We start from the raw sequence: 141,028 nt of genomic DNA, 5'->3' as shown, positions 1-141,028 counted from the left end.
CTGGGTGAGCTGATGTAGCCAAGCCTCCATTTAAACAACTGCAAAATGGAACACACTGGTTGTCAGAATTATGAGATACTAAAAGTGAGGGTGAGCATGAAGTGAGTACACAGTAAACACGTTCTGTTACGGTGATTTTGTTTAATCCTCTCAGCAACTCTACAGTCAAGAAGAGTCACAATGGTAACTGAAATGATGTCTTCCCAAGTTATAATCTCAGAAACTGGGGGACTGGGAGCAAGAAACTTGCCTAAGTCTCCCTACTTCTGAGTACTAGAATTGGAATTCAAACTGAGGGCTGCTGGTCCCAAGGTCTGCAGTCATAACCATCATGCTGTATGGTTCATAGTCCTAAGCAACCACTGTAAAGTTTTTACTTGCCCTTCTCTCTTAATGATACTTTCCATCCTAGTCTCTTACTGTACAAAATATTTCACCGTTGGCCAGGCATGGTGACCCATGCCTACAGCCCCAACACTTGAGAGTTGGAGGCAGAAAAATCAAGAGTTCAAACCCAGCCTGGGCTACCTGAGATCCTATCTCAAAAAAATAACAGTAAAAATAAAAACAAAAAAGATTTCATTCTGCCGGGCGGTGGTGGCACATGCCTGTAATCCCAGAACTCGGGAGGCAGAGGCAGGTGGATATCTGTGAGTTCGAGGCCAGCCTGGTATACAAAGCTAGTCCAGGACACGCTCCAAAGCTACAGAGAAACCCTGTCTCGAAAAACAAACAAACAAACAAACAAACAAACAAACAAATAAATAAATAAATAAAATTTTTATGAGACGGTTTCATTCTGTTTGCCCATGGCTGTTCTGTTGTTGCTTTTTTTGCTTGTTTGTTTGTGTTTGTTTATGATAATCTCATTATATAGCCCAAGCTAGCCTTGACTCTAAAGCAATCCTCTTGCCTCAACCTCCAGAGTGCTGAGATTACAAGCATGCACCACCCAGCTCTGCCCTCAGCTTTATTAGCAGCTAGCAAGCCCAGGACACAGATGAACTCTGCTAGAACGCCTTATAGAGCCTGGGCTTGGAAGGGTTCTTCAGACCTCTGACTGCTTGGTGATGCTGACCTCTGGTGGCCATTTCCTGATACTCAACCTGTCCTTTCCCGGCCTCTGTGGTTTGCAGCACTGGCTTCTAAACCTGCCTCAGGGATTCAGGCCTATCAGGATAAGGCCCAGAAGCCCCAGCTAAGACTGGCTTCTTGAAGGACTGCAGGCCTCTGGAACTGCTAACCCCAGAATCTTGTGGCTTTTGAACCTAGTGAACCCTGAAAGAAGGAGATTTACCCACAAAATCTGCTGATGGTTTTGAGGGTGCACAGGTCCCCAGTGACCCCCAAAACCATGCTCACACCCCTCCACTTTGTTCAGGGTTTTTAGGTACATATTCTTTCTTGAAATGTTGTCACACTGCGCTGTCATGACACAGTATTATGTTATGACTCTGACAGAGAGAAAAGGATGATCTTGTATTACTATTTTCTCCTTGAGTGGTGCAGGCATAAAAACAGGAGGTGTTGAATCATCTTCGGCATTATCCGTGACTCTTCCTCCAGCATGTCACTCTGCTAAGGTGATGCAAGAAAGGGGAAATGAAACTGTTTGACTAAGGAAAATCATGGGCTAGGACGAGACTGAAACATTGCTTTAATAAACTGATCATTGGTCAGGAAGGGGTGACAGTAAAGTCCCTGGAGGGGAGACTGTCATTGCTGAGCACACAGCACCACCTTGTGGTTGCTTCGAGAACTAGCAGTCTGCCTCTGAGCTTAGGAAAAAAAAAAAAATAAGTAAATTTAAATGCACTTTTTACAAAACCTCTCCCGTGCACTTTGCCTCGGTTCCTTCCCTAAGCCCTTTACCTGGCCTTGTGTATCTTCATGGACTTTGCAATGGAGTCCCTTGTGCTGTGCCTACTAATTTTAGCATTTAAAAAGTGTGTGCACATCAAGTTGGCCCAAGCAATATACGAAGGATGATAGTGTTTATTCATAATCCTGAAAAGATATTCCAGTCTCTACCCTGGGAAAAATAAACACTATATAAAAATTTTCAGGGCTGAGAGGAGAGAGAGGGGAGATTGAGAGTGTAGTGTCCCACGTCTTCGGCTCTGGCCACTCTGAAGACATTGGACTTCAGCACAGAGAGGCAGACAGAGACAATCAGCTATCAAAAAAGCTAGAGTTCCAGGCCCCTGCCACTCACTTAACACCGTCACCTAGTTCTCCTTTTTGAAGGGCCCCAGGTTAAGTCCAGTGTTGTCAAAAACGCCCCCTCGGCCTCTGCCTTCAGGAGACCTAGAGCCTTGTGAGAAAGGAATGGGTGAAATGAGAAAAGTGTGTTTCAGATACTGACCCAGTTCTGGCTCCAGGCAGAGTTCTGCAAGTCTGAGACTTTTAGTGCTAGAAGCAGTCTCTGCAACATATTGAGGATGAAAGAACACAGAAATGGTAAGAGTTCTGGCCTGCGTAAGACCCTCAGTTCAATCCCCCGGAACTTCCAAAGAAAGAGTATAAAGGAACCCTTCAAAAGGGTCCTATTTCTCCTTTAATGACTTCTTTGAATAAATTTTATAGCTTTAAAAAAAAGCTTGATGTTGCCAAGGACGGGGAGAAAAGGGAGCAATTACACACTGTTGGCAGGAGTATAAATGGTTACAGCCACTATGGAAAACAATATGGAAGGGCTTCGCAAAACAAAGAACAGGACTATTATCTGACCCGGTGTGTCCATCGTTGGGTGTATCCAAAGGAAAGGAAATCAGTGTTGTGTTGAAGAGACATCTGTACTCCCATGTTTACTACAGGGCTTTTTATAATAGTCAAGAGCTAGGCTCAATGTAGATGTCTGATGGAAGATGGGAAGACGGCTCAGTGGTAATGCACTTACCATGTAAGCCTGAGGACCTGAGTTTGAAACCCAGAAGCCTATGTAAAGCCAGACAACTGGAATCTGGTGAGCAAGCAAGCTTGGCTGACACAGCAGCAAACAAGATTTCCAAGTTCAGAGAAAGTGGAAGTCAAGGACTGACACCTGAGGTTGTCATCTGACTGCCACAGGCATGTGTCACACATACACACACACACACACACACACACACACACACACACACACACACACACACGGACAAATGTTTTTAAAGGAAAAAGAGTTGATAAAGGAAAAGCATATGTCATACAAATAGGATAGTATGAAACTCTGAGGGCTGGGCATGTATATCAGATGGGAGAGTGCTTGCCTAGCATTTGCAGAGGTATGGGTTCAATCCCCATTACCACTTAAACTGGCCATAGAGGCACATGCTGTAATCTCAGAATGCTGGACTAGAAGATCAGAAATCCAAGGCCACCTTCAGTTACACAGCAAGTTCAAGGCCAGCCCGACATATATAAATAAGACTAGGTCTCAAAAAAACATTAAAAAATCATAAAATGGAACCCTGTCATTTAGGCCATGTGGATGAGCCTGAAGGACATTCTGCTAAGGAGAAAACATCTGATAAGAACCACATGTTCTCACCTACATGGAGAACTAAGAAAGTTGATGCCACAGAAGGGGGAAGGGGGTGGAGCAGTGGTTACCAGTCTGAAAAAGGAAGAAATGATAATGGAGATGGGAATACAGGTTCACAGAATGGACTAACTTCTCCCTCTCAAGTGCCAACCAGGCCCAACTCTGCTTAGTTTTTGAGATCAGACAAGATGGGGAGGGATCAGGGTGATATAACACTCACCGTGATGAACAACAGGCTAACTATGGTGTGGTGATTTGAATAGGAATGGCCCCCATAGACTCCTGTGTTTGAATGCTTGGCCCATAGAGAGTGGCACTGTTAGGAGGTGTGGCCTTGTTGGAGCTTTGTTGGACAAAGTGTCTCTAGAGGGTGGACTTTAAGGTCTCAAAAGCTCAAGTCAAGCCTTGTAGCAATTTACTGCCTGTTGCCTGCTGATCTGGATGTAGAACCCTCAGCTCCTTCTCCAGCACCATGTCTGTCTGCATGCTGCCATGCTTCTCATCATGAAGACATTGGACTAAACCTCTGAAACTGTAAGCCACCCAATTAAATGTTTTCTTTTATAAGAGTTGCCATGGTCATGGTGTCCCTTCACAGCAATAGAAATCCTAACTAAGACATGTGGTTAACAATCCATTATATAATTCAGAACAGCTAACAGAGGATTTTGAATGTTCCAAATACAAGAGATAATAAATGTGAGGTGATAGGCAGTCCAGCTATCTTGATGTGGACATATGCATTCCATTCATGTACTAAAAGATCACACTGTACCCATAAACATGTACAGCCAGCTGTCAGTTGAAATACAACAAAATTGTTAAGCGGAGCATGGCGGTGCACCCTGTTAGTCCCAGCACTCAGGAGGCAGAGGCAAGCGGATCTCTGAGTTTGAGACCAGCTCGTCCTACAGAGCAAATTTCAGGACAGCCAGGAAATCTTGTCTTGCAAAAAAGAAAAAGAAAAAAAGAAAAAGACAGAAAGAGAAACGAAATACAATGTCATTTTTAATATTAAAATTGTAAAATAAAAGTATTCTTAAATAATCAAATACTGTATTATGGAATATTAGGCATGACTGTACCCTATCAAAGTGTGAAACACACGCTTAGTCTGGGACCCCCAGGATAGGAGTTTTATGTTGTCGGGAAATTTAGGAAGAGTTCCCTTCCCTGGGAAGATGAGTGTTGTACTGGTAGTTGGAGGAGACAAGCAAGGAAAAAGGATGATAAGTACGGACGCACTGAGGAAAGTACATACAAAGGTCCTGTGGCAAATTGGAGATGAGGCTGAAAGAAGCCAAGTAGGTCTGCAACAGAGAATGGCAGGGGCTGTTTTGAAAGGCAGGGAAGAGCGGGGACCAGAGCAGCAGAGTTGCCTTGCTAAGTCTGTCTTTTCCCTCCAGTGAGTGGAAAGCCACTGAAAGGTTTTGGTTAGCCCTGTGTGGTGGGGACATGATCCAGGTGCTGTGAACAGAAAAGCCACACTAGCTGTGTGTTGGATAAGAGGGAAACAAGAACACAATTAGGAGATCCCGATCCCACCAGAGATGATAGCAGCCTGGATTAAGAGCACACTGTTCAGAGAGGAGAGACGGGAACAGATTGAGACCTGGAATTAGATGTGGATATAAAGAAAAAGGGGATGACAGGATAGCGCTAAGATTCCCTGTCCTCTAGACCCAAAAGAAGAGGTTATCACACTTGGAAACAGGGCGTGGGATTGGCAAGCAAACACCTGTGCTCCTCCTCCTCTGACAACCACACAGTCTTCCCACACTCTGCTCCTGTTCTCCCAGACTCTCCTTTCTCCAGTACCAGCTCTGCAAGGGCTCTGATAAGCCTGCAGCAGGCAAGTCTGACAGTTCCTCCTGCCTAGCCCCTGCTTGGCCCCTGCCATGCATCCTCCTGATTTCCACCCTATGCTCCTGTAGATGCCACCAGACTCAGCTTGGTGCCCATTCTTGCCTACAAACTCAGAAAAACAGAGTTTGTACTCAAGTCAACAGTGAAATTTCCGTTTGCTGTCTCTGTTCTGCCAGTTGGCCCATTCAATGTGCATGTGTTAGTTCTCCCTCTTTCCTTCACTCTCCTTGATAGTCACTCTTATTAAGAAGCCTCAGCGGCTGCCAGGCAGTAGTGGTGCACGCCTTTAATCCAAGCTCTCAGGAGGCAGAGGCAGCATATCTCTGAGTTTGAGACCAGCCTGGTTTACAGAGCAAGTTCCAGGAAAGCTAGGGCTACACAGAGAAACTCTGCCTCAAAAAACAAAACGATGGAGGAGGAGGAGGAGGAGGAGGAGGAGGAGGAGGAGGAGGAGGAGGAGGAGGAAGATGGGGAAGGAGGAGGAGGAAGAAAAAGAAGGAGGAAAGAGGAGGAGAGGAGAAAGGAGGAGGAGGAGGAGAAGGAGAAGAAAAAGAAGAGGAAGAAGAAGAAGAAGAAGAAGAAGAAGAAGAAGAAGAAGAAGAAGAAGAAGAAGAAGAAGAAGAAGAAGGGGAGGAGGAGGAAGAGGAGGAAGAAGAGGAAGAAGAAGAAGAAGAAGAAGAAGAAGAAGAAGAAGAAGAAGAAGAAGAAGAAGAAGAAGAAGAAGAAGCAACAGCAGCAGCCTCGTCTGCAGACTCCTTTCCAGGAAGCCAGACTAAGGCAATGGGATAACCACCAAGCTCCTGCTGGAGCATGACTACCCAGCTAGAGACAGGGCCAGCAGGATACAAGCCTATGTGGTACATGCTTCTGCTGGGTCATCTCCTTTCAAAAAAAGAAAGCTTACTTTGACTTCCTGTGTTTCCCCTTTGCAATAAACTGGAACATGGATGTGGACTGATGAGCTCACTTTGACCATAGACATAAAAACAACATCCACAAGGTTAGCACAGCAACCAGATAACAAATAGAGAGCTGGGCCACTGTGTGGTTTGAAAGAAAATGCCTCCACAAAGGGAGTGGCACTATTGCAAGGTATGGCCTTGTTGGAGGACTTGTGTCACTGTGGTGACAGGCTTTTGGGTCTCTTTTTCCCAAGCTTCCCTCAGTGTGACAGACAGTCGACTTCCTGTTGCCTGTAAGATGTAGCACACTCAGCTCTAGCACCACATCTGCCTGCATGCTGCTATGCTCCCCATCATGATCATAATGGACAAAACCTCTGAAAATGTAAGCCACCCCAATTAAATGTTTCCTTTGTAAGAGTTGCCGTGGTCATGGTGTCTCTTCACAACAATAGTAAACTCTAACTACGATAGCCACTCACCTAATTTTGGATTTTTCACAGCAAGAGGGAAAAATATCATGGTGAAGTCCTGTTGCTCTGTCCCACACCTTAACCTGTACCATAATTAACACACAAGGAACAAAGAAACAGAAACAGGTCTGAAACTTAGTGGCATTTCAGGGGCCTTACTGGGGGCAGGTGGACTTGGGAACTTGAGGGATAGAGCTGGGGGGTGGGCAGAAGTGGGGAGTCCTGAGGAAGATGATGGGGGAGGGGCTTTACAAAGTCAGGTAGAAGCGTGATGAAAAGGAAACTCCCACGAGTCTACAAGGATGGCCCCGGCTAAGACTCCTGGCAGCAGTGGATACAGAGCCTGAACTGGCCATCCCCTGTGATCAGACTGGTGACTATCCCCACTGACACCAGAGAGTCTTCATCCAGTGACTAATGGAGGCAGGTTCAGAGACCCAGGGCCAAACATTGGGTCAAACTCAGGGAGTCCTGATGAGGAGAGGGAGGAGAGATTGTAAGAGCCAAGGGGGTGAGGGACATGGGAGGAAAACCCACAGAAATGGCTGGCCTAGCTCATGGGAACTTACAGAGTCTGAACCAACAACCAGGGAGCCTGCATGGACCCACCTAAGCCCTCTGCATAAATGTGACAGTTGTGTAGCTTGGTCTATTTGTGGAACTCCTGGCAATGGAAGCAGGACTGTCCCTGGTGCTTTGACTGGCTCTTGGGGACCTATTCCACATGCTGTATTACCTTGCCCAGCCTGAATACAGGGGGAAGTGATTGGTCTTATGGCAGCTAGATATGCTATGCTTTGCCGAAGCCCATGGGAGGCCTGCCCCTTTCTGAGCGATTAAGGAGGAGGAGTAGATTTGAGGGGGGCTAGAGTGGGGAAAGGAGTGAGAGGAGAGGAAGGAGGGGAGGCTTAGGTTGGGATGTAAATTAATTAATAATAAAAAGGAAAAGAAAAGAAAGAAACCCAAGAGAAATGATAGTTGATAAGCCAGATGAGTTTGAAATGCAAAGAGGATGTCTGAGTGTGTGTGTGTGTGTGTGTGTGTGTGTGTGTGTGTGTGTGTGTGTGTGTCCCCTCATGAATCACATCCGGATGTAGTGGGTAGCCATCCCAGCCTTGACCTGGAAGTTCCAACCCCAACTGAGGCTTCGGTAATGGTCACGCCCATAAGGCGGGGCTGAGGGAAGATGCTGAAGACCCAGGATTGAGAGGACAGGTCTCTCTTGGTTCTGGGACCCTGGACACTGGAGGTAGACCGAGTAGAGTTCTCCAGAGAACACCGCCGGACTGTGCCATACCTTTGCCAGACCCTACAACCTATCCCTTCATTTATAAGTTACCCCACAAAATAAACCTCCCTTTTAACTATGTGGAGTGGCCTTAATAATTTCACCAATACATCCCTCTCATGTTTGGCTGGTAATTAAAGCCTGAATACATATGAGAAAAATGTCTAGGAAAAGGGAGTCTAGGAAAGCACAGCATTGAGAGTTGGCCCAATGATCGCTGCCTCTTGGTGGGTATGGTAATATTTTATTTGTACTGAAATGTGATTTTATTTGTATGTTAATAAATTAAGTAGCCTGGGGGTCAGAGCTAATAGCAAGCCATAGCAGAAGCCAGGCGGTGGTGGCACACACCTTTAATCCAGATCACATGACAGGCAGATCTCTGTGTGGTCAAGGATACAGCCAGCATGGAGACACATGCCTTTAATCTCAATACCAACCATAGAAGACCTGGAGGTCTGTACAGGCAGGCAGTGACAAGGAGGTCATGTGGTTGGGTTTACAACCAATGAGAAGGCAGAACAGAAAGTCTATTTAAAAAAAAGACAGACACACAGGAAGTAGATCTCTTTGCGGGGGAGGAAGGACAGCAGCAGCAGTGAAGGGTAAGAAAAGGTTTTAAGCTCTTAACTATTGCTCTGACCTCTTGGCTTTTAACTCTGCAATTGGCTCTGTGTTTCTTATTTAACAAGATGGTTACATCACAGGTGGATATGTCTTTGTCCTCTTGAATGTGGGTTGCTAATGAGTGGAAAAAAATAATGGAATGTCACTCGGTGACAAAAAGACTAGGCTACATCTTGGATATCCATTCTCTCACTCACGTTCTCTGTGGAAAGTCAACCATCACAGTGTGAACTGCCCTGTAGTTGAACACATGTGACAAGGATCTGAAGTAGGCCTCCTCCAGCCAACAGTTGGTACCGGACTGAAGACCTTAGTCTAACATCCTGCAAGAAGTAAATCCTGCCAATCAGACTCTGCAACTCCAATGAAGCTTTCAGATGACTGCAACCCCAGATAACGTGGTAGCAGCTTTAGACAGTTGTAAGCCAGAGATACCCAGATGTACCACAGCCAAATTCCTAACCCAGAGGAACCATAAGACCATGAATACCTGTTGTTCTCAGTTCATATCGAGGGGTGATTTGTTTCTCAATAATGAGTAATTAAAACAGAAGCCATGCCAGAACCTTGGGGGCTCCCCTCCTGTAATGACTCAGAGAGGAAAATGAGCTTCAGATAATAACAAACATGGGCCAATCCAGATGGGGACCAAAGAATCCTAGAAAAGATAATGACAGCTAAGAAAGGAATGAATAGTCAGTTGTTTCCAGATTTCCCGATAGAGCAAATAAATGAGAGAAAAATACCAGATGGACAGTGAGACATGGAAGTCCAGAGACTTTGGGTATAAAGGAATGTTTCAGGATTGGTGGGCCTAAGAAATCTTTTTGTAATGGTTAGAAGAAAGAAAGGAAGAAACATTGTTTTCATTAGAGCCATGACAGTTAAAACAAGAAGGAAATTAAACACCCCCTATAAGCAGTTAGGAAGGCGTTTTAAATGAGATTGTTTACAAGGTGTCTTCTGAGATGGCAGCCTGAGGAATTTCTCCAGGAAAAGTCATCACCAATGAAGGTTCTAAACCCAACCAGGTGAGGTTTCTAAAAATTGTCCTGAAGTCATAGAGCACCAGCAACATTATTTCAAAGCCCCAAACTGCTGTTATACCAGCTAAAAGCTGCTGTGGGGTGTCATTTTGTATGTTGTGAATATGTGTTGCTCCAATTGGCTAATAAATAAAGCTGCATTGGCTTATGGCGGGGCAGGATTGAGCTAGGGCAGAAAATCCAAGAGAGACAGTGAAAGGAGAAAGGAGAGTGGGAGATGCCAAACCGCCGTCCAAGGAGCAACATGTGATGGGACATAGGGAAAGCCACAGAATCTATGGCAATACATGGACTAATAGTAATGGGTTGAGTTAAATTATACGAGCTAGCTAGCAAGAAGCCTGAGCCATAGGCCATACAGTTTACAATTAATATTAAGCCTCTGTAATGAAGAATGTTGGGGTCCAGCCCCTTGATAGCCTTCTCTTAGGGTCCATGGAAGAATCTACAACCAGCTGATAATCTAATCTTAACAACAGCAAATGAACATACATACACAAAACTCTCTAGTCCATTTACTTTATTCTTCTGAGTCAGTTCTCTCTACACAGCTTCTATTCTGCTCTCTTACTTAGCTCCTTTCTTGCCTGATTTCTCTCTACATTTTTCTTCAATCCCCTCTAAGTGCTGTCTTAATTCCTTCATCTAGTTCTGCCCCATCTAGGTTCTCATCCATCTAGTTCTTTCCCGTCTTAGCTCCTCTCCCATCTCCTCCTTTCTCATCTTGTTCTTCCCCCACCTGGCTCCTCCTCATCTTCCATCCCATTCTTCTAGTCCTCCAATCTAGTTCCCCTCTAGTCTCTGAGGTTTACAGTTATATACCCATGCAATAGCAATGCTCTGGCTAAGGCAAGGCCACCAGGCTTGAATTCTCTCAGGATCAAAAGGAGGGGCAATAAGATCCCCACAAAAGAGCAGTAATTGCCAGCTATCAACTGCAACCCAAAAGGGAAGTGGCTAATGGGGAATGAATCAATTGAGGGCTAAATTCAGTTAACAGATCTGAGAAAGGGAACTTATGTACTCAAACTATATTCTTAGAAGTGGTTAGGTCAAGTGTTACGAGTCTATCAGTGATGAGTGAAAATAAAACTGCCTTATTTTCCTTTGGTCCAAGCTATCTCAGCTGCCATTGTTTTCTGGCAGGGTGGGGAGTGCACTGGGTGGCTGGGCAACCTGTGTCACAGCTAGATACACCTGGTAATAGTTAAAGGGAGATCTGGAACTAGAGATAAGATTTGGAAAAGGAGAAAGTTAAGCTTAATTAGCACATCCGTCTGGCCTGGGCAATAGTTAATGTAAATCTTTACCTTCTCTGACAGATGATGGTCTGTTCTTATAAAGTCTGGGAAGTTTCTCAGATAGAATACTTTCGTCCAGAGATGGTTCTGGCCAGTTGTTGCTAATGACGATAATTACAGAGAGGCTTGAAATTGGGTGTCTGTCTGTGTTGCTGCTTTAGCACAGTTGGGGAAGATTGTCCCAATATTCCAATAGCATAGGGAAAACTGTGCCCAGTGAATGATCAACACACTGTTCTAGAAATGGAGAAGCTACAGTAGCATGCAAGAAATTCATTGCAGGAAAACAGCTTAATACTCAAGAGCCAATATCACCAAGACTTCTTGAGCCTTGCGTTAACTCTGGAAGGCCCTTGGCTTCTTCCAGGTGTTAGCTTTTGCCATAGTCAGCTGAATTCCTACTTCATATTTCTGCTCCCAGAAGCTCCCAGCACCTCTGAGTGAGTATTTTACAAGCAGCTATGGGACCACGGGTCCGGGTGTGACCAGAGAAACTTCCCCTACAACTGGCAGTCATTGATCCTCATAGACCTAAAACGCACAGAAACAGAGCCAAGAATAGCTTCCTAGTTTGTGTCTCTTGTGCGGGCCATGGTACAGATGTTGTAGCTTTCAAGCTTGAGCACAACATGGTGGATTCCCACTGAGGTACACAAAGGCATCTCTAAGCCGTGCAGCACAATGCATGGCGGATTTTGCTTTTGCTAATACAGACAAAAAAAAAAAAAAAGTTTCTGGGCTACACACTGCTTGATGGAGGCATAGACCCACTGCTTCCCACAGTTGGAGGTGAGCATAGCTCCCAGAGCTGGCAGTAAACATACCTCTGCCATGTTAAAAAGCTGAGAGTAACAGAGCCAGCAGCCAAGGCTGCTGCTTTTGTCCTAGCCACTCAGCTTAGCAGTTTAAAATCTCTCCTGGTCAAAAAAAAAAAATGATTACAGATGTACAACAGGACAGATTCAGATTTTTTTTTTAAAAAAAAGCTCTAAATGATTTACAATATGTGTAAAAGTATACATAGGCTTGGGAGAATAAAGAGAAAGTATAAACAGTCATAAAAAAAGAAATACACAGTTTTAAAATAATAAAATAAAGTCCTTAGAAAGGGGGAGTGAAGTAATATACAGAAAATAAGCCATGTGATGATGGAAATGTACAAAAGTCTAGATTATGTATATTATTATGTTGTCTTAATTTTTTACTATTGTCAAACATTTGATTATAAAAACAGCTGAATTAAACCAACCAACATATTTTTAAAATATCTTGACTCCAAAACTTAAGTCAAAAGGTATGTAACTTTGCAGGAGAGGTTATGTTTTTGTTTCCACAGAAAATGAGAGGCTATGGATTTATTAAAAATTAAAGATGACCAGATTTGATCAAGAAAGACCCCCCCCAAAATCCTGACTACAGACATAAAAACATAAACCTGAAAGAACTGCAAGACACGTGATGTATATTTTACTTGCTCAAACACATAACAAGAAATTATTTTTGGCTGACTTGTGTACAATATACTGTCTGTATTAGTGCAGATATATGTGTTACCTTTAAAAGTTTATGTATTTTCAGGACAAAGGGACCAGACAACAATGAAAACAGATGGCCTAGATGATCTAATGTTTCAGAGTGCTATGTTGCAGTTTTCTTTGAGTTCTGCATCCAGAACAGCTTCAAGAATGCTGGCTGAGATGATCCAGCCTCACAGAATACTCTAGTCAGGACTTGACCACAATCCTAAATTTACTCAGGGTCTGATAAGACTACCAGCATCCCCAATCAACAGGAAGTGGCCTAGAACACTACACCCACATTCCCCAAAAAATGGATTATGGATGTTTGTCTTTGTTTAGGGGGTTGGTTACAAATTGTTATTGGTCATAGTCAATCTTTTTCTAAAATAAGAAAGGGAGATATGATATAGCAATGTATGATATAGAAATGATAGGACAAAAGGGTAGATTATTGAATCTACTTTAATCCAAAAAACTATTAATCTTACATATTTTACATTACTATGGATTTTGGTTTATTGATACAAATTTAAAGTTATTTTTGTTATACTATATATATATATATATATATATATATATATATATATATATCTTTACTCTTGTTTAAGGTATTATGTTTATGCAACTCATTTAAAATTGTAATGTATAATTAAGAAATACAGATTTTTTAGTCATCTATAATAATCAAACTTATAGTCAAGTTAGTTAAGTTTTCTAGATATACATAGATATATTTCAATTAGGTAGGTAATCTTCAAAAACTTCAAAGACCTACAGAATAAGACATTTAAAATGTTTTAAGAACTTAAACTTTTCTGGACAATGAGACATGTCTGTGTAGTGGGTAGCCATTCCAGCTTTGACCTGGAAGTTCCAACCCTCATTGTGGCTTTGGTAATGGTCACACCTACAAGGCGGGGCTGAGAGAGGACGCTGAAGACCTGGGATCCAGATGCATGGGCTCTCTTAGTTCCTGGACCCTGGACGCTGGTGGTAGACCAAGCAGAGTTCTCCAGAGAACACCACCAGACTGCACCACACCTTTCCCAGACCCTGTAAACTATCCCTTCACTTGTAAGTTACCCACAAAATAAACCTCCCTTTTAACTACGTGGAGTGGCCTTAATAATTTCACCAATATGTCTGCTCCTGGCAGTACCAATTACTTCAAAGAAGATGATGGGCATTGAAGAAACTCATTATGGAGTTTGCTTTCTTTGTGGCAAAAGTTAGCCACTGGGCAAAAAAGTGCCCTTCCTCAACTGCTTGACAGGATGCTATATAAATTGAACATACAGGACCCATAGGAAGGTGACCACTGAACTTTACAAGGCAAGAGGGTCCTTCAGGTTCCTGCTTCACAAAGGAGATTGCCAGACATTCTACAGGACACAGGGAGGAGTGACTGATGAACTTTGCCAATAGGCAAGACAATCTTTCAAATTTCCTGATTCACTAAAATGTCTGCCTGAGACTCTAGGCCTGTAGGCTGAAGATGGATACACCAATATTACAGAGGAACTTTGGATGACTGTCCAGGTAGCCAAATGTCTCTTTCCTTTCTAGAATTATGGAAGTTGCTTGCCATATACTTCCTATTTACTCAGATAATATTATATCCTTCTGGGGTCTTTGATGTAATTAAAGACTAGACAGTTATAAATTTTCTTGGGTATGATAAAAGATAAATTAGACTCACAAAAATAGGATAGATGATAAAGTATTTTCTTTAATTTTGCTGAATACAAATAGACTAGATATTTTAACTGTAATTCTTGCTTGATAACTGTTTTATTATATATAATTTTACTATATTAAAGTTAAAACCTTCCTTTTTTATTAGACAGAAAAGGGGAATGCTGTAGGATGTCTTTCTATATGCTTTGAATATGTGTTACTCCCATTGGTGAATAAATAAAGCTGCATTGGCCTATGGCAGGGCAGGATGGAGCCAGGTGGGAAAATCCAAGAGAGACAGTGAGAGAAGAAAGGAGAGTGGGCAATGCCAGCCTGCCATCCAAGGAGCAACATGTAATGGGACACAGGTAAAGCCATGAAACGTGGTGATACATAGATTAATAGTAAAGAGTTGAGTTGAGATATGCGAGCTAACTAGCAAGAAGTCTGAGCCATAGGCCATATAGTCTGCAATTAATATTAAGCCTCTGAGTGATTATTTTAGAAGCAGCTGCAGAACCATGGGGCCAGGTAGGACCAGAGAAACTTCTGCTACAAAAGGCTGTGGAGCTTGGATCAGGACATGATCACTCTCTCCTCCTTCCTCACCTCTGATCTGGGCAGATGTGGCCAAGAAAATGGTGATCCCCATTCCCAGACAAAAGGTACAGCAATTCATTATGAAGGACATGCATTCCTCATTTATTGCCCCAAACTCACAACTTGCAAACGTCAAACTCCTAGAACGTGTCAAAACAGGAGGAAGGGCTCACTTTCTCCACCTGGTCCCTTACAGAGCAGAGTATGCCAAGCACAGCAGTCGGCAAGTGTGGGATCTTGGACTGTCCTCACCTGGTTCATTTCTAAGATGTAGACTCATGCTGGGACAGGCAAGTCAGGATGAGTGGAGGCAATCACTCCTGCCAGATGAATTGGGAGTGTCACTTCAAGAAAACTGGGCCACTGCCTCTGCCCCGCACTGAGGAAGAGTTTGAGATGTTGGCGAGAGGGTTCCAGAGCTCATGGCAAACTGGTTTTGTTTGAAACAGAGAGCAGGCAAAATCAAGGTCAAGGTCACTCTCAAAAGCAGCAGGGATTTTTGGAGCCCATCAGGAAGAAAAAAAATCAGAAGGTCCATCAGAGCCAAGGAAATGAACCTTCTAGAATACCAGTCAGAACCAGGGTGAGAGACAGCTAAGAACCCTGCCAGGTCAGAACAAACCAGCCTTGCCCTTACCACATACCTTAATTAGACCACAGAGCAACTGCTGTCCCAGGATATCTGCAGCAACAATGTGGAACTCGGGAGAGTTAGCAGAACTGGAATCTAAATACTATCAGGGGCAGACTCTTTACAAAGAGATCAGAGTTAAACAGAACCCCACTGAAGTCAGTGTCCGAGGCTTGAAAGACATCACAAAAATGCTTCAAGTCACTGAGAAAATAAAAACACAACAAAAACAAATCACAAAGAGAGCCTGTCTGCAGAACTCCTGTGAGATATTACCTAGAATGTCGAAATCTTAACAAATAAATCAGAAGACTATGGGGAAGAAAAGAATCCAGAGGGAGAAAACAGGCAAGGGAAATTTCGTGTGAGGTGGCCCAGGTGTCAGACTTAACAAAGATTCAAAGCAGACAATATCAAAGCTGAAGAGATTGCTCAGTGATTAAAAATGTTCACTGCTCTTCTGAAAGACCCAGGTTCAGTTCCCAGCTCCCACACCAGGTGGCTTACAACTGCCAGTGTAACTCCAGGTCCAGGTCATCTGATGCCTTTTGGCCTCTGGAGTACCTGCATGCATGTGGTACATATAAAAACTCATGTAGGCACAGATGCACACATATAAGTAAAATAAATAGCTCTTCAAAAAAAATAACCAATACCACCATTCACGGGATACCAGGAGTCATCTTTCTAAAATATGATGAAAACATCTCATCAAAATAAGAGTACCGAGGGACAGAGAAATTGATTAGTTAATAAAATGCTAACTACAGTATTTGGAGTTTTTATCCATACTGACTAGTGTTCATGGTACTAGAAGGTACTCTGCACACCATCAGAGGAGAAAGGTAAATACCAACCCAGTTGCAAACCCTACAATCTACAGTAGTGACCTGCCTGCATAATACAATAGTGCTATGGTGGCACAAGCATTGTGGGAGGAACCAAGCACCCTCTGATTATATTTAAGGCCAACTCCATCATCTGGAACCCATGCTTGACACTGCTTGGGTGGCCAAGAACCTGAGAGTAGATAGGACAGGGGCTGAGAGTAAAACCAAATACTATGTTCTGCTAAAAGAACATAGCAATAAAATTATTCCTAATGCGATACCCATAGATCAGTGTCTTGCTCATCCATCATCAGAGAAGCTTCCTCCTACAGGAGATGGGAACGAACATAGAGACCCATAACTGGACAATATGCAGAGAATGATAAACCTTGGATCATTCAGTCCTGAATGGAATGTCTTCATCAAACCCCTCAAAGGCTCATGGAACTCTGTGAAAGAGGAGGTGGGGAAATTGTAAGAACCAGTGGGAATGGATGATACCAAGGAAATCGTGTCTTCAAGACACATAAATTCACAGAGACTGTGACAGCATGCATAGAGCCTGCAGAGATCCAAACCAGATGAGGTGTCAACATTGAGAGGGGAAGGGAACACAAGGTTACCTCCCCAACAACTCAGGAAGGAAAAATTAGTTTTCCCCAGTGGAATCTCACTGGGTGTATATACCACACTTAAGGGCAGACGCCATGCCCAACCATAGATAACCAACTCAAAATGAACTCAGTGGTATTTTTGGAGATGTTTTGTCTTTTTGTCTCTTATTATCATATTGCTTTGTGTGGGCTTTTTTTTGTTTTTAACCTTATTGGTCTTTTGTTTATACATTACGGCTTCCTATTTTATTTTATTATTTTTGTTTTGTTTTGTTTTTCAAAAATGGATTTCTCTGTGTAGCCCTGGCTGTCCTGGAACTCGCTCTGTAGACCAAGCTGGCCTTGAACTCAGAGATCCACCAGCCTCTGCATCCTAAGTGCTGGGATTAAAGGAGTGCACCACCACCACCTGGCTTAACTTTTTTCTTTTCTTTTTCTTTTTCTTTTTTTCTTTTTTTTGGCCCCACTTTATTTTTATTGGTTTTGTGTGTGGGTGGGGGGGGGGGGGGGTTGCGTGTGCGCGTGTGCGTGTGCGCGCGCGCGCCTTTCTGTCTATCTAAGTGTGTATGTTTCTCATGTATTTCTTTGTTTCATTTTTCCACTCTTTTCTTTCTTTTCTTTTTATTTGTTAGTTTGCCCATTTTGTTTTATCCCTGTTTGTCTTCTCTAGTTGACTTTGTTTTCTTAAGAGAAAAAAAAAAAGGTGTGAAATTGGAAGGGTAGGGAGGTGGCAAGGATCTAGGAGGAGATGAGAGAGAGGAAACTGGTCAGAATACGTTGTATGAAAATAACTTTATTTTCAATTATAAAAAAAGAAAGAAAGAAAGAGTTGGTGGCTTGCTGGGCGTAGTAACACGTGTCATTAATCCCAGCACTCAGGAGACAGAGGCAAGCAGATCTCTGTGAGTTCAAGGCCAGTCTTAGTAAATTCCAATCCAAGTCAGCCAAGGCTACATAGTGAAACCCTGTCTTTAAAAAAAGAAGAAAAAGAAAAGTTCAGAGACTTTTGGAGGTAACTAAGTCCTGAAGGCCCTTCTAGCCAGGCATGGCAGTACCGCCTTTAATCCAGAACTCAGGAGGCAGAGGCAGCAGATCTCAGGTCCTCTTCTTTCCACAGCAAGAGCTCTTACCCACTGAGACACGGCTCCATCCCGTCCCCATTCATTCTTTTTTTTTTTTTTTTCAGCCAGTAGCTGCTAACGCCTGCTGTCACAGAGGTTGCCTTGTGTAGATGGAGACACGGTCTCCCTGCCCTGTTCATTTTCAGAGTCCCTGTACCTAGGTGGTGCTGTTTCTCTCTGCCAAGAGCACCGTTCTGCCCCCTCTCTGCCTATTCCAGCAGCTAAATTTCCTTCTAGACAGCAGTCAAAACCACCCACCCCCCATAGCTCACCCATCACTTACCGTCAGTAGAGCATCCTTTCTTTCCTTCATTCCACCCCTACAATCATTGTTCTATAAAGCACTTGTCAGTGAGTGACATCCTGCTTGCTAGCCTCTCTGCTGTATTAAAATATTTTTCCTTTTGTTATTCAATGAGCCCATAGGAGCAGCATATCACTGAGTGCAGATTAAATTAGTGAATAAAGTGAAACTCAATGACTGTATTTATAATTATGTCTTGCTTATATTTCGCCAATTTTGATGGGAGAAAATAGAAGTTTCTTGTCGTTCTGTCTCACAGTTTGACTGTCCTATGCAAAGTAGTCAGTAGCTTTGGAGGGCTCTTCCTTGCTTGGGTTTCTCAGGGAGAATATGCATGGTCTGCCCTTGAGAGGCTCTGATCTCTGCCTTTCCCTTCATTCTCCAGGAAGCTTCTTAATTCTGCATCTCTCAGAGAGAGTCTTGGTGATTCTGGGGAACACAGTGATTTCTGGGGCATCAGCTCCTTTGGACCTCCTGAGTCCTTCCCTCTCATTCTGCACTGGCAAGGTTTCCAGAAACCTGGGGGGGGGGGGGGAAGTAAAGTGAAAACAGAGAAGGAGGAAGAGGTATTTGAGCACTGGCTGTGTTTGAGGCCCATGGCCCAAGTGTCGCTTGTACAAATAAATATTATTTAAATGCTCCAGGACAGGGACAGAGAGTGGGAGTAGGTGGTGGGAACTTTTGAGAAGCATGACCAAGCTCCAGATTCAGTCCCCAGCACCAATTAATAATTAAATACCACATCAACTGCAGTTACCTGCTCTGGGCCTACTCAAGACCATCACTATCAATAATCAGTCAAGGAAAAGGAGAGGGGCTGATGGGGCTCTACCCTTTAATTCTAACTATTGGGTATCAATAGATTCTGGGGGAGGGAGTCACTTTCTTTAGTTGAGTACCCTCTGCTGAAATGAACAAGCTTAAACGGATAGCTCCAAACCTATGGTCATGCAGATGGCCCTAATTAATCTTGGTGAGTCACAAAACAAAACGAATAGATATAAACGTGAGAGAGATTTGTGGGGAGTGTGGACTGGAGTGGGAGGCAGGTGAGGGAGAGCATGGTCAGTAAATTGTGACTTTGTGAAATTGTAAATGGCAATAATAATAATTTAAATTATATTAATAAAGTACACCCCAAGACACCTTAAAAAAATGAGTAGTCTCCATTTTTTTCATGGAGGCTAGAGAGATGGCTCAGCAGTTAAGAACACAGGCAGTTCTTGCAGAGAACTGGATTCAGTTCTCCGGACCTACATGACAGCTAGCTAGCAACTTTCTGTAACTCCAGTCTTCAATGCCCTCCCTGGGCTCCTCAAGCACCAGGCATTACAACAAAACACCCATACACATAAAAATAGAGTTGGTTGTTTTTTTTTTCTGTTAAAGTGAGTGCCCTCCATTTTCCATACAAAGAAACAGGCTTCCACATTTAAAAAAAAAAAAAAAATGCTGTTCTATGGTCATTCATCAGCTAGGGCCAGTGTCTCCTTGTCTGTAATCTCCATGGAGACCCTCTGATCACCACTCTCTGGGAGTATTTGATAGTGTTACAAAACCTCTGGCAGACACCACCACCCCCACCCCAAAAGCCCTTTGCTTTTGAGAGGTGTGATCTGTGTCCTTGAAGAAGTGTAGAGCTGAGCCCAGGACACTGCCTTGCCTCACATAGAGAGAGAACCGCAGGAGAGCAGCTTCGTTCGGTAAGGCACACGGGAGCCATGCACACAGGCTAGCAGCCTTGTTGGCACAGCTAAGCTGGCAATGGGATGCTCATGCAGGGCAGCTGAATAATAAGCGCTGAGGTCTGGGCTTTAACCACTATCATTTTAAAGATGATTATGTGCAGTTATTTCAGCTAATTAAACCTTGAGCATTAGCCAGCCTGGCTTCCAGCTCAGAGACGATGCAAGCAGGTGGTACAGCTTCTGCCTCAGCTTCTCTCTGCCTATCTGGGGAAGTAGAACTGGGGGCTAATTGGGGTGCTCTTCATGCTAAGAAGGTGGGGAGCAGAGAGTACAGCAGGGATGCTTAACCTCTCATCAGGAAAGCAAGAGGTCCACCTCCTGCCACAGGAAAACCCTGCTCTTTGTCACCTCTCAGAAAAGGGCAGCTATGGCCTATTCTTTGTCAGTTTATCAGGGAAGATCAAGAACTGGGGCAAAACCTGGAACTGTCACCCAAGCATTGAGTTGCAGTTACCAGCTTTGTAAAGGCTGGAAACTGTGATGAAGATTGCCTTGTCTCCTCATCTCTGATACTGTCTAAAATTCAACTTTAGTGAGTCAGCAATACAGCTCAGTTCTATTTCTATCCAACATGGTCGGCACAAACACACAGAGACATTTTGATTTTAATTAATTCAAGGTTGAGAATGGTGCTCAGTGGTACATCATATGCTTTCGTATGCTCCAGGTCCCTGAGATTAAACTTCCAACTCCAAAAACAAAGTTAAATTTTAATCAATTCAAGTTAAATCAGGGTTGCTGGGAAGAAGTCTCTGTCTGTAAACTCCTTGCCACATAAGCATGAAGCTCTGGATCACCAACACTCCCATGAAAAACCAAGTGTGGTGGTGTACACTTGTAATCTCAAGGCTGGGGAGGCAGAGATCGATGTCTCTAGCGAGCTGGGGAGCTCCAGTTTCAGTGAGTGACCTTGACTCAAAAATTAAGGTGGAGGTATGAAGAGAGATGCTTCATAACATTAACCTCTGACCTCTGCTTGCATGTGCACACACATAGAAATCTTTATAGACTCATATCACACACACACACACACACACACACACACACACACACACACTACAAATAATACTGGGTTCAATATCCATCACCCACATGGCAGCTAATGACTGTCTGTAACTTCAGTTCCAAGAGATCTAATGCCCTCTTCTGACCTTCATGGGCACCAGGCATACATGTGATACATAGATATGTATGCGTGCAAAGCACCTATACACAAAAAATAAAAATAGATAAATCTCCAAAAAATCTCGGTGTTCCAGGCATACTAGTGACATTTCAAGTGCTCAGCAGGGCTGTGCTATGGTTTGTATGTGGAATGTTCCCCCCAAAGGCTCCCATGTTTGAACACTTGGTACCAGTACCTCACTGGCTGCCCTGTTTAGGAAAGTTATGGAACCTTTGGGTCATGGAGCCTGTCTGGCAGACATAGACCACTGGGGCCGACTGTAAGTGATGTGATCACAACCTTTTATTACGCTAGTCCTGCCTCCTGATCCACCAAGGTGTGAAAGTAACAACCACATGTTCCTACCACCATGAACGGCATCATGTCTTCCCTATTGTGACAGAAACAGTGAATCGAAATAGACCTTCCCCTCCCTTAAGCTGTTTTTGTCAAGATTTTGTTGCAGAGATACAAAGACTTATGAGTAAAGTTCTGGGGCAGGAAGGTGGCTAGTGTGCAAAGCGTTTGCCGTGCAAGCATGGAGATCTGAGTCTGGAGCCCAGAACGCACATAAAATCTGCCCAGTTTGTGCACAACTGCAAACCCAGTGCTCCTTCAGCAAGATAAGAGGCAGAGACAGGAGCCTCTCTGAAGGCTCCTGGGCCAGTTAGTGCGCCATATGCAGCAGCGAATAGCAACGAGACCCTGCCTCAAAGAAAGTGGAAAGTGTGGACTGACACCCGAGGTTCTTCTCTGACCTCGACACCTTGTGGCAGGCATGAACACACAGAGAAACATACATGAGAGAGAGAGAGAGACAGACAGACAGACAGACAGACAGAGAGAGACAGAGACAGAGACAGAGAGACAGAGAGATATGCTCCAAAAGGGAAACAATTCCAGTACTACAGAAATTGCTCCCCAATAAGCATTTGTGACCTCATGACAACCCAGTGAAGCAGGTACACTTATTAGTTCACTTGGGCTTCTTATTTGTTTGTTTGATGTGTATGTTTTTCATACATATATGTATAAATACATACATGTATATGCATGGCACACATGTGGTACATACGTGGGGGGGGGCAAAGCACTCATATATACACCATATGTGTGCCTTGGAGGTCAGAAGGGGGCATCAGACCCCTTGGAACTGGAGCAGCAGATGGCTGTGGGCCTCCACATAGGAGCTGGGAACCAGGCTCAGGTCCTTTGCTACAGCAGCTCTTAACACTAAGCCCTCGCTCCAGCTTCACTATTCCCGTTTCTGTGATGATAAAGGTGAAGCACCCTCTTCACTCGCCTGAATATCAGTACATGTGAAGAAATCAGGAGGATCAAAGTCCCTCTGTCCCTAGGCCCTCCTCCCTCCCTCCATCCATCCCTCTATCACCTGTGCTCCCAGGCCCTCCTCCCTTCCTCCCTCACCCCTCCATCACCTGTGCTCCCAGACCCTCCTCCCTCCCTCCATCACCTGTGCTCCCAGGCCCTCCTCCCTCCCTCCCTCACCCCTCCATCACCTGTGCTCTCAGGCCCTCCTCTCTCTCTTTCTCCCTCCATCACCTGTGCTCCCAGGCCCTCCTCCCCCTCTTTCCTCCCTCTTTCCCTTCCTCCTCCATTCCTCTGTCACTCATGTTCCCAGCCCCACCTCTCTCTCTCTCTCTCTCTCTCTCTCTCTCTCTCTCTCTCTCTCTCTCTAACACACACACACACACACACACACACACACACACACACACACACACACACCTGTGTTCCCAGGACCTTTTTCTCCCTCTATTATCTGTGTCCAAGGAGAGACAATGGTTATTAATCATTATGGTTTATATTTTACTGACTGTCCTGTCTCCATAAGCCTGCCAAGAGACTGTCATAATCCTGTTTTATGGATGAGGAAAATGACACTCAGTGCGATTTTAAAAGCATCTGAAGTGAGTAAGCCATGACATTAAGGACAGTGAGCACTGCTCAGTTAAACAACAGGATGATGCATTCTATGTATTTGATGGTGATATAAAATTAATAACAAATCTTTTTCCCACACAGAAAAACCTCTCTCTCTCCCTCTCTCTCTGTCTCTGTCTCTCTCTGTCTCTGTCTCTGTCTCTCTCTCTCTCTCTTCTCTCTCTCTCTCTCTGTCTGTCTATCTGTTTCTCTCTCTCTCTAACACACACACACACACACACACACACACACACACACACCCTCCATTTACTCTGAACCTATGAAAAGTAAAGTGAAACCATTCATCAGATGTCACGTACCTACAAGTGTGGCGTAAATCTTGGTCTTGGATCCACCCTCTTGAGGAAGCCTAAGGCAGTTAGAGAGAATGGAGCAGATGGAAGAGCATCAAGGTGCCAAAAGCCTCACTCAGTCTTCTTGGATCTTCCACAGAATTCTCACAGAATGGCTTTGAACCATGCTGTTTGAAACCAGCTAGCTTTTCATCAACAGTTTCAGGAATGCTGCTTAGAGGAAGAGGAGCTATGAGGGTGATGATGGTTTAAGATAGATCTCATGTGTGCATGTGTGCACATGTGTGTGTACATGTGTGTGCATCTGTGTGTGTGTCTGTCGGTATGTGTCTCTGTGTGTTCCTGTGTGTGTCTGGTTGTATGTGTGTGGGTGGTACCCACAGAGGCCAGAAGGGAGTGTTGGCCCTCTTGGAGCTGGAGTTACAGACATCTGTGAGCTTCCCAAAGTTCCATCCTGGGATGGAACAGTAAGCATTCTTGACTACTGAGCCATCCATCTCTCCAGCCACAGGTTTTAAGAACACAGGCTATGTTTTCACTGGATGCGACAGGAACCAGCAAAAGAATGTCTCAACTCTTGGCTGGAACTACGAGATCTATGAGCTGGCTGTGGCCCTCCTCTCCAGTGAAACTCCAGGCCTGTGCACATGCTCCTTCTCACTCCTCCCTCCACACGTGCTGATTCCTCTTCCTGTCCCATTGTCCATTCACAAATCCTCCCAGGTCACAATTCAAAGACACACTATTACGGTTTGAATACGGAGAGTGGCCCACAGGCTCATGTGTTATATTTTTGGTCTTCAGCTGGCAACACTATTTTTGAGTGGTTGTGGACCCTTTAGGAAGCAGAGCCAACTAACTACAGAAGAAAGTCACTGGGAGTTAGTCCCAGAGAGTTCATCCCAGGACACTTTCATTCTCTCTCTCTCTCTCTCTCTCTCTCTCTCTCTCTCTCTCTCTCTCTCTCTCTCGTCTACCATGACTAGAACGCACACCCCTACTCCCATGACATCCTGCCCACGGTACTAAGTGACCATGAACAGTCCCCTGTGAATTTGTGAGAAAAAAAAATCCTTCCTCCTTTAAATTGTTTGTGTCTGGTATTTTAGTCGCAATGATGCGAAAGTAATCAATAGAAAAATCAAAACCATCTAAGGAGGAAGTGGCCTGAAGTCCCCGGGGTGCTGCTCCTTCCTGTCTCCGCTTTACCTCATGCTGCCCCTCCTTCCTTTGTGCTCCAGTCCCGTGGGCCTCCTTTGCTCCTTTCACATCCTTCTTCCCCCACCACAGCGCTTTCGCCGCTGTGGTTCCCTCAACCAAAGATGCTGGCCACCTCCACAGTCATCCACCTGCCCCACTTGATGCTGCTCATGCTGCTCCTCCCATCAGCTGGAGCGCTTCATCCTCAGAGAAGCCTCCCTGGATCCCCAAGCGGAGCCCGGTTCCTCCCTCATTGGGTTTGGAGCATCATGTGCCTGTCTTGCCTCCCATGGGTCATCCTGAGAAGGCTGGTGCCCCTGGCACCACTGGACAACTGGCTCCTTGAGGTCAACGACCACACTATGGGAACCACTACATCCCTGGTGCCTAGAACGTTATATGGCATGCGGTCAATGCTCAGAAAATACCCAAGGAGTGAATGAATACTACCCCCTTAAACTATCTTCGGTTGGCAGTCCTTCCCTCCACGGTGCAGGCTTCTTGTCTTCTGTTATTCTCTGTGACTTGTCTTTTATTTTCTCACTGCATGTATTTAGTTTATTTTTAGTTATTAGTATGTTTATGTGTATGAATGCTTTGCCCGCATGTAGGTATGAGCATCATATGAGTGCCTGATGCCCTTGGAGGTCAGAAGAGAGTGCCAGCTCCCCTGGAACTGGAGCTACAGATAGCTGTAAGCCAGTATGTGGGTTCTGGGAACCAAACCTCAGTCCTCAACAAGGGCAGCAAGTGCTCTTAATTGCTGAGCACCTGTCCAGCCTCCCATCCATTGCATTTCTTTCTATATTGTTTATTATCAATAGTGTGTGTGTGTGTGTGTGTGTGTGTGTGTGTGTGTGTGTGTGTGAGTGATGTATGAGTATGAGTACCCGAAAGTGCACTGGCCAAAGCGTGCATGTGGAGGTCAGAGGGACAAGTCTCAGGAGGCAGGAATCCCCTTCCTGCCAGTGGAAGCAGGGCCTATCTAGTTGTTTCTACCTCTCTGCATCCTCCAGACTAGCTGGCCAACTTCCACACACCCAGGAGGTTCCCCCATCTCACTACAGGAGTGTCGCAAGGAGCTGTCCCGTCTTCCCTCTGTATAGGCGAACAGCTACACTTTGCACAAACCACCTCTCAAGTCCTACAGGACACACATGCCATAGCAGCTAACACTTCACTGTCCCAACCAGTGCATCAGTGAACATTTGATGAACATATCTTCTCATTGTCCCAAGCAACCATCCTGAACCCATTAAGATCAAGAAAAGGTGAAGCTTGGGCATTTCATCACTCCAGGACCAAGGTAAGAACAGAGCAGAAGAGCTGGGCGGTGGTGGTGGTGGTGGTGGCGGTGGCGGCGGTGGTGGTGGTGGCGGCGGTGGTGCATGTCTTTAATCCCAGCACTCGGGAGGCAGAAGCAGGTGGATCTCTGTGAGTTTGAGACCAGCCTGGGCTACAGCGTGAGTTCCAGGAAAGGTACAAAGATACACAGAGAAACCCTGTCTCGAAAAGAAAAGAAAAAAAAAAAAAAACACAGAGAAGAAGCAAAGGCCAAGATCCAAACCGGTAGTTGAGGAGTCAGGAAGGACTGACAGGATTCTAGAATGAAAAGCTCCAGAACCTGGAGCTGAGAAGATTTCTCAGTTGGTAAAGTGTACCCACACAAGCCTGAGGATCTGAGTTCAGATCCCGAGTGCCCAGTCATGGCAGTGTGCACCTGCAACCCCAACAGGTAGGAGAGTGGGGCCAGAGGCAGGGAATAGCAGGTCAACTGCCTGGTGGAAGCAGTGAGCTCCAGGCTTGGTAAGAGACCCTATTTGGGAATAATACAGTAGAGAAGGAACTGAAAAAAACACCTAATATCCAGCCTCCACATGCACCAGCACATACAGGCATTCACACCCACATACACACGCACTTACACATGCATACATGTATGTTCACAAACATATACACAAAGAAACAAATACATAAAAGAAACACATTATTTTTTAAAGTAGACTCTAAACCCAGTGTTTGGGCAGCACCATGTTTTTGTTGTTATGAGTATTGCTCAGAAGAAGCGGCCAGCACTGAGCTCCCTGGCTGAGACTCACACTCCTATCATCTAGATTTGGGACCGTTAATGACAGGATGTGACCTGAATTAAGTGAACAATGCAGTAAGAATAACAACCTCTGACTTCTCAAAACGCTGGAGTTGACAAATCATAGTCCCAGCCACAATCTCATCTGACCTCACAATAACCCTGTTGACTTAGGCGTGTTGTCTCCGTATGGGACAGAAACCTCGAGAAGGATGATGTAATCAACTAACGTCACACAAAACCTGTGCAAGCCTTCTCTGTGGTGGCTGTTTGTTTATCTGTTTAATTTTTATGACGGATGTGTAAGCATTTGCATTCCTGTATGTGACTATAGGGGTTCGCCATGCCAAAGCACATGTGTGGAAGTCCGAAGACAACGGCAGATGTTAGTCCCTAACCCTTCCGCGCTGTTTGAGGAAGGGTCTCTTGCTGTTCACCACTGCCTTCCTTAGACTAGCCGGCCCACAGGCTTCAGAGATTTTCCTGTCTCCACCACCTATCACCCCACATGAGCACTGGGATTACAGGCAGGCTTTACTGTGCCTGGCTTTCATGTGGGTTCCCCTACAGGAAGCCCTCAGTGCCAGATTTCTCATCCACCCTCAGGGCTCTTTCTTCTGCAGGTCACTTACCTTCCATGCAAATTTTAATGAAAACTGACAGCGCAGAATGAGCATGTGCAGGCCTTGGCTTCCGGAGCTTGGGTGCTCTGAGCATCAGAGAGGAGTTTAAGAGTGCAGATATTCCGGGTTGGAGATTTAGCTCAGGGGTAGAGCGCCTGCCTTGAAAAAGAGTACAGATATTCCAATCAGACAGCTCTGCCACCTGCTTGCTGGGTGGCAGCTGGCAAGTTGATTCACTGGACTCTCTTTCCTTTTCAGAGACAGAGACACACTGCCTAGCCCTTAAAGTTACAGTTGACCTTTAAATGGATAAGGAACACGAAACACTTACCACTGTGCCTGGCTTAACTTTAGAGCTGAATAAACATTGAGTGATGTTGCCAAGATCCTTCTTGGAGACAGAAAGAGGCCACTGTCCCTTCCTTCCTCCCCAGGGTGTGATCTGCCTCACAGGGTTACACTCTGGCCTTAGTCAGAGAACAGCCTAACCATTTCACCCGCCTCACCGCCTGTGGGAAGGGAATGTCCCTTCCTTTGTTTGAGAATCAGCACTGGCCACACTGCCTGCCCTCCAGGCCTCCCTCTCAGTGGCCCTATCATGCCACACCTGAGCTACTCAGAAGAAGTGTTTCTGTTAGGATAGTTTTCCTGGGGAATAGGAGGATGGGAGAGAGGAGATAGAAGAGATATCCAACTCTTGGGAGTAGGTGAGGCATGGGAGTGTGGAAAGACTCCCATGGGGGAAGCTAACAGCCCCCTGCACCCTGAGATCACCCTTCTGACATAGGGAAAACTGGAAAGAAGAGAGGTGGGGGAAGGGAACCGGCAGGCCCTGTCTGTTCCACTAGCCCCGGGCGGGGCCTGCCAGTGAGTTATAGCCTCCAAAGAGGCTGTGTCAGTGGACGAGCCAATGTTTATTTTCTGTCCGTTCTCCAACCAGTAAACACAGGAACCAGGAAGTTAGGAAATGGCCTTTTCTAAATAGCCTTAAAAGTGATCCAACATGAGGGACGTGGTGGGGGAGAATATCAAGAATTTACAACTCACAGTGAAAGGAAAAATCAGCAAAGAACACAGATTGGTATTTCTCCAGGGATGTATCAGGGGCTGGAGAGATGGCCCTTGCTGCTCTCTCTCACCAGGTGTGATCTCACACACTTCTAATCTCAGCACTCCATCAGGAGTCAGAGGCGAGGGACTCTCTGTGAATTCAAGGCCTGCCTGCTCTACATAGTGAGGACTAAGACTGCCAAGACTACGTAAGAGACCATGAGGCTCAAGTGAAAGTGGCCCCATAGGTTTATATATTTTAATACTTGGGCCCAAGTTGGTGGGACTGTTTGGGAAGGATTAGGAGGCATGGCCTTGATGGAGGAGATAGGGGGAGGAGGCTTTGAGGTTTCAAAAGCCCAAGTTAGCTCTCTACTTCATGCTTATGGATCTAGATGTCAGCTCCAAGCTACTGTTCCCTTACGTATACCTACCTGCTGCCATGCTTCCCCCATAATGGTCATGGATCTAACCCTCCGAAACCTTAAGCCTCCAAATGAAATACTTTGTTTTATATGTCATCTTCCTTGTGGTGTTTTTGTCACAGCATTAGAAAAGTAACTAAAAGCCGGGCGGTGGTGGCGCACGACTTTAATCCCAGCACTTGGGAGGCAAAGCCAGGCGGATCTCTGTGAGTTCGAGGCCAGCCTGGTCTCCAAAGCGAGTTCCAGGAAAGGCGCAAAGCTACACAGAGAAACCCTGTCTCAAAAAAACCAAAAAAAAAAAAAAAAAAAAAAAAAGAAAGAAAAAAGAAAAGTAACTAAAACATGGAGAGAACCTATTTCAAACACACACCACACACACACACACACACACACACACACACACACACAAAGTACTTGCTGCTCTTGCAGAGGACCTGGGTTCAAGTCCCAGCACCCACAAGGCAGCTCACAACCATTTCTAATTCCAGGGAGAATCCACTGCCCTTTTCTAGCCTGTGGGGGTACTGCATGAACATGATACAGACCTACGTGCAGGCAAAACACCCATAAATGTAGAATAAAAATAAAAATACATCTTTTCATAAATGTTTAAAGAAGGCATACAAAAGGCCCGCAGGAAAATTAGAAGGTGGTCTGCATCCTTAGCCTCGGGTGGGACACCTGAAACCATAGATACGCCAGATGTGGGGAACCTGAACACCATGCTGCTGGGATTAAAAGTATACACCAACAGAAACACATTCTTCTTAACAGCCCAAAAGTGTAAGCAGGCCAAACTCCCACTAAACAGATCCCAGTGTAGTCACACCGTGGACTGCTCTTGGCAATATAAAGGAGTGAAGCCACCAGGTGTGGCAGCACACGCTGTTGAGGAGTTGAAAGCCAGAGTATTGAAAGCTGAAGGCCTGCCTGGGACACTAAGCAAGACCACCTCAAAAGAACAATGTATTTTAATGGTTGGCAGTGTACCTTGTGGTCCTCGATGCCTATCACGAGCAAGTCCTTCAGCATCCTTTGACCTCCACCCTGGAGAAAGTAGGGAAACACTAACACATATGGTACTGTGGGTAAAGCGTAGACTCAGGGCTGGGAGGCGCCTTGGTAGGTAAAGGCACTTGCTGCCAAGCCTGGCTACCTGAGTTCAGCCTCTTGGTGGAAGGAGAGAACAAATCCCTCAAAGTTATCCTCTGACCTCCACCTGTGCACTGTGGCGTGTGCATGCCCACACACGTAAACACATACACACTAAGTAAATCAGTGACTTGTAAATTTTTATGTAGTTAAAAATTGAAAATCTTGCAACTTTTGCAGTAAGCAAAACAAGCGAGTCACTGAGAACTAATATCACTAGATTCTGTGTATGTGAAATGTCTGGGATTGACAGGTCTGCAGTGTTAGGGCTGATGGCAAATGGCAGCAGGGAGAAGATTATGGCTAAGAGGTATAAACTACCTTTACGAGATGATAAAGATGTGCTAAAATCGCTTTATGGTGGCAGCTGAACCACTTTGTGAATATACCAAATGTCACCAAATTACACGCTTTCAATGGGTGCTTTTAGGTGCTGCATTATTTCTGTCTTAACAATGCTATTTTTTAAAAAGCGAAAATAAATCAAATCCTTCTTCCCACACCTGTTTGAAGGAAGAGCAGCTTGTGAGTCATTCCCTTCCCCACCCTTTGGAAGGAGGCCCTCTACACTGTTCTGCAGCTTCCAGTGTCCAGAGGCTCTCCAGGGCCGCAGCTGCTCCCTGGCCATCACCAACACACCCAGACTCCCTGAGGCTGGAGGTGTGTCTCAAGGTGAGAGACACAGCTACATAAGCCTAAGGCGTGGCTGTGAGTCCAGGCAGCCTGCGAGGTCAGGCGTTCAGAACCATGGGCACTTGCTCAAAAGTCAGAAAGGGAAAACAGCATGCACTTTGGGGACAGCCAGACACAAACTGGTACCACATGTCTTTTTTCTCCCAGTTTTCTGACCTCAGGCTTGTCTTCGTCTGTAGGGGGAGAAATGAGCTGGGGAAATAGGTAAAGTGCTTACCATGCAAGCGTGAGGGCCTGAGTTCAATTCCTCAGAACCCGCATGAGAAGAACAGGTGTGGTGGCGCACACTTGTGATTAGAACACTGGGGAGAAGATGGATGGATCCCTGGGCAGAGAGAAGGTTGTCTCTGTCAGCCAGCCTTCCCCGCACTGTGTACCCAGCTCTGCTCCCCCGGCATCCCATGTGCCCTCCCTTCAAGAGCTCTGTTACGAAGGCAAAGACTTGTGATGCCTGCTGCTTCCAGGGCCATGAGATCAGAGGTAGTCTAGTTATTCTCTCCTGCTATGACAAAACACTTAACCAAAACCAGCTTGGAGAGGAAAGAGTTTGTTTGGTTTACACGTCCCAGTCATAACTCGAGGTAGAAACTTTAGCAGAGACTGTGGAGGACCCCTGCTTCCTGTATTGCCCCCCATGGCTTGCTCTGACTATTCTGCCTACAACTCAGGAGCACCGGCCCAGGCGTGACACCATGCACAGCGGGCTGGGCCCTTCCACATCAATCATTAGTCAAGCAAATGTCCCCAAAGACATGCCCATGGACCAATCTGAGGGAGGCAATTCCTCAACTGAAGTTCCCTCTTCCCAAGAAAATCTAGTTTGTGTCAAGTTGACGAAAACTAACCAACACAAGAAGGTTGACACCAGGCTTAAAAGTGATAAGAAACTCTTAGGTCAGAAGGTGAGACAAACAGAAAGAAGATTCGGGAAAGCAACTTTGTTTTGTTTGGGGGTTTTCCATTTTCTACCCGGTAAGAAGACTATGGCCCTTCTAGAAGCCGTTCTTCTTTTGTCTTATTATACACACATCATATGCTACCCAAACCTTTAGACACTTAAGACAGCCATCGAATTATGTGCCTGTGAGCTGGGTGTCAGAGGTGTGGGCAGAGCACAAATGGCATGACCAGAGGGATGACATGTCTCTGCTCCATCATGTCAGAGAACAAGAGAATGGCTCGAATCTGGGCTTGGGGTCATTTGGAGCTCTTCCATGAATATTCTAGGAGTCCCAAATACTGATAATACCTACAAAGCTTCTATGTCTGACCAACATGTCCATATAGTTGATCTCACAGCATTGTGGTAAGATACTGAGACTTCTGAGATGGCAGATGTCCTACTCCGTTGTCAACATGACTAAATATCATAGAGTAGGTAATTTAGGTTAAAAGAAGAGGCTTATGCCAGGCGGTGGCGCATGCCTGTAATCCCAGCACTCAGGAGGCAGACGCAGGCAGATCTCTGTGAGTTCAAGGCCAGCCTGGGCTATCAAGTGAGTTCCAGGAAAAAAGACAGAGAGAGAGAGAGAGAGAGAGAGAGAGAGAGAGAGAGAGAGAGAGAGAGAAGAGGCTTATTTAGTACTGCTACCCATATGGCTTGCATCCTGGACCCCTGACTGGGGGTGTTGAGGAAACGAAGAACAAATAGATACATGAACAAAAAGCTGGGGTCAGGAAGACTGTGTGCATTCTGATGGAAAGGTAGGGGGTTTCTGTAGGTGAGCAGTCTCAGGTTGTAAATACCCTGAAGAAAGAGGAAGCAGAAGCTGGTCGGTTTTGTACACACTGGTCTCTTGCTTGTACTCAGACCCTAGGAAAGCTTTCACCACCCTCTTAGCCTGGCCCCTATGGGGAAGGGCTTTGCCAACCTCCCATGGGTTTGAGGCATTCGTATCCTTGTCATGGCTGTGCCCATGTCAACAATACATACTCACTCAGGACTTCAGTTACTCAGGGCTTCTTCTGATCCCTATAACCTATCCTAGTTCAGGGGCCTGGGAAATGCAAGGGTGGGGCACCAGCTTCTGATGAGGGCCTTATTCATGCGTCTTTACACATTGCAGAGCATTGTGTAGAGAGACAAAGGTAGCATGATAGCTTGGGTCTCCCTCTCCCTTCAAATGCATTAATATCTTCAGGTGCCCCTTCATGGCATCATCTAGTTCTACTCACCTCTCAAAGGCCCCACATCCAAACAGCATCCGCATATGCGTTTGCGATGAAGCTCTTAACACTCTGCTAAGTCATCACGCAGTGGTGGCTACACTACTGTATCTGTATGGGAAGAATCAGTCAAGCTCGGAACTAAAACACATGTGGCATCCACTGCACACCTTCTACTTTAAATACAAGCGCTTTAGAAAGGGCTGGGGACATAGCTCAATGACAGAGAACTTGCCTAGTGTTCAGGCCCTGGGTTCACATGTCTACAGAGAAAATAAAAGTGGGGGAGAGGGGATAAGAGACCATACTGGATGGAAGGGTGTGAGCAAAGTATACTATATTATTATGTATAAAACTGTGAAAGAATAAATAAGTAACCAAGTAAAATGGAGGCTAAATATGATCCAGACACATTGTATAAAAATTCTCAAAGAACTAATATATATATATATATTTTTTTTTTCTACTTAAAAAAAAATCGCCAGTACATGTCTCTATCCATCCTAGCCCCCAGCCAGCCTCACATATCTTAGGAAAGCAGATTCCCAAGTCTCTCCACTTCAGCTGGGATAGAGAATTTGGGTTGCCTCTACCCAGAGTAGAAATGTCTTCCCTCACCACCTCTTTCTCTGGGTTTCAGAATCTAAACGGACCTGAAGACCGAGGCCTTTAGTTGTATTAGCCTGACTCTCATTTGATGGAGAAAGAAAACAGGAAGCAGTGAGGCAGGGAGGTAAATGAACCCAGGGGCAGTGGTGTGGGGCCTTGGACCTTCTGAGACATGGTGGGGAGCTCACAAAAGGCAGAAGGCTGGTGCCTGGTTTTTCTCTTCCTCTCTATGCCCACAAAACTCTGCTCAGCATGGGCGTTGTGTAGTCACATCTGTTAAGTGGGAGTTTCTGGAAAGTTTCTGATAAGCTTCCAGGGCCCACCCAGCTGGGCAAGGATCCCATACAGCCCAGGCAGAGGGCCAAAACTGACCCTTCCTTGGGGCGTGGCTCCAGTGACCAGGCTTGAAAGATCATAGGTCTCCCAGAATGACCAGAGCATGGGGGACAGGAAGCTGAGGTTGTTTGCTTTCCAATGAGGTTTTTCCAGGCCAAAACCAGCAGCAGGCACCTCTAAGACCTGAAGTGTGAAACCCAATCCAGAGAGTCAAGGCAGCCACTCACCTAACTCTGCCCATCACTATGCCTAGGCCCACTTCCCCCTCTTCCGCAGAACCCTGCCAGAGACTTAGTTAGGTTCTCCCAAATGCACAGGTTGCAGCCCCTAGTCCTTGAACATGTGACTTGATTCGGAGATAATGCCTTTACAGTTATGACTCCAGGAACTGAGGCTACTAGAATGGACCCTCCTCCAGTCTAACTGGTGTCAGTTTCCACAAGGAAACCTGGACACACAAAGAGACACTAAGAGTATGCACACACACATGGAAGAGACCTCACGAGGCATAATGAGAAATCAGCCTTTTGGAAGCCCAGGGGAGAGGCCTCAGAAGAAGTTCAACCTAGTGACTGACACCTTGTTCTTGGACTCCAAACCTCCAGAGTCACTAGGGAAATAGTTTCTATTAGGTCTGGAGCATTTTGTTATAGTATCCCTAACAACCTAATGCAATCCCTACACATCTTTACACCCAACCTTTGTATAAGCTGAATCCCCTCAGGAAGCTACCCCTTCCCTTCTCCTCTGACCTAATGACTAACTCTACACTCTAGGCCTTCCTCCCTACCTGCTCAGTGGCAAACCCTTTAAGCTCCCATAAGTCAGACAGTTGCTCTGATTAGCCTTACCCGGTACAGCCATCCCCTCAACCCCTTATCCATGGGGACATATTCCAAGGCCCCTAATAGATGCCTGAAATTACAAGTACTACCGAACTCTCTATTTTTCATATATGTGCAATAAGATTCACATGTCAATTGTAGTAAGGAGATTAATAGCAAGAAGTAATAATGGAATGGTGATAGCATCCAATGATAAAAGTTATATTTTTCCACCGGGCAGTGGTGGCACATGCCTTTAATCCCAGTACTCAGGAGGCAGAGGCTGGTGAATCTCTGTGAGTTCAAGGCCAGCCTGGGCTACAGAGCGAGTTCCAGGACAGGCTCCAAAAGCTACAGAGAGAAACTCTGTCTCAAAAAACAAAAACAAAAATAAAACAAAACAAAGTTATATTTTTCCTCCCTCAAAATACTTCATATTTTGTACAGATATCTGGTACATACAGTGTGGATATATTGAATAAGGAGATGACTTCCCATCCCGGACAAAATGGAACAGGATTACACAAGATTTCACACTGCTACTCAGGATGGTGTGCGATGTAAAGCTTATGAACGGCTTATTTCTAGAATCTCCCATTTGCTGTTTTCAGATCACAATCAGCTGCAGACAAATGAATGTGTGGAAAGTGAAAGCCTGGGCAAAGAGACACATATGTCAACACGAATGTTGCCACTCTATGCTCTGTGACATTGTGTTTTAGCTTATCTTCTGTAGGCACCCCTTTACTAGAAATAGACTTTTGAGACACAGCTGCAGTTGGCTTCTTGCCATCTCCTAAGGATGAATAATTGATGAACTAATAAAGCAAATGTTGGGTTGGATTGAACATGGGAGTCTGATGAGTATCTCAGCTTCTCCTGGAGGGGTTTCCCACATTAGACCCCATAGCATACCTTTTGGTGTATTCTAAGACCATACTAGGGTCAGAAGAATTAGCACTGCTCTAAAGGTTGCATATTACAAAACAGAAGCGCAGTGAAGAGAAGCAGGACTTAAACAGAGATGTGGGTTGTTTATGACGGCAGTGCAGGATGCTACACATCAAAACCAGCGGACTTAGGGGTGGCCCTTATCAGCGGTCCACTATCCCCTAAAGTTTGAGTCAACAGCTCCCTCTCACTCTGGGTAACACTCTCCCTAAACACTACAAATCTGCAGTCATTTAGTGATGTGGCATGCCTGAAACATCAGCATGAAGCTGGGGCAGAAGAATCACTAGTTTGAGACCAGCCTGGGCTATACAGTGCGATGTCTCAGAACAAGAAGGAAGTAGTTGAGGAAGGGAAGGAAGGAGGGAGGGCGAAGGGAAGGAAAAGCAGAAAAGAAGAGGAAGAGGAGAATGGGAAGAGGTGTGTGTGTGTGTGTGTGTGTGTGTGTGTGTGTGTGTGTGTGTGTTAGCTCGAGTTGACAGATGTCTATGTGCCCTCAGGCACTGGAGCCCTAGAGGAGAGTTGGGAAGAGGGAATGTTGAATCTTGAGATGGGGGGAAAAATCCTACACTTACCTGTGTGACCAGGAAAGGCTAGGATCCTCTGGGACCCTAGAAAGAGGAGCAGCAATAGTGGAATCCAGAAAGGCCTAGTTAACAGCTTAGTGCTTTAACTGATGAAATCAGCCTGGCGTTCAGATGCATCGATGGCTCCTGGTCTTCGGTGAGTGTTCCTCCTCCTCCATGGAGTGTTTGCTATTCCTCTCTTCCTCAGCTCACCCTAATGCTGAGCCCAAATCACAGAAGTCATTTTGTCCAGAACAGGATGGCTGGGGTTAACAAGAGAAAGGCGGATGTTCCAGAAAACAAAGGTCTGGGTCAATAGATCTCTCAAGGCAGCTATTGATTAGCAGGGCAAAGGCTGGGGGTGGGGGTGGGGGACCTCCAGTGCTTCTGTTTGACTTTGGAAACCCAGCCACCCTGCAGGAAAGGTAGGCAATGGCTGGAAAGGCCTTTTGTAAGCATGTCCCAGTGCTACCATCCTAAGAGCAGAGTCTCTCTCCTCATCCCTGGGACTCCTCAGGGTCAGACCCAGAATCATAGAGCTGGAAAAGACTCCAAGAATTCCCCCAACTTAGTTCTTTATCTGGAGTCCACATTAAGAATTCAGCTGTGTGTGAGCTAAGAAGGGGGCTTAAAAGATTCACTCATCTCTTTCTGAAATTTAGCATTTCTTTTCAACATAAACATAGCCAGCAAGACATATGAAATGATGGAATGACCAACCCTTTCTCATTAAGAGTAACAAGCTGGGCTCACGGCACAGACAGACCTGTACCCACTGCACTTGGCCTGCTGAGATGGGAAGAGGGTGAGTTTCAAGCCAACCTAGGCTATTTAGTAAAACTCTGTTTCAAAAACCAAGTCTCCCACTCCTGTGGGGTCTACACACAGCCAGGGCTGCACAGACAGACCCTGTCTCAAAACAAACAAACAAAAAAACAAAAACAAAAGGATGGAGTTTGTCAGGAGCGGGAGGGGATGAGAGAGGGCACTGGGGGTAAAAATTACCCAAATAAATCACATGCATATATGACATAGCAAAAACATTATAACTTTTTAATTTTTTTTAAAGGAGGCTGGAGAAATGACTCAGCAGTTAAGAACACTGGCTGCTCTTGCAAAGAACCCAGGTTCGGTTCTTAGCACCCACACAGCAGTTCACAACTGTCCAAAATTCCGGTTCCACAGATCCCACATCCTCTTCGGACCTCTGTGGATACCAGGCATGCGTGTGCTGCACAGGCATACATGGAGGCAAAACACTCAGACGTATAAAGTAAATAAATGTCAAACAAACAAACAAAAGGATGATAGCAGGCATTTGATAGTTCATTGCAGACATCGAACACTTCTCAAAACATTATTATTACCTCAAAGTTATGATTCCAGATAGATCTTGGTTTTGTTTTGCTCAGTCGTATTATTGTGTACACATGTGTGCTTGCACGTGCATCATAAGGGGTTCACGTGCCATGGCACACCTGAGGAGGTGAGACAAGAGGACAACCCATGGAGTTCTCTCTGTTCACCTTCATGTGGATTCAGGGCGTGAGACTCAGGTCCCCAGGCTTGCACTTCTGAGCCTTCTCACTGGCCCTAGATCTTATTGTTTAATGCATCCGTAAATAAGTACATGTATCCTTCCATGTACTACTATATCCCAAATATACTTTTTAATATTATGGAAGCTTTCAGTATAATTAATTTGTTAAAGTTTTATTAGCATATATTTATAATATACAATAACGGGCTTCACTTTGACATTTTCATACAGGTTATATAATGTATCTTGATCATACTCACACCCCCATTACTCTTTCTTGTCCTGCTCTCACGCCCACTGATCTCCTTCCTCTTGCGAGATAGCCCTCCTTCTTATGATATCTTATTTTGCCAGCTTGTCAGAAAGAACCTATGACACACACATATACACATGCAAAAAGAAAAAAGAAAAAATGGCTAAAAACTTCTACAGCTTGAGAATAGGCGGTACTGCTGCTGGATGGGTGGAGTGTGCACAGATGGCGGATAGATTACTGCATGGGAGTGCAAAAGAAAAAATAACATAATAATAGCAATCCTCCTCATTGCTTACACTGAGCTGATAACCCTCATAACAGCCCTAGGAGGAGAGAAAGCCAATGTCCCATTAAATAGGTCAGAAAACCGAGGGACAAAGACTTAACCTGGGTCACCCGAAGCTGTGTCCACACTTGAAACTGTTCTCTAAGTTTTTCTGAACCTGTCTGCCGAAGCATGTTTTGGTGCTAACCTCTGGGGTTACAGACCAAGGGTTGAAGTCCAGCCTAACCAGTACAGACTATACAACTGACTTCACCATACACATCAGAGTTTTCCACCCCAACCTGAAGGCAGAAATACTACATCCCTCCAGCGGTCAGATGCAACTGAATAAGGCATGGGAAGGAAGGAAACACTTAGTACATAAGCCTGGCACCTGAAAAGTGCTGGATAATTTTGTTTTTAATGAGGAAACTAAGCATAGACCCATTTAGAATGGCTGTAGGCGTCTACATGAAATAACCACCAGAAATAAGAAGATTAAAAGATTAAGACTGGGACCAAGGTCCAAGCAATGGGCAAAATAGATGGATGCTGGGGGCGAACAGATGTCTGGTGGAATTTTGTTCCTTTGGAGAATGGTGTGGGTGGGGAGTCAGTTCAGACTGAAAGTAAATGAGTGAAAATATTAGCCCTTCATAACTTCTTCCTAAAGAGTACAGTGTGGGGCCAGCAAAATGGCTCAGTGGGTAAAGATGCCTGCTGCCAAGCTCAGTTGATACAGTGCTTGACTAGTATGCATGGGAAGCTGGGTTTGATTCCCAGAACCACCCAAATAGGCTAGCAGACATCTGCAATCCCAGCACTTGGGAGATGGAGGCTGGAGGAGGAGAAGTTCAAGGTCATCATCTGTTATATAACAAGTTTGAGACCAACGTAGAATACATGAGATCCTATTATACACTCTCTCTCTCTCTCTCTCTCTCTCTCTCTCTCTCTCTCTCTCTCTCTCTCTCTCACACACACACACACACACACACACACACACACACACACACACACACACGCATATATGAATGAATGGGACAGGAAGAATATCTTCACAGTGGAAAATATTAGCAAGCACTCAACAGGTCCACAGCCCAGCTGGTCAAGGCAAAGTCGACTGATAAATCACTGTGATAGCAGGTGCCTTTGATGTGAAAGATACAAGAATGGTACTTTGCCTCTGACTCCAAGCTCTCATAACCCCTGTCTAATCAGGAGAAAAATCTCTGACAAACTCAAATAGAAGAACATCCTACTAATGTGCCCAGGTCATCAAAAACAAGGCAAGTCTGGGAGCCTGCAGAGTCAACCCTAAGGAGACATGACATCTAAATTTACTGTGCTGTCTTAGATAGGATCCTGGAACAATTTCATAAGGATATTAGGTAGGGCTGGAGAGAAGTCTCAGCATTAAGAGCACTGGCTGCTCTTCTAGTGGACCGGGGTTCAGTGTCCAGTACCCACATGGTGGCTCAGTAATTCCAGGCCCCAGGGAAATCTGATGCCTTCTTCCGACTTCCAGGGTCACTGCACGCATATGCTGCACATGCATGCATGCAAGCCAAACATCCATGCACATAAAACAAAACTAAATAAGGCTTTCTTTTTTAAAGGACAGTGTGTAGAAAGTAAGAAAATGTAAATAAATCACACACTTCAATTAGCAATGATGTGTTGATATTGTTTTATTTGTTGTAACAAATATGTCATGATAGTATAGGGTATTAGTACTAGGAAAAAGCGGGGATGGACCTCTCCACTGTCATTCAACTTTTCTGTAAATCTCCACCTATTCTAAAAGAAAATTATCTTCCTTTAAAAAAAACTGACAATATAACTGGTGGTGAGATTACAGCCAATTTATTTATGCATCTAATTATTTACTTCATTTCCTTGAGCTGCCATCTTGTGAATCCTAGGCTCTCCTCAGACTTGTTATGTAGCCAAGAAGGAGCTTGAAACCCAGATTTTTCTGCCTCCACCTTCCCAGTTCTGGGATCGCAGGTGTACACGACTTCACCCTGCTTATGTGGTGCTGGGGATGGTAGCCAGGGTTTCGTGGATGTTGGGTAAGCACTCTACCAGCTGAGCTATGTCTCCAGCTCACACAGTGTCTTTTCTTAGTTGTCCTTCTGAGCATTTCCTCGGTTGTCTACAATGAATGTACTTTGTGCTAGTCACCAGAAAAATATTCAATAAATATTGCTTTAAAAAATTAATGAATGGAGGCTAGGACATTGGAGACAGAGTGCTGTATAAATAAAAGTATTATTAGAGTCATTCCTTAGGCTACGATTCAAACTCACTCTGCATCCAGGCAGCTCTGGCCACCAGGGCTTGGCACCCACCCAGGGTAGGATGGAGTGCCTATGAAACTTGCCAGCATTTTTCGTCTGTGATGGGCACTGAATAACAGGGAGGGCAGGACTCAGAGCAGCCGCTGTAAGCGCCAATGGGCTTTACAGGTGAGCCAACTTTTCTGGCTCAGAGGGACCAGAAACTAAATCAGCTCTCAGCAAAATCATATCCCCCAGCCTCCAGGGAAAGCATCAGCATGCTTAGCACCATAGAACTAGGAGGCCGGAGTGCTACACACGTTTCCCAGCCCTCACTACGTGACCAAAAGAAAAGGCAAGAACATCCAATGCTTTGTCCTGGGGACTGGGTTCACCCTCTTTCAGAACTCCAACAGTCCGGTCAAACTAACACTCCACACCTTTTTTATTTATCCATTTTTATTTTATATTGAGAATTTCATGCATGCATAAATGTGTTTTGGTCAAATCCACCACCAGCTTCATGTGCTCTTTTAAAAAACCCACTGAGTTTGCCCAATGCTGCCATTAGGTACGTGGCATTAGGGCCATCTACTGGAGCATGGGTAGGCTATTTGGGCCTGCATCCCTGAGGTAAACTGACTCTTACTCCTGCAAAAGCTATCAGCTGCCAATAGCACCTCAGCTAGCCCTGCCCCATCAAAGCTGGTGTTTTTGTCTGGCTTGGTCTTGTTCAAGTCTTGTGAATACACTCACAACCCTCCCCCTCTTTCTCTGTCTCTGTCTCTCATGGTTTGCCTGCATGTATATATGTGTACCATGTGTGTAGTGCCCATGGAGGCTAGAAGAGGTCATTGATCCACTGGGACTGAAATTACAGACAGTTGTGAGCTACCACATGGGGTTTGGGAATTGAACTCTGGTCTTCTGGAAGAGCAGCCAGTGCTCTTAACCAGTAAGCCAGCTCTCCAGCTCTCTCTTTTTGTTTCTCTAAAGAATTACTTTGTTGGGTCAGGTATGGTGGTGTATTCCTTTGATCCCCGCACTCAGGAAGCAGAGTCAGGAAGGATCTCTATGAGTTCAAAGCCAGCTGGTCTACCAAGTGAGTTCCAGGACAGCCAGAGATACACAGTGAGACCTTGTCTCAAAAAAAAAAAAAAAAAAAAAGCAAACAACAAACAAAATTGACTTTATTGGGCTGGAGAGATGGCTCAGCATTTAAGAGCACTTGTTAATTTCACAAAGGACTCAGATCTGGTTCCCAGCACCATGTGGCAGCTCACAACCACGTGTAACTCCAGTTCCTGAGGTTCCAGCACCCTCCTCTAAGCTTCCACAGGCACTGGGCATGCACATGGTACTCATACACTCATGCCGGCAAAACACACATAAAATAAGAATTAATAAGTTTTTACCGAAAGTTTTACTTTATTTATTGATGTGTGAATAGGTGGGTGGATGTGCACACCTGTGCCCACCCAGAAGCAAAGGCTAAAAGAAGGTGTCAGGCAGCCCCATTCGTGACATGGATGTTACATGTGGCTTAAGCTGCCATGTGGGTCTGAACAAGTGCCCTCATGGGGGCAGCAAGCACTTTTAACCACAGAGTCATCTCTTCGGCGCTTCTACCTTTTTTTGTCTTTTGAGACAGAGGGTCATATAGCCCAGACTGGCCTCAAACTCTCAATCGACCATGACTGGTCTTGAACATTTGATCCTTCAGCCACTTCCTCCAAAATGCTTCTTGTGCAGGCTTGCCCCACTGCACCCGGCACATACCTATTTCAAAGCTGAGCTCCAAGAGGGTTCCCAAGGCTGTGAACCTTGATCTGTTCGTGACTCCTTCAGAACTGTCTTGGGGTAGAGACATGTTTTTCTAAACTAACCCTCAAGGAACAAGGTGTGACCGCAGGAGATAGCTGGACCACATCTCCGAGGCAGGATGCTGGAGGAAGGAAGTGGTACACAATACGCAGCACTCCTTCAGACTGCCACAATACCCTGCCACTACCACCACACAGGACCCCCACGGCCAGCTTCTTCAGACAGCAATGTCTAGATCCTGGCAACGTGGAAGAGCAGCAGGGACTCCTGTCGGTGCCTAGAGCATCTTGTATCATCCTGGAGCCCAGCTCCAGTCACGCACAGTCAAGGGCTTCAGAAGCAGAGGATGGGAGGAGAAGTCTGAGGCATTCCTAATCGTGAGGAGACTAGGACCAGATTCCCCCTTGGCATTGTCGGCAGGAGCCCAGGGGGAGAACAGCCCAGCTTTCCAACTGGTAAGGGATGGGCTGGTTGTTTTTAGAAAGCACCTGTGCTGAGCTGCTGCCGTCAAAGTGATCCGGTGATGTCCCGAGCTCATTCAACTCTCTAGAAATTGTCTTCAGGGCCACTTTGACTCTGATTGGTCAGCTTGCTTAATGGTCTAAAGTCTCCCCAGTATGAATATATAAGGCCCTGGGAGGCCCCTCCTTAGAACCCTGGGCCCTGTTTAAGAAAGGGCTGCATGAAAACAATAACCCCGTTTTCTTGGGAGCACGGCAGACACCTGCCTTTATGCTGCAGCACTGTGGGTACTTATCTCCTCTCCCTGACTCCTAACAAAGGCCCTAAGTTCCTCCCTGCTACAGAAAGAAAGTTTGAGACTCTGCTCCAGGGGCTCCTGCCTCGTCTTTCTCCCAGCACCCACTCTGGCGCTGGGATCGACCCAGGCTCCATTTGTTCCCCTAATGAGTCTTAAGTGTTTGGCTTGGGTGCCTGCCAGTCCTGCTCCTACAGGGAGGAGGGGGTGGAAGAGAATGGGACAGAGCTGATGCGGGCTCCGCCATGCTGGGCCCTGGGAAGACTGGCACAGGGACTGCCTGACACAAACCACTCGGGAATGCAGCCAGGCAACCCCTTTAAGACCCGCTGCTTTCCTCTCCCTCCACTTCAGAGACTTCCCCAAATGCACACTCCTTCAGCATACTTCCCTGGTTGGAATCCCAGGGGCAGGCCCAGGAAGGTGCATTTTTCTGGTTCCCCTGTCATGTGTACGTCGGAAGGCGTGAATGCATATGCATGTGTATGTAGCCAGCTCGCTCATGGATTCTGTCTCCACCTTCCCAGACTAGAATTCCAGGTGGGATACCAAACTCACCAGACATGTAAGCAGGTTCTGAGGATCTGAACTCAAGTCCTCAAACTTGTTTGGCGAGCATTTTAACCACAAAGCAATCTTCCCGGTTCTGGAATGTGCATTTTTAATCAGCAACCCAGAAGACAGTGGTATACAGTGAAGATTAAGAATTAATTCTTTTAAGGATCAGGGAGATAGTTCAGGGATTAAAGCACTTGCCAACAAGAGGACAGGAGTTTGGAGCCCCAGAACCAGGTAGATGTTGGGTGGACATGTTTGTAATTCCAACCTTGGAAAGGGGAGACAGGGGATCCCCTAGGCAAGCTGGCTACCGAGACTAGCGTGTGAGCCCAGGAATTGACTGAGAGACCCTGACTCAAAGAACAAGGCAGAAGAGCAATACAGAAGATTCCAGACTTCCGCCTTAGCCTTCCACATGTGCATATGAACATGTGCCCTCACACATGCCAACATGCAAACACACATAGAAGAAGGAACAAAAAGAATGATCCTCTGGAAAAATGTGGTACATAACAATACAAGATAACTTTATGCAGTCACAAAGAAAAACTGAATCACGTGTTTTGCAAAGAAATGGGTTGTAACTGAAAATTATTGCACTATGTGAAATAAGCCAGATTCAGAAATACAAATACCGCATCTTTTCTCTCATATGCAGAACCTAGATTTAATATTGTGTATGTATATAAGCTGGGAGATGGCTCAGTCAGTAAAAGTGCTTGCCACAGAAGCATGAGCACCTGAGCTCTGATCTCCAAAAGCATGTGTCTGTAATATGTGCTGGGAGACTAGGGTGGGACCCTGGGAGTTGTTGGCCAGTTGCTCTCCCTGAATCAGTTCGCTCCAAGTCTAGCTAGAAAGCCAGTCTCCAAACATAAGGAGGGTCTACAGAGACAGTGCAGCAATGCAGAGCACGTGTCATTCTTGCAGAGGACTTGGGTTTAATTCCCAGCACCCATATAGTGGCTCCTAACCATCCATAACTTATAGTTCCAGGAGATCTGACATCCTCTTCAGACCTCCTCCAGCGCCAGGCACACACGTGGTGCACAGATATACATGATATACATACAGGCAAAATATTTGTACACATAAAGTGAATAAACCTTTTTTTAAGGTGGAGAGCAATTAACAGAGTCACTAATGTTAATCTCTGGCTTCCATGTGCATAGACATTTGCATATCTGCACACCCATTAAACACATATCGACATTTTATATGTGCACATAGGTCACGCAATGAGGGATGATAGGAAGAAGAGATGGGAAATAGAGTCATGGGTTACAAGTAATAGGAACACAGAGGGAAGTACTAACTTGAGGAAGACAGGAAACCAGCTGGAGCAAGGCAAGAGGATAGGCAGCAGGGAAGAGGAACGCCAAAGACCAAAGCACAAAGGCACATATGCATGAAGACGCCATGATGAAACTCACTACCAATTTTTTTTTTTTTTTTTAAAGAGAACCACTACTTTAGGAAGTTGAAAGTAGGGATTCTGGGAAATTTTGAGACATTTCCTAAGTGCATTTGTCCTAGTTTGTTTTCTGGTGCTGTAAATAAAACACTGACCAAGATGAACTTGGAAGGAAAAGGGTTCATTGGGTTTACAGGGCTCAGATCATCATCAAGGGACGTCAAGGCAGAAACTCAAGGTACAGGACTCAAAGGACCAAAATGGAGTAAAGGTGGCTCTAAAAAGACGAGTGTGGAGATCTAGACAACAGAGCACTGACTGAGTGACAGTGTCAGAGGTAGGGGCTTACGTGAGAGCAGACAGCACCTGTCGTTCCAGAATGCCTGGTCTGGAAGGCCCACAGGAACCAATCCTCTGGCAAGAAGGATGATTTTTCAACCAATATCCAGTCCATGCTGAGGCCACATCATGAAACTACATTTCCCAGTTGGCCTTGCAGTTGGCCTTGCAGCATGAGTTGAATCTTGCCCAGTGCAGTCTAATGGAGGTCTCTACTAAGTTCCAAATGTTTTCACCACTACACCCAAGAATCTCCAGTGTGATGCCAGTAGGAGGTGGAGCCTTATGAAAGGTGATTAGATCACAAGGGTAGAGCCCTCCTGAGGCATATCTGTGCTCTTATGAGGTGCCCAATGAAGCGGCCTTGTTCCCTCCATGTGAGCCAAACAAGAAGTGAACCAGGAAATGGGTCCTCACCAGATACCGAATCTCTCAGTGCCTCCATCTTATGCATTTTGGCCTCCCAAAGTCTAAGAGCTGTTGTGTACAAGCTATCTAGTTCACAGCTACAGCAGGTTGTGATATAAGACATATGTATTTTGGCTTTCAACTATGGTTTCTGGTTTGTTGCTTCCACCCAAGACAGAAATTCTGACCTTCCCCAGCCATAAAAGTATTATATGACCTGCCTTGTCTGTTTGTAGGTCCTAAGACCCACGTCACTCCAGAGGTCCTGTGCTTTACCCTTCAAGGAAGGGATGCTGAAGAACCTTGGAAGACACTGTTAGCTTTCCCCAACCAGTCCATCAGCAAAACTGCCCAGACAAGGAAGTCTCCATAAAGAACAAAATAGGGATTGGAGATTCTGGACAGCAGGGAGGTTTCTAGACGGTAACTGTTGTGCTTTGGTTCTGATATGCCTCCAAAAGCTCATACATTGAAGGATTGGTCCCTAGTGCTGCAGTATTCATAGGTGTGACTTTTGCAGGTAGTTAGATCATGAAGGCTCAATGGGCTATTGGAGGACAATGGCAACTTTAAGAGGTGAGGCCTAGTTGGAAGAAGTAGGTCAATTAGGGTCAAGCCTTTGAAGTGTATATATTGTCCCAGGTTCATCCTCCACCCCACCTAATCCCACACACATACACTTGTGTGTGTGTGTGTGTGTGTCTGTCTGTCTGTCTGTCTGTCTGTCTGTATCTTTCTCTCCTCCTCCTTCCTCCCTGTCCACTGTGAGATAGGCTGCTATCCTCTGCCACCCACCCACACCATGACATATTTAATACCTAGCTTCAGACACTAAAGCAACAAGTTGAGTGACCATAGGCTGAAATCTTGGGAACTATGAATCAAAATAAATCTTCTTTGTTGTTGTTTCAATCTCAGTTATTTGGTATAGCAATGGAAAGCTGGCCAACACAGTGATGCACCCAGAGAGGGCAAAGAAGGTTCCACGCCCCCTTCTCCATCCCTCATAGCATGCACCTCTTTATTGGTGGTTGTTATAATATCCTTCATCATAAACCAGAAGTGCTTCCCTGACTTCTGTGAGCCATTCCAGCAAATGAATCAAACCGGAGGAGAGAGTTGTAGGAAGTCCATCTGACAGCTGGTTGGTCAGGAGCACAAGTAAGAAGATAGATAGGATGTTTAGCTGAAGAAATCCTAAGAAACGTGTTGAAGATACAACTTGGCTTTTGTTTAATACATATAGTAAGATACAGAAAGGATTTAAGGATAAAATGTTAAGGCAGATTTTAGAGTTTTTTAATCTGAAATGTACCCCCCCAACACACACACACACACACACACACACACACACACACACACAATTTTGAGCACTCTGTTCCCAGCTTGTGGGGTTTTGAAGGCTTAGAGCTTCTGGGATGTGGAGCCTGCTCCTGGTTCTGGTTTAGCATCCTTGCTTCCAGGTCTAGTCTATGACAAATCTGCCACCAAACATTGCTGACCACAGGCCCTGCTGCTTTGCTTTGCCTTCTCCAGCATGATAGATGTGACCATCTGAAACCAGGAGCCAAATCCAGCCTTTCCGCCCTTGATTCCATCCCAGGACTCGAAAGCATGGTGTGTTCAGGGAAGAACAGCAGGAGTGTGGTCAGGTGATCACCTGACACAGATTAGCCAAGGGCTGCTCATGTAAACAATAGAGAATAAATCATCCTGTGGCACTTCAGAAAGGGAACAACTAACTGCAAGCCAAGAATTTCAGGGCCTGGGAAGAGAACCATTTCTAAGGAAGGGTTCAGGAGAGCCATGGGGTGTCAGCACTCACTGCACAGCACCACTCCAAGGCTCTAATCTTTGTTTCAGCACTTCTTGCCTCTTCAGGTTCAGCTCCAGTGGCCTGGTACAATAAAGGTTTCTTTCACTGCAGGAAGTTCAGGTGGGTGATCCCCTTCGGTGGCATCTGTACAGTGCCATCTCAGCTGGTACAAAAGTGAACAAGCCTTGAGGACATGGCTATCTTCATCGCCTGAATGCCAAAAAAATGGCCAAAGGTGTCTCAAGGTCAGAAAGGGAACAGTCAAGGCACAGACAGGCTTAATTAGAGCCCCATGTCCCATTAGGACCATGACCAGTAGAGCCTTGGGCTCCAAGAGACCTCACAATAGAAGAGTCACTAGCATATAAACCCAGTGTGTGATCATGTTTTGTACTGAAATGTGGTGATATTTTATTTGTATGCTAATAAATAAAGTTTGCCTGGAGATCGGAGGAAATAGCAAGCCATTTTTAGTAAACACAAAAGTCAGGCAGTGGTTGCACACACCCTTCCTTAATCCTATCACTTAGCAGGCAGTGTCTCTGTGTGTTCAAAGCCACACTAGGGAACAGAGCCAAGTGGTGATACATGCCTTGAATTCTAGTACCAACCATAGAGACCTGGAGGTCTGTAAGGACAGGCAGTGACAAGGAAATGAGGTTAGCTGGGCTAAGAGCCAATGAGAGGGTAGAACAGTAAGGCAATAAAAGCTTGGGTAGACAGGAAGTCGTGGCACTTTTGGAAGCTATTGTGTGGTGAGGTAAGGTGGCTGGTGGCTATTCCTATTTTCCTGATCTGTAAGGCTTTCCACCCTATATTATCTCACCCCAGTGTGAGAGCCACAAAAACCAACCCTAAATGTGAGACCACCACCCAAGAAGTTCTAGAAGGCATGGCCTCTACTCCAGTGAGCCTGGAAGGCAGAGCCTCACAGATTATTTTCTAGCTTTAAGGTTTTAGACATGCGGGGAATGTCTTATTCCTGTCTTCTTGTCTATTTCTCCCTTTAGACTGGGACTGTCTAGCCCATGACTGTCCTGCAGTGTATTCAGGAAACATATAAAATGTTGACTTCGTGGGTTCAAAGCTGGAGAGCAATGTGCCTCAGGATAAACTGCACCTTGAACTGTCATCCATATCTGATTAAGTGATATTGAGAAAAGACCTTGGGTGGCTGGAATGTAAGCCTGGAATGTCTGTCATGGGAATGTTGCAATCCTAACCTCCAAGTTGATGGTGTGAGGAATAAGGGGCCTTCTGGGAAGTGACTGAGACTACAGGCATCATAAGTGAGATTAGTAGATTATAAGAGCCCTGGAGCTGCATGGTCACTTCCACTGTGTCTGCACACAGTGGAAAGCTACCACTTATATACCATGAATGAATTCCTTTTCCAGCCATGGAATCTGACAGCACCCTGATCTGATTTCCCAGCCTACAAATCCATCAGAAATAAATTCATTTATAGGCCACTCAACCTATTGTATTTTGTTATAGCAGCCCAAGGTGACTAAGACTGACTCCCTGCTCCCTCTTATGGAAGCGTGGCAGGATTCCAAGGCCCTAGGAATGGCCAGCCTACAAGAGGAAGGACTTTGAACTCCAATAATTGAAACACAAGTCACCACACTCCCAACCCACACTGGACTCTACCATAAGAAATAAAAATTTTTGTGTCAAGCTACTGAGATGGGGTGGTGGTGTTTGAATCAGCAATCAACCCACTACAATCAGTATACCCTTCTGCAGAGACACTAAGCCCAAAGAGTGGAAGGGGTGACATGTCTAATAACTGAGTGAGCCCCTGTAACAAGTATGGTGGTTAATCCCACTGGATAGAGAACAACATAGATTAGCAGCACACACTTGTGTGTCTGGGGACAGGGGAAGGAGACTCACCCTGAGTGACCATGGTAGTACCCAACAGCTGGGAAGCAGGTAGCATAAAACAAGAGGGAGCCCACCAGTACAAAAGCAGAGGGGTTTCTCTCTGCTTCTAGACACCATGTCTCTGCTCTGGCCTATCTGCCCACCCCACCGTGATGGACTGAAACCACAAGACATAGCAAATCTTTCCTCTCTTGGGGTACTTGCTTAAGGATCTTGTCACAGAAATGCAGAGCTAAACTAACACAGGGAAGAAGCAGCGTTTTCCAAATGCTCCCCTAGAATGGGAGGGATATGAGTCCCGCCACGCACCACAGTCCTGGACAACACCAATTCCCAAAAAACTTTATTCATTATTTCAAGTGGTAAAATGTCATTGGTCTCTGTGGGGCACCTAGCGGGAAGGAGGGCAGGGTTTGGGGGGGGGGCTCACCCATTACAAAAATCAAAAGCTTTTATAAAAAATGCTATAAATTGGTATCAAAAGAAAACCCAGGGGAAGCGGAAGAAGGAAGCAAAGAGGGTGAAGGGAAGAGTGAGGGAAGGAAGGGCCCAAACCTCCCACCACTAGGTAAGGGAATCGGGCCGGGAAGGAAGGTGTGGAAGAAGTTGGGACGGTGGTACAAAGTGCATAAATGTGCCTCCCAGACACTCCTCAGAAGTGGAGGGGGAAGGAGGCCGCAGTCTGAGCCTTAGCGGGGCTCCAGCTGTCTCCTCACTTGGGGACCCCACAGGAATGGCACTGCCTGAGACTGCCAGATGGAAGGACCTGAAATTGGGAAAGAGGACAAAGGTCAGAGAAGAGACAGGGTCCAGCTTCCTCTGCCCTGGGGCCATTCTGATTCCCTCAGGGGAGCCCGGGGACCTCAAGTTAGGAGCTCTAAACTGTGTAGGCTAGCTGACCATACTAGGCCAACCGCAGCAGCTGAAGGACTGTCCCAGCCCACAGGGACACAGGCTAACTAGGTCTCCCTTTGGCTTCACCTGCTTCCTTCCAACCTCTCAGAAAGAGAACCTTAAGGACCAGAAGAGGACACAGGACAGGACCTCCAAAGCTCTCCACACCAGGCCCTACTCTCAGCCAAGCCCAAGAACCTAGCCTTACCTTGGCCTCTGATCAGACCTTTTTCTTCTTCAGCTTAAGGGCTTGTAGCCAGTTGGGCGATGATCCTTCTGACCTGGAAAGCAGAGTGCAAAGGTCACAAAAGCAAAGTTTAAAGAAACTGAACAAGGTGAGAACATCTACCCTCTGGTCAGAAGAGGCAGACTGGGGTTCCGCTGCAGGCCTGGACCCCCTACTTAACGTGAGACAACTCAACCTCCTCTCAGCCTCGGTTTTCCACTTCTACAAAGTGGGTTTCCTCTTCTCGGGATAATACCTGAAGCTCAGGAGATACCTAGAACTCAGTTACTTACCCTGAGGATTTTTCTGGCTTGGGGGGTAATGTAAGGGGTTTCCCCAGCCCCGGGACCTTGCAGGACTTAGAACGATGGATGGAGGACTCCTTCTGGCTTGATTTGCTCTCTGTCACCTCCCCTTCCTCGGCTGAGCGATTCCGGGAGCGCAGCTTAGCCTGGAAGACACAGATGAAAGACGGACAGGCAGCAAGATTCAGAAGGCCAGGCCTTTACCAAGAGGGTGTAGCCCCCAGAACCAGGCCCAAACCCCTCTCTAGATATAGAAAGTCAAAGATCTGCCTTCCTCAGAACTGATCCACACACCTCGAACATCAAAAATATATCGGAGAAACAAAATTCAGTAAACTAGGCCGAACAAAGAGTGGTAACTTCCTGCCCCTGTTTTCGATTGTCTATCCTTTCTGCAGGCAATGTCCTTTCCAACCCAGAGCCAACTCCTGTGCCAACCTCAAGGCTAAGAGAAACTGCTTACAAGAAACCCTGCCCAAGCCACCTCCCATTCCCAGCTAAGGTCAGGAAATAACTCCTACTGAACAGCCCAGCCCATGGCTGAACTCCCCATTTACACCTATACGTCTGTCCCCCTTTACCAGAGATACTCGTGGGCATGGACCATGCCCAACCCCAGCCCTCACCCAATACCCTAGAGGCTCTGAGATGAAAGAATATCCTGTTCTTTGTTCCATCAAACCTGACACATTGAAAAAAAGTTGAGCAGGGAACAAAGAGAACCTTCCAGAATCCTCTTTAGCACAATACGAGATGGGAGAAGAAATGGATGGATGGATGGATGGATGGATGGATGGATGGATGGATGGATGGATGGATGGGAGGGTGGGTGGGAGGGTGGGTGGATGGATGGATGGATGGATGGATGGATGGATGGATGGGTTGGTGGATGGATGGATGGGTTGGTGGATGGATAGATGGGTTGGTGGATGGATGGGTTGGTAGATGAATGGATGGATGGTTGGATTGGTGGGTGGATAGATGGGTTGATTGATGGATTAATGGATGGATAGATGGATGGATGGACAGACAGATGGAAGGAAATGCTGGGTGCACGGCTGGCAGAGCAGTGTGTGCTGAATGATCAGATGGTACCTTCAAAGCTGATGGACTCAGGCCAGGAAATAGGTTGACTTTCAGCCCTTTGGTGCCCAAGGACATCCGTGTCCGGCGGCTCTGAGGCTCCTCCACTACCTCCTCATCTGAAGACGGTACCCGGGAAGTCCTTGGCTCTACAAATGTCAGGGGAAGGGTATCACAACCTGAGCAACATGCCAGACACCACCCTTACCCACAACCCAGACATTGACACAAACTCCATTTAATGATACACTGATCATACCTGTTGAATCTTGGAACAGCCGAGTATCCGAGTCCGCTGTCTCTGACAGACCCAGGGTACCCCCAGGCCGTATGGCTGGGGCCCGGTGTCCTCGCTTGCGCCCTAGGTTGGCACGACTCCGATACATGGCACTATCAAGGATCTCAGTGTCCTGCTCAAAACAACACCACACCATTGCTATTATTGACCCATATCCGCTTCACCCCACAGGGGATCCCCAACACTAGTCCAGGAGCTGATGACCACTGCAGTTCCTCATTGCCATGAGGTACCTAAAACCTTTATCTGTCTCCCACGACTACTCAGAAAAGCTCTGAGAAAAAGCCTTTGACTCCATCACCTACATATCCTGACTCCTCCAACAGCCCATCCACCACCGCAAGTTCACCCTCCACTGACCTCTATGAAGGAGAAGTCCTCACTGGGGCAGCTGGGCAGAGGTCCTCTGGGAGGCCGTCGGGGGGGCAGGGCTGACCCCTGCTCATCTTGCCTAGCCCCCCCTGTAAGACTCCAGGTGCCATCCACCTCTTCTACCTGGCTGGCTTCACCATCAGGCTGAGGCCTCGAGGAAGGCAAAGGATCTCTGCTAGACTCCTCAGGTTCCCCTTGGCCAGCACCTGCAGTGGCTCCTTCCTCCTCCAACAGAACCCTGAGGCCTGAAGCTGCTGATTCCCTTCGAGTAGCTACCTTTGAGCTGCTGGCTGCCATTATCCCCTCCAGAAGGCTCTGGGAGCCGGAAGGTGGGGAGCGAGCCAGGCACCTGCTGGGGTTGCAAAGGGACAGGCCAGAAACCAAAGTCATTCACCAAGCAGTAAGACCTCATTTCTCTTCCCTGAAGCATACAGCACACAAAGAAAGGGATGAGCCTGCTTGGCTGCCTGGAAGGCCCCAGAGTAGGCTTTATCACATACTACAGTCTGGGGGCATCCTTTATCAAAATGCTTAGGTCCAGTTTTCGAGCTGAGACTTTTCCAAGTTTGGAAATATTTACACATGCATAAAATGAAATTTCGTTGTGTGTCAATCAATGCATGTAAGCAAGTGTAGTGAGGCCAAACAACAATCTCAGACACTGTTCCTGGCATGCATGGGTGCGGTCATGCGTGTCTCCAAGGACAACTTTTGGGAGTAAGTTCCCTTCTTCTACAATGCAGGTTCCAGAGATCAAACTTGGAGAGTCACGCATTGACAGGTGGCTCTCACTGGCCCGGCTCCCCTTTGCTTTTGACAGGATCTTTCACTGGTCTGGAACTTTCATCAATCAAGTAGGCTAAGATGGCCGGCCAGGAAATCCCAGAAACTTTCCTGTCTTTGCCTCCCCAGCACTATGATTACAAGTGTGCACAGTACCACATTAAGCTTTCCTACTGGGTTCCAGGGGCCAAACTCAGGTCTGTAAACACTTTACTGACCGAGCTATCTGCCTAACCCTGTAAGGGGCTATGTGGTTAACAAAACCTAAACAAAAAAATTCCTTTGTGTCTCATATTTACCTCACGCATGCAGACTTAAGGTAATTTTATGGTAATTTTGGTTTACCTGTACTTTGTGACCTGCCCCTGGGGCCAGGTATGGATTTCTGTGTGATATGATGCTGTGCTCAAAAAGTTTCAGATTTTATGGAGCTGGAGAGACGGTGGCTAAGAGCACTGAATGCTCTTCCAGAGAACCCAGGTTCAATTCCCAGAACCCACATGACAGCTAATTCTAGTTCCAGGGGATCCAACACCCTCTTCTGGCTTCCACAGACACTGCATGCACACAGTACCCAGCTATACATGCAAACAAACCACTCACGCACATAAAACTAAAAAATAAGTAAATCTGTCAGGCAGAGGTAGCGAATGCCTTTAATCCCATCACTTAGGAAACAGAAGCAGGCAGATCTCTGTGGGTTCCAGGACAGTCAGGGCTACACAGAGCAACCCTATCTTGACAAAAAACAAACAAACAAACAAACAAAACAAAACAAATAAATAATCAAATCTAAAAAAAAAAAAAACTGTTTTAAAGTTTCAGATTGGGGTTTTAGATCTTTGGGTTAGGATAGGTACCTGTCCCTAAGCCCTTGCATGAGTCCCTCTGCCTGTAAATACCCCGTATTCCTCTACAGAGTCATTAGGGAGGGAAAAACTAAAGATTGAAGCCTGCCAGCATGACATCCAGCACTCAGGACACTCCCAGAAATCACACTTAGTAGTGCTGCCCTGAGTTAGCGTGGGTCAAGCTCCATTCAGGAGCATGAGCCTGGATGGTCACACTTCCTGGGATAAGTCAAGAGTCAGCCCATCTGCCTTCACCCTCATCTCATCTCCAGCCCCTTCACACCTTAACTCTTTATCCCCCAGCCTCTCAGGACCCGGGCTCTCTAGAACACACCTGGGCAGAACACACCTGGGCAGAACACACCTGGGCAGAACACACCTGGGCAGAACACACGGCCATCTTGGAACAAGTAGCTCCCTCCCCTCACGTGGGAAGTTTCTCAACACCCCCACTTTGACAGCCTCTGCAGAGCCCACATCATCCTCCAAAGCCCAAGCTTACACAGCTCTTCGGCTCTGAGAACTATGGGCTCCAACCTACCCCAGCCTGAACCCACAGCGCCAGCCACCTTCAATCCTCCACTGCCTGTCTGGGAGCTCCTCAAGGGCAAAGCCAGGCTCCTTTTTGTCTCTGTGCCCCAGCATTTCTAGCCGAGAGACGAGACCACACAAACATTTGCTGAATGACAGGCAGGGTGTCTTTTGCCCAAAGCTCTCTCAGAACACAGCACAGATACCAGGATGGCACCACCAACACCATGTCCAGCTGCCACTCCCTAGAACATGCTCACTCGTCACACACCTAGGGCAGGCGGGTGTGTGCTGGTACCCACCACACCTAACCACAGCACAAAGCCACACCCTGATACACGCACGGGTAGCGAAGGCTAGTGGGCAATGTCTAGAAGCGAGACTGCTGGGTAATTGGTGATACTGTAGAAGGTAAAGAAATCAGGCAGGTGAGTCAACCCTGAACAGGAAGATGAGACAGAGACAGGGAGAAATGTGTCAGTCTGTCCTTCCCTAAGCTGCTGACAGATGTAAACTGGAGAGAAACGGGGGGGGGGGGGGGGGGGGGCTGGTAGAGGCTACAGTCCAGCAAGACAGAGGACTCGGGAGCCTGGATGGCAGCCAAACCAGCTTAGAGTCGGGAGCTGGCAACGAGAGAGCAGCAGTGGTACCCCACCCAGCCCGGACAACAAGCAGCGGAGATGATGTGAGCCGACTGAGAAGGGACAGAAAGATCTACTCTCAGCCCACTGAAGGCAGAAAGTAGTGAGGGACTCTGCTGAGTGGGCTCTAGGGTGGCGCAGAACACGGCAGAGCCCCAGGGAATGCAGTGTACACCCACCCAAGGGCCTCTGCCTTCTGCATCAGAGAAGCTTCCCTCATTAAGAGCCCAGGGCATCCACAACCTAAGGGCTTTCTGGCAGGACAGAAGGGACAGGAACCTGGGTGCTAAGAGACTTAGGTTCTATCCTGCACCCATGCCAGCCTTGGCCCCAAATTGCATGCCCAGTCCAAGCCTCAGTTTCTTTATCTGTTGAATGGAAATCGAAAAAGTCCCAGAAGTTCACTGGGGCATACTGGCAGGTGTCTGTAGTCATGTTTTATGACTACAATATGGTTGATACGTAATAAACATAAATTGCTAAGATGGTTCTCGTCATTCTGATCAGAGGCTCCTGGCCTGAGAGGATGCCTCACCTAAACCTTCCACATAAACCACCCAATCTGAGTATCACCCAATCTGCCCAACGCTACCCTCCGCCACTACTTCACATGCAAATACTGGGGACAGATCTGCAACATGTCTTGGTGTTTAAGGCTCTAAGACCTAAAATGAGGGAGGACCAGGGCCAGAGCTGGGCTGATGCATTTGAAGGGACCAAGTTGCCTTTGATACCAAAGAGAAACAGGGAAGAACTCAGAGAGGACAATGAAGTTAGGGCCCACAGGAACAGAAAGGAACTCACAACCATACTCCCCACCCCACTCTGGGCCTCAGTTTCTCAATCCCAGGGGTGGTTGGAATCAATGATCTTTGAGTCTTCTTGGAGCCTACAAAGACTTCAAACTGCCTGGGAAGGTTTCGCATTATGGAGTCCAGAGGAGCAAGGGATGACCAAGAAGCCAGAAAATAGAGGATCCTGTACCAGCCCTACCGGACTCAGAAACGTCACTAGATCCAGAACTCGCTCCTCTCACACCACCCACCTGCATGCTGGTTTGGTATAGTTATTCCTGCCAACAGCCTATACCAATGAGAGCCATCAAGGATGTGTGTTTGTCCACCATGAGGATCGCAACAGAAATGTCCCCAAGGGCCTCCCTTTAAGGACACTTCACATCCAAACTTGCAAAACAGATGCCAACACAGGTGACTGGGTTTTTTTTGTTTGTTTGTTTGTTTTTTTAAAGCAATTACCACAGGAGAGGGGGATTTGAATCAATCACTTTACAGGAGTTAACCTTCTTCATGAAAACCCCAAGAGAGCCTGGAGTAGATTCTCGATTTACATATGAGGATATGGGTCCTCAGATAAGGCCACTGCTTCAGTTCACTTGCCTGATGTCACAGAGGTGTGTAGAGAATGAGGGCCAGCAGATGGGCCCCAAGCCAGATTACTCTGACCCATTCTTAAGGACTTCCTGGTACAAAGGAAATCTCCAAATTTTTCTTGGAAGATAAGCATTCCACAGTGTATTAGTTTCCCCATGTCAGATGCTCACAGCACCAGCTTGTGGGGCATTAGTCAGGGAAGTCTGGAAAACTTGGGTCACGTCCTAGATAGGCTATCAGACGCACTCGGTCCCATGCATGGTCACAGACACACAGCTCTTTCCAAAAACAGGACTGGCTTTCTTCAGGACATATATCGGAAAACACAGCATCCACACGGGCCCTCCCAAACAATGACTTCCTTCCAGCTGTGGAAGGAACGTGTTTTCTTATATACAGTGAGGCTCAGCTGCCTGCATTCCAGCTAAACTCTAAGCACAGGTGACACCAGATGGGTGACACCAGATGGATCACGGTAGCATGTCTTAAAAAGCATGAGTGCTTTGAGGTGTGGAGATTCAAGCAGCCGCTCCATCAAAGCCATCCACATGCTGCCATTGTCCTGTCAGTGTGGGGGGGGGGCCCATCCTCCCTCCTTCCTAAATAACAGAATAGAATGCTACTCATCCTCCTCAAGAACCAACCCCAGGGGGGCAGAGCCCCACTCCTTAGTAATCTGTTTTGAATATAATGGCCACGAGAATGGCGTACTGTAGCCTCTGTGACCTGTGACCTCAAGCAGATCACACCATCTCTCAATCTAACAAACGAACAGGATCAAAATCCCTCTCCTGCTGCATAGGGCAGTTGTGAAGATCAATGCACCACTGAACACTCAAACAGAGAGGGCTGAATCTCAGGAAGAAAAATGAGAACAGGCACACGGAACCCATGCTCCCTTGGACCTCCCAGGTCAACGAGGAGAAACAGAAGCTAAGAGCCCAACCCCTAGTCCAGGCTCACAGGAACGTCCCTGCCCCCAACATTGAATTCTGCACATTCACAGCCCATACAGAGTCCACGGTAACCTGTCATTCCCTGTCCCCTGTCCCGCCTCTCCTCAGCCAAGTCACCTGAAAACGCCCTTCCTCAGCTTCCCTTCCTAACCCTGTGCTTTCCCCCTCTTCCACCTCCATGCCAAATGTCTCTCTCAACCCCCACCCAGAGCCTCCCTAGCCCCTTCCTGGTCCCTCCCACTCTCCTCCCACAGCCATCTGCCCTTCCACTCAGAACCGCCTCTGCCCAACACCCCCCTCTCCTGCCCTTCCCACATGCCTGCTAGGAAGCTCCCACTCTGGGACTGAAAAGGGTAGAGTTCTACACATTTCAGAGAAAATCAAATCTCAATGGGTGAAAATGTTAATGAAAGACATACAATGCCTTTTTCATACCCTTCTCATAAGGTCTGAAATCACCTCTGTTGGTTTTAAAACATCCATGTGACAGATGGTTGGTTCTTATCAGCCTGCCCCCGCCCCCACGAAAAGTTCTCTTTCCCAGGCACTCCTTTAATCACAGCACTCAGGAAGCAGAAGCAAGTTGATCTCTGAATTAGAGGCTAGCCTGGCCTACATTGCGAGTTCGAGGTCAGCCAGGTCACATAGAGAGACCCTGTCTCAAAAAACAAAAATGAAGAAGAAAGGAAAGAAGGAAGGAAGGTAGAAAGGAAAGAGGGAGAGAGGGAGGGAGGGAGGGAGGGAGGGAGGGAGGGAGGGAAGGAAGGAAGGAAGGAAGGAAGGAAGGAAGGAAGGAAGGAAGGAAGGAAGGAAGGAAGCTTGGTTTGTTTTCATTAACTTGGGGTTGGGGTCAAGGTCACAGGGCTGGGACTTGGTTCTTGACAACTTCAGATTCCTCAACCACTGCTCTTCTGGACTCTATAACAGAGCAGGTTAGATCACCTAGTTCCCAACCCCTTGGCCAGACAACCAGTCACCACCCATGGGTCACCTTCCACTACCTACACAAGCATCCTAGGAGCTCATTTGGCTTGAGGCCTACAGAGCTCACCAGAAACCAAGCTAGGAGGATAGCTCACTTGGTAAAGTGTTTCCCTTTCAAGCATGAACACTTCAGTACAATCCCCAGATCCCATGTTTAAAAGAAAAAAAGGGCAGGGGGCCAGACATAGTGGTGTGGGCTTGTCATCCCAGCAATGAGGAGGCAGAGACAGGGTGATCCCTTGGGGCTCACTGGCCTGCCAGCACAGCCTACTTGGCAAGTTTCAGAGCAGTGAGAGAGCTTGTCCCAAAAACATAGCAACAGGAGTGACAGCAGAGGTAGTCATCCCATAGGCACAGTGCTTGTATATATGTGCTCGCATGCGCGCGCGCGCGCGCACACGCACACACGCACACACACACACACACACACACACACACACACACACACACACACAGAACTCACCAGAAACCACCAAAGATGTGGCAGATTCCATTTCCCCTGGACAGCCATAACTCAGTCGTCGAGAAAGCCCAAAACATTAGTTGCAAAATGGCACCTCACATTTTATATTCATCCCTCCAAAAAGAATGCATCTAAGTTTTGTTTCAAAGTTTAGCATAAAATGTAAAATGTGAAACTGAGTGTTCACAGCCCTAATTTTCCAAATACTACAGTCCAGAGAGAAAGCTGGTTTTCCCTCCTCAGAGGGGTCCCTCATTTAAAAAGCAATCGCAGGCCCCCTCCCAGTCCCCAGATGGAGTACCTTACCTGGCTCCCAAGCCCAGGGCTTCTTCTGTATCCATTCCAGTGTCTTCAGGATGGGTCTCAAAGGAAGGTGAGGAGCTGCCTTCACCTTGCGTCTCTGGCCCACTTGTCTCGCCAACCCCCAGCTCCCTGGCCTCCAAGGGGTCTTCATTCTCCAAACCAGGGGACAAACTGCCACTATTCTTAAGATCTAGCTCTAGGCCAGGGCCCACTCTCCCTACCCCACACTCCCTAACTTCACTTGGGGCCCCACAGAGATTGAGGTTCCGGAGTCCCAAGTCCTGGGTCCAGTCCATCTGCCCAACTCCACAGCCCCGAGAACCTCCTGACTCTAGGTCACAGGACACCTCTAAATTCCTCAGACCTAGATTGTCACCCCAGTCTACCTGACCCACACCGAGTTCCCTGGGCTCTCCGGGGCTGCAGCCTGCCCCAGGGGCCATGTTTCTCAATCCAAGATCAGGTGTCCAATCTGCCTGTCCAACTCCTCGCTCTCTTGACTTAAGGAACTCTCCAGCTTCCACACCTGACCAGTCGGGCTGCCCCACACCACTCTCTCTGGCCTGGCTGTGCCCTCCTACCTCTCCTGGCCCTGGCAAATCTCTGCTCCTCACCTCCACGTCAGAAGGCCAGTCCTTCTCCACAACTCCCATCCCCCTGGGCTCTTCAACACCTCCAGTTCCCAAATGACCGGCCAGATCCCCATTGTTCAAGCCCAGGCCGTCTGACCAGCCTATTTGTCCCACAACATTCTCTCTGGCCTCACTTGAGCGCTTGGAACTCACACAGCTAGACACTTCTAAGTTCCTGAGACCTAGCTGGTCAGTCCAGTCCACAGCACCAGCCTTGGTCTCTCCAGGTGGCACAAAGTGGCCACCTCCAATCTTCTCGGAGGGGCTGAGGCCAGCACCACTCACTCTGTCTTTACCAATGATGCCAAACTGAGAGCTACTCTTAGCAGCCTCCACGCATAAGTCCCTGCTCCAACCTTGAGGCCCTGGACTAAATGCTGCCTCCGACTGGGTTGTAACACCAAGGCCGAACTCCCCAGTCCAGCCTCGCTGCCCTATTTCTCTGTCTTCCAAGTCAGCACTGCTAGGGCTCTGACTCCCTGCCTGCATTGGCCCCTGCAGCCCTGGGACCTCCTGGTTGGAATCGCCATCTTGCCAGTTGCCCTGGTCTTTCAGCCTGATGGCTCCATCTTGCAACTGAGGTGTGCTGGGGCTCAGCAGGCCCCCAGAGTCTCCTTCCTCCCGTTGGCCCGTGTCCCTGCTGGCCTCACGAAACCTGTCTTCGCCACTTGGGGTCTTCTTCTCAAACTCTTCATCCTGCTGTTGAGCTTCTTCGGGGCTGAACCCAGAGCTCAGGGTTCGTGCCCCAAATCCTCGGTCCTGTGAGCTGAGGGCCCTTGACCCACCACCACTGTAATCCTGTAACCAAGCACTCTTCCCGAACTCCTGGTCCTGCTGGGCTGTGGCCCGGCTGCCACGGATGTCAGGCACAGAATCTCGCTTCTCAAACTCCCGGTCCTGCTCCTCAGCATCTTGGCTGCTATAACTACCAGAGAGGTCCTTCAGCCCCAATTCTTGACCCTTCTCATAGGAATCTCTCTTCCCGAACTCCTGGTCCTGGAGCTCTTTGTCACGGCTAGAGTAAGTGCCCTGGGGATCTCTCTTCCCGAATTCCCATTCCTGTGTATCAGCCTCCAGGCCCTGAGTGCCAAGCTGAGCTGGCTTCCCCACTGCCCATTCATGGACAGACACTTTGCTCGCATCCTGGCTGCCAGGGGCTCCTATCACCTCTTGACCAAGGCTGCATCTACTGGCCCACTCCCTGTTGTTGCTCCCCTCCCCAGATCCTTGCCCACACTTGCTGCTCCAGTCTCTACTCCCAGGGCCTGGGTCTCCACCAGGACTCCGGTCTCCAAGGCTGTAGTTCTGAGAAGCATCTTGAGACCAGCTAGAAGGGCCAAAGCTGCTGGGATGGGAGTCTGCTGCAACCCCAAATTCACTCTGCAGGTCTTTCTGGGCCCAGCCAAGGAGTCCCTGGGAAACGAGGCGGAAAGGGGAGACAATGTTTAGAGTTAATTGAGGTGCGAATCAACTCAAATTGAGAATGACCACTACCTAGTGCCTCAGAGGCCCACTCTGGCAGGAGAATGCTGCCTAGATTTCAGCTGTGTGACCTTGAGCAAATCACTTAACTACTCTGGGCCTAAAGATCCTCCACCTTAGAGAGAGAATTCCTACTACATGTGACTTGTGTGTCAGGATCAATCAAGAGCATTTAAACAGCCTGGCACACATGGACTCTCAGCTGGACAGTCCTGTGATCATGTTTACAGCCCTTGGGCAAGAGCTGGCTAGCTGCCAGGAGAAATCCTGCCTGAAGGAGAGGCCTACATATGCGCCTGGGGGTGGGGGGGGGCACTGTCAATGAAGGGCAACCGATTTGCAGCTTACCTTGTGAAGCAAGGTACTGACACCACCCAGAGCTCTTTTCGAACCCCCATGAGCACCCAGGCCCTTCCAACCCTCTGTACAGCCTCCCCCAGGAAGACTCCGCCCCCAGCCAGCCCAGAAAACTCAGGGCACAAGGCTCCCTACACCCCCACCCAACTTTCCCTGACTCACCCCAGAGGGCGGGCGGGCTCGGGGCTCAGGGCTTCGGAGCCGGCCAGCCTCATCCCGCAGTGCCGCGTTGGCCAGTAGCCGTTCCAGGACAGACATGCTGGCTTCCCTCTCCCCAGGCCAGGCCATGCCCCCCCCACCTCCCGACTGACCACCCTGGGGCTGCTGGGTGAGCCAGGTAGCAGGGCAGGGCTGGGCTGCTCCCCTAGCCAGGACCTGTCCGACGGCTCTGCTCTGGCTCCCGCCTGTCCTGGCCCAGCTCCCCAGCTCCTGGAGCAGCTGCAGTTCTGGCAGCCCCGCCCAGAAGCCAATTGAGTCACTCACATCCTGGGACAGACACACCTACTGCAGGAGTCAGTGTGGTATTAACCCCTTCCTCCTCCTCCTCCTCCTCCTCCTCCTCCTCCTCCTCCTCCTCCTCTTCCTCCTCCTCCTCCTCTTCCTCCTCCTCCTCCTCCTCCTCTTCCTCCTCCTCCCACCTCCTCCCAACTCCAGAGGGCCTCTGGGGGCTCCTCCTTGCCTCCAGCTCCACCCCAACCAGTCCAGTCCAGGATTGAAAAATAGGTCTCAAAAGCCACCTGGATTCTAGCCCTTAGATGCAGAGGCAGCCTGGTATGAGAAAAGGCACAGAGCCGAAAACTGGGCTGGTCCTGGCTTAGGCCCAGCTACCAACTTGCTGGGTAACTGCACAAGACACCACTTCCTCTGGGCTTTGGCTGCTGGTCTACAAAGCAGATCTTGAACTCAACGGTAATTCCAGTTGTAAAAGCCAACACTTAATAAACTATTTATAATGAGCCCAACACTATACTCAGTGCTTTTACATGTCTTTACTCATTTAATCCTCTCACTCTCCAAGGTACAGCCTATCACAGCCATCACCATTTTACATACAGGGAAACTGAGGCAGAGGGTAGCAAAGTATCTGATTCAAGATTACACCTGGGCAAAGCATTAGTAGAGCCAGCTGAGCACAGGTAACATACCTATGCTATCAGATGAACCCAGGCCCTCACGGTCTGCACAACCTTCTCCCTTGCATAACATTCCCGGGAATCACAGGTTGACTACTTGGCATGTGCTACACCCTGGCTGAAGCACTTTCTCCATTTCGTTCCAGGCAAGCATGGGAGCAGGGGAGACAGCTCCATCAGGAAAGTGCTGACAGCGTAAGCCTAGCACTCAAGTTTAGATCCCCAGTACCCACAAGAGTTGGGCACAGGGGCATGTGTCCATAATCCCTGGAGCTCACTGGCCAGCTAGCCAGCCTAAGTCAACGGGTGAACTGCAGGGCACACTGAGACTGTCTTAAAAAATAAGGTGGACAGAGATGCCTGAGGTTGACCTGGGCACACACACACACACCCCTCTATGAAAGAACAAAGCATACAACTAAGTTCGCTCCTAAGACTGCTCAGCTAGTGCACGCCGGTGTCGGGACTAGAACTCAAACATCTAAACCGTAAGCACTACCCCAGACGCCTCCGATAGCAACTGCAGAAATGTGAGGTGTGGGTCCACAGCTGCCTTGGTCTCCCAGTTAAAAGAATGAAGCCCACCCAAACGCTACCCACACGCCCCGCCCCCCATGCCTCATTCCTATGTCCACCTTACCTCGGAGCAGGTGCTCGGTGACTGTGCATCCTTCAGCTCAGATCCAGCTGCCCGCCTTGCACTGCCTGAGTTGGGAGGCGGTGATGCCAAGAGATCATCCAGCCAGCGAGAGCTGCTTTCAGGGCCTGTAGGCTCTGGGGACACCCTACAAGGGTCCTGAGCCTCTGTCCTGGGTTGGGTGGTCTCTGCCCAGCCTAGGGTCACCACCTCCTCCTCAGAAGGCAATGCCTGCCCAGGACCGGGCACATCAACAAAGAGGATGCAGGGTTGGTCAGGGGGTGTCGGATGTTGCTGTCGCAGTACTGGCTCCAGAACAGGCAGGGCTGCTTCCCTGGTGGCCAAAGTGATGGGAGACTCCTGCTCCGCCAGCGGTTCCTGGTCCTCACAGCTCTCCTCTGCCTGAAGTAAGGGGGTTCTAGATGGGCCCTCAACTGTAGAGGGGAGAACAGCCGGGGACTGAGGCTGACTCTTTACATCGTCTCTCTGGGGTAGGGAGACACCTGGATCATTTCCCTGAACCCCAGAAATAGGCCTTTCTAGGCTCTCTGGAACTGGTGGGGTTCCTAGTCCCAGCTGGGACACTCCTTCTTCCCTGCTGGATCCAGCCCAATTGCCAGCCTCAGCAGCCTCGGCTGCCTCAGCTGCCTCACTGGCTTCTGTAATGGGAGACGGGGGTGGGGAATCCAGCCGCCACACACCCAGACCTGAGGGCCTGGTGGGGAAGGTCCACTCAAACGACTGTGACAAGCTCCAGTTAGACTCGGTCCCACTTCCAAAGGGACGATCTAAGGCTGACTGGCTCCCCTGGTCTTGGGGCAGAGCAGCCAGTGAGCCTCCCAGCTTCTCTTGGTCCTGGCTAGGTGGCCGAAGCAGCACCCCTTCTGAGAATCGGCGCTGAGCCAGGCTGCTGGGACGGGGTTCTGAGCAGCTCCGGCCTGCTGTCTCCTCCCCATGTGGGAAGGAGGTAAGGTCTGGCAGCTCGGCCCCCTCAACCAGGGGCTGCTCTGGGCTATGGTGCCCTGAGCCTGTCTCCACAGGAGAGCTATTGGGTCTGAGGGTTTCTGGGGTTGCCTCAGCAGGTAGCTCTTTGCTGGGGGGAGGGCAGGGATGCTTATCAGGCAAGGCAGCACTGGGGGATGCTGGAGTCACAGGGGGGCAAACTGAAGCCGCAGGAGTCGCAGGACTCTGGGTTTCTGGAAATTGAGAATGGTGGGGAGAACTCTGGTGGCTTGGAAGCCGGGGAGATTCGGAGGCTGGGATGGACTCGATTGCCGGAAAGACTGTGCTGGTGCAGCCTCCATGCTCTGAAAGGGGGCCTGGACTTGGGGTGGTCCGGGTCTTGGAAACCTGCAAGAGAAAGGTCAAGAGTTGTCACTTACTTCTCAGTTGGGTGCAAGCTCACACAGGCCTTGGGTCAGCTGGGAACGACCCAGGAGGTGAATTCAAGTAGTGTTCCTCCTCCAGGCCATCTTCCCCAGAAAAGGCACCCAGCTTTATTCACTTGGCATCATTCTGAGTGCTTCAGTGGTTCAAAGGCTCACCTAAGGATCTCCTCCAAGAGGCAAACAACACGGGCTTTAGAAAGGGGTGGGGAGAATCTGACCATCTAGGAATGCGTGAACGGAAGGGAAAGGGCTGGACTGAAAGGATTACACGCCCATCCCAAGGCCAGAGCATCTCCCAGGAGCATCATCAAGCAGAGGATGGAACTTCATTTCCTCAGGTCTCAGCGCTACCCAAGCAAGCACAGAGGCCACAAATTCGAACAAAGAATGCCGGATGTCATCAAAGGCACATGGCTTCTAGGAACCCCAGTACTACCTCCTATAAGCTGAATGTCTCCTTCCTACAGGCTCTCTTAGGGCCTCGGGATCCCACATGTGCTCTTGGGCTGACGCCAACATCCACCTCAGAGTTACAAAAGGATTAAACAAAGATTTGTGCGTATGGACCCTGGGTATTTAAAAAATAAAATAAAAAAGCCAGCTGTGGTTACTGGGAACAGAGAGAAGAGATGACACCAGGAAAAGAAAAGGAGGCAGAGGTGACACCAAGCCCTTGGTTCTCCCGCAATGTGCCACTCTGCTTGTCCCCACACAAACTAAGTGAATCCAGATACACTGACACATGCCCCAACTTCTGTACCCCACCACTTGAGGTCGTGACCCCTAGCCACTGCCTCCAAGGTCACTGCCTGCTGGTTCTGGGTGACAGAAAGAATTCTACTTCTCTAGCCCTCCCACCCCCATTCTCCGTGCAATAATCTAGTTCCCAAACCGGGGCCTTTAAACTGTATCACCGATGGCCCACCCCTTGGTCAGTCTTCTGAAAGCCACTTATTCCTTGAAAATGGCAGCCCCTGGATTACTGGAAGCCTCCCAGCATCACTGTTACAGTTCACAGTGGTTTCCAGAGCAGAGTCAACTCTTCTGGCGTCCTGATTCCCTACGCTTTGATTCGGGGCCCTGCGTTCTTCGGAGGCCATCCATTTGGCCCCAGACCTTCCCAATAACAGCTCCATCACCACTGCCTCCAGTTTCAACTTGGGCCCGCCACCAGCCCATTTCCTATTTGTCCCGTTCACTCTTTTCATGTTCCCAACTCTCTCATTCTTCAACCCCTCTGGGAAGCAAGGGTCAGTGACCCCACTTCCTTCTCACAGCTCCATCCCTCCTCCTTGCTCTCAATTTTCTTGTACTACCATCAAGGGCTGCCTTTTACACAACAGTCCTCAACACCCTCGCGCTCTTCATCATACTGTTGAAAGCTGTTTGCACGCAGCTCTCTGCCAACCCTCGCACCTGGGCAGCTAGCTGTGGCTGGGCAGCTGGTCTCCCATCAGACTCATCACTGACCTCCAACTGCTTCCGGAGTGCCCACCAACCCTATGTACTTCCTTTCCTTTTGTCTCTCCTCAGACCTCCAACACCTTTCAATCTCTCTCAGCTGATGCCCTTGCCTCCTGCTCCCTCAGAACAGAAGGGAACAAACACATTCTGCACCCTTTCCTATCCTCCACCAGGAGCAGGGAAGGAAGCCTAAGGGCTTGATTCCCCTTCCGTGACCACACGGTGTCCTTGCTGCAGGCTAAGGCCAAGCCCTCTTCTCTCTCCTGCACCACTGATTTTCCCTCCCCACTTGACCAGTCTCAGGGCACACCAACTGCTCTACTTTCTTGTGTCGTAACAGCTAACAAGAGAGAAAGACAGAAAAAGAGAGAGATCACTCTTGACCCCACATTTCTCTCTCCCTAGCTAGCTACCATTTGTTTTCTGGAAGGGATTGCTTACCTTCACTATACACAGCTCCTCTTGCCTGAGTCAAACAGGCTTTCTAAGTCACAACTTGCACCTAACTACTTGCCAAGGTCGCTGACGACCTCCCTGTAGCTAAATCCAACTTCCAGTCCACCGCCTGAGCCAGGCCCGCCACCATCTCTACACCCATAAATTCCAAGACTTCCCTTCAAACACACTCACTTCTCCTAAATGTCATCACACTCTAGCTAATCACCCAACTGACATTTCCATTTGGATGTCTAAAGAGCATCATGAACTCAACAGACTCAAAAGCAAACTCCTCATCCGTTCCCCCAGCTATGCTCTGCCTTTAAGAGCCCCATCTTAGTAAGTGGGAATCTCATCCTGCCAGTGGCTAAGGCCACATGCCTTGGGGTGTTCTTAGATTCTGCATTGCTAGACTCTCCCTCCCTTCCTCCTCAAAGAGACTGCATGTCCTCACTCTATCGCCTACAGATTCCAGTCCAGATCCGACCACTTCTCACCAGCTCCAACACCTGCCCCTAGGGTCCAAGCCATTAATTACCATCTGTCCCTGGATCCAGCTAACCATCATCTCACTGGTCCCTGCTGCTATTTGGACTTCTCTGTAGCCCCTTCTCAACTTAGGAGACACAACTTTCTCTGACTTCAGACTGCTCAGTGGTATCTTCTCCTTGCTCAAGCCAAAGTCCTTAGAGGCCTCTAAGCCTCTGCCATTAAGTACTATTCCCCTTGATCCTCACTACTACCCAGTTATCATCTCACTGCACCCCAGACCTCTTGGCTTCTTTGCTTCTGCATATGCTGAGTCCTCTGTCAAGAATGCCGTTCCTTCAATATCACACCACTCACTACCTGACCTACGTAGTGAGGACTTCCCACTACCCTCACCCAGCACATGACCTTCCCAATTCTCCTAGCATGTGTGCAACACCTTATATATCTGCCAGTTTACAGGATGTCTATTTTCGTGTCTGACTGGCATCCTTTGGGAGGTGAGGTCCTTACAGCAGGCACAACGCATATTTTGTTCTCTGATGTCTTAACACACAGCGTACAATTACATACAGTCAGATCTCTATTCCAGGGCACGAGGGACAGCCTCTAGCTGACAATGGCTCTCCATGCAAGAGCCATTTTTGACATGGTTTGCTCAGGAAATTAGGCTTCATCAGAGATAAGGAATGAGCAGGAAGCCCAGACTTTTCTCTTTCTGAATCCAGAAGTAGCAGCATAGCCAGGGAAGATTCTAGGGTCAGACACCTCAGGTCCTGCCTCAGGCCACGTGAGTTACTTAGCCCACGTCCTGGCATTCTGAAAAGGGGCTCATAAGACCCTCTAGCTGGAGTCACCAAAGGGACTAAACTGGCTAACATTCCCAGGACATGCCCTGCACACAGTAGGGGCTTGGTCAGTGGTATGGTACTGCCATCATGATCAACCACACTTAGCCACCTTGATGACCAGAAACACTGGCTGGGAGTTTTAGAAAAAATATCTGAGTCTTGGAAGCCAGTCTCTGGGCAAGTCCATGGGCCTCAGTTTCCCCATCTAAACTCTAGAGCATAAGAGTTGATCTCAGATGACTCCCCAGCTCTACTGTCCCACAGCTGTGCTCACCACACGAAGAGAACTCACATCGGTAGGTGGCTCAGCGCTCGTCAGCTTAGCCAGGTCCCCGTTCATTGCCAGGCCAGAAGTGAGGCTCCTGAGAGGAAAGGAGACAGAGGGGAGATGAGGCATGTTGAGAAGGAGGGAAGGTATCCCCCAAGCAATTTTAACAGCACCCCAAGGTTAAACATGCCAGGATTTCCTCCTGAGGTTGGCCTGGGCCCACTTGGATAAAGAGGCTAGGTGGTGTCCAGTCAACAAATGCCCAGGACATAACTCTCACTCCCTTCCTGCACACACACGTTTAAATGCCCCCTCCCTTTTAGGGAGGGCATCATGTGTGTCCAGATCACTCAGGGGTTCCTAAGAAGACAATGTCTCCCTCTCCTAGTCCCTAAGGGGTTAAAGTTCTTCTCTGGCCAGAATGTAGCTAGTCCTAGCAGCCCTACTGATATTTCTCGAACAGTTGTGGGAGAAGGGGAATAGAGGTGATTTTCCAAGACTAAACCCTTCATGGATGGAAGGAGGAATCCAGGCTGGGAAGCAGCATGGCCTCCCAGCAGCCCTGGTCCTGGATATGCAAAGGTTAATTGCCCAGCCCAACCACCAGGTGTTTTCAGGTGAGAGAAGGAAAAACTGGAAGGGAGGGCAGGGCAGGGCAGGGCAGGGCAGGGTAGGGCAGGGCAGGCAGGGCAGGCAGGGCAGGGCCTTCAGCTACTGGCTCAGCCCAGACCACAACAGGTCTGGCCTCCACAGTGGGAGAGAGAAGGGCCAACTATGCATACTTCAGGCTGGTGCTCTCTTGCCCTGGAGCCTTGGCTGGTCAAATCCCTTGCCTCCCTCCCATGCTGTGTCTCCCAGGAGCATCTCCCAGCCAGCCTTCCTTTACATGCAGGCCAGCTATGGGTAAGAAACACATCATGGGAAAATGTCTCCAACTAGAAATGTCTCATCTCCCATCACACTCCTCATGCTAAGACTGTGCCCCCCGCAGATCATGAGAGCTAGCAGTTAAGATCACAGGTTTCAGAATCATACGTTTGAATTCAAACTGAGAGGCTGTAAAGAAGTCACTTTGGAGCCTTGGTTTTCCAGTCTCTAAAATAGACCTAACAGTCCCTTCTTCCAAAGAGCATGGGTAGGTATGTATTCAGTGGACCACAAACTGGTCTACCAAACCCTACAACTCTCTGGCACAACATGCACCAACTCTATAAAGGGAATTATGGTGAGCTGGGGATGTAGTTCAATGATAAAACACTTGCACAAGGCTCTACACTCAATCCTCAGCACTGTACACACACACACACACACACACACACACACAGAGAGAGAGGGGGGGGGGAGGGGGGGAGGGAGAGAGAAAGCGCAATAACATCACCATTTGCTAGAGATTCTCTGAACCGTAGACAGGGTTGACCTGTGTTCACATAATCAACCTAACAGTGAAGGTGAACAGCCCAAACTGGAGCCCACTTGCTCCCTGGCCCCTCCAAGACTTCCTACCTCTCCTTAGCCCTTACCTCTCCTCGGGAGTCTTGCTATGTTCCTCCAGGTACTCTGCTGGAGACTTTGCTGTCCCCTCCTGGGACTGTCCTTTGGCAGGGGTCTTATCATCCTCTCTGGGTCCAGGGGTACCATAGGTCCTAGGACCATATCGAGAGCTTCCATCATGGTTAAAAGTGAGGCGGGAGCCCCAGAGGCGGTCAGGGCTAGCAGGGATCTCCTTCCGAGGCTGCTCCATCTTGGCCAAGATCTCTTCTACCGTACTGGCTGCAAACCGCTCAGAGGAGGGGCGGAAGGGGGCAGGGGCCTTCCGCACACCTCCCAGGGCAGCACACCGAGCTGGGGGTGTTAAAGGGGGTAAGTCTTCTTTCCCAGAATCCTCTTTCCCAGACTCTTGGGTAACTTCTCCTCCAGCAGGTGCCTCAGCTGTAGGCCTTGGGGCAAACGTGAGGGGTCGCTTGCTAACACCATAGGGCTGGGGTCCTGCCAGCATGTTCATCTTCCGGGCAGAAGGCAGCTCAGCCAGGGGACCCCGAGGAGGCCGAGGCCCAACAGGAACCAGGAGGCTGGGCTTGGCAGGCAGAGCTGGCTTACTGGGCAAGGCCCGGGGCTTGGGCTTGACAGGGGGCTTAGCCCGAGGGTCACCTATCAAAAGGAAAGATTCATTGGAACTGTCAGAAGAATCACGAAACATAATTTTTTGCGACTCCTGCTGCACCAAACCTCCCACCCTCCAACTACAGGAAGTTCCCATCCTTCGAGGCTCAATTATGCATTGCTTGTTCCATGAAGCCTTCCTGGATTTTTCACACCCCAGATGTAGCCTACCTTCTCCAAACTCATTCAATGTTTACCCGATCCCCTTCTTAAAAGCTAATGCTATTTATGTTGTGGGCGCTATGGCACCTGATTTCTCTAGCACCCTATTTTGCACCTAGCACAGATTCCTATTAAATAAATGAATGAACAAATGAGTATATTCATCTGCCTGACCCCACTCAGCCTGGGGACCCACCAGCCCTATTTCTTTAGAGGGCCCTAGGTACCACGTTTCCATAGTGAACTTTTACCCTAGGTACCACGTTTCCATCGTGAACTTTTACCCTAGCTGAGCTCTCCCTGTCTCCCTGCACACTCCCAGGCCACCCCCTCAATGTCATCTGGAGTGTGATCAGGAATGCAAACTTACTATTGACCTATGTCAAACAGAAGCAAATCTGCCACAGGAAGAAAGGGGAAAAAAAAAAAAAGAGCCAGAAATCTACCTTCTATATAAGGCATTCTAATGCCAAATAAAAGACCTTGGGAATTACTCACGGCCACAACCCTTCTATAATAGAATCCTGTATCACCCACTCATTCAGCTAAGCATTAAAAAAAAGTCTAGACAGGGAGAAAGAAATGTACTCCATTTCTCCTGAGCTTCAGTGTCTCCTTCTCAAAGTGTTACTCGACCCATCTTAAAGATTCTGCTTCCACCCCTGCCCATCTCGACCTCACTCACACCAGGTCCCGAGGCCCTTCCGGCCCTTGACCCTTGACCCTTGCTGCCTCTCACTTTAACACAACTCTCACTCGGCTACCTGGCAGGACAGAATAGGGGTGCAGCCTCTACCCTCCCAGTCACCGGCCCCACCCTGCACCCATCACCCATTGGTACCTGGCTCCGAGCCAACAGGCGCCAGCTCCTCCCCCATCTCCTGGGGCAGTGGGGAAGCCATGGCAGTGCCTTCCCCGACTTTCATCACATGTGGCAGACCCTGTTTGAGAAAGGCGAAGCAGCGTAAGTTGGGGTGGCTGAAGACCCAGGAAGTGGGGGAAGGGGGGGGTGAAAAAGGAAAGGAGCTGGGCGAGGCAACAGGCTTGGCCAAGGAAGTCTATTTCTAACCTAGGCTGTGTGGGACAGGAAGAGAGAACTCCAGAAGGAGGTCGGGGAGGTCCTAACAGGAGGGGTGGGGAAGGTCCCCACAGCCACATCCTCAACTCTTGCTACAACGCTCCAACTCTTGGCTCTGAACTTCAAAGATCTGGAGCATCCGAGCGCCACCTCTACTCACACCACCCCCAAGCTCGCTCCTATGACACCCTACTTACAGTTCTCGAGACACCCCTCTTGGTTAGGTAGCACCCACTAGAGGTATCTGCACTCCAGGCGGGGCAAGAGGGCCGGAAAGTCTCAAGTCCCGGGAATCACCTCATGGGAGACGGGAAAAACCCGCTCCTCCCCAACCTGAGGCTCCGCCCCACTGCCGGCCCCCCTCTTCCCAGTCTCCTCCCTCCTCTATGGCTGGGGAGTGGCTCCCTACCCCCGTTCCCCAGTCTTCCTCCACATCCCTGCCCCCCCTCCTTCTCTCAGGGCTGTCTCATCCAAACACAGGGAAATAAGAAATAAAAAGTAAACATCTGGAATACATTTTTTTCCTTTAATTTCTCAATCGTTTTGGCTTCAGCTTGGAATTTGATGAGGTAAAGCCAGGGCCTAGTCCTGTTACCATAGCAATGGCCTCCCACTGGATTTCCAGGGCCTAGCCAAAGGGAAGGAGGAGCCGGCCCAGGATGGGAAGAGAACGGACTGGGCTTGATTACATGGGGGGTGGGAGGGGGTGGTGACTTGGAGGAAAACTCCCCAGGGTCCTGCCTTCCAGGGCAGTCAGGGAGGGACCTGCTTAGCCTGTGAAATGGGAATATGTGTGGATCACTAGCCTGGAGACGCCTGAAGGAGTTTTGAGGGACCAGAAGAAATTAAACCAGATGACAGCCACATAGTAGTAGCTTGTCATAGGAGCTTCTAGATCTGATATTAAAAGGTTTAACTGCTAAGTGGGTCTACCACGTTAGAGCTGTGTGACTTTTCCCTATCTGAAAAATAGGTTAGTAAGACCCGAGTTTCAAGCCACACAACACATCAAAATATCAAGCAGGGAAGTGATAAGTTGGCCACTGTTAATGTGACTACATTCAGTGTCACCAATGAGCTAACTAACATCCATGGTAACCACCTATACCTCCCCCTGCCAGCCTAGGCTGCATTCCTAGACCATTCCTTCATGCCCCCAAGTCACCAGTTCTTCAGGCATTCCACCTCCTCAGTTCCCACCCTGGCTGCTGAAGCACCCTCCCACCCACAAGACCCCCTCAGGCTCTGCAGCCTGGTGAATGGTGAGCATTGCTCCTCAGGTTCAAGAGCAAGGGAGAAGCTGCCTAACACATGGAATGCACACATCCCTGGAGGGCAAACCAACCCTCACCATGTTGCAACCTCCAAGTCCCCCTCCCACTCCAGCGGGTCCAAGAGAAGACAGCTCAAAATTCTAAAAAACAACCTTTGGTGAGGTCTTTGCAAAAGACATTCCTATCCCCTTGACCCTGCCGCAGCTTATTTCGAAGAGGGTATGGAGAGAAACTCTGACAATGTCAGTCTCTGATCAGCCAATTACCACAGGTTTTATGTATCCCTGGTGCGTGGGAGAATAACGCGCGGGGCCCGGGTGGGGAGAATGACAAGAAAAAAATAAAATTAAAAATATACAAGATTGTTTCCTTGTCCTTGAACATTATTATAAGGGATATGGTGTGGGTGGTTAGAAATGGAGAAAAACTAGTCCAGAACAGAAAAATCCTCTCACCTGCGGGCTTGATGGACACCTACATCTGCGGTTATAAGGGGCGGCAGAGATGAAAACAGGCTCCGGGTCCCCAAGAGGGGAGGTGGCTACAGTAGAGAGGCCCCAGCCAGGAGCCCCAGGAAACCAAGGCCATGGCTTCAAGCTGCAGAATCGCAGTGCCTCAAGAACTCCGCACCCTTAATGGTCTCGAGGAGCCAGACAGCCCTGGGAGTAAAGGCTGCCCCCAAAGGATGGGAAGGAGCTAGGTAGCCTCAGCCCTGGGCAGGCACCCTAAGGGCAGGCAGGGTCGTCTCTAAAGGTCTCTCGCTGGATGTGCGGCTAGTGCAACCAGGAGGGTTAAGTGTTGGAAGAGGGAGGACCAACAGGAAGACGGAACAGCCCAGGGCAAGGGGCTGTTTGGAGGGCCTCCGTAGGGAGCTCACGGACATCGAGCGGCCAGCCGAAGAGGAGGAGCAGACGAGGGTGGAGGAGGAGGGGGCGGCAGCAGCCGCGGACAGTTCGAGATGCCAAGCAGCCCGCGAAGGAACAGACCGAGGACTGGCGACGCGGATTGTGGGGGCGGCCAGGGGTGGGTAGCTGGGGGCGTGCCATGGGAGCTGGGGAAGGGGGCCGGGGAAGGCAGGGGTAGGAGGGGGGGGTCCCTGGAGCAGCTCTGCCCGCCCCCGGCCCCGCCCCACCCTCGCCTCTCCCCGCTTTCTTCTGGCTCCCGGCACGAGTGCCCTCCACCCCCGCACACACGCGCCAGCTCTGCAGCGCCCCCGCGTCCCCAGCGCCCCAGGCCCTCGCAAACTTTCCTGGTGACCCACCCCCACCCCCACCGCCGCCGCCGCCGCCCCAACCTGAGGTCCTGGCTGCTAGGCGCCGGGTTCTTTCCATACCCTTCCCCGCCCCCATCCCCGGACCCCGCCCCCTCCGGCCGCCGCCGCGCACTCACGAGCTCCCCCGGGATGGGCTCTGCTCAGCTAGGCACCCCGACGCCAGTGACCGCTGCTGCCGCCACCGCCACCGCCACCGTCACCGCGGGACCGAGCCAGTGCAAGCCCCGGGGCCCCTCCCCTAGTCCCGCCCAGGGCCACGCCTCCATGTCGCTCATGAATATTCATGTAGGAATCCGGGAGTGGGAAGCCGAAGCTGAAGAGTCCGGGGCACCGTATGCAAACAAGCACAGCTCGCACATAATTATTCATGACCTTGTAAATGAGGGGCCGGTCCTGATTCAGACTTAGGCGAAACTGACGCAATTTTACCCCAGCGCCACCGAGATGACTGCCTAGAGAGGAAACCACCCTGGAGTGCTTTCCCTAAGCCTACACTGATTACAGCACCATAGAGCGCGGGCAGCACGAAAGGAACCGTTGGCGGACTGAAGAGGCTTCCTGTTACACCTGAATCTCCCTGGGAGGGCATGCGACGTGGCCACCCCACGTAGATAAATTCAGATTGAGAGCCACAGTGGGAAGTGGGGTAGCTTTTTCCCCTGTGTTATCTTTTTAAGATCTCTTTTAGATACAGTTCCCAAACACAAAATGTTGTAGCCCCCCCTTCTTCAGAAACACACACACCTCATCCTTCTGACTCAGGTTTCCACTCTCTACATTAGAAGGGAAAGTCGATCCTCATTCTATTATCTCAAGCCTTGTAAGACCCTTGACTCCTAAGGTGATTAAGGATGGAGCTCAGAACTAACCCCCACTCCCACCCCCGTGCTGGCTAATGGAGTGGAACCATGAGAGGCTTTCTAATCAGATCAGCACCCATTTCTTGACTCTCAGGTAGCACAGTTCCACAGACGAGGGTGAAAACCAATGCTTGTCCAGCCGGGAAGAACAGGATGTACCTAGAGACTTGCTTCCCAGCTGGGCAGGAAGAACCTGCCCAGTAAGGATAGGAGGGTAAACACGTGTAAAGTGGGAAAGGAGACTTAAGGACATCGTTTCCAAAGTCAGTTCCATTTATTAAATTGACTTCACAGACCAGAAATACAAAATAAAAGTAGAAATAGGCCCCTATTAGGAGCTACCGGCCTGACTTCACACGACCCCTTCGGCAGCCACTTGAACAAGACAGGAAGCAGCTTTATCCCTAGTCGGGAAACTGAGATGAGGATTTGGATCCTTCAACGCACTGTGAGCAGACAGAACACGCTCCTACCCAGGCTTTCCCCAGATTATAAGGAGCCATCCTTGCAAAGCAGTAGAGGTTAGGTGTTTCCCTCGGTGCCTCAGAGAAGTGGAAGCCACCAGGAGCAGTTACTCAGATGGCGCAGAATCCAAGGACTACGTGAGAAACTGGTACCAAACTGAGTAGGAAGCCTGGAGATGGGACAGGGCAAGGACAAGAATTTCCTTCCTCTAGTCATCAGATCCCGAGGCAGAGTCCTCTGAGCTTGGAGGAGTACTGGCTAGTTCCTCTTCTTCAGAGTCCTGAAAAACCAAAGGTCTCTTAGGGTAAAGGTGTAATGTCCTGGCTACCTTCCCCACCACTTTGTGGTGAAGAGCACCGAATGCCTGGTTCCTCCTGCTGACTCCTGCATTCATCACAACCTCAGAAACCCACCTGACCACTCTAACTCATTACTCTGATAGACCAACCACACCCCCATGTCACCCACCTCCAGACTCCCATGCCCCTCAACCCCACATTCCTGCCGTACCTCACTCCGTCTCCTTTTCTTTTTGCTCTTGTTCTCTCCTGAAGAGCTCTCATCACTGGACACGAATTCTTTGCTCTTGAAGCTCTCACTTAGCTGCCTTGATGAAGACTTGGATGATGAGCCCCTGGAGGGGGTGGATTTTTTTTCCATCTTTGCTTTTACTCTCTTTTTCTTCTTAGACTTGTCCCTAGATTAGGAAAATGCAAAAGCAGCCAGGCCATTAAGCTCCCCATAGTGTCAGATAAGCCACACTTCTCCTGGCTGTAATGAGGACTTTTCCAAGTACTGGCTCCACTATTCTCACCATGGGAAATGAAATGTCAGCTCCGTCAGCCCAAAGTGCACCAAAGGAGAGGATCATACCCAAGTACCCCAGAAGAACCAGGGTCACAGCCTGAAGCAACCCATGCAAAACTTACCTGACACTTTTGTTTTATTTCAAAGCTCATAGAGATTGTGAATTAAGCTTCACAAAGATACATTGAACTTTCCCATTACTTCAAACTCATCTAGGAAAACGGGACACATTATCTGCTAAGCCCACACGTCAGCACACCACTAGCAATGGTATAAGCAGCACTCCCTGCTCTGCTGCTGTCAAAAACATGTACCACAATTCTCAATTCTGACCGGGAAAACAACCTGCTAAAAAGGCAGCCAGCCACTGTGGCCACTGCGTTCCTGACACTCACCTCTTAGAAGACTCCCCTCTTCCTCCTTCATATTCCTTCATGGCCTTTTCATAGTCCCTCCTGGCGTCCTCAGCCTTGCGGTCCCACTCCTGCGGTCACAGACAGCCACTCAGACCGACGCAAGCAGCCACATCTACAGCTGTTCCAAGTGCACAGCCTGCACCCCACACAAAGCCCTCCTCTCCACCCCTCCATTCCACCGCTACTTGCCTCCTTCTTCTCTTTGGACATCCCCTTCCAGATCTCGCCTGCTTTCTTAGAAAGATCTGTGATGCTGATGCCAGGGTGATCTGACTTGATCTTCTCTCGGCTGGCATTAAGCCACAACATGTATGCAGACATAGGCCTCTTAGGGGCATTTGGATCTTTGCCCTTCTTCACCTATATGAGAAAGAACCCAAATGCCATGAGCCATCCACATCTCACAACTATCCCAAGTTTTCCCAAGGAAACCATTGTGGGGAGGAGATGCACAAAGAACTAAACAGTACTGGGCACACAGGAACAGGTTTAAGGTCAGGAATGGCAACTTCTTCCTTCTCCAAGAGATCTCCTCGGCAGAGGCAGGATGTCTCCTAATTCGGATGCAGAGACTCACATCTGTCACGGTGCTGAGAATAAGTGACAACTGAGTGCTCAGTCCTGAACAGAACATCTCTATCACCAAGGCCCTGAGGACATAGCTAAAGAGGTGAGCAGGGAGAAGACAAGAGCCAGAGAAAAGGGCGGAGTGCTATGAAACACTGCCACCCAGATACAACATGGCTGTTGTGACTGTCAATAGCCCAATACAAGACTGGGCCCTGATATTCTCTCATAGGTGAGAGGCACCCACGAGGGCTCACCCTTCCTAAGGAGCTCTATGCAGTTAATGTCCAGTTGCTAGGAGAAGATGAATCATTTTCTTTAGCGGTGCAGCCACTGGTAAGATTTTACTCATGCTGTACAAGCAATCCTAGCTAAACTCATCAGATACAGAGCAAAGAGACGAGGTGTGAACGTAAAAGATGGATTAGTTAAGAAGTTGAAGGAGGCAACAGAGGGGAAAGGGGTATGAATAGAATCACAGCACACTGAATGTATTATAAAATTGTCAAAATATTAAAATTAGAAAAACGAATAAAAAAATCCAGATCTTCTAGAAACAGAGCATCTCAGGACCACCTACAAGATACCTACCAAAGCCACACTCGCCTACAAAGGCAGCACAACCAACAGGCTGGCTGTGAGCAGGAGAAAGGAAATGAGACACACACTGACACTCTCCCAATCTGGAGGCGAGCCTGTACCTCTGAGGTCTTCCTGCGGCTCTTGCCATCCTTGGCCATCTTGGCCCTCTTGAGCTGTTTGCGCTTCTTCTCTTCCCGGTCACTGTCACCCTCGTTACTGGAGGAGCTGGCAGAGGCGTTGCTGTCAAACCTGCCAGAGTAAGGCTTAGCCTCAGGAAAAGACAGCAGGATACAGACCTTTTCTTCTGTTTTGTTTCAAGACAGAGTTTCTCTGTATAGCCTTGGCTGTCCTGGAACTCACTGTGGCCCAGGCTGGCCTTGAACAGCAGAGATCTGGCTGTCTCTGCCTCCAAGTGCTGGGATTAAAGGTGTGTGCCACCACCCAGCCAGAAGTCTTGAGAAAGAAGTAAAAGGAATCTAGACATTTGCCCAGAAAGGCCAAGGGAGTAAGCCCCAAGGACAGCCTCCACCACTGCCACCCCAGCTTCCTGCCTTTCACTAAGATAACTTCACATCCCTTCTCCAGACCCAGCCACCACAAAGGGTTATTTGTTGATTCAATCAGTGAAAAACAAACGTTTCAGTGGGTTCTTCTGCTCCAAGTCAGGTAGGTTCCACTCCACGTCTGCCCTTCAGCACACAACACTGTTTCCAGCTAGCTTGCAGCATACCAAGTCATCTACCTCATCACCCTATTTAGTAAAATCCCCTTAGTTTACACTACAGTCTTTTCTATAAGAGACAGCCCTGAAATGGAGCAAACCAAGCTTCAACTGAAGCTAGTCCCTGTGCCTGACTATACCCGACTCTGCTGTTCAATAAACCGAATCTCCTCTGAACACACAGCTGCCTACACCTGCCTATTGCTGAGAAGTTCCCAAGGCACTTACTTCATCAGCATCTGTGTCTTAACCTTGGTGAGCAAAGCTAGTGGGCTTCTGGAGGACATTCACAATTTGGTTTTGAGTTTGCTGCCCAACCTTTCTGGATCAACAGTCCCAGTTTTCTGCAGGGATCACCCCAACTGCAGGGTCTGAGGCTGGTTCTGGTCCATTAGAGCCCTGAACATATTATCTCAAGCTCAGGAAGGCAGTTGACCAGAGACAAAATGTCCACTTTGCTGTTTACCAAGACATGCGTCTGGGTGTTAAGCTATCCACATTCGGAGGGACATGGAGCAAACTTTCTAAGAATAGTAAAATCAGAAGCAAGAAATAGATTCCTCACAACTTCTGAGCACCCAGATCCAGTAGTGTCTAAGGTCAACTACATCCCTACACTCTGCAGTTACATAAACTTAAAAATCAAAACAAAACATAACAGCACAACCCTGTGGAGGCAGTTTGAGTCACTTTCTGAGAGGACAGTCAGAGTCTTGACTGATACAAATGATACTGTTACACTATGACTTGCAAGTGAGGACTCCCAGCATGCATAAGCACTAGCTCTCCTTCCCATTCTCTTTCCATTTCTCTGGTTTTAAAGCATGCTATGCACTAAGAAATTCCTTGACACCTTGACAAATACTTTCATGTCTCACTTCACTGGCGGTCACTTTTCCATCTTGGACCACTGGCTAAGACTGGGGCATGATAAATACTCAGAAACCCTTAAATGAATAGGCCACAAGCTTATTCCTGTGAGGTCCAATCAAAACTCACTCCTCTGCCACATCGTCTTCCTCTTCACCAGGGTTGAAGGACTCATCTAAGAAAGAAAACAGACATCGTCAACTTCCACTCTGGTAGGAGGCCCATCCCTTCCCCCAGACACCCAGCCCAGGCCATAGGGTAGAGCCTGACTGCCCCAGGCCCCAGCACAGAGGCTAGCCCACCAGTTTCTTCTCCTGAGTCATCACTGCTGTCATTGGCATTCTCCTCCCGGATCTTGCCCTCCTCCTTCATCCTCTCCAAATAGGCATCATGCTGGTCTTCATCAGAGTCAGCATAATCATCATAGCTTGGGTTCATGCCCTAGCCAAGGAAGAGATGAGTGTCAGCCATCATGTGCAAGCCAGAACTTCTGAGCACTCAAAGGCATTTCCCCACACCTGTGAAATCAGAGCAGCAGCTCCCAGGAGCCCCTGAGCAGGAATGTCCTCACAGCCAACATGCAGGGCCTACTAAAGTGAGTTAATCCAAGCCCCTCCCTTCCTGGCCCCACAAAGGCTCCTAAGAGGCTGCATAGACTGATCTAAGGCCATGCAGAGAGAACCTGCTCAGGAAGGGGAAGGAGCCACACGCACCTCTTTTTTCTATAAGGGTAAGAAGAGAAGAAAGAGTGAAAAAGAAGCCGCCAAGTCTCTGCTCCTTTCTCCTCTACAGAAAGAACGGGAGAGGCACACCCTTCCCACAGATACCTCTTTCAGTCCTCTGTTTTTGATGTTGAGCTTTTTTGCATTAACAAAATCGAACAGCTTTCCATACTCCTCCCTGTGAGGGGAGATAAACATCATCATCAGCTGGTTAGAACCAAATCAGGTAGACTAAATCATGAACAGATACTGACAGGCTAAGAGGGCTCAAACTCAAGACCTAGGACTCCAATTAGGGTAGACACAGCCCTGAAGAGTTATGGGACAGAAAAGGCAGGCAGCAGCAAACAGGCCCAGAGCAGGGCATTGTGGGAAGGGAGGTTTTTATCTTTTTACTGGTCTGCATTTCACCCTTTGCAGGGCTGTTATGAGGATTAAACACAAAGATGTTTGTAAAATGTTTAGCTCACAGCTGAGTGTACTCAATAAACATTAGCTGCTGTGTTCCTGGGCACAAAGCTCATTCCAGGAAAGAAAGAGATAATATTTCCACCATCAGGGGAGTAGAGGAGAATGAGCTAGAACCAACACACACAGCTTTCATAATATAAAAATTAACTTTTCTAAGGACAGGAAAAAAGAATGACCCATACATTTCCAGAGTCTGAGTACTTGAAAGACCAGATCTCAGAGAAACTGGAAAAAAAAATTCAACTTGGCTAGAAAAGCCCAATCATGGGCCCAGAAAGGACCCGAGGCCAGGGTGAGCTTCCCTGCAGAGGTGGGATGGGATCAAGCCAACCAGGAGGTAACAGGAGGGGCGGCTCTTACCTCTCGATGCTGCTGAAGGTATACTGAGTGCCCTGCTTGGTCTCGATTTCAAAGTCGAAGGAACGAGTGGTCGTGGTGCCCCGGGCAAAGTTGACAAACGAGATCTCATCAAAGCGGATGTGCACAGGGGGCTTGTGCACATAGATGAAGCCCCGCTCCAGGGGGTACAGGAGTCCTGAGCTGGCCTTGTAGGAGCAGGTGATACACTGGGCCCCTGAGTGCCTGGTGGAGGATGCAGGGAGCCTGGTCAGCACCGACCACAGCAGAGCCAAAAGGCGCATGTGGAAGCAGCGACATGAATGCCCAGGCCCTCAGAAGTCACTCCCGCTAAGGTGCTCTGAAAGGGGGCTGACAATTACAAGAAGTACACCCAGGCTTCAACTCAAGGGTGCCCATCACAGCAAAGGTTTTATTAATTACTAAGGCAACAGGACATTTCCCATCCCAGCCCACCTCCATCCTCAGCAGGTCAGAACTTCAACCCACACCCTTACCCTTGGAAATTGCCTGGGACTGTGATTTTACGGTTTACAAGTGCTTTCATGACCCGGCTGACCATCTCATAGAGAGATCCTGACATGTTCTTGGTAAGCCGCCCCTCAAAGCGCTTCTCCACTTCTTCCCTATAAACAAAGACAGACAAGGACCAATGGCAGGCCTGCTCTCTTCCTGGACAGTGGCAAGAAACAAGTTCATGGAGATACTTACTCATTCATGTTGAGAGTCAAGGAGATGTCCTCATCCTTGGAGAAGAGGAGGATCAGGAAGTGGTAACGGGTTTGGCCCTGCTTGATGGGGGGATCCAGGCTGATCTGGTAAGGACAGTGGACAAGGCTGAGACCCAGATAACTAAACAACACAGAACTCTAGGCATCAGTAACCTCTATCTACTAAAGACTTTGGCAAAAACCAGGCACCCCAGGATTTTGCTCACCACAAAGAACATCTGTCTTTGATCTTTGTGGGGCAGCAGGAAGAGACGGAGAACTGTAGTATAGGGGATCTTGTAGTCAAAGGTCTTGCCATGTAGGTGTAGAAAGGTAGGGTAGATCCGGATATCGTAGCGACCACGAGGAGTCAAACACTGCAGCTCCCGGAAGATGCAGATGGCATCTCCAGTGGCCTGGATCACATCTGCCTTTGAAAGAACGTTCTGGGCAAAGGCCTGCAAACACACATGGGTAATCAAATAGCCAGCCTTTGCTCCCAGGCCAGCCAGCCAAAGTCTACTCAGCCATATCCAGCGGCCCAACAAGCAGAAGCCTCACCTCTACCGGGTCCACACCATCTTCCTGAGTAGGAGGGACATAAAAGCGCACCTCCATGAGAGACACTTCAGCATCATCGTTCTGGTGGAATTCCAGGGTCACCTCATTCTTGCCTGTGGTACACTGGGACACATTGCTTAGGGGTATCTCAAAGACTGGCTGATCACCAATGTCAAAAGAAAGCAGCTGTCCTGTGAGGAAAGAGCTATTCAAGCCACAAACTCCTCCCCGGGAGAGTCTGCAGCAGCATTTCCACCAGCTGAGTTCCGTGAGGACAGAGGACCAGAGGAACTCTGTTCACACCGTACCACGAGCAGGCACAGTGTCTGAAACACTATACACGCTAGACAAATACATGCTAAACACACAAACTGGGAATCAGAAATTAGATCAGAGTTAAGCAAGGTAACATCTGAAGCCCTTCAGCCCACCTTCTCCCCAAACCTCAATCTTCCTCACTCACCACCAAACTTCACTGTTCCCCAGTTCCAGCCTTTCACACACAGATCCTTCTCCATTAGCTCAAGGCGATAGTGAGTTTTGAAGAAATCAGAGAGTTTCTCAAACTCCTGTAAATTGTAAGAAGAAAGTGCAAACCCTCTGGATCTCAACACAATTTCAAAGTCCTGAGACTCTCTAGTTCAGAAAAAGTTCAGCAATATATCCTTTATCAGACGCCAGAGCTAACTCAGCACATCAACTGGGAAACTGTTTAAAAACGATTTTACTTGGTTACTAGAAGCTGTTTCTGGGACCCAGACGCCCTCAGACGCTCTCACGGATGTCCTTCTTCCAAGCCTCTTTCCTTCTCTAAACGATTTTTGTTTGTTTTTGTTTTTCCCAGACAGGGTATCTCTGTGCAACAGCCCTGACTGTCCTGGAACTCACTCTGTAGACCAGGCTGGCCTTGAACTCAGAGATCCTCCTGGAGTGGTGGAATTAAAGGCGTGGGCCACCTTTGCCCAGCTTCCTTCTCTTAACGTTTATGTTTAAAACCTTTTTGTTTTGGTTTGGTTTGGTTTTTCCAGACAGGGTCTCTCTGTGTAACAGATCTAGCTGTTCTAGAACTCACTTTGTAGACCAGGCTGGCCTAGAACTCTCATAGATCTGCCTGCCTCTGACTCCCAAGTGCTGGGGATTAAAAGTGTGAGCCACTACCACCCAGGCTACTTAAAATAATGATAGAGACATGATAGCTCAGTGGTTAAGAGTCCTAGCAAAAGACTTGGGTTCAATTCCCAGTACCCACATGGTGGTGGCTCACAGCTGTCCGTTACTCCAATTCCAGGTGATCCGATGCCTTCTTCTCTGAGCTTTGAGGGTACCAGGCATGCACATGGTGCACAGGCGTACATGCTTAGCAAAGCCTCATATACATAAAATAAGTTTTTGTGGGTTTGTTTTGTTTGTTTTTTGGGTTTTTTCAAGACAGGGTTTATCTGTTTAGCCCTGGCTGTCCTGGAATTCACTCTTAGACTAGGCTGGCCTCAATGCCCCTGCATACGTTAAAGGAATGTACCAACACCAACCAGCAAAATAAATAATTATATATACACATATACACATAGCACGCCCCCCCCACACACAAAAAAAAAAAAACAGGCTAGCCAGGCAGTAGTGGCGCACACCTTTAATCCCAGCACTTCAGCACTTGGGAGGCAGAGCCAGGCAGATCTCTGAGTTCGAGGCCAGCCTGGTCTACAGAGCGAGATCCATGACAGGCACCAAAACAACACAGAGAAACCCTGTCTTGAAAAACAAAACAAAAAAACAGGCTAGGAGAGGAGTAAAGGAGCTTCTATTCCCAGATATATGTATCACACCTTACCGAGTTTTTAAACTTTGTGTAGATGCTCATTTGATGAAAATGGATATTAAAACCAAGTAACTCAAGCAGTTCAAAAATGGAAAGAAAAAAAAAAAAAAAGAAAGAAAGAAAGAAAAAGAAAAAAATCCTAGAGCACCAAGCTAAGATTCTGAAGCAGGACAGAAGGAGCAAATGGAAACCATTACCTAAATTAAGATGTTAGAAAACCTGGTACAAAGAAATTCCCAAGACATGGGCACTGAAAAACAGAACACTAGTTTCTTGTTCAATCGTCTCCAGCAGCCCTGCTCTGAGCAGCCCAAGTGAGCAATGACATGATTATCAGAACACCAACTGTCTTTAGAAGATTAAAAACAACCAAGGCAGGGAAGTTACAAAAGGAGAGGGTCAGGGCAGCAGGATCTCTCACCGATTCTCGGAAGCCATCATACTTGTAGACATGGCCATTCTTTGTGAGCAGTTTAAGTCCGTGGCCCAATGCCACCCGGCGCCAGATGCCTTCTGTCAACTCCCCGGCCTGGACATTGTCCACTTTGCCGGTCTTGCTGTTCTTAAAGATGATACCCTGGCGGCTCAATCGTAGCCTCCCATCATTCTGCCCAAAATACAGACCCAGATTCAGAGCAGGATACAGTGTGTTAACAGGTTCACTTTACCCCTCCCCCGTGTGAAGCTGCAGGCTGGCCAGATTATCAACGGAAAAGCAACAGGTCAAGTGGTAAGATCAAGGCAAAAGACACAAGAGGCACCAACTCTAGACTGCAAGCTTGACTCTGGCACCCAGAGCCTTGTAAGGGCCCCAGTTTCCTGGTTTTTAACACAGGAGTTTAGGACAGAACTGCACGTGCAATCTCTTCAAACTCAAGATCACAACTCGAGACTCTGCTGCTACTTTTGCTTGGGGAGAACACCAGATACACTATTTCCAAAGTAGTAGTCAGCTGAGCTTTGTTAATGGACACGAACTCTTCCCAATCTCTGCCTTTATTAAAAGCCCAAGCCATTCTCACCATGGACCCTTTCACCTCCTGGAAGATGTCGTTGAACTCCAGTGTCTCTGCCATATTCACCTGCCCGTGGTGGCCTGAGCACAGAGCCCTAGGCAGCACCAGAGAAAACGAGCCCTTTTCTGGGAGCTGTGCCCCAATTCCTGGTTAGGTGTGCAGATGTTCAGCGGAGTGGGAATCTGAATTCGGGAAGGAGATTGAGAAGCAAGTAAAGACGCCACCTTACTCGGCTCACCCATGGGTAGTTGTGCCTGGATTGGATTGTCTCAAGTTCTCCACGGCCCCGGGAACTTACAGACCGGCTCTGCAGCGTTCCTGAGGCCAAGGCCCAGGACCCTAGGTGCAGAACGAGGCCTATAGTGGCGTTTACACCCCAACCCGACACCCTCTCGGGACGTTCCACCGACAGGCAAGGCAACTATCGGCGGAACCCCGGGACCTGCTGAGAGAGCGCACCTCCACTCCGCTCAGAGGGTAGTGTCCGGATCCCAGCGAACCCACCACCCCGAGGCCTCCTGGACCCACGTTTCTCCCCCTCCTTTTAATATGGATTCGCCCACTGCCGGCGAATTTGAACGCGGAACGATCCATCTCGAGCGTCCCGCGGGGGAGCGGGGCCCATGCACACCCGGGACCCGGGGATCGCGACCACCCACCTCTTCGAGCTGCAGCCTCGCGACGGCACAGGGCGGGCGGTGGGCGCAGGGGGACGCGGGGGAGGAGGTAGGGGTGCGGGGGAGGGGAGGCCGGGGAAGGTTTTCCCGCGTGCGCGGTCCCGCGTCCCGCCACCGGAAGTCGCTCACAGACCATAGAGAGGAAGACCTGGCTAGAAAGACACTACTCGGGAGGACCAACGGGACTGTCGCCTAGAGTGTCGGTACCCCCAGGCTACTAAAAGCGAGGGTCTTGCTGTGGAATCCCACGCGGCTGAATTCCTAACTAGGAAATGGGAGCTCTCCTTAGAAAGTTACAAGCCGCTCTTCTTCAAAGCGTAGATTCCGAAGAGAAATTATGCAGTTTTGTCAGGCTTTCAGGGTTTGTTTGTGTGTTGGAATCGTTCATGTCCGTCCCTCCTGTAAAAAATCTGGGAAGGAGTCCGTCGAGCAAGAAAAATACAGAGCTGTGGCCAGAATTGACGCCCCCACCAGCTGCAAAGAGAATGCGGATGTCGGTGACTGCCTATTTACCCGCTGTACCCTGGCAAGTGGATCGGATCCTTTCTGCAATGAGTTCGCCTTCCACCCCCAACACCATCCCATCCATATCCCTAATTTGTGGGTTCTCGGGAAGAGCCTGGCAGATGGCCGCATTAAGTTCAAGTGCTGGTGTCAGATTTACCTTTGAGCTAGGACTTACTTGAAACCACATCAGCCTGAGTTGGCAGAACCCGGATGGCCTCACATAGCACCGGGGTGCATCTTGCAAAATCTGAAGCCGGGTCTGAAAGAGATGCTTGAGTTTATCTCGCCCTGCAAAATGAGGGTTTTACAGATGAGAAAAGTGAGACCCACGAAAGATTTGCCCAGGGTGTCAGTGCGTTGTCATCACAGCTGGAGCCTAGAATTCAGATTCCTTAACATCAGCCTTTTATCATAATCATGAGAATCCAACTTTTAAAGTAATTGCCAGCATGTGTGTAAAGGCAGGATGTTTAAACTCCCGGTTTTCCTGACAATCGTTGCACTGACTTGCTAACTTGGTCCTGGGATATGAGATAGTCGAAATGCATTCTTGCCATCTAGAATTTGTGACTTTACCCACCGGGTTAAATACTGCTATTGCTAGCACTATTTAGCTAAGTCAAATGGCTTAAGACATGTAATGAGAATCTATTGTTAATGCAGCAGTTTACTAAGAGTTGAGGAAACTATTGAAGATGGTTAGAACAGCCCCAACCTTTCAGGAGCACAAACCCTAACAAAAGAGTCGAATAACCTGGGGATAAAAAGGAAAATTCGACAATTTCTGTACAATCAGACGAGTTTCAACCTCTGCTGCCAGCTGGAGTTAGAAATAAGTGACTTTCCATGTTGCAGTGATACAAATCTGTAATCACAACACTGGAGACTGAGGCAGGAGGATTGTGAGTTTGAAACAAAACAACACAGCAAGTTTGAGACCAGTTAGGGAACATAATGAGATTCTGGAGGGCAGAGGGGGAGATGGTAGGAAATATGTGACTCTTCTCCCAGGAGACCCAGGAATCCTTTCTCCCCCATTTGTGCTATTAGGTAGAAGTCGGCAGACACACAGAATTGGAGTTCTTGGCTCAAGCAGATCAGCTAACTCAGGAATGGACCCTTACAAGGGGCTTTGGAGACTACGAAGCAGCTGGTGAGCTGTGGGAGAGACACCGCATAAGAGAACAGAATAGAAACAGTAGACAGAGAGCAGATAAAACACGAGTCCCAGAGGGCCCGAGCCAGCTGCATCCCAGGCAGTCTGGAGCCCGGGATTGGAGACCCCACCCCTGCTGTGACATCACAGGGGTGTGGAGTGAAGACGAATAAAAAGGAGGTCCACCCTAGACTGTTGGCAGCCAGAGTGTCAAGAGGAAAGAGAGACTAGGCACTGACTGCAGTTGCCTGGCTTACAGGCACTAGCTCTATTCCTCAAGTCCCACTAAGCGGGCCACTCCAGGCCTTGATCTCTTTCTCCCTGAGGTCGTCTCTTTGGTCTGCCCTTCTGAGTGGCTGTGAGCACTTTCTCAGTATGAACTGTATATCAGACTTCTTCACCTACGAGACTACCAAGTCGGTGGTTGTGAAGAGCTGGACCATTGGGATCATCAACCGAGCCGTCCAGCTGCTGATCATCTCCTACTTTGTGGGGTGAGTCCTTCAGGTCCGGGGATAGGAGGGCTACCTGATGTCCTTCCCTCCCTCTCCCAAGACTGCTCGGCAGCTTTGATCTGTGAGAGCCATGTCCTGGGGATTGGCCTCTGCCACTCCCATCCAGTCCTGTCTTCAGGTGGATGATTTTACCCAGTAACTCTTCCAGGGCTGGACAACGATTCTAGACACATGCTCCAAGGGTAGGTTCATTCCCTGGGCAGGAAAGGAACCATATGGTCCTTCCCAAACTAAAAAAAAAAAAAAAAAAAAAAAGGCGCGCGGGGGGGGGGGGGGGGGGGGGGGCGGGGGGCTCCTCCCTACACTTTTCCCTCAATGGAGTCTTTGGAGTCTCAGACACAGGAGCACAGGAAGGAGGGAGGGACTGAAGCCAGGGAGATGGACTGATGTTTTGTGGAAGAACCAGCGGGGGAGAAAAAGAGGAGTGCTGGGTTTATGTAGAGTTAGGAATTCCTTCCTGCCAAGGGCTAGATGGGGAGAGGTGAGAAAGGCAAGAAGAGACCCTTGTTGTGGGGGAGTAGAACAAAGGAAGGACCTGCCCCTCCAGGTAGAGAGAGGTTCGGATACAGATACATTCACAGAGTTGCCAAAGAGAAAAGTACCTTTTCTGCCTTAGTGTGGGGTTCTCCCCGCAAGAATGCAGAAATGATACTCATTGTTAAAAAGCATAAGTTCTTCCCTCTAACACACACACACACACACACACACACACACACACACACACACACGGACTTGAGCAAATAATGGCTGGGAGGAAAACACAGGTCTGTCCTTCTTGTGGTCATTTCTACACACTGGTCGGCACCAGGAAATGCAGGCAGAAACCTCAAGGGGTTTCTTTCCTGGCTTTCGGGTCTGTGGTCGCTTGCTGTTCCTTGAGACAGTGAGTCTGTTTATGAAAGACAGCAAGCCACTGACTAGGTCATGAGTTAATTCAGGCAAATCGAAGAATATGTCCTGTGTGCATGTGGGCTGGAGCTGAAAGGTTGGAGTAATGTGGAGAGGTTGGGTGTGTGGAGAGATGGGCAGATGTGGTTTTTTAAAGTGATTTTTGTTTCATGGGTTTGAAGAAGGCCAGTAAACTTTGGTATTCCAGTATATAACAAGGCCATATAGCCTTGTGAGGACATCAGAAGGAATGTAAGCTGTGGAGTAGGATTAAATGTCCTTGAAACTACTTTCCAATGTTGTTTTGTGAGAGACCTTTAGAAATGTTCCATAATTCTGTCTCCAAAGTATGGCTCAAAATTGGTTCCTTTTTGTTTGGCTAGTTTGTTTGGTTTTGGTTTTTTAAGACAGAGTCTTCTGTATCCCAGACTGGCCCGCAATTTACTACATAGGTGAAGATGACCTTGAATTCTTAATCCTCGTAGTGTTGGAATTACAAGTGTGGGGCAGCACATCCAGTTTATATGGGCAGGTTGAACACAAGGCTTTGTGCATAGTAGGTCATTACTCTACCAATTGAGCTACATCCACAGCCTCAGAGTTAGTTCTTAAGCCTTCTATGTTCACATATACATTCAGCACCTTAATTGTTGATGGTCACGGGATGGCATATTGGTCCAAATGAGTACAGAAGCTTTTTCAGCACATTCCTAACCTGGCCTGGCTCTCCTGGCTCCAGGCAGGACATTGATGGAAGACAGAGACAGACGTCTCCTAGACTAGCCCCCCTTAGCCCTGCACTGCCCTTGGCTGCCCCTCATCAGAATCAGATTGAATCCTTCAGTGCTGGGGGCTTGAGTCCAGCTTGCTCAGGGGAGCATGAGAGAGGCTCTTTGGCATCTTGATACGCAACCCCATCCATCTACCAGCCTGACAGTTCCCTGTGGAACAGTGCCTTACAGTTACATCAGCACACTCGGCAGCCTAGCCCCCTGGCCCAAGCTGTTTATAGGAGCCTAAACACCACGTGACTTCATGAATCCATTGTGATTAATTTAGCCAAAGTGCATCAAGTATCTCTTCATGCCAGGCATTGTGCACTGAGGGCAGAACAGTGGACAGGAGCAGACAGGGTCTTTATCCTGTAAGCATCACACCTGTGAATGTGGCAAAAAGTGGATACTAATCTAATGATCCCCACAAGCAATTGCAAAGTTTTAATAGTGTCTACAATACTCGAAACACCAAAAGTGCTGCTACTGTAGAGTCACTTGGCTTCATCTGGAAACTGAGCGGGAGTTTTCTAGAGATGGCATGTTCAACCTAGGTTCTGAAGGATGGGTAGAAGCAACCAGATGAACAGAAGGATGGAAGAAGTCCCAAGGCAGAGAGCCCACCTCTGTGACAAGATCTTGGTCTGTGGGAGGAAGAAAAGTTTATGGGAGTAGAGGCTAGAGTATAGAAAGACTCCTGGGAGCCAGAGGCCAGACCTGGCATGCCACAAGCCCCTTTGTTTTCACAGGAGAGGGAAGAATGACAGGGGCATGACTGACGCTCTCCAACCCATGCTGAGGTTGAGTGCTGTGATGAGATCTGAGCTGCTGCCCGGGTGTGCAAGGAGGAAAGGAGTAGAAGTGGGTGGGGGAGCCTAAAGAGAGGGGGAACACTTCGAAGACTCGAGAGAATTGGGAAGGGTTTTCATTTTTCTTAAATATATTTTATTGTATTCGTTCTGTGCAGTAGTGGAGCATGGACATGTGTAGAGGTCAGAGAACAACAGAGTTGGGGACAGCGGGGAATCCGTTCTCTCCTTCCACCACGTGAGCTCCAAAGATAAAATTCAGGTCCTCAGCCTGGACAAGCGCCTTCACGCACTGAGCCGGCTTGCCTCTGTCCCTTTAAAGGGTGTCCAATGACTTCTGTGGCACTTCACTGGTACCTGAATCTTTTCCCTATTATTTTCTGCCAGGGAGACAGGACACTTCCTTTACCTAGGAAGTGTGTGACGTGAACTAAGCATTCATCTTATACACTCACAGCAATACACTTCCTAATCACCTGGTCTCTAGCCTCAGCCACCTGCTGTGGTTGACACCACTTCATCCAGATTCTTTCACCCACCCTATGTGTGCCAGAGGCTGGGGATGCCATGCTTTGGACTCCCAGGTGGCACCCAAGGCTCCTTGCCAGCACACTAGGTGGCATGCTGGGAGGACCAGTTGGAATCCCTCATCCTCTGGGCACAAAGGGGAGTGACACCATGGTTTGCCCACTTTCTCCCTACACTACAGCCTCTCGGGATGAAGGGACTGCATGGTGTGACATCCCTGCTTTGACCTGGCCTTGACACAGGCCTGTGAGTCTCAGTCCCCAAGATCTAGGAAATGGGTGTAAGAGTACCTCCTGTTGGGGAGTTCTGGGTCAAGAGATGACACATGCTGAGTACCTCTCCCGAGATGGTGACTCAGTAGTATTAAGTTAAATGTGGTAACAATTATTGTTCCTGGACTGCCTGCTGTGTCTCCCCTCTTTCCCTCTGCCCAGCTCACACCTTCCTAAAAAGACCCCTCTCCTCTGACACACACAACTACACACATTCACACCTCCTCCCTGGCCTCCTCCTCCCTGACTCCCTGGGGTAGCCAGGAGGGTGCTGGGATGCTGCTTGGGCCTCTTTCCTGCACATCCCACCTGCCAAGGAGCTGCCACCTCCTTCCGCTCTATAAATAATAAACCAGAAAATGCAAGGGAAAAAAAAAAGAAGTCTGAGCAGCAGAGTAAATGCCAAGAATCAGAGGCTCAGGCCTGCTGCATCTCCTAAGCCCTGGCCTCTAGAGACAGCCTCAGCCCCCCTGTTCTGGAAATGAAGCAACCCTTCACCTCCCATTGCTAGCTACCCTGATGATGTTCTCAGCCCCATGGGGACCACTGAAATTCTTCCATTTGTTAACTCAGAATTCTAATGTGGTCTCCTCTCCCTACTGGGCATATAAGGAGTCTTAAAGGAAGAGGAGGAGAAGGAAAAGACTGGTTAATTGTTTCTCCATCCCAAGCCCCTTCCTCCTAAGACCTTCCTGAGTTAAGGGATGCTTTTCTGTCAGTGAAGCAGGGGTCTGACCTTCAGATACAGCTACAGACTCTACAGTGGTGTGGCTGGGAGTGGTCCAGAGCAGACTGCCATTTGGAACCCACTTCCCAGCTATGTGACTTCGGGCAAGTCAGCTTCTGTATCTGTTTCCCCAATTGTGACACAATGTTCATGATACAGCTGTCTCACAACGACTTTATGGACTGGGTCAGCATAGTGTCTGGGTCTTGGTATATGAGACAACACTCTGAATGCTCTTTGCATCTACAAATGTGCCCTGTCCTTAAGGACAGGGTACTGGCCTCAAAGAACCATTTCCTTAGCTCAACATCAAGAAGCACATCAGTCCTGTGACAAGGCACCCTGGAGTTCCAGAAGTCTGTTTGCACTGTGGCTTACTCTGTGGTGAGTGTTCAGCAACAGCCACCATCTTAGCTGAATTAGAGTCAGGCCCCCAGACCTCATTCCCCATCATTCCAGAGGGCATAAGGCCATGAGCTAATGGTGCTCTTTCAGATAACTTCCTTGGATTCTGTAACAAGATGCTGCCTTCATCTCTGTTAGAACATAACATGGTGAATGAGACCTTAATGAAATTCCTCCCCTTCAGAAGGAAAACTATTGCAAGCGTGGTAAAGCAAACAGCATTGCAGATTTCTATAAAGGCGTGGTGCTCAGAAGAGCATTTTACAAACATGTGGATAATGCTTAATGGTGCATTAATCAACTTGCCGGCTGCTACAAGGCAGCGGCAATAAAGCAGGTAACAGGTTCAGAGCCATTTGACAGAGCTGTGACTGCACCCTCTTTCTCTCCTGCGAGAAAGCATTCAGAATCCAAGTGGATGATGCTACAAAAAGAAGCAGACAAATATAAGAAATAGTTATGCTAATTAGTTTAATAGACTCATTCTATAATGTATACATGCACCAAAACATTCACATTATGCCCCATAGATACAATGATAGCTTGCCAATTAAAAGTTAAAACAGAGTGGCTAAGAAGATGGCTGAATGGGTAAAGTGCTTGCCTTGCAAGCACAAGGACTTGGATTCAGTCCCCAGAACTTGTTGAAAAGGCCCTAGCACTGTTGTCCATGCTTCTAATACCAGTGCTGGAGAAACAGAGACAGGCAGATCTCTGGGGTTTGTTGGCCAGTCAATCTAGCTTAGTTGGTGAGTGCCAGGTAAAAGTGAGAGGCCTTGTCTCAGGTAGATAGATGACGGATGGATGGACGGACGGACGGACGGACGGACGGATGGATGGATAGATGAGAGACCCTGTCATTCATAGATAGATAGATAGATAGATAGATAGATAGATAGATAGATAGATAGATGAGAGACCCTGTCACAGATAGATGATAGATAGATAGATAATAGACAGACCAGATAGATAGATGAGAGACCCTGTGACAGATAGATAGATAATAGATAATAGATAGATAAGAGACCCTGTCACAGACAGACAGACAGACAGACAGACAGACAGACAGACAGATAGATAGATAGATAGATAGATAGACAGATAGATGAGAGACCTTGTCACAGATAGATGGATGGATAGATAAGATGGATGGATGGATAGATAGATGAACAGACAGATGAGAGACCCTATCACAGATAGATAAATAGGATAGATAGATAGATAGATAGATAGATAGATAGATAGATAGATAGATAGATAGATAGATAGATAGATAGGAAAGAAGGAAACCCGGTCACAGATAGATAGATGGAGAGAGAGAGAGAGAGAGAGAGAGAGAGAGAGAGAGAGAGAGATGATAAACCAGTAAGAGAGCCTTTATGTAAAGCTACCTTCCACCAAGCCTGAAAATCTGAGTTCAATCCCCAAGTCCCACAGAATAAAAGAAGAGAACTGGCTTCCACAAGTTGCCCTCTGACCTCCCCATGTATACCATGGCATACACATACCACTCCCCCAAAAGTAATTAAAAAGTAGATAGCTTCTGAGGAATTACACACACACACACACACACACACACAGAGAGAGAGAGAGAGAGAGAGAGAGAGAGAGAGAGAGAGAGAGATTTAATACTTAAAAGTTATGGGGATGGTACTGAACCACTCACTGAACAAAGAGGCCTCACAAAGATCAGCCTGTGCTTGCTGTAAGCAAGACTGAGTCTGCCCTACAAGTGACTCTACTTCCCTTAGTGGCCTGAAAGCTACTTCCTTCTGATCTTCTAAAGGTATAAGGACCTCAAAGGTCATACAGTCCAACCTCCACCCCTAAAAAGATCTCCTCAGCATACACAAAACATGGAAAAGCAAGCTCCCCAGTCTTCGCAGCCACGTGGTGTCCATCACCTCCTGAAGCAGCAGTTCATGGCCAACTCAATGACAGGAGTCCCTGGCCTGGACGCTCGCTGCCTCCTTTCAAATGCCTCGTGCCTGCCCGACCCAAGCACTGCCTCTGCAGCTGCCCTGCCAGGGGTGCCCACAGCAAGGTATTCTCTGAGCTAGACCGTCCCAAACTCCTGTCGTCTTCCTGTACCATTACCATTTCCCAACCTTCGATAGAGGCAGAAAAGGATGTTAACCCAGCCTTTCCAAAGGCTGTTCTAGTCTGCCAACTGTCACAGGTTCTCTCTCCCAAACTGGCTTCTGTGGTCAAGTAAGGTGAGTGTGAGCTTGGGAGTGTATCTCAGTGGTGGAGTGCCTGCCTAGCCACTGTGAGGCCCTAAGTTCCACCCTCAGTACTGCAATACAGTAGCCATAGTAGTGGTAATAATAATGATTATGATAGCGATAAGTAAAATTAAATAATCTGTTAACAAAATTGAACAGACTCCTATTTTGTTGTATGGAGTGTGCATATTTTCCCATACCTATCTGATAGGTTTTTCTCACCTACAGAATAAAGACAGTAATTGCATTGACCTTCCAGTGTGCCACCAGGCCCAAATGTCAGGCTGGGACAGGTATAGAGACCGAATGTCTTAAACCCTGAGGTGTGTGGTGACGTTTTTCACGTGGGGAGGCAGGCCTTCACAGATGGGCATAGTCGGCAGTCTGAGGCCCTCCCTGCTGCCAGCAAGGCTTGGAAGGGTCTGAAAAGCAGGTGGGAATGGAAGAAAGGGGTTCTTGCCTCATCCACTTGGTCACATGACTTCAAACTATGAGGAGACAGGTAATGACCACTAGGTGGAAGCACAATGCAAGGAATAAGATTAGCACCCCATTTCCCCAACAGCATTCATCTCCCAGGCAGAGACAGCCACTGTCCGTACCCACCTTCCTCCTAATTTCCCAGCTGACCCTTGGCCGGATGAAGACTTCCAAGTAGCCTGCTCCAAGGACTTTTCCTCAGTTTCTTAAATGTCTGCCGTGTTCTGGCACACAGGGCACAACTATGCATAAAGCTTGGGATGCACAGGGCCTGCAGCCTGGGACCTTCTGTCTCTTCTCTCTCTAGAAGAGGGGGGGGGACCTTATTATCCGTGATAGTTAGTTTTGGCCATGCATATGGCCCACAGGGGGGTGGAAATTCCCTCTTAGGAGTTAAGAATAACTCGAGGTTTTTTAATGTGTAAATGTGTAGGCTGGGACTGTAGCTCAATATTGATAGAGCACTTTCCTAGTGTTCTAGAGTTCCTGGTGCAATCTTTTTTAAAAAAACAATGCCAGGCATGGCAGTGTGCACTGGTAACCCAGTGCTGGTAGGTGTAGATAAGTGGACAGAGGGCTCACTGGCCAGCCACTGAGTACCAGATTCCGTGAGACCTTGTTTCAAAAAAGATAAGGTAGACAGTGATAGAGGTGATGTTGGAATGTCTATCTCAGTACCAACTTCTGATGCCAGGCATGGTGGTGCACGCCTTTAATTTCTAGCACTGGGGAGGCAGAGACAGGTGCATCTCTGTGAGTTCAAGGCCAGCTTGGTCTACAAAATGAGTTGCAGTCCAGCCAGGGCTACACAGAAAGACTCTGTTTCAAAAAGAAAAAAACATCAACTTCTGGCCTCCAAATACGTACACACATCTATACACCCCATGGCAATGCTGGAACAGTAAGACTTTCCATAGGAAGGCCATTAGAAAAAGAGATGCTCCCTGGGGGTGGTTATGAAGACTCATTGCACTAACCAAGGACTCATCCTGGCTCCTCCCCCCAACACCTGTGCCTACCAAGCACCCCCCAATGACTCTAATGTTGGCAGGAAGGAGAACTTTCTCAGCCCCCATCTCGTGAGCCTGCAGACTCTTTCTCTATCCCTGCTCTCCTGCTGCAGGTGGGTTTTCCTGCATGAGAAGGCCTACCAAGTGCGGGACACCGCCATTGAGTCTTCAGTAGTAACGAAGGTGAAAGGCTTCGGACGCTATGCCAACAGAGTCATGGACGTGTCCGACTATGTGACCCCACCCCAGGTACGTTGCCCTACCCTAGGGACATGTGCATGCCCACTGCTGGGGAGGGTGGGGACAGAGGGGCAGGCATCCTGAACCAGCAGCTCCAGTAGTGTTGGAGGAACAAGAACCTGCCCTCCAAAGTGCAGAATTGGACATGAAGAAGCTGGACTTCCCCACCTCCACATCCTGTCACGCTCGTGCTCCCATGGAGAATAATGCAGAACGAGAGCAAGAGGGGCCACGAGGTGGTTAGAAGAAGTTGGTTTGAATGCCAGCTGTGCCCCTTGTTAGCCCTGCCACCTTGGCCAGAGCACAGGCAGACTGGGGCTTCCTGCCCTGCAGATTGGGATGGGGCTCTTCTCATCTCCCCTTTCCTCCCAAGGGCACCTCTGTCTTTGTCATCATCACCAAGGTGATCGTTACTGAAAATCAAACGCAAGGATTCTGTCCCGAGGTGAGTGGAACAGGTCAAGGCAGCACGTGGGCAGGAGGGGGCAGGTGGTGTGAATAGAGGCCCACGTCTAGCCTTGGAGCTGTGACTGGACCTGCCACCCACCAGAAGCCACTGCTAGGGGAACTTGTGGGTTGACCAGGGCCAGGGGATGGGTCCTTCATACACCTGTGACCCTGTCCCCCCACAGAATGAGGAGAAGTACCGCTGTGTGTCCGACAGCCAGTGTGGGCCGGAGAGGTTCCCGGGTGGGGGTGAGTGCAGCCCTTTCCTCCACCCCGTCCTCCCCAAACCCCCAGGTCTTCGTGGGACTCTAAAGGGCAGTGAATTCTCCATGGGGATAGCCCGTTTCAGGAAAGGGGTCCAGCCTACTCTCCAGAATTCTGCCAGTGTTTCAAGAGGTTTGCTGGGTGCCAGAAGCAGGCAGGGCTGTGGAGGTGCATGGCTCCTGCCCCAAGCGTTCAGTCTAGGTATTGCTGTGGTAGGGAGGCGTAGCAAGTGGTATTAAGGAAACACAAAGGAGAGCCCCGGGGAGGCAACAGGATGGTTCTAAGTGGCGGCTCCAAAGCCCTCCTGGAGGGAACCTGAAGATGAGGAAGATCTGGTCAGATGGCGGGAGCTTCACGAAGGGCTTTCTAGGCAGGAGGGATAGCTCAGACGAAGAGGCAAGGAAGAAGAGTTCTGGGTTGTTCAGGACACACACAGCAGATTGGCTTGCCTTGCTCACCTGCCAAGGGCCCTGGTGAGGAGGGGGATGGGAGTGACAAGGGGCAGGATGCCACCTGGTCATGCAGCTCCACCCTCCAGGGATCCTCACTGGCCGCTGTGTGAACTACAGCTCTGTTCTCCGGACCTGTGAGATCCAGGGCTGGTGCCCCACCGAAGTGGACACCGTGGAGATGTAAGGCTCTGAGCATCCCCAAGCCTATGAAGGGTTTTGTGCGTCCCCAACTAATGTTCATTCTGGGAGTAGAAATGTTATCTCAGGGTGCCATCTCCCTTGCCCTGCCTCTGCCTCTCACCCTCGCTCCCATAGGCCCTTGGTTCATAAGATGTGTCCCCTCTTGTGGAGAGCTCAGTTGCCATTCTCACCCACAGGCCTATCATGATGGAAGCTGAGAACTTCACTATTTTCATCAAGAACAGCATCCGTTTCCCTCTCTTCAACTTCGAGAAGTGAGTCCTAATTCCTCCCTCCTTCAGGCTGCCATAGAGGTCCCCCACTGTCTCCACATCTCCCCATCTCCCTGGAGCTCCTATCCCAAATGTCATGTAGCCAGTGTCTCTGCCAGTGTCCCGGCCTTAGAACTCTGAACCCACATAGGAGTTCTGCTTGGAGCCAGGAAAAGACAACCTAACCTGGCTGTGGACACCGAGGCCTCCTGCAGTTGGAGTCTGAAGTGTCCGTCACTTTATTGCTTCCCACCTACAGCCCTCAAGTGGAGGTGGTTGTTTTTGGTTTGGTTTGGTTTGGTTTTTATCTTAGTTTGCCTTCTCTACATTAACTCATACATTCAACAACTACCTAGTGGTCATCAGCCATGTGCAAAGCACCCTGCCAGGTACTATGGAGATACACAGAGCGATTAGGAGAGACTCTGCTCACCAGGAGCCCAGCCTGGTAGTTTGGAGACACTGGCTGGACGGTCATCGCCCTGTCATTCAGTAGAACATGATGAGGATTACAAAACCATGCAGGGGAAGAGGGTGTGTAGATGGGGAGTGGCTGAGAAATGGTGTAAGTAGAGGTCCCCACCTGGGTGTGGAGGGCCGGAAGCATCCAGAAGACAGGAGAAAACTTAGGCATAACTGTCTTTAATTCTGGGCCTCATCTCTCTCCTCTTTCCTTCCCAGGGGAAACCTCCTGCCCAACTTGACAGCCAAGGACATAAAGACATGCCGCTTCCACCCTGAAACAGCCCCATTTTGCCCCATCTTGAGGGTAGGGGACGTGGTTAAGTTCGCTGGGCAAGATTTTGCCAAGCTGGCCCACACGGTAAGACCTGTCTCTTCTCCATGACTCCCCTACCTACCTGGAAAGCTCAGAGTTCAGGGACAGCCATTGGGATGCTGGGCAGGAGCCACAGCAAGACAGTGCCACCTGGTGGAAACATCCCAGACATGCAGCTCCCTGAATCCATTCCAATCCTGAATCCCATCCATCTCTTCCCCCAGAGGTCTCGCCTCTACTTCCTCAAGCCTCAGTTTCCCGTTCCTATCATCCCATTTCACCTCAGAAGAGGCCGTTGGTCTCTTAGAAGAGCCACAACACAGGAAAGTGGTCTGCAGCAGCATACTCTCTCCTGTGTGGTATCTCAGGGGCGTGGAGGCTCCAGGCTCTTCCCCAAGGACAGCCCCTCCCTACCAGTGACTTTTCTTTCCTCCTTGCCACCTCCCGTGTGGAGAAGGGAAAGAAATCACTCATCACAAATCCTCAGCCCTGACTGAGCACAGGGGAGAGCTCATATCTGTCCCTTTCTTCAGGGTGGAGTTCTGGGCATTAAGATCGGCTGGGTGTGCGATCTGGACAAGGCCTGGGACCAGTGTATACCCAAATATTCCTTCACTCGGCTGGATGGAGTTTCTGAGAAAAGCAGCGTCTCCCCTGGCTACAACTTCAGGTAAACAACCTCGCTATCTGAGCAGGGGCAGAGGCCACAGGCAACTCCAGAGACATTCATCTCAAGCGGAAATGCACATTTGAAAGGGTTTCAGTTCAAGCTTGGGGAGGACTTACTGACAGTTACCTATCCCTGACTGGTGAATTGTGCTGTGAGGTATGGATTCCTGTCATTAAAAGGGGTCCAGGGGTTGGGAATTTAGCTCAGTGGTAGAGCGCTTGCCTAGCAAGTGCAAGGCCCTGGTTTCGGTCCTCAGCTCCAGAAAGAAAAGAAGGGGGGGGGGGGCGACCACCTTGGATCTGCTGAGGACAGTAGTTACACCAGATGGCCAAGGTCTCCTGAAGTACTCGATTCGGTAATTCCTTGCCTGTTTTTAGCTCTGTTCCTGAAGCTATAATGTGCCTTGTTCATGTCCAACTAACCCCTGTGCCTGAATTTTCTAAGACTCTTATTCCCACAAAGTAAGCACAATATCTGGTATTGTTTCTTTTTCCAAAATGGTAAATTGACATTTCTTTCTAAAACCAGGAAATCCCATGATTCACAGTCAGCAACTATAATGATCACTAGTTTTTCATGCTTTTCTGGGAAAAAAAAATGGTTTTTAAATATCATCGCATTGATATTCCAAATAGCTTTGAGGCTTAAAGGATTTTTACTTTGGGGAGTTTTTCCACTCGGCAAAAGGGAAAGAGAGGAGGCAAAGGATGATGATCTGGGGCCTGGAACAAGTCCTTAACCCCTTCCTTGTCATGGACCTGTCTGTGAAAAGCTGGTAGCATTGGTAGTATGCTTATTCACCCGAGGGGCCCGCTGGCCAGTGCATGGAGTGCTTTGGCTTTCTGTCTCTCTCTGTCTCTCTGTCTTCTCTCTGTCTCTGTCTCTGTCTCTCTCTCTCTCTCTCTCTCTGTCTCTGTCTCTGTCTCTCTCTCTCTCTCTCTCTCTCTCTCTCTCTCTCTCGTGTGTGTGTGTGTGTGTATGCACATATGTACTTACAGAGGTCAGAGAACAAACTTCGTTTATTCTTTGTCTTGTTTGAGGCAGGATTCTGCATGTCAGGATAGCTGGCCTGTGCACTTGTGGTGATTTTCCTGACTTGGCTTCCAGGATTATTGATCCCTGTGCCACTGCATCTGGCTTTTACATGTGTTCTGGGGATCTGAACTCAGGTCTCAGGCCTACACACTTTTTTTTGCCAAATGAGCTATCTCCCCAGACCTTCCCTTAATTTCTGAAAATTCCAAAACTCCCAGAAGGACGCTGATTAAGTACATAATGTTATATGCTAAAAAAAAAAAAAAAAAAAGCTAAGAAAACTAAATAGGCAATGATGGCGGCAAAATGCATAGAAGAATATATTTGTTTCATATTCAAAGAATTGTTGCTCAAGCTTCCCTTGTTGTAGTAGTCTCCAGTGTAATGCCACATGATGTATGTATTAGTTATTCTCTTTGCTCCTGTGAAAACATTCCAGAAGAAAGCAATTTGAAGCAGGAAGGTTTGTTTTGGGACAGTTTGAGGGTACAGTCCATCATGATGGGGAGTCATGGCAACATGAGCATTAGATGGCTAGTCACATGGCATCCTTGGTCAAAAAACAGAGAGAGATGCTCCACCCACTTTCTGCTCGGTTGAGACTCCAGCCTGTGGGATTGTGCCACCACCTTCGGGGTGGGTCTTCCCACCTAAATTAAACACTCCCTCACACAGGGCTAGAAGTTTGTCTCCTAGGAAAATCTAAGTTCTGCCAAGTTTATAATCAAGATTAACTATCACAAGGGTTCATTTTATCAGCTTGACAACCAAGCATATCATTTTTAAATCAAAGCATTCCATCCCTGATCCCTAAAATTTCATGTTCATTTTGTAATGCAAAATACATTTAGTTCATCTCTAAAAGTCTCCAGTATCTCAACAGTTCCAAAAATTCAGAAGCGTAAATACATTCTCCTGTGAGATTTGGGAAATCTCTTATCTGTGAGCGCCTATAAAAGTTGAGCCTACAAGTCATATATTTCTTGTATACAATATCATGAAGAAAACATTCTCATTCCAAAAAACGAAGACTGGGAAGAAAGCAAGCAAGACTCAACCAAGGTCTGATCGACTGGATCACAGCAGGGCAAACACCAAATCCTGTAGTTTCATGTCTGGCTCCTGGGGCTCTTGATGGCATTATGTGGGCTTCAGCTCCCTTGGGTAGCTGCAGTCCTCTGGTTCTGGTGCCTACTGTACACAGACTCTCTCTTGGGCCAGCTCTCTTTCATGCCTACAGTTCTTCTTGGAAAACATTCCATTACTAGCATCTCCAGTATCCTGGGGTCTCCACTGCAAGTCAGGCTTCACCTTCCCGGCTTCATGCCATGGCCTCTTAATACCTGCTCACAGGGAGTCTGACCTCACCCAGCTACATACTGCCTGGCTTTAGTGCTCGCTTCTGGGACTCCTTCATTCTTGTATCCTCCGTGCCTGCAAAGCAGTGCCACGTGGAAAATGCTGCCAGATCAAGATGTACCATAACCCCCTCAGCAACAGTTTTCGCAACCTTTGAGGCCAACCCTGGGAAAACACTTTTTCTTTTTCTTTTTTTTAAGATTTATTTATTTATTATTATTATGTATACAGTATACATGACTGCAGGCCAGAAGAGGGCACCAGATCTCATTACAGACGGCTGTGAGCCACCATGTGGTTGCTGGGAATTGAACTCAGGACCTCTGGAAGAGCAGTCAGTGCTCTTAACCTCTGAGCCATCACTGGGGGCAAAGAATACCTGTCCTCTGGTTCTGGTGCTAGCATCCTTAGTGTAGGCTTTCTCTTTTTCAAATGAATTTGCATTGGCACAAGTGGGAGCTTCTGTGAGTGAGGTCCCACCCTGGGGGTACCTGTCCTGTTGTCCTAGAGTGCCAGTGTCCCTTGAATGACATTGAGTTCTTCAACAACGCCAGCTGCTTTCTCTGCGTCCACTTTAAACTTGCTCACACTCCTTTCTCATCGCACTGCAGGCGTCATGTATTCTGCTGTCCTCACTGCTCTTTTCCGCTGTCGGCCTGCCACAAAGTGGCCCGTCACTCTCTTCTTGTGTCATTCTAGGGATTCTCTAGCCTGGAGCCCAAACTCCAGCCAACTAGTTCCAAAGGCCTACAAACCCATGGGATTGTGTTTATCACAGCAGTAACCCTGCTCCTGGTACCAATTTTTTTTTTGCATTCATTACTTTTCTGACTTCTGTGATGCAGTACTCAACACAAGCAATGGAGGAAGGGAAGATTTGCTTTGGCTCATGGTTTGAGGGCATAATCCTTAATGACAAGAAGATGTGGCAGCAGGAGTGTAAGGGGACAGGTCACGCTGCGTCCTCAGCCCGGAAGCAGAGAGGTGAATGCTGGTTCCACTTCCTTTCTCCTTTGTAGTTGGTGGGTACTCCAGCCTATGGAATGGTACTGTCTCCCTTCAGACGGCCTTCACTCCTCAGTGAAGTGTCTTTGGAAGCGTCCTTAAAGGCATACCCATAAGTCGGTGTCCTGAGTGTTCAAGTCAAATCAAGCTGACATTCAAGATTAACTATAATAATCCACTTTCTTTCTTACCTTACTTTGCAGCTTTAAAAAATAATGGCCCATCCCATTAAGCTTTACATCTGATAGTTTAATATATATATGTGTGTGTATGTTCTCTGGAAAGAAGAATTTTTAAAAATTGAAATTGCTTTCATAATCAACTCCAGAGTTTAAAAAACCATAGGAAACAACACATATTTTAAAGTAGGTTAAAAATACTGTTTGGCTCACTGGAAGAAATTGGCATATTTATTCAGTCAGTTCATCACACTTAGATCAATACAAAGGATATTTGTATGGTAGCTTAAAAATAGTAATATATTTTAATAAAATTCTCAATCTAAAATACAAGTTTTCATACTAGGACTCCCCTTGGGCCTTTAGAAAGTCCTCAGTCCTCCAAATGACTCATTTGACAGACATGCTTGTGCAAACCCTGTCTGCTATGAAGCCCCCAACTACTGGGGTCATGGAATTTAGAGTAGTACCTTTCATTTGAGGAAGAACTTCTTTGGAGTTCTCTGTCTCCTGTTGATTATGCAGTGACTGTGCCCTATGTAAGCGCAGGAGGACTGGAGATACACTTAGTTCAAAATAAGCTTTGGTTGAGAGTACCAATGTAGCTCTGTTAACAGAGTGTGTGCCTAACATGCAAGAAGCCTGGGCCCCAGCCCCAGCTCAAGAAACCACGCAAAACCTAAAACCAGGAATGGTGGCACTTGCTTGTAACCTCAGCACTCAGGAGGTAGAGGCAGGAGGGTCAGTTCATGGTCATCCTTGACTACATGGGGAGTTCAAGGTCAGTCTGGGCCATCTGAGCTCCTGTCTCAAAATAAATAAATTAGCTTAGATTGTTTATTTGAACGAGACCGGAAAGAGGACCTCCAAGGACTCTTCCAGTGTCGTGTTCAGGATCTGGGGGAGCCCCATGAGAGGTATCGGCTCCTTGAGGAGCTGAATAACTTACTCTTGTAGCAGAGCCAGAAGTACAAGGCAGGCAAAACTGTGCTGTTGAACCCTGGGTAAAGTTCTCAGAGAGCCCAAAGAAATCTGCCATCGGGAGACAGATGACATCCGTGCCAAGCAGGGTACTGCCTAACTAATATCACATCCCTCCACCTGGTCCCCATCCCCCTGTCATACAGCAGTAGATAGACTGACACTCCAGTCCAAACTGATCCTGGCGGGGGGGGGGGGGGGGGGGAGGACAAAATCAGCTTTCCGAATGCTCAGATAAGAGAAGAGGGCACACACTGTGGTTTCTATGACACGGTGATTTCATGCTGTTGTTTAAATCTCACAGAGTGGGGCTGGAGAAATAGCTTAGAGGTTAAGAGCACTGACTGCTCTTCCAGAGGTCCTGAGTTCAATTCCCAGCAACCACATGGTGGCTCACAACCATCTGTAATAAGGTCTGGTGCCCTCTTCTGGTCATACTGCTGTATACATAATTAAAAAAAAAAAACCTCACAAAGCTACTTAGCAGTAGGACTGACCCTCATTACCCCATATGTGCATAACATTCTGCGTTTTGTCTATTCCGCACCCATTCTAGAAGGTCGATGCTCCAATCCTTCCACTGTCTGGACGAGAAAGGGCAGGCTCATTGAGTTCAACCCACTACTGCCACACATCTAGTACATGTGGGTCCTGGGTGTGGATAAACATTCCTGAGTGATATCTACCACAACCAGGGAAGCTAGGACATTCACACTTGTTAATTTTCAGTAACGCATGCATAGGTGGTTGATACTTTCCACCCTGCTGAAAAACAAAGAACCTGAGTTCCCGGGGTATGAAAATACTAGCAGATGCCAGCAGCACAATCCACAGCCTGGCCTCTTGCCTCCCAAAGAAGTTCATGTGTCTCTCCCTCCAACAGAAGCCAGATTTCTCGCCACTCTTTTGTTGCCATTGGCTCTGGAGAGAGTGGAATTATTCAGACAAGATTGGCCTTGTTTTAAGCTGCACATCTGATACCCAGGGGCAGCTAGAGACCTGCACTTCCATCACTAATTACTTCTGCGGCTCATTTCTATGCCTCCACCTCCCCGCTTTCTGCAGCTCTTTGCCTGCAGAATCATTGATTTTGATATTGTCTAGGTGTTAAAGATCCCGTGGGCACATCTAGACAAAGCTGTCCCTTTCCAGAGAGGAAACAGGAGCTCTGAGGGGGAAGTGATTTGTCTAAGATCATGAGAGCATATTAGTGTAGCCTTAGAGGTCACTCTGTCCAAGCTCCTGGCATCTGTTTTCCTAAGACACAACCCCAAACAAAAGGCTACTTCATAAGGTGGCCTCTTTGTCATGAGTCAGGTCCAGTTACTGGAAAGGTAGCCTCAGGATGCATCTCTCTTCAGTTCTTAACTAATGGACTTGGTTCTCTCCTTTAAGTTAATTTTTGTCTGATCCCTAAAGGCTTTTGTTCTTTCTCCACCTGCAGCTTGGTTGAGAGAATATTTTGTCTATTCTGTATAGTTAGATATTCTAAAGCCCTCTTAACTTACTGAGTTTTTGTTTGTTTGTTTGTTTTTGTTTTGTTTTGTTTATTTGTTTGTTTTTGGTTTGGTTTGGGTTGGGTTGGGTTTTTTGAAGTTTTTTTTTTTCCAAGCATATTGAGAGTACAGTTGCTAGGGTTGTCTGGATTTGTGGTGGACAAAGCGTAGCCATATCTAAAAATAAGAGCTAGCGGCTCAACAGTATACAGATAAAAGATGACCCCCCCTCACTCCCCCAGAGGCAGGAGATGGCATCCTGTAGCTTAGACAAAGGACTGGGGTGGGATCTTGCAGCCCAGGTATACCCTCCGTTCACCTCAGTTCACTCAGTTCAGTACAGGATTTTAAACTGGGCTAATTGTTGTATGTGAGTTTGTGAGCATGTTTTAGGCCAAGTGAGAGCAAGTCTGGGGCGGGGGGGGGGGGGAATTGATGATTCAAGGACAGATTTATAACACCCTATCTATCAGGGGCTCAGCAGGAACCAAATGACAGACTCAATTTCGTAATTGAATCGCATAATTGGAGGAGCGCTTAGTAAAGGGGCTGCTTTGAAAGTGTGGGCAGGTGCAGGGCCATCACAGGGCCTGTGGAAAGGGGCTGGAGCCACAGATGCATGGGCATGTGAGGGAAGCCCACCGGCAGCCGGAACAGGCAAAGCAGCCCACTAAGGCAGGGAGAAGCGTGGACCAGAGTGCGCATGTGAGATCCAGTCCATGTCCCTCTGCTGCCTTGCGGAGGTCTCCAAACCCGTTATGTCCACAATGGAAACATGAACCGTTGTCCAGTGGAAGGGCATGTACTCGCAGACACACGCAATTTTTCAGGAGGTTTGTTTTTTGTTCTTAGAGGCTATTTTATCTACAAATGTAAGTTTCTTAAAAGATGCTTTTTTAGTCTAGGGATGTAGCACAGTGGTAGGGTGCTTTCCTAGCATGTGCAAGGCCCTGGGTTCAGTCCCTAGCATGCTTCCAAAAGATATCTGTCTACAAATATAAGACTGACTCACACAGTAGTGACATAGGCTCCTTCTCTCTCATACAGTCCTGCTCCCTCACAGGAGTTAGCATCCTAGATGGCGGGGTGGGGTGGGGTGTTTTCAGCCAGTTATACATTTATACATACGCAACCTAAAATTCCATGTCTTTGAAGAACTCAAAAACTCACCCCTGGTCCTCATCTGGAGAGATGGCTTAGTGGTTAAGAGAACTTGCTATCCTTCCAAAGGACCTGGGTTCGATTCCCATCAACCATGTGGCAGCTCACAACTATCGGTAACTCCAGTTCCAAGGGATCTGGTACCCTCACACAGACATACATGCAGGCAAAACCCCAATGCGTGTGTGCGTGCGTGTGCATGTGCATGCGCGCGTGCATGTGCGTGTGTGTATGAAATCTTTTATTTTATAAAAAGCCCTTAGTGTTGAATCTGTGAGGCCCTTTCACACCTATACCTGAGCTTTGACCTCATTCACAAACCACCACACCTTTCCACTGAGAAAGGTTTTGAAACTTGCCAGAAATGACCTGACTTCATCAAGGCTCAGAGCCTGAGACCTGGTTTGTATTCGTTTCTTCTAGCATACTTTCAGCCGTTATGTGACTCGCATAAGAGATATACCCAGTGCGGACTGTTGTGGGGAGGGGAGAACAGAAGCACTTTTAGTGACATCTGATTTCTCAGTTCCCCTCTGAGAGTTCCTAAGACAACATTGCTACTAAAAGGCAACACGGATTTCCTCTCTTGGTGTCTGGGACCAAAAACAAAAAACAATAACAACAAAAAACCACTGTTCATCTGCTAGCTTTTCCTCGTGTGTTAGTGTGCTAGGTGTTTCCAGCAGGCTTTCCGTGCTGGAATGCACCCACAGCAGCTTTCGTGAAGCTCAGGGTTTGGCCTGGTTCCTCTTCCATATCACAGCATGCAGATCACCAAGCTCTTAAGCCAACTGACAGACAGAACTGAAGTGGGCCCTGGCTTTCATCGTTCTCTCTGCAATCTGGATTTCCCCTCCTCTTCTCGAACGCCACAGAGTGTGTGTTTTAAAGGCATCCACTTTCACAGAAAACCGTAACTGGGAAGGCCTCTTCCATGAGGTGTGCTTACATGTCCCCATGGTCCTTCTTCTCCCTCACCTTTCTGTGATGTTAGTGGGGGGGAGGACCATTGGTCCAGGTGTGTATAGTCCATCCTGCAGCACAGAAACCAATGTTATTAATAGAAAATAGGACCTCAAAGGCGTTATCTCTTCACCTCTGAGAAACTCTGGGCCTCTGGGGTCTCATTACCTGGACAAGGCCACATACCTTATCTAGAGCCAAAGGAGGCATTCAAAGGCTGTCAGCCTGGTCCCACAGCCTACACTTGCAGCTACAAGTAAGCTAGTAAGACCAGTAAGGTTGTTCCCCACCCCCTGCTTCCCTGTGTGGCCCAGGCTGGGCTGCAGCTCATTATGCAAGCCAGGCTAGCTTCTAACTCACACTAACCCTCCTACTCTCCTGATGCTGGGATGACAGGTGTGTACCACCACAGCCAGCTAGGGATATGTTTTTAAAAACCAACAGCAGACAACTTTTTAAATGGCTGCTTTTGCAGTTGATCAGGTCCATAGACTAAATAAATAAACCTGGCTCAGGGCCTGTCTCTCGGGGGAGGAGTCCCAGCAGGCTCTGAGGATGTGGCCCCCATCCCAGATGCAAAGAGGCTGCCAGGCGATATTTTCCTATCGGTACAGAATCAACTGTAAAAGTGTGTTTCAGCTGGCAAAATTACTTCCCAGCAGGCAAAGCTTTGCTGAGAACAGCACCTCCTTCTCAGAGAAACCCAAATCCCAGGCCCGAATTTTCCTTCCCAAGTCAGCCCGGATCCTGCATGTTTGCTGCTGTTTTTCCTGCTGGTTTAACAGTTTGGGTCCTGGTTTAGGAAGGAGTTTCCACTAGTCTATAGGAGGACAAATCATTTCTAAACAGATATGAGTGCTTCCAAGGGATTTGTACACCAGGATAAAAAGCCCTTCTCCATTCAGCAAACATTATTGAATGTCGTCAGCTCAGCATGGGGAAGCCCTTGCAAAGGTTGGCACTACTTAAAGCTAAATTTGGCTACATGCTTCTTTGCACAAGAGCATTCAGGCAGGCCCCAAGAGAGGAAACTCGTGTGGATAATGAGGGAATGGCTTTGAAGGTCTCTTTCAGCTTCTGGTTCTGTCACATGCTGAGCTTCATGGCTGATGGAGAGTGGAATGAGGCCAGTTCCTGTGATCAAGAGAACGATGAACCTAAACCCCAAGAGCAAAACTGTTTATACATAAAAATGCAGGCAGCCCTCCTTAACTGTGGGTTCCACATCTGTGGACGCTACCAGACATAGATGAAAGATATTTGAGGAAGCGATTATACCTGCCCCCAAAGAAAAGCAGGTTTTGTTTCCTTCTTATACCCTAAACAATACAGCATGGCCACTATTTGCACAGAATATACCCTTCATCAGGCATTATAAGTTACCTAGGGAGGATCTAACACATGCAGGGCAATGTACATAGTTTATAGACAAACACTGTGCCATTTTATATAAGGTCTACGAGGCTCCTAGAATCAACCTTCTGGGACTACTGAAGAATGACTAAGTATAATAATTAAGATGAAGCTGGGAATGGAACTCAGTTGTAGACTGTTTGCTTAGTATACAAAAACCCTGATGCCCAACACAGAATAAAAACAGACGTGGTGGTGCACACCTGGAATCATTTGGGAGGTGGAGGCAGGAGGATCCTAAGTTCAAGGTCATTCTCAGCTGCATATTGAGTTAGAGGCCAGGCTGGCCTACAGAAGATAAGCAAAAAGAACAGTCCTTTGCCTTTAAACCTAGCACTTGGGATACAGGGGCATGCAGAGCCCTAAAGGGCTAGAAGTCATCTTGCTCTACATAATGAGCTCTAGGCCAACCAGGGCAGGTTAGACTACATAGTAAGACCCTGTCTCAATAACAGTTGTCGTCATCATCATCATCATCATCATCGTCATCAAACAAGGGTGAAGTAGTTCAAGCCCAGGATATGGATTCAAATCAGGGCCACTTGGTGTGATTGAGAGCAAGTCTCATCCCCTCAGTGGGCCTGTTTCCTTTTCTGTAAAACGGACTACAAAGCCTTTTGAAACTGTGGCCGTCTAGATTAACACACATAGATGTCTAGGATTGGGGGCCAGGGAAGGGCTTTGGAAGCTGGGGCTGCTGAAGTGTGCACTGTTATTTATAGCCCTGTCACACTGGGATGGAGCTTCAACCCTGCCCCACAGAAGCACATCTGACAAATGATTTATTACAGCAATTGACGTTTGTACTTACTCATCCTTTATCTGTTCCTGCTAATGGCACAAGGGAACACGTGTGAAGCATCGCGGTACTGTCAGGCCTCAGAATGGCTCAATTTGGTTCAGTGTTGGGGATGGTCTGTCTGGTCACAGAACAGGTGTCTCTGTGAAGGTCTCACTAAGGAAGTACATTGAGCCAGGGCTTGGAAAGAAATGTACACCCAAGGAACCAACACTGGAGCCAAAGCAGGTGTGGAGGAACACAGAGGGCCATTGACACCCTAGATTGTAGTCATCATGGGAGGACTAGGTGCCCAGATTTAAACCAGAAGCAGCGATCCACAAACAGAAAGAGCCACTAGCAAAACCAACACAGGGCTGGGAAGCAGTAGGCAGAAGAAATACCCACCTTTCCCTCCTGCTGTCCTCTGGTGGCCAGCCAGTACCTCTCATCAGCCACACCTCCAGAAACCAGAGGGCAAGCGGCAGACCCCAAAGAGCAGTGACTCACTCTAGTCAGCAGTCCTCAACCTTCCTAATGCTGTGACCCTTTAATATAGTTCCCCACGTTGTAGTGACCCCCCCCCAGCCATAAAATTATTATATTGCTACTTCATAACTAATTTCGCTGTTGTTATGAATCATAATGTAAATTTCTGGTATGTGACTTCTGTGAAAGGATCATTTGTCCCCACTCCCCCATACCTCACCCTACCCCCATCCCTGCCCCAAAGGAGTTGAAACCCTCAGGTTGAGAACCACTGCTCTAGAGGCAAGAGATGAGCACCACACAGCAGCTTCCTGCTTGTGTCTGGCATCAGTAGCCTTTCTATGTTGGCCTGGTAGTGATGCCTTTCATCCCTAACAACTCCAGCTCTGTTTCTCTCTTCTTCTTCCCCTTCTCAGCTCAGCGCTGGCAGCTGTCTCTCGAGATCACAGGTCACAGGCAGGGGGGTGCTTTCCTCCACAACTGAGGTGCTGTTGGAAGCACCTAGTTAACAAGTTCCCTGCCTCCTCTGAAGCCGCCATCAACTCCTTCTTGGCTTCTGCCTTAGGGAAGTAGTAGACTCTGGATTTGAGCAGCCTGAGTTCAGATCCCAACCATGTTCCTTACCTGACAGTTTTTGTGCTTTTCTGTAGCTTGTAAAATCAAAGATAGAGAGTTTGGGTGGCGTGGTATACACCCTGAAATCTCAACACTCAAGAGACAGAGGCAGGAAGAATGCCGCGACCATCCTAGTCTACAGAGTTCCAGGCAGACTCCGTCTCAAAAAACTGAACGAACCAAAACAAACAAACAAAAAAAGTCAAGGAAGTGAAAATAAACAGGACACACACACACACACACACACACACACACACACACACAACCTATTGAATCAATTTTGTGTTGCTCATACATACATGTGTTTAGGGATAACCACTTAGGATTGAACAACAAACACATCAGGGAACTGATTCCTGGAGAAAACTGATTCATCCTCTGCCGTTGACTCCCTGTAACACTTCATCTGGAGGTGAGGCCTTGGAAAATGTTCCCCATTGACATTGGCATGTCAGCAGGTTGTTTAGACAACTATATTGTGATTTTGTGCATACAGCTTCCCTGTCTAGAAAATAGTATCTGACAGCCGGAGTCTTCTGGCTCTTACAGTCTTTCCGCCCCCCCCCCACCTCTTCTCTGAGCCTTAGGTGTATGTAAGGGTTATGTTGTGACAGTTGGGGATAGGCACCCCACAGTTAGTTGTTCTCTATATTTTGACTACTTGTGGCTTTCTGTAATGGTCTCTATCATCTGCAAAATGAAACTCCTTTGGTGAGAGCTGAGAGCTACCCCTACCTGTAAGTATAAGGATTAGTGTTCAGAATACAGTTAGGAGATATCCTGGCTTAGGAAAGTGGCAGTAGTAGGTTCTCCTCTGAAATCTAGCTAGCTCTGGGTAGTTGGCTAGGTTTACAAGATGAGACATGATTTCCTTCCAGAAAGCCTTAAGGCCAATTAGACAGTTGTTGGTTACCACCAAGATATAAGTACCACTATTACACCGTTAGGGATATCTTGCCCTGCTGGTCATTGTTGTGATTCATAGGCTTTACAGCTGGATAGACCCACTGACTGCCTTTCTCTTTTGGCATCTTGTATAGCACCTTCAGATACTATGAGAGTCAGTCCTCAGGAAAGAGGCTACAGGTCATTTCTAGCTTAATGCTTCCAAGTTCTGTATTCAGAGTGCACTAAGGTCTTACTTTTGTATGCTAGAAGACACCAAGGACAATGACAGTAACCTCTTGGACTCCCCTGACCAGCAACTCAAAGGGAGGTTTCTCATACCTAGCACTGGGGTTTTTATTAGATAGTCTCTGGCTCTTGTGGGAAGCATTATCACTCCATTTAACATATATATTGATATGTTATATATGTATTTTTAAGTAAGCCTGTAAAACAATGTGTTTCCCACTAGCTTTAAAAAAATCATTAGTGTTATTTATCTCTCCTTTCTCCCTCTCCTAGTTCTCCCTACATATCCCCTCTCTCCTCCATCATAGTTAATCTCCTTAAACACCAGATGCTGATGTCTCCACCTTACAGAGAGGGAAACTGATACAGACAGACAGAGAGAGACAGAGAGAGACAGAGACAGAGAGAGAGAGAGAGATCTCCCAAGGTTGTGTAAAGTACTTCAAGTAGCAAAGCAAGGATTCAGACCCTAGGACTGTCCCATGGCTAAGTCCCCATGCCACCTAGGGCTATTAGCACCCTGCTGTTGTGAGGCCTAAAGGTAGCTGCGAGTGAGAAGCCTCTAGGCTGGGCTAAGCTTGTATAAGTGCTCCACATACCTTCTGTCCTCTCTCTCCTCCCAACACATCCCCCACCAGTGGCACCTACCTTCCCACCTAGCCAGCTGCCGGATCTAAATGTTTTCTGTTTGAGAGAGAAAACAGCATGTTGTTACCACCATCCTAGTTCCATCTGCCAAATTGGGAGAATCTGGAGACGCCCAGCCAGCAGAAGGATGCCCAGGGGCTGGCACTGAGAAACTCAGTCTTTGTGGGGTTAAGAATCTGAGAAATTCATTTGCTCTTCCAGTAAGTGTTTCCTCAGCCCCTTGCTGTGACCACCAGACCAAACACAGGTGGTAATGTAGGCCTAGTAGCCCACAGACCATGTACCAGAGTAGTACCAGAGCCTGGGTCCTGATGGAGATGGACAGTAGGGCAGGGGCATTTCACCACTATAGCTCTCTGCACTGGCAAACCTGTTCTCTAGGGTATAGGATGTCATTGTCCATAGAGTAACTATTCCACTGTGGTCAAGCTACAAGGGTAAAGTCACTGAACGTGGGATTGGGAGGAGATATATACAGTTGGTTGTCCTAGCCAGAGCAGGTGGACTGAGCCACAGCCGCTTCAGTCCATCTCTAACACTCTCGGCTTCTCCAAAAGCGCATGTCCTTTCCCAGCCTGCTGTTCTCTTAGCCAGGAATGCTGCCTCCACCTCTCACCTATCCCTCTAGTCTCGATGTGCTGTAACCCAGAGCTTTGCCTGAAGTTGAGTCTAGGCCAGAATCTTCGCCTAGCCGGGCGGTGGTCGCGCATGCTTTTAATCCCAGCACTCGGGAGGCAGAGGCAGGCGGATCTCTGTGAGTTCAAGGCCAGCCTGATCTACAGAGTGATTTCCAGGACAGGCTCCAAAGCTACACAGAGAAGCCCTGTCTCAAAAAATAAAATTTAAAAAAAGAGAAAGAAACAAAAGAAAAAACGAAAGTCTTCACCTACCGCTGTGCTCTTAGACTGGTGTTCTTCAGCTCCCAGCCCCTCTCTGTGTCCCATTTTGGACTGTGTGACTGATTGATATTTCTCTCCCTCTAACAGCACTAGAGCTCATCAGTGTGTCAGTGGTGCCCAGTGCCCAGTACACAGTAGGCACTCTAAGCACTGATTAGCTACTGAAAAATGAGAGCTTGTCTGAGCTTGCGCCTTAATGAATGAATAGGTGAATTCACAGGGTGGAGAGGGAGGAGAGGGGAGCAGCATGACCCAAAGCTCCACATGTCTGGGGCGCATGTTCAGGGCTTGCAGGAAGGCAGGCGTGTGCTGTGGGAGGGAAATGGAGCGGCTCATGTTAGCAGGGCCTGTCCTCCAGGCCAAGGTGTCGAGTGGCAGTGTTCTTATCACCAGCCCCACTTCCTAGCCAAGACATTCAGAATGAGAGGGGTCACAGTGAGGCTCCAGCAGAGGTCAGCCTTTCTGTCTTCAGATGAAGAGGTCCCGTCTTCCCACTGTGAGTGGCTCTCCTGTGCTTCCTGTGCCCGTCCTAGTCAGTGACGCCAGCAAATGCAATAGACCCTCATAAGCACTGACAGAAGTTCCTTCCTAAGTCAGGACCTCATCAGAGAGGGCAGAGAAGAATCTAGAATTCTGACTGTCCTGTTCCATTTTCTGTTACTACTAATGATACGATAGCTGGGGAAGGACAAAGTAAAGAGTTATTTTTGACTCACGATTCTGAGTCAGGGTGGAGGGGCACATCTGGAGATGGTCTTCTTGCTGTCAGAGTTATGAGGAAGCACAAGACATCCCATAATGACAGGCGGTAGCATTCAAGAGACCCACTGGACCTGCTGTTACAGCATGCCCACTCTTTGTTTTTGTTTTTTTGTTTTGAAGGCAGGGTCTCTCTGCATAGTTCTAGCTGTACTAGAACTCACTATGTAGACCAGGCTAGCCTGGAACTCACAGAGATCCATCTGCCTCTGCCTCCTAAATGCTGGGATTAAAGGCATCTGCTACCACATCCAGTCACACTTTTTTTTTAAGTTGTATTTATTTCTATTTCATGTGTATGGGCGTTTTGCCTACATGTATGTATGTACACCATATGTGTGCCTGGTGTCTGTGGAGGTCAGAAGAAGACATCAAATCCCACAGAACAGGAGTTACAGAGAGTTGTGAGCCACCATGTGGGTGCTGGGAACTGAACCTAGGTTCTCTGCAGGAGCAGCAAGTACTCTTAACTGCTGAGCCATCTCCCCAGCCCCAACACATCCACTCTTGATGTAACTCTTTAACCCATTTATTTATTAATCACAAGAACAGAGATTCATGAGGAGAAGGCCTGATCACCTCTTAAAGGTCCTGCCCATCCCACTTAATGTCTTACCATGGAGATTCAGTTTCAACATGCATTTCAGAGGAGACAAACCATGTTCAAACCACAGTGCTGGCCAAGAGCATGGACTCTGCAGCTGGACAGACTGGGCCTGGATTCCAGATTCACCCTCCTGACTATTGGCTTTTATGGCTTAGGCTTTTTAACCCCTCTGATCCTGCCTACTCATCTGTAAAGTAAGAAGAGCAACAGGACTTAATGCCACGGGGGTGGTTGTGAATAAAGTGAATTGGTACAGTGCTGGTACCTAGTAGAGAACTCTGTGATAAAACTAGTGAGGAGGGTTGTAACAGTCAGGACAGATATTGATAACTGCTGTAACAAACAGTCCTCTCACCTGTGGATTAACATTGTGGGTCAGAGATGTTGGAGGGCTTTGTGGCGTGGTTCTGGGCTCTAGTCTGCTGCCTGCCATCTTGACTCAGTCTCCATCAAGATTGCCCCATCAGTGTCCCCTGGCTTCTCAATAGTTAGCCATTAGATGGCGGGAGGTGGGGGCGGGAGAACACAGAAGGTATACTGCACTGAACCATCTCAGCCCCAGGTAACAAGCCTCCCTTCCATCCACAGAGCCAGTGATGGAGCACCAGCCAGGTATGAGGGACAGGGAAATCAGGTCCAAATGTGAGTCAACAAGAAGATACCCCAAGCCCTTGTGATCTGAGCCATCCCCTGCCTCAGGGATGATGAGACAGCTTCTGTGATCTTTGGCTCCGCTGGAGTGGAGTCTGGACCCTGCACAGTCCTGCCCTCTCTGTAGCCTAGACCCTTCTCCCGGAGCTCTGCAATTCCTCCCGCCCAGCAGGAAGAGAAGCCTTCCCTGCCAAGCCTCCTTGAGGGTGGGTGGCTGGTGAGATGATGATCTTACCACCACGCTTATTGCCTCTTGGAAGGCAGGTGCTGGAAGAAAACCAAGTCCGCTCTGATTTCTCTCCCTGTTCCCTTCACATTCCTTCCCAGGCTAAATTTAACCAGTGAGCCTAGGATGCCAACTTCTTGTTCTCTGAGTCCATGTCAGAGCATTTGTCATGGGTGCAGCCTTAGGCTGTACATGAAGGCTGCAGAACCACAGGCTCGACCCCAGCCCCGCCTCATACATCTGTGATTCATCCCCGCTCCCCATGCCCAGTTGCCACGAGCACATCTCTGTGACAAGGATCTTGAATTCTCCACTTGTGTGAGAATGTAGAATTTAGAAGGGCTCTAAGACCTTGCACCAGGGTGCTTACATCGTTAAAACTAGCTAAAGACAGATGGTTCAGAGATTCCAAGTTTGGGCTGTGGAGTTCTAGAATCAGAAGTCATCAGAATCCTGACTCAAGCAAGTTACCTGCTCATCTCTCTCATCTATAAAATGGGTCAACAACAGTGCATTATTCATGAGGTTAACTGAGGTAGTCTGCATATATTTCTGGGACGTTATAAATAGTGGGTGCTGAGATGGTCATGGTCTGTCTGGTCTACATACTCTCAAGTCAGCCTGAAAGCCATAGGTTTCTGAAATCTTCTGTCTATTTCCTGGAAGGTCCGGGCTCTGGGGTCTCATAGAGACAGAACTGTTAACCTTCCTGCAGTCTATCCCATCCCCATTCTGCTGCACTTGAACTCACTCTGCTTTGCTTTGACCTGTGTAGAGCTCTCCCACTGTTACCCAGACAACACTTACCAGACTTAAAGATGGTCTCATTCCTCACACAGTCGCCCGACCTCCAAGCCTTCCTTTCTTCCTGCTCAGTGGCTGTACTTCATCCAGTATCCCTCTTGGGTCACTGCCATTTTTACCCCAGGTCTCACTCTCTGGAGAAGACTCTCCTGCCTTCCCTCACTCTGTCCCTTCAGCTGCAGGGCCCACAGGAAACACCTGGCATCAGGCACCCTTGAGAATGCTTCCACTGAATGGTTCTCAGCCTTACTTGGTGGCAGGTTCAGCACTCAGGCCTTGCCCAGGCATGGATAGGGGCAGAAACCTACTACCTGATCTTCCTGTACTGCTTCCCGATGGCAGAAGTGTCTGGGTGAGCTTCCTGTCTACAAAGTGGGGGCAGTTAGAGCAGGTATCCCAAGGGGACGTGGGTGGCCTCAAAAGGTGTGATTACATGAAGAAGCAATGCACAAGGGTACACATGGGACAAGAGGAGCCAACCTAGGTGGTGAAGGACCCCGAGGCTGGCAGCCTGTGGAAGCTGTTATCATAGCGCTGGCATGGGCAAGTGAAGGGAGAAAAGCGCGGAATCTAGAGAAAGCTGAAGGCCCTCTGTAAGCCCGTGTGGGCGCTAAGCCACTGCTGGAGGCCAAGCAGACTGAGTGTCCCGTCCTTTCCAATCTCCTGTTGGTACTTCCTTTGCATGAACCCACCTAAAAGCCAAGCAGACTGCTTGCTAGAAGCAGCAAGAGCCAGGCTCCCTGGGCCAGAGCTGGGCAGAGAAAGACAGTGTCTGGTGGACAGAATATCTGTTGTGGGATTTCAGTAGTGTTCAATAGTGTTTAAGTCTGTCTCAGCGAGTATTCGCCTGCTGCTGCTAACAGAGCTTTGACAGGACAGGGGCACCCCCATCTTACAGACATGGAAGCTGACACCCTGAGAGCTAAGAAACATCAAAGGCCACACTGTTCGCAGGTGGTGACCATGGGATCCAGACTCATTTCTACCTGATGCTGGAGTTCCCCAAGGGCACTTCCAATCTCAAGCCTAGCACTTATGAGCTTCAGAGCCACAGGCAATTCCCTCCCCACCATAGGCATCTGCAAATTAGGGTGTGAACGTCACCCTTCTGTGTGGGCACCACTGAGTCTGTGGAAATAATGCAATGTGATCACTCCTATGAGTCCCCAGCTCACCACAAGGCATCCAGCAGCCAAAGCTGAGGGGCAAAAGACAAAGCAAAGGACTTGGGCAGATCAAGTGCTGAGTTTCCAGTGGGAAATCCTGGGTGCGTCATTTAACCTTGCAGGGCCTCGGAAAATATGAAAACCATTTCCTCTGCCACGGGATGGAGGCAAGGCTAGAATGAGGTGAGGGAGCAGGAAATGCTTTTCTCAGTTAGGGTACAAAACATATTTCTTCAGCAAATAACAATGGCCAACACCAGTGTATGTTTCCTGTGCCCAGGGCTGCTCTACAACACGGCCCGCGTTCTCGGTTCTCATGGCAACCCCGTAGAGCGGGACTGTTTTATTGTTGCCACTGCATCTCAGGATAAACGACAGGTACACAGTTGTATGAGTCAGGCCTTGAGCCCAAGTAGGTTAAAGTTGGGCCCTGAGAGACCCAAGCAAGTAGAACTAAAGAAGCCTGGGGCCAGTTGTGGTCAGCTGTAGTTCAGGCTGTCATAAACCTAAAACTCACAGGGAGAGAGGTTTTCAGAGATGGCTCAGTGGGTAGAGAGAACTTGCTGCTCAAGCATAAGGGCCTGAGTTCCCGCCCCAGCGCTCACATGTTTAAAAGCCACATGTCTGTAATCCCAGTGCTGAGAGGGTGGAGGTGAGGGGGTTCCAGGGTCTCATTAACCAGCCTGTGTAGCCAACTGAGGAGCTCTCCAGGGTTAGTGAGAAACCCTGTCTCAAAGATGAGGTGCAAGGCAATCAAAGAAGACATCTGATGTTGACTTCAAGCTATACACATGCATAGGCCATTCCATTCACATTCATGGGCGCGCGCACACACACACACACACACACACACACACACACACACACACAAACTGAGATTATTTTATGAGGAGAGTCTTAGTTCTCGACAACAACGATGCTGATTCTGTAAGTTCTAGGTATGGCCCCAGAATCTGCTGCTGAAGTCTCCTTATCAGTGCAGGAAGAACGATAGCAGGCATCTTACCCACCATCAACTGCTTGATAATGACTACTGAGCTCTAAAGAACCCCAAGAGTTCAGGCAGAAGAATTCATAGGCAGACCCCATTTCCCCTCTGACTCCCAGGTTTGCCAAATACTACAAGATGGAGAATGGCAGCGAGTACCGCACACTCCTGAAGGCTTTTGGCATCCGCTTTGACGTGCTGGTGTATGGGAACGTGAGTCCTGGGGTTCAGCAGATGAGGGGAGAAAAAGGGGTTCCAGTGCCTGCACCTGGGGCTTGAAGAGGCTCTCGGGGGAGGAGAGTCTTCAACTGGCCAACTGGCCACATCTCCCATCCGCCCCCTGTGCTGTGTAGGGTGGAACCATCCGAGCCACTGAAAACTCCTCAGGCTCCTCAGCCTCTGTAACAAGAGCCCAAGTGTAACCTCAGCCCTCACCCCCTCTCTCTTCAGCCCTGCCTTCATGCTTTGCTGTCTGTCTATACATACAGGCTGGCAAGTTCAACATCATCCCTACCATCATCAGCTCCGTGGCCGCCTTCACTTCTGTGGGAGTGGTAAGTTCAGTCTTCCCAGCCTCTTACAGGGCAGTCAGGGTAGGGCCAAGGCAGGCATGGTGCTGTCAGACAGCTCAGGCTAAGCCCTCCTCTGGCCTCCAACACCTGCTGCTAAGTAGCCCTGATTTGGGCATCTCCCATCATTACCTCCCAAGGCTCATGGCCTCTAGAGACTGCATCCCTGTTTTCAGGTGTTTCTGTCATATAAGAAATTCCTGCCTCTCACCATGAAGGGAGGGAGAGACTCCATGTTTCCGCAGTCCTAGGATACCTTAGTGAGGAACAGAGCCACTAGGCAAGGAGGGAACAAAGGCCCACTCCCAGGGACTCCTCCCCTAGCACCCTGTGCTTCTTCCTTCACACTCTCTGTGCTTGTGAGCCAAGGGCATTTCTCGGTAGCTAGAGGGTGGGTCATAGAGGATCTCGAAGAGCCTCTGGGAATTTTCTGAGAAGAGCTGTACAGTCGTCTCTCGGGAAGACTCAACCCCTTCATGCCCTTCCCCCACAATGCTTCAGCCGCCTGCCTGCTGAAAGTAGTCCTGGCCACGAGCTGGGCAGCACAGGGGCCATTGAAGCCCTGCCCACCTCAGAGCTGCTGTTTGAGCCTGCTCTGCTGCTCTCCCTCCAGGGGACTGTCCTCTGTGACATCATTCTGCTCAATTTCCTCAAAGGGGCCGATCACTACAAAGCCAGGAAGTTTGAGGAGGTGAGTTGGCTGGGGGGTTGGGGGGGGGGACTGAAAAGCAAAGGAAGCAAAGCAAGGAGGGTTGCTGGACCCTGGGGACTCTCAATGGCTTCCTGTCCAGGGTGTTCTGGATGGAAGTGCAGTGGGCCTCCATTAGTGTGTGGGGTCCAAGAGAGTGCTGGGCCAAGGGTGGACTCTTTGGGAATTTAGGGCTGGGTGTAGCTCAGGGGTCTGCTGCTTACCCAGCATGCACAAAGACACCAGCCCTTCCCTTACAAGAAAACAATTGGGAGGGGGCAGTTCTGTGGGTCATTGTCAACATGCCCACCACTCACTGTCACTTGTCTGCTTGTGGGGCAGAACGGATCCTGCCTGGAGATGGCCTGGGTTACCCTTTTCCCTTGGAGTGCATGCAAAGCCCTGGGTTCTCGGAGACTTATTCTACCTCCCGCAGTGACCAGGCAACCCCACCCCACCCCAGCTGCTGATTTTGTCACACGGGTCACACTGGAAGATCCTGCCCAGAGTCAACCATGACACTGCCAACTCTTCTGCTTGCAGGTGACTGAGACAACACTGAAGGGTACCGCCTCCACCAACCCGGTGTTCCCCAGTGACCAGGCCACTGTGGAAAAGCAGTCCACAGACTCGGGGGCCTACTCCATCGGCCACTAGGGCCCCTTCCAGGGTCCCATGCTCACCCTTAGGCTGCAGACTCTCCGACGGCCCACCCTGTCTGGGCAGATGGGGGTGGGATGGGGGAGAGAGGGGTTCTCATTTCTGCTGCTCATCCCAAAGACCACAGCCAGGTATCTCGGTCCTTACTGTTCAGCAGACAGGTAATGCTTCCCGCTAAGACCCAAATCTTGCCTTTATCCCTTGCATGCCTCCCATCTGCTTCCCAGGGTTCTGGGACAGCAGTATCCATTCCTTTCCAAAGGAGAGAGAAAATGGTTGCTACGGTTACACCCATAGGGCCTACCAAGTACCAGGCACTTCCATAGGCATTATCTCATTGAGCCCTTAAAATAATGCTGTAGGGTATAATTCTGGGGTTTTTTTTGTTTTTGTTTTTGAAGAGAAGCAAAGGTTCAGGAAGACTGAGTCATTTGCCCCAGGCCACCAGAAAGTGAGATTTATACCCAGGTCTAACTCCTTTGCCCACATTCATGAGGGAAGAATGAACTCCTTACATGTGGTCCCTTTGTGTCCATTGCCTTTCCTTGCCTTTCCTGTGACTAGATCACCAGTGAGCTTTCTCGGCAATGCAGGCCCTACTTTAGGGGAGCCCAGTGAGATGGAGTACAGACTCTCATTTCTGACTTGGCCAAGTCCAGCTTCAGAAGGAAATAGGAGGTATGTCTGTTGGTGAATTTTTCCTCACCTCACCCCATATCTCAAGCACAAGCTGAGGAGCAGACCTTTATTCTCCAGATAGGCCCTCACACATCTGGACCCCCACTCCAGAATCCAGATAGAACACACACACACACACACACACACACACACACACACACACACACCAAACACGACAGGTGAGAAGTGATTTCTAAACCTAGCATCATGCCCCCAGGACATCGGCTGTCCTTGTTTAAGCATTGTTGGAAAAGCCTTACTTAAGCAGCTAGGGATATGGCTGAGTACATACAGTGTTTGTCTAGCATGTGTAAAGAAAGCCAGGGGCCGACCTCCAGCACTTTATAATCCAGGTATGGTGGTGCACACCTGTAATAATACTAGCACTCAGGAGGTGGAGACGGGGGGGGGGGGGGGTGGGGGGGGTGGTGGTGTCAAAAGTTCAAGTTCATCTGTGGCAACATAGTAAGTTTGAGGCCAGCCTGGGTCCCATGAAACTGTCCCAAAAAAGAAGTGGGGAGGCACAGTAAAATCCAGTACCCTGTGAGCATTCAGCCAGGTCAGCCAGGCCTGTTCCACATGATCCTAACAAGCTAAAGGGCCTCAGGAACCATCATATCCAAACCCCTGCTTACAGATCAACACTAAGGCCAGAAATGGAAAATGGCTTCTCTTGTGCCATAGTGAGGGGCCAAGAGAGAACACAGGTGTCCTGTGCTCAGAGAAGGACACTGTTGAACAGAAGTCAAGTCCATCTTGTCTCCATTGGCTCAGATGTCCCATCTCCTTTATGGGCTTTTAAAGTAAAGGGGAGCAGGAGAGGAAGCCCTAAATCTCAGAAGCTCAAGGACAGAATCAAGGTTTGGGGAGGAAGCAACTGGGAAGGCTTTTTTGTTTGTTTGTTTGTTTGTTTGTTTGTTTGTTTGCTTTGGTTTTTGCTGTTGTTTGGTTTGGTTTGGTTTTGATGAAAAGACGTTGCTATGTATCCCTGGCCGGCCTCAACTTTACAGCCTTCCCCCTAAACCTTTCCCCAGGATTGGGATTTACAGGCAAGTGTCATCATCCAGCTGGAGGCATCTCTTTAAAAAAGAATACAGAATTAGGTATCAGAGAGGTTCATGCAAATGAGTGGGCCTGAGGTATAAGTTTCATTAGTGTCATGGCTAGTCTCCTCTGGGAACATGGGCATGGTGATGAGGTCTTGGGAGAGATGAGCATACACGTAGGCAGAGGGCTGGCCCCTCACCAGAAGGTATAGAGAGGTGGGGGAAGGGGTAGTGTAGGAGTACTTTGGGAAGGCTTCTATGGGAGTGATTGAACAGACCCAGCCCCAGTGATCTCCACCCAGGGGGAGAAGGGGTACGAGTCCTCTCACCAGGTCCATCAACCCTTCCCTCCATCTGCTACTCACAGTCCCCCTCATTATGGGTGATGGGATACTGTCTCCCCAGCACCAGCATCAGGTCCTGGGTCCAGTAGACCTGGCCAGGCTTTATCTCTCCAGCAGAGACATCAGTAAAGGAAACAGCACATCCTCCAATAAGGAGGCATCCAGGCCCCCTTTGAGCTAAGGCTGAGTTCACAAAGATGCTTCCTAGGAGGAGATGGAGACACTGTGTCCTAGAAGGGAACTGTACCCCAGACTAGGATAATCCTCCCCCAGGTGCCTGAGCCTCTTCTGGACCTTCCAGTAAGTGTGTAAGCCCCATTCTCTACTCCCTTTGTCTGAATCAAGTCCACTTTTGTGTGCTATTAGATGTAGGCTAATAGAAATTACAACAGCCAGCTTGTATCTGATACACTGTGATTTACTCAGCGCCGTCACCGACATGGTCACACGGGCCCTGACCACACCTGGGGAGGTTTCTGCGGTTTGTTATTAATTTGGTAGAAAAACAAATAGACAGTTCTTGGAACTAGAGCTGGAAGCTGTGTTCACTCTCCAGGCTACCTTGCTCAGCATACAAGCTGTCATTCAATGGTGGAGTGGTTCACCATTGGCAAGCTGTGGGCTAAATGGATGACAAACGTTGCCTAATTCAATCTTCATTTTACAAAAGAAACTGAGGCTGAGTGAAATGAGGAAATGGAAGCAGAAGTGACTTGAACCCAGAGATTTGTGATACTGGAGTGTGAGATGTTGACGTCTGTAGTGTATCTATTGGGAGAAAGTCAGGAAATTTGTTGACTGACCTTTTGTCTACATATGTTACCTGGGCTAAGCAAGATCCTGCTGCAGTAACTGGTGAAATCTAAGCGAAGTAGCTTGGCAGGATGAGGCACACAGTCTCCCAGAGGCAGAGAAATAGAGCTGGAGAATTGTAAGAATCATTTGGTGCCCAGACCTGCACTAGCCAGAAGCAGGAACAAGTTACAGAGCCAACTGTCTGAAGAGATACCGAGGATGTCCTCCTGCGTCTCTAGGAAGCGAACACAGTGGACACAGCGGTCTGTTTCCCTTCCCTCCCGCCAGATCCCCGCTATACCCTGACATTCCATACCCTTCCTTTCTGTGTTCCTTCTCACAACACCTTGTTCTTGGCAAGTTACCAGTCAGTCTTCTGGGGATAGTAATTGATAAGGTTCTGGGGACTGTCTTCTCTCAAGATTATTTGCCTTTTAGTCAAGAGCTAAGCAAGAGTGAGAGGCTGTAAACAGCCAGCACAGTTGCTACCTAAGGGCAAAGAGCGACACTCAGAAACAGTGCCAGAGACTCGAGGAGCATTTTACTAGCTAGGCGTGCTCTAAGGAGGCTTTAGTCAAGAAGGAGCTTGTTGCCCCCAACACACACACACCTCTGCCTATGGCTCTGGCCATCAGGGTGTTGGGCTCCTTGGTTAGACATTATTCTCTGTCAGGGAAGGAGAGGATGTGTCGAGAAAGTGAGTGAGTGACTGCATCAGGAGCTTGGTGTACCCCAAAATGTCCTTGTTACTGCTCATCATCCTACCCCCTGCAACAATCCCACTTTCTCTAGAAGCACTGAGTCAAGAGTCCACTTACTGCAGTGTTCGATGCAGGAACCTACATGGCACCCCACTCCTAGGCAGCTCCACCTCTTGACAGGCTTTTATGCCACAATTAGGAGCTGAGCCAATGATCCCTCTACCAAGACAGACCCTGGTCATCCACCATCAATAAGATGCCATGGGTGTCAAGGCCTATTCATCCATGTTCAAAGACCTCCATCTTCAAAGGACTTGGCTATACTGTTTCTCCCCAACCCACTGTCTAGGACTGTGCCCCATCCCTGTTCTGTTCCCTCAAATCCAGTAGCCCTAGAGAATATGTGGGATACTAGTATACATTTGTATTTTGGGTATCCCACATTTACAAGTACATGTTCAGAAATTCTCTCACTATGAGCATACAGACTCATACAATTTGAGGTTTTCTCTATACTCTTTAATACCCAGTCTCAACTGTGAACCTCCTGTTCTGTCTACTCTAAATCCTTTTTGTGAAATCCTTCTAGCCCAGTGTATAGCTGGCTTAAAGTTAAAGGTAAAAATTATATTCCCTCCATCTCCCCAGGTCCGAGAGAGTGACATGAAGGAATATTGAGGCCCAAGATAATAGAACTAAGGGTGGGATCTATGCTTTAGTGAGTCTCTTGCCTTGGACTTCTGAGTATAGGACAGATCCCTTCAAAATTGTAGCTTTTCTACAGAAAGAGTGGGTGATAATGGAGGAGAGGGCCGCCTCTCTCCTGAAACACCCAAGACGGGGCTGAGAGAATGGGAAATGGGAGTCATTGCTGGATGCCAAAAAAGCATAGCACTAGAGGAACAGACTTCTGTAAAAGAGTTTTCACCACTCAGGGTGTCCCCCACATTCAATCTCGGTATTGCATACCAGCTCTTGAGTAAGCGCCTTCTCTTGGAAAGCCACTCAATTCCCCACCTCATAAGACCAAGCAAAGCAGGACCAGCTCCCCAGTAGATGCTCTGCTCTGCTCTCCTCTCACTGGGTAGAAAGGAGGAATGAGAGCCAGTGAAGAAGAGACTTCAGAGAGCGTTGCTCAGCTTCCAGGTGACTTGATACCACCACCACACAATGCCCCAAGCTCTGTCACTGCTCTCCACCTGCATCACACTGCCAACAAACAGGAGTCTCCCAGAAAGGGCAATGAAGAAACAAGACTTTTTGGGCTTGGTGGCACATGCCTTTAATCTCAGCACTCAGGAGGCAGAGACAGGCAAATCTCTATGAGTTTGAGGCCAGCCTGCTCTACAGAACAAGTTCCAGAAAGAAAAGGAACAAGACTTAGGTGATGCAGTGGAATGCCTGACTCTTTGACCAGGAGAGGCAGGGGACAGAACTGAATGCCAAATGGTGGGACACCAGCAGCCAGGGCTGTGAAGGCAGGAGGTTCGAAGGTAGAGTCCTACCTCCAACTTAGAAGGAGCAGATGAAAGGCAGGTGGCGTTTGCAGGAAGCCCTTCGCCAATGGCCCCCTGCAGCAGAGAACATAGTAATATAAACTGACTGGGGTCTGCACTGAGATCCACCCCTCCCTCATCAGGTGCCTTTCTGTCTTCTTCCATAGCTATCATCATCTTTGGAGGAAGAGATTTGTGGCAACAATGTGCTATATCATAGCTGGTAGGTAGCAAGGGTGGCATGCAAATCACAGCCCTCTTGCTCTAGCATGCATTCAGCCACTATACTAAAGTGCTGCATATCTACCATGTATGCTGTTCCCTACATCTGCAGCTGGAAGCTAGCATCTTGTCTCAGCCATCACCAATTCCACACCTTCCATTCGCATCTGCTGGTCTTGCTGACCACTTAAGTCATTCAAGTTTGTTAACCTGGTATCAGAGGAGGTAAAGGGCTCCCACCTACTCCCTCTGTAAGGTATCCCATCATCTGGTCTTGCCCTGAGAAGTCTTTACACCTCAGCCCTCCCCACAGACCAAGTTTGAGTTCTCCATATGGAGTGAGTAGGTTTGAAGAGGTGTGTCCAGGCAACTCCAAGAAACAGCAGCTGAAATTCTACTTTATCAATACATCCCCTTTGTCTGGAGCCTATCCCTCTCACCTGTGGTGCTTAGAGTCACACAGTGTCCTCTCCCATTCCCAGGCTGCCCTGGGGCCCAGTATCCAAAATCCCAGCAGCTCCCATCAGTCCAGCGAAACTTCTTCCAGAAGAACTAGAGAAGAAAGTGGATCAGAGAACCAAAGAAGGCAGGAAGATCCAAGCCATTGTAGACTCCTCTCACTGCCTGGAAAGAGGCCAAATGCTCACCATCTCTCAGGGTTTGCAGGGGATGCGATGGAGAATAACCATTGCTCCTAGACACCATACAGGGCAGATTTCCCCAACTGTGCTGATCTTATTAACATGCAGGCTCAGATTCAGGAGTTCGGGCATGGGGCCCATTATTCTGCATTTCTAACAAGCTACCAAGTGATAACTGATGATGATGGCCCATGGACCATTCTTCTAGTACTAAGTATAATTCATTCATGCACTATCTTGGGATTACCACTAGGGATGGAGATCCCTGTTTTACAACGGAAGAAAAACCAAGGATCTGAGGGTGCTCCTCAGACAGTAAACAACTGGGATGAGCCCAGAGTCAGTCTCCTGGAATCTTTCTGTCACTTTCATTTTGTATGATCACTTGTTTCAAAAACCCAACTCTAAGGACTGGAGAGACGGCTCAGCTGGTAAAGGGCTTGCCTGAGTTCAATCTCTAGCACTTACATTAAATATCCAGGGTACTGGTTCACACTTTGGAATATCAGTGTTAGGTACCAAAGATAAATGGATTCCTTTGGGGTTCATAGTCAGCCAGTGTAGCTGATCAGAGAGCCTAGGTCCCAGTGAAAGACTCTGTCTGAAAAATAAGCTAAGTGGCTCCTAAGGAATGACACCTGAAGTTGGCCTATGGTCTCCACATTGAAGTAGACACAGAAAACACACACACACACACACACACACACACACACACACACACACACACACACACCAAACCTAGGGAAGGGTGAGAGAGAAGTAAGAAGGAACCCTTATATAACATGTACTAATTTTGATCTGAAGTGTCCCCCCAAAGACCATCCGTTAAAGACTGTTCCCAACTCGTGATAGAATTAGGAGGTGGTAGAACATTTAAGAGGCAGAGTTTAGAGACAGTTAGGTCATCCGGGGCATGCTCTTGAAGAGAATGCTAGGACCCTGAACCTTTTCATTCTTCTTTGCTTCTCTGTCACCAGAAGTAAATGGTCATCTTCTGCCACACACTCCCACCATGACATCCTGTATGTCAAATCCAAACCAACACCTTTAAGTGAGTGTAAACTGAAGCCTCTGAACCTATATGTCAAAATAAGCCTTTCTTCCTTATAAATTGATTCTCTCAAGCATTTTGTCACAGTGACAGCTGACTAGCTGATAACAATTATCAATTTCTTGGTGTAAATTTACCATGGCTAATTTTGAGCCTCAAGCCTGAAGTAATTGAATATGAAATTAGTGAGAGGTATGGGCAATCAATTCTCCCAAGACAGTACAGGCCAATGCCAGCATCCTATTGCCTATCATTTAAAGGACACCTTAACTGTGAGCCAGCAAATGATCCCTCAAGACAAACAAAACTTTCTGTACTGAGTTGGGTCTGAACTTACCCAGCCCTTAAGGATGCCCCCAATCCAGATGCGGGACTGGTTGATCTTCCTGGCCAAGCATTGGATTTGGTAGTTGAAACTGTAGCTATGGATGGACGCAAGATTGCCTCGGTAGCATCTCCTGCAGACACGCTGCAGCGGGGAGAGATGGGATAGAGAATTCACTCTCTTTTGCCTCAAGATCCTAAATCACCAAGAAAGATCCCTACAACTATTCACAGATTCATTATAAGGAATCCACTTGCTTCCATCAAGACTCTATTTTGCTTCTTTATCAGTGGTCAGGACATCCTTGCAGGAAATAGTAATCCCAATTATAATTATAGTCACCATTTAGAGACTATTTCACATGGCAATTCAAATGCATAATCTCCTCTGACCTGCACTACAATTAAAAAACAGCAGAACCATACAGTCAGCCCTCCATAGTTGTGGATTTCTTGCCCACATATTCAACCAATCATACATTGAAAATATCTCTTGTATGTTTGTATGTGGGGCTCTGGGAGTAATGCACACCTATGAGGGTGTGGATGCACACATGCAGAAGCCAGCATAGAGCATTGGGTGGGTTGTCCTCTATCACTCACTCTCTGCCTTATTGCCTTGAGACAGAGTCTGGCATTGAACCAGAAGCTTGTTGCTTGAGATAGACTGCCTGGCCAGCGAGTTCTCAGGATCTATCTGTCTCTGCCCCCAAGTGCTAAGGTTACAGGCATGCACTGAAATATCCAGATTTTTCCATGGGTGCTGGAGATTTGAACTCAAGTCTTTATGCTTTCAAAACAAGCTCACTTTACCCATGAAGCCATCTCTCTGCCCCTAAAAATGTGTATTTTTAGTTATATTTACACTGAACAATACTCTTTCCTTTGACATTAGTCCCCAAATAATAAAGTATAAAAACTATTCTCATGAATTTACATTTTAGTATTAAAAATAATCTAGAGAATGGTTTAAAGAATACAAGAGGGGGTAATGAGATAGCTCAATGAGTAGATAAATGAGTTTGATCCCACACATGGATCACACATGGAGGAAAGAGAAAATAAACTCCTGAAAGTTGTCTTCTGACCTACATGCATATGTCATAGTGTGTGCACTCCTGCATAAACACAATAAATAATAAGCATAAACATTTAAAATACAGGAGAATGTACAAGGATTATATGCAAACACTATGCCATTTGTACATATGCCCCTTGAACATAGATTTTAGTGTCTACTGGGAGTGTCCTGGGACCAATGTCCCATGGAGACTAAGGAGCAACCATACATCTTCATTTGGAAGAGCCTGATCTCTGAAAGGTGAAGAGAGTCGCCCAGAAAACAATTAATGGTCAATGAAAGACGGCAGTACTTAACACAGGGGGTTCTTTTATTTTCTTTGTTAGATGTAAGATTACTCCTTTAAAATTCATTTCAGTGCAGTTGTCAAATCTTGACATTTCCTAGTTAGCATGCACATGTGCGCGCACGCGCGTGCGCACGCACACACACACACACACACACACACACACACACACCCCAGAGTGGGCCACACAGAAGTGTTGAGTGAGGTATAGAAGGGTTAGTCTGTCACTTTGAATCTCCCCTCTTATAGGAGTTATTTTTAATGCTCTATATGGTTTTAATACAATATTTTATTTATTCTGAGATTCTCATGCATGCATACGTGTTTCGATCGTATCTCCTCGCTCCCTACTCTACCTCCTCCTGAATCATATACACATCTTCTTTCCAACCTCATACCCTCTTTTAGTAAACATATGACCCAATGAGACTAATTAATGCTGTCCATACATGCATGACCATACTCAACCTACCAGTGGCCACACCCCTAAAGGAAACTGACTTTCTCATAGCAGCCATCAGCTGACAATAACTCTTCATCTAAGGATGGTGCTTGTGGACTCCTGCACATCCATGATGGAATGTTTATCGGCTTGATCTTCTGCAGGTCTTGTGCAGGCAACCACAGCTGTTGTGGGCTCATGAATGCAACAGTTCTGTCATGTCCAGAAGACAGTGCTTCACCCCAACCCTACCCTCAACCTCTGGCTCTTACACCTTTTCCACCTCCTCTTCCATGAAACACAAGTATCCCTGTCACCAAAGTGTTTGTACACAGGTCAATGGTTCTAAAAGTGCAGTGTTCAGACCAAGATGATCCCCTTCCCTATGACTTTCTTACAATCCTCAGAGCAACGCACCCCTCAGGCCTCTTGATTCAAAGATTGTGAAGATGGAGCTACAAATCCTATATTTTAACAAGACCTCCAGGCAATTCTGCAGCTTTGAGAAACACTAGTCTAAATGAATAGAGAACAGAATTTTTAACCCAGTCCTTTTCCTTCCCCTTGACCTTTTCATGATGTCTTCCTATCACTTACCTGAGCCTTATCAAAAGTCTTGGGAGTCCTAACCAGCACGTAGTGGCAGCTCTTGCACCCAGGAGCTCCCTGCAAATGAACTGTGTCCTCTTCCCCGGGGCATGTTGAGTCCTTGTCTAAGGCATCTGGGTTGAACTCCTCATCTTCAAAGATGTCTTGATGTTCAGAACTCTCAGCCTCCTCTCCCTCTGTCTGCATTGTCTCTTGGGTCAGAGCCAAATCTCCTCCCTGCTCCTTTGAACCATCTGCATCCTTCCACAGGTCTGGCTCTCTCTTTGGGTCCTCCAGGTGGGGGTGAGTGGCCTCTAGGAAGAAGAGGTGACCTGCCATCACATGAGAAGCCCTCTTCCTCCAGCACCTCGGACAGCTCCAACTATCCACTAGCGCTTTCCTGGGTCCTAATCTGGAGCCACACACTATAAGGAACTCCTCTAGGTTGGGTAAAAAGAGATGTCTTACTCCAGCCTCATAGAGAGACAACAGCCTGAATGCTGGCTAACACCATAGGTATGTATATGGGTAGGAAGACCTTATGAGAAAAGCCTGAAATGATCACTGACTCTTCATCCTATTATATAGATGCTTTGGGGTTTTTGTTTGTTTGTTTGTTTCCTCCTGAAGGAGCCAGTTCTGGGTCTGGGAGATATCTAACCAGAGATGTGTGAGCAACCCAAAAAGAACACACTGTGACCCTGGCCCTGTGATAACAGCAACACTGACCAAAAGGGTGGGAAAGAGGGAAAAGGAGGAAGATGGATGAGAATACATGGAAAGGACTTACCCAGATGAAAAGCAGAAACTGTCCCCAACAGGAGAAGAGACAGGACCAGGGGCTGCTTCATATCTCCTTGATCATGTAGTAGAGGCAATTCTGCCTTTGTCCTCAGAATTGTCCTTTTTGTGTCCAACACAGCTTCTGGCACATGACATGTACTCGTTTAATTACCTGATTCAAGGGAAGGCCAGAGAACCTCCTTTTCCGCCTTTTCCTCCTCCTCCTCTGATAGACAGGCCCTGAGCTGGAAAGTCTGAAACAGGAGTTAGGGATGGGCAACTGAGCCACAAAAGTGCCCTCCTAAGATCTTCATGGCTGTTTCCTAGGACCACATTCTACCCAGATTCCAGACCTGCAGGGACAGGTCAGCCCCCAGCCGGAGCTAACTTCACTTATGTGGGAAAAGAAGAGGCAAAGACAGTAGTGGTGGTGATCCTAGAAGCAGGCTCCCCAGATGTTTAGGTGTTAATGTCCCCTGTTTCCTCCCTGACCCTGGCCCGGCACACCTTATGAGAGTCTGTCGTCCCTGCTCTCAGTGGCTGCAGCTACTGCTGCACAATCAGGCCTTATACTGGGTTTTTGGGGAAGTGGAAGGGGCCAGGATGATTGCTCCAGGCCAGGCTTGGGGGTAATGGAACTGATAATAATTTGTTCAGTTTTGTCACCCCAGACCCTGCTCTCTGTTAACACAGCAGAGCCCTGCCCTCTGGGGCCTGCTGCCCTAAGCCAAAGCTCATGTGCAACAGTTTATTTAAGAGGTATGTGTTATGCCATGCCTATCAATCAGATATAATTATTATTAATGGCCCCAACGTGTCCAGCCTGAATGACATTCTGTAATTCAGAAGCAACCTTCCAAGGTCACTGGTCTACGAAGTGATGTGCAAACCCTAGGGAGCAGCTATAGACTACCAAGGGAAGGAGCATGAGACAAGGTAAGCCTCAGCATCCACATGAGGTGCTTCATAAACAGCATGCCCCTGGTCCCACCTTCATCCATCTCCACTGAGACTGTAGGATTTCCTTGCTTCACAGATATAAACAAGAGGACTCACAGAAGGAACGCTCACTGAGCTTTCATGATTCCCTGGCTAGTTTTTATGTCAATCTGACAAAAGCTAGCGTCATCTTACAATAGGGAACTTCAACTGACAAATGTTCCCATAAGATCAGGCTGCAGTCAAGCCTTAGAGCATTTTCTTGATTAATGATTGCTGGGGAAGGGCCCAGCCTATTGTGGGTGCTGCCATCTCTGGACTGATGGTCCTTGGTTCTATAGGAAAGCAGGCTGAGCAAGCCATGATGAGCAGCACCACTCCATGGCCTCTGTATCAGCTCCTGCTTCCAGGTTCCTGTCCTGTTTGAATTCCTGCCCTAACTGCTTTTGATGATGAACAGTTATATGGAAGTGTACACTTTCCTCGCCTGTGTTGCCTTTGGTTATGGTGTTCCATCATAGCAATACAAACCCTAACTAAGACTCATAAGAAGTCAAGGAACAGGAATTTCTAAGTCCTAAACATTCTCACATTCTCTCTCTCTCTCTCTCTCTCTCTCTCTCTCTCTCTCTCTCACTCACTCTCTCTCTCTCCCTTCCTTCCTCTATCCTGCTCTCCCTTCTCCCTCTCTCCATCCTTCTCTGTTCACAAACTAGGTCCTTTCTAGTTCTCATCTTCAATATGTATACTATTTCTTCTGTACTATGGACCTGCATCAAGTTTCTCAACATTTATCTTCTTAATACATAGACCATGTATTAGTTGTTGGTGCTGCTCTATTCATTATCTAAAGTTTAATAGTGCCATTTATCTGTATCCATGAGATGTCTGACATCACACATACACCCAGAAGGCAACAATCGAAACCATTTCCATACATTTCATCTCCTGATGTCCTCTGGATCATTTAGAGACCACCGGCCCATACTGTATCATTTCATCCAACCTCTAGATGTACCTCCAGGGCTGGCAAAGAACTGGGATGAAAATCCTCATGTTAAGTCTTCCGGTCAATCTGTAGACCACCTTGCCCTCCCCACTCTCACTGTCTACCTCCCACCAGGCCTCTGACACTAACAGGATTAGGACTAGGATCAAGCAATGAAACACTCATCTCAGACCACAAGTTTAAGAAGACACTAAACAAATTCAATATTAAATATAAGTAATATTTTAATGCAAACATTCTTAAAATCAAATTGCATGCAAATATATTCACAATGACTAATTTTATTTAAATAGCCAAGGTCCAGTTCATTCACTGTTGCCCAAAGAGAACACAGTGAGTGTATAGCCCTAGCTTCTCCACATCTTCCTGCCAAGAGCTTGTGGATGGCTGGAAGTGAAGCTGATGCAATTGGGAGGCGTTCTATTGGACAGTGCACACTTGTTATTTATATACTGGCCCACACCTCCAAAGAAGCAGATACAGGTCACTTAGAGGGCAAGATGGCCTGAATGTCTTGACTTCCTCTGCTCTCCCAAGGGACCTGTAATTGGAGAAGAAACTGAGAAGCCATTTCCTGGCCTGATTTCAAAGTAACGGTCTTAGCCCTTATCTCCCCACCCAACAGACCAGACAGTCTACTTATCTACCTGACAGTGGGAAGGTTGGTCAATTCCAGTACGCCCAAGACTTGGTCTATAAGTTTCAAGTTTGAGATTGCCCCAGTGAGAAAAGGAGAAACATAGATACTCTTCCCTATTGCTCTTCTTTACCCTGGAGCCCATGACAGAGGTGACATTTCATTGTATGTCTGGGATGAGTCCAGGGGTTGCTCTTTTCATGACCCAGCACCACCATAAGCCTTGCATGCATTATTTCTCTTTACAAATCTCCAAGTGCTTAAAGGAGTTGCCCAAGATCCCATGGCAAGTGAGAGACCAGCATAGACCCAGGGTTTTATGCCCCTATGCACCCCACCTTGGACTTCTGTCTTCTCCAACCCTATTCATTCATTTGCATGGATCCTGTTTTCCTTGCATACCAATCCTGGGGGGGGAAAAGCCCATTCCAAAAGCTTTAGTAACCTTGTCGATGGCCACAGTGACTCTTCTGTAATTGAAAACCAGAAGTAATGTTTTGGAAGGTTTGCTCCAGACCAGGTACTATGCTTCCACAAGGTTTTTTACAACTATTATTTCCATATGTAATCCTAAAAAATTATCCTACAAATTGGGTATTACCACCTTAACTTTATAAATTTATTGAAAAAACTAATAGAGGTGAATGATGGTTCCAGTTCCCACAGCTCACAAGTCCTTCTTTCCTTCCAAATGTGTCACCCTGACAATCTAGCCAATGGTACCAATGCTTCCAATTCTCAGTATCACTGTTTTCATTTATGTTCAAGTTGGCCTTTCATTCCAAGGCTCAGCTATACCCCGTTTCCCCAAAAGGATGAGTTTAATCATGATGAGAAGCTAGCAGTATGGTATGTAATAAAATCCAAAACTGAGGACAGAGACAAGATTTTCCTCTAAAGTAACCAGCCAGGGCAGAGCTGTCAGAAAATTGCCTGGCGTGTGGAGCCGGGGTGTCCTTGTGAAATGAGGCACTTTGAGTTTCCTGTGGTCCTTGTCAGGAAACTGGCCCTTGTCAGTGAGTGGGTGGTGCACTGTACTTGCTCAGGAGGCTGAGTGTCCACCTGCTCTGCATGCTGCAGCACCTCTGGGTATTCCATCAAAAGGGTTGATCTCTGCTGCACAGAGCTCTGTCAGCATCTTGCCAAAAAGGAAGAAAGCTCACACAAGCTACCTCTTGGGACACAAGGCCAGTCTACTTATTTTATTTATTTCATGAACTTTTTTTTTTTTGAAACAGGGTCTCATGTAGCCCAGGCTGACCTCAAACTCACCATGTAGCTGATAGTGATCTTGAACTTCTGATCCTCCTGCCTCCACCTCCCAAGTACTAGGATTACAAATGCATGCCTCCACTCCTGTTTTATGTGTTGTTGGGAATAGAACCCAGGGCTTCATGCATGCTGGGCAAGCACCAACCATGCTACATCCCTAGACCCACTTTACTTTAAAAAATGGTTTTATGTATGAATAATATAGTCACCTTTCATGTGGGTTTCTAGATATTCATCTTGTCCTAAAACTCCAGTTTACCATTTTATCAAAAGGGTGATCCTCACCATCAGCGTGATAAGGAAGGCAATCACAAGGTCAAAGCAGTGTGGAGGAATTCAGTCTCCTGAGCAAGTACAGTCCACTGCTTAGCATAGTAAAGTACCCTGGAGCTTCCTCCTTGGCAATTTTTAAAGAGACTTCCATGGAGCAGGTACCACAAAACCTGCTAAGAGAAGCAAGACAAAAAAAAAAAAAAATCTACCTAACTCTCAGCCTGGAGTTCTGAATGTAGTAGATGCCTAGCAAATGGTGGTGGGGAGTATCTTATCTTATTCATTCGTTCATTCACTCATTCTTTTATGGCAGTGCTGGAATCCCTACTCAGGACTTCACATGCGCTAGGCAGCTACTCTACCACGGAGTTATGATCCCAGCCCCTCATCATCTTTATCATTAATATTAAAACAAGAACAGTAGTGCTGTCCCACAGCAGAAGATGGCTTCCATGAGTGGTGACAGTTCTGCCTCAGCTATATCCTCATAGCACCCACCACAGAGCCAAACACACAGAATTTCCGAAGCTCACCATCAACAGCTGACATGGCACAGTGGTCGCATGGACCAAAATGTGGCTCTGTCTCTTTTTCAGCTTACAGAGTAACTAACCTTGAACAAATAGATCCTCTTCTCTGAGTCACTCAAAAACTCTCAGGTCTTCTTTTGCTTCCCCAGGACCCTGGACCCATATAGAGTTGGAAAATTCCTGGAAGAAAAGGGCTCAGGCCATTGAGCCCTTTTGTCCTGCTTATCTCCCTGGTAATATTAAGGCAGTTCTTCCCCATCTTTAACTGGGCTTCTTTGCCTCCAGATAGGTTGAGTTTTATGCCCCAAGAGGGAGTTAAGAGTGAAGGAGATCAGTCAAAACTTCCAAGCATGGAAACACTGGCTAAAGGCGCAGGCTTTGGAGCTAGGAAAGTCAAATCTCAGCTTTAGGAACATCCAGATGTTCTGTCTTGAGCAAGTCTTTCATCCATGTATGACTTCTCTGAGCCTGTTTCTGCAGGGCAGAGATAATGATGATAGATGGTAAAGTGTGATCTATGCAAGGCATTTGCCACAGCAGGTGAGTACTCAATAATTGGTAACAAATAGCACATGTTCATGCTCTCTCTCTCTCTCTCTCTCTCTCTCTCTCTCTCTCTCACACACACACACACACACACACACACACACACACACACGCAAACCACACACACCCTGTGTCGTAGATTCCCAGACCTCATTGAGAGTCTGACTCATAATAAAGAGTTCAATATTGGGCTCTCTCCAAAGCAGAGCCTGAGACAAGGATTTGAGTACACATCCTATAGTTAATTTGGGGAAGTGCAGAAACATTGCTAGAGGAAGAAAGGATTCATCTGGGGAGAGACAAGCAGCCAATAAAATATGTACTGTAATGCCAGCCACCTCAATAGAAAACAGAGAAATGGTGCCTGGGAGGGATTATCTTGATCAGGTTCATTGAGGTGTGAAGTCCCACCATTCCCTGGGTTTGGATCCTGGGTTGTGTTTGGAAGAAGCTAGCTGCACACGGACATTCATCTCGCTGCTTCCTAACTATGGATACAGTGTAACCACCTGCCTTGAGTCTCTCTACCAGGACTTTCCTACCATAGTAGACCCTTGACCTGTGGCCTCAAATAAGCTCTGTCTTCCTGAGTCAGATATTTTGTCACAGCAGCTAATACAGTGGGGAAGAAGAGCCCGTGTAGGTGAGAATCCACCCCAAACCTTCACATGCCTGGAAGCTGTTGGCGGGGCCCTGACAATACCCGATACACAGATGCTATGTAATTGGGTCTTCCATGGGCACTTTAGTGCCACCTGCATACATTTCTCTGTTGTCCAAATAAACCCTTCATAAACCCCACTGCACCAGCATTTCTTGAAGAGTGCTAACTTTATGGCTCCTTCATGAAAGGTATGGAGCGGTGTGAGATGAGAAAGCAGAGAGTCCCCCCAAATGATCACAGGAGAAAAGGAATCTATTTCAGTGAAGCAGTTTTATTGTAGGGGATGAAAGAAGGGGACATCTGTCAGGAAAGGAGAGGCAGTGCCCAGGAGAGGATGAATTAGAACTCCTGCCTGGCTGGGACCAGCTCAATACGAACAGATGAAGGGACGTCTCTTGGCACAGACAGATCGACGCCAGTGGCCTCCTGTGAAGGGAGATTGGGAGAATTCCAGCTCTTTGTCTACAATCACATGACACTAGGAATATTATAGTTCCCACAGACTCTACACTTCACTCAGAAAGCGGCTCCCTCAGTGGCCAGCCTCACCTTGAGTACACAGGGTCACACATCTGCCACCACCACGGCCGGGCTGGCCAGCAGCCCAATATGCAAAGTTCCAGGAGCTTCCATCAATCCATCCAAAGCGTTTGCAGCGACCCTAGAGAAGGTAGGAGGCAAAGGGATACAGTGGGAGGGAGGGAGAGGGATAGAGCCAGCACTATCCCTATTAACTTCTAAGGTCCTTGACCACAGGGCCATAGTGGATAAGCTGGCAAGCTGAACTTTTGGCTCACAGTGATCATCACCACCCCATCATCATCTCTATGACATGGTCATCCTTATATCGTGAACCAGAAATGGGGCAGGGGAAAACCATGTGCAACCTACAGGTAAGGAGACAACCTCCAGACCACAGAGGTGGAGAAGCTGGGAGGAACTTGGACTCAAACCTGATTCTAAATCTTTGGTGGCACCTCAGTGTCTTGTCTGAGTGGCCTTCCATCCTCAGCTCTTCAGGGGACAGTAAAGGGAAATACAGACAAAGCTGTAGCAAGGTTGATAGTGGATGGAGTCAAGACGTGCTCCCACTTAGTTCTGGTATCCCTCTTACCCAGCCCGTGATCCTGCCTCCAATCCAGACTTGACCCTGGTTGAGTCCCCTGACAGAGGACTGGATATAGAAGTTAACTCTGAAGCTGTGGATGGAGGCAAGGCTGCCCCGGTAGCAGCGCCGGCAAACCAACTGCAGGACAAAACAGAAGAGAAAGAAGGGAGTTCCCTCACCCCTTGCCAGGAGTGCCCCTGGTCACAGTCACGGTCTCTGAGTCTCCATTCCCTTCTTCCCAGCCGCCACCCTCTGTCCTTACTTCCTGCCCTCTTTCCCCTCCCTCCTTAGCCGTTAGAAAGCAGCAGAGCATTTCCACAAGACCCCCTCCCCACCCAGCATTTCTGAAACTTCATCCTCTGCTGATGCCCCCCCCACCAGCCCACAAAAAGAGTAAGCGTTAATGCTGTGGGAAATGGAGACATGTCTCCTGTCTGTCCCTGCTCTCAGCCTAGCCACAGGCCACTTACTTGAGCATTGCCAAATTTCCGAGGACTCCTCACCAGGAGGTACCGACAGGTCTTACATCCAGAGTTGCCCATCAGTCTCACTGTGTCCTCTTCCTTAGGGCACTGAAGGTCCTCATTGGGCACATCCTGGCCTGAGACAGCTCCCTCATCCCCAGGAATATCTTCACTTCCAGAACCTTCCTCTTCCTCCAGCGGCATTAGCTCCTCCCCAGGAGGACACTCTTCTACTTCAGGTCTTGATATCCCCACATCCCTAGGCAAGCTCTCATCTCTCAACGGGCTTTTGAAGTCGGAAGTGTCAGACCCTGGCAAGTAGAAAATTCAAGTGTCCTTCCTTCACACCTTCCTCTAGTCTCCCTAGACCTGTAGGCATCTCCTGCCCCACTCCCTGAACACCAGTGTGCAAAACCCTGCCTGAAAAGAAAGAACCCTACAGCCACATCCCCATGAGGAGACACCCCACGTCACACGTGAGGTCAAGAAAGCTAACCACAGTAGCTTAGAGTCCATTCTCTGTGGGTCTGGGTCCTGGACTCGGCAACTACCACTTTTATTTCTTTGTTTGTGAAGTTGGTATACAACCCCAGGTACTTCATGGGGGTGCTCTAAGGACTAAAGGACATAAGATGCAGAGAAAATGCTCAGTAAACTCAAAGTCAAAAGAAGCCATTATTACTGGAAACATCATTAGAATTATGTAGAAAGGACAAAATTGGAAATACCAGAACAGAATCAAGGCTACAGACATAACAGATGTTCTCGGGAGTCCTGCAGAATCCCTGTACCTCTCGTGTACAGGGATTCTGAAACTGGGAATGATTGGTGATGGCACTGGTTATGTGAGTCAGCTCTCATCTATTCCACACAGGAACAAAAGGGAGAGCTCGAGATTGAGAGAACTGACGACTCACTCAGATGAAGAGCAGACGTTCCCCCAACTAGAAGAGCCAGAAGCAGAGGGAATTTCATCTTGGCTTTGTCCTGAAACAGAGAACACAGATGTTTTACACACACACACACACACACACACACACACACACACACACACACACTTCACAGCCAGACCATTTTGGACCCATGGGAGAAGGGTATAGAAAAAGGAGGCAAGAATCTAGGATGAGCCAGAAGAGCTAAGGCTGAGCCCAGTCCAGGCGGTTCTAAGGAACTCATCTGTTTTGCTCTGTTCATGACAAGGTTTCATATAGCCTAGGTAGCCTGGAACTCAATATGTAGCCAAGAATGGCATAGAATTCCTGATTATCCTGCCTTTGTTTCCCAAGTGCTGAGATTATAGGCATGTACCACCACTCCTGGTTTATATTTTGTTGGGGATTGAACCCAGGGCTTGGTGCATGCTGGGCAGGCACTCTACCAACTGAGGCCCAGTCCCAACTCCAGGAAGTCCTTTCTGAACAAAATAAAGCAATCCATAAGGAGCAGCTCAGCCTAGCTTTTCCATAAGCCAGTAAGTAAAATGAATTATTTATTTATTTCTCCATTCATTTACATTAACGAGCTTGTCGGTGTCTACAGTGTGAGTGAGTGGAGAAGCAATGATTGCTAGGAATGCACAGTCCTTAAACCGTGTGCTCCTTGCCCCAAGCCACATAGGATTCTCCTTTCCTCACCAGGCAAAGAGAGTGTGCCTGTGGCTCAGAAGTGATGCTCATCACACTAGCTCCAGCAGAAGCTGAAAGCCACATGAAGCCCTGCCAGCCTATTAGAGCCCTCAGCCTAGAAGTCAGGGGCCTCCCCAGAGGCTGGACATCCCCAGTCGGGAAAACACTTACAGGCCTTCCTGGGTCGTGTCAAGTTTGCAAAGCTGGATCCTCCCTCACCCCATCTCACAGTGACCTTTATAGAGACCTTGGAGGAAGTCCCCTGGGCACCGGAGGGTTTGCCTCAGCCAGAGGGAGAGG

General features: G+C 48.0%; 5 protein-coding genes across 13 annotated transcripts; 1 reads left to right on the top strand and 4 right to left on the bottom strand.

Annotated features, from left to right (window-relative positions):
* Positions 1–49,853: 49,853 nt before the first annotated feature.
* Tnks1bp1 (tankyrase 1 binding protein 1) lies at positions 49,854–74,942 on the bottom strand. Of its 5 annotated transcripts, none has more exons than XM_036183304.1 (12): positions 74,811–74,938; positions 71,911–72,010; positions 70,268–70,895; positions 68,772–68,841; positions 63,853–65,199; positions 59,612–61,653; positions 52,694–53,057; positions 52,295–52,445; positions 52,048–52,184; positions 50,941–51,098; positions 50,630–50,702; positions 49,854–50,293 (listed from the first exon to the last, which is right to left on the bottom strand). In XM_036183304.1, the coding sequence occupies exons 2-11, from the start codon at positions 71,993–71,995 to the stop codon at positions 50,642–50,644; spliced, it is 5,043 nt and encodes a 1,680-aa protein (XP_036039197.1). In that variant the 5' UTR covers positions 71,996–72,010; positions 74,811–74,938; the 3' UTR covers positions 49,854–50,293; positions 50,630–50,641. The 5 variants fall into 5 exon arrangements, with proteins under 5 accessions (XP_036039197.1, XP_036039200.1, XP_036039198.1 ...); XM_036183307.1 differs by having other exon boundaries at positions 52,694–53,054; XM_036183305.1 differs by lacking the exon at positions 74,811–74,938 and adding an exon at positions 73,877–74,421.
* Positions 74,943–75,806: 864 nt separating this feature from the next.
* Positions 75,807–86,491, bottom strand: Ssrp1 (structure specific recognition protein 1). 3 transcript variants are annotated; one of them, XM_036184633.1, is made up of 18 exons: positions 86,095–86,187; positions 85,642–85,817; positions 85,041–85,226; positions 83,267–83,372; positions 82,804–82,994; positions 82,470–82,700; positions 82,244–82,347; positions 82,030–82,158; positions 81,536–81,757; positions 80,810–80,882; positions 80,696–80,704; positions 80,285–80,423; positions 80,112–80,157; positions 78,511–78,640; positions 77,432–77,602; positions 77,222–77,310; positions 76,530–76,716; positions 75,807–76,299 (listed from the first exon to the last, which is right to left on the bottom strand). In XM_036184633.1, exons 2-18 carry the CDS (start codon positions 85,693–85,695, stop codon positions 76,228–76,230), a joined length of 2,139 nt encoding a protein of 712 aa, XP_036040526.1. In that variant the 5' UTR covers positions 85,696–85,817; positions 86,095–86,187; the 3' UTR covers positions 75,807–76,227. The 3 variants fall into 3 exon arrangements, with proteins under 3 accessions (XP_036040526.1, XP_036040527.1, XP_036040528.1); XM_036184634.1 differs by lacking the exons at positions 80,696–80,704; positions 86,095–86,187 and adding an exon at positions 86,295–86,491; XM_036184635.1 differs by lacking the exon at positions 80,696–80,704 and having other exon boundaries at positions 86,095–86,186.
* Positions 86,492–87,715: 1,224 nt separating this feature from the next.
* On the top strand, positions 87,716–122,255 carry P2rx3 (purinergic receptor P2X 3). 2 transcript variants are annotated; one of them, XM_036184636.1, is made up of 12 exons: positions 87,716–88,469; positions 96,721–96,856; positions 97,221–97,292; positions 97,480–97,543; positions 98,097–98,190; positions 98,388–98,465; positions 99,144–99,285; positions 99,774–99,910; positions 119,386–119,479; positions 119,755–119,820; positions 120,449–120,526; positions 121,067–122,255. In XM_036184636.1, exons 1-12 carry the CDS (start codon positions 88,351–88,353, stop codon positions 121,178–121,180), a joined length of 1,194 nt encoding a protein of 397 aa, XP_036040529.1. In that variant the 5' UTR covers positions 87,716–88,350; the 3' UTR covers positions 121,181–122,255. The 2 variants fall into 2 exon arrangements, with proteins under 2 accessions (XP_036040529.1, XP_036040530.1); XM_036184637.1 differs by lacking the exon at positions 119,386–119,479 and having other exon boundaries at positions 121,067–121,128.
* Positions 122,256–126,259: 4,004 nt separating this feature from the next.
* Prg3 (proteoglycan 3, pro eosinophil major basic protein 2) lies at positions 126,260–131,729 on the bottom strand. Its single transcript, XM_036183310.1, has 5 exons — positions 131,669–131,729; positions 130,888–131,192; positions 128,495–128,626; positions 126,906–127,017; positions 126,260–126,318 (listed from the first exon to the last, which is right to left on the bottom strand). Exons 1-5 carry the CDS (start codon positions 131,727–131,729, stop codon positions 126,260–126,262), a joined length of 669 nt encoding a protein of 222 aa, XP_036039203.1.
* A 6,054-nt stretch (positions 131,730–137,783) lies between these two features.
* Prg2 (proteoglycan 2, pro eosinophil major basic protein) lies at positions 137,784–140,939 on the bottom strand. Of its 2 annotated transcripts, XM_036183019.1 has the most exons (6): positions 140,900–140,939; positions 140,021–140,090; positions 139,110–139,414; positions 138,646–138,777; positions 138,081–138,192; positions 137,784–137,957 (listed from the first exon to the last, which is right to left on the bottom strand). In XM_036183019.1, exons 2-6 carry the CDS (start codon positions 140,076–140,078, stop codon positions 137,899–137,901), a joined length of 666 nt encoding a protein of 221 aa, XP_036038912.1. In that variant the 5' UTR covers positions 140,079–140,090; positions 140,900–140,939; the 3' UTR covers positions 137,784–137,898. The 2 variants fall into 2 exon arrangements, with proteins under 2 accessions (XP_036038912.1, XP_036038913.1); XM_036183020.1 differs by lacking the exon at positions 140,900–140,939 and having other exon boundaries at positions 137,899–137,957; positions 139,143–139,414; positions 140,021–140,078.
* Positions 140,940–141,028: the final 89 nt, after the last annotated feature.

This window comes from Onychomys torridus, chromosome 4, assembly GCF_903995425.1.
Source record: "Onychomys torridus chromosome 4, mOncTor1.1, whole genome shotgun sequence".
Taxonomy (NCBI): domain Eukaryota; kingdom Metazoa; phylum Chordata; class Mammalia; order Rodentia; family Cricetidae; genus Onychomys; species Onychomys torridus.
The sequence above is the reverse complement of the archived record's forward strand: the minus strand, read 5'-3'. Positions and strand labels throughout refer to the sequence as shown.

Coding starts and splice junctions, on each gene's coding strand:
- P2rx3 (XM_036184636.1), top strand. CDS start 88,351: ATGAACTGTATATCAGACTTCTTCACCTACGAGACTACCAAGTCGGTG. Junction 98,191..98,387: donor GAAGTGGACACCGTGGAGAT/GTAAGGCTCTGA, acceptor TCTCACCCACAG/GCCTATCATGATGGAAGCTG. Junction 99,286..99,773: donor TTGCCAAGCTGGCCCACACG/GTAAGACCTGTC, acceptor CCCTTTCTTCAG/GGTGGAGTTCTGGGCATTAA.
- Prg3 (XM_036183310.1), bottom strand. CDS start 131,729: ATGAAGCAGCCCCTGGTCCTGTCTCTTCTCCTGTTGGGGACAGTTTCT. Junction 128,627..130,887: donor AGACTTTTGATAAGGCTCAG/GTAAGTGATAGG, acceptor TCCCCGCTGCAG/CGTGTCTGCAGGAGATGCTA. Junction 127,018..128,494: donor GGGGCATCCTTAAGGGCTGG/GTAAGTTCAGAC, acceptor TTTCTTCTCTAG/TTCTTCTGGAAGAAGTTTCG.
- Ssrp1 (XM_036184633.1), bottom strand. CDS start 85,695: ATGGCAGAGACACTGGAGTTCAACGACATCTTCCAGGAGGTGAAAGGG. Junction 78,641..80,111: donor GAAGACGATGTGGCAGAGGA/GTGAGTTTTGAT, acceptor TTACTCTGGCAG/GTTTGACAGCAACGCCTCTG. Junction 76,300..76,529: donor AGAAAAGGAGACGGAGTGAG/GTACGGCAGGAA, acceptor TTGGTTTTTCAG/GACTCTGAAGAAGAGGAACT.
- Prg2 (XM_036183019.1), bottom strand. CDS start 140,078: ATGAAATTCCCTCTGCTTCTGGCTCTTCTAGTTGGGGGAACGTCTGCT. Junction 139,415..140,020: donor AACGTCTGCTCTTCATCTGA/GTGAGTCGTCAG, acceptor TCTACTTGCCAG/GGTCTGACACTTCCGACTTC. Junction 138,193..138,645: donor GAGGCAGGATCACGGGCTGG/GTAAGAGGGATA, acceptor TACCTTCTCTAG/GGTCGCTGCAAACGCTTTGG.
- Tnks1bp1 (XM_036183304.1), bottom strand. CDS start 71,995: ATGAAAGTCGGGGAAGGCACTGCCATGGCTTCCCCACTGCCCCAGGAG. Junction 52,446..52,693: donor AGGACTTCTCCTTCATAGAG/GTCAGTGGAGGG, acceptor TGTTTTGAGCAG/GACACTGAGATCCTTGATAG. Junction 50,703..50,940: donor AAGCCAGAAAAATCCTCAGG/GTAAGTAACTGA, acceptor TCTGCTTTCCAG/GTCAGAAGGATCATCGCCCA.